The 142,624-nt window shown below is 41.6% G+C and overlaps 6 protein-coding genes across 8 annotated transcripts in view; all 6 read left to right on the top strand.

The window, feature by feature from the left end:
* LOC145400949 (uncharacterized) overlaps nucleotides 1-3,880 on the top strand; it is a 16,321-nt gene extending 12,441 nt beyond the window's left edge. The window contains exon 2 of the mRNA XM_080273315.1: nucleotides 3,407-3,880. Coding sequence (XP_080129441.1) covers nucleotides 3,407-3,444 — 38 coding nt within the window. The 3' untranslated portion in view covers nucleotides 3,445-3,880. The remainder of the gene's footprint in view (nucleotides 1-3,406) is intronic.
* A 137-nt stretch (nucleotides 3,881-4,017) lies between these two features.
* Nucleotides 4,018-12,146, top strand: LOC145400948 (protein tipE-like). 2 transcript variants are annotated; one of them, XM_080273313.1, is made up of 2 exons: nucleotides 4,018-4,944; nucleotides 10,659-12,146. In XM_080273313.1, the coding sequence occupies exons 1-2, from the start codon at nucleotides 4,109-4,111 to the stop codon at nucleotides 10,663-10,665; spliced, it is 843 nt and encodes a 280-aa protein (XP_080129439.1). In that variant the 5' UTR covers nucleotides 4,018-4,108; the 3' UTR covers nucleotides 10,666-12,146. The 2 variants fall into 2 exon arrangements, with proteins under 2 accessions (XP_080129439.1, XP_080129440.1); XM_080273314.1 differs by having other exon boundaries at nucleotides 4,018-4,956.
* A 104-nt stretch (nucleotides 12,147-12,250) lies between these two features.
* Nucleotides 12,251-14,660, top strand: LOC145400947 (protein tipE-like). 2 transcript variants are annotated; one of them, XM_080273312.1, is made up of 2 exons: nucleotides 12,387-13,141; nucleotides 14,399-14,660. In XM_080273312.1, exons 1-2 carry the CDS (start codon nucleotides 12,417-12,419, stop codon nucleotides 14,406-14,408), a joined length of 735 nt encoding a protein of 244 aa, XP_080129438.1. In that variant the 5' UTR covers nucleotides 12,387-12,416; the 3' UTR covers nucleotides 14,409-14,660. The 2 variants fall into 2 exon arrangements, with proteins under 2 accessions (XP_080129437.1, XP_080129438.1); XM_080273311.1 differs by lacking the exon at nucleotides 14,399-14,660 and having other exon boundaries at nucleotides 12,251-13,145.
* Nucleotides 14,661-25,073: 10,413 nt separating this feature from the next.
* On the top strand, nucleotides 25,074-32,585 carry LOC145400946 (uncharacterized). Its single transcript, XM_080273310.1, has 2 exons — nucleotides 25,074-26,515; nucleotides 31,151-32,585. The coding sequence occupies exons 1-2, from the start codon at nucleotides 25,201-25,203 to the stop codon at nucleotides 31,186-31,188; spliced, it is 1,353 nt and encodes a 450-aa protein (XP_080129436.1). The 5' UTR covers nucleotides 25,074-25,200; the 3' UTR covers nucleotides 31,189-32,585.
* A 14,538-nt stretch (nucleotides 32,586-47,123) lies between these two features.
* Nucleotides 47,124-60,311, top strand: LOC145401076 (importin subunit alpha-3-like). Its single transcript, XM_080273448.1, has 12 exons — nucleotides 47,124-47,234; nucleotides 48,487-48,719; nucleotides 53,050-53,320; nucleotides 53,769-53,840; nucleotides 54,523-54,857; nucleotides 56,287-56,366; nucleotides 57,079-57,254; nucleotides 57,482-57,620; nucleotides 58,129-58,304; nucleotides 58,525-58,707; nucleotides 59,642-59,830; nucleotides 60,153-60,311. The coding sequence occupies exons 1-12, from the start codon at nucleotides 47,124-47,126 to the stop codon at nucleotides 60,309-60,311; spliced, it is 2,124 nt and encodes a 707-aa protein (XP_080129574.1).
* Nucleotides 60,312-62,845: 2,534 nt separating this feature from the next.
* On the top strand, nucleotides 62,846-96,649 carry Mat89Ba (nucleolar protein 6 Mat89Ba). The gene is made up of 23 exons (XM_080273309.1): nucleotides 62,846-62,935; nucleotides 64,995-65,147; nucleotides 65,891-66,007; nucleotides 66,851-66,967; nucleotides 67,150-67,332; nucleotides 67,576-67,734; nucleotides 69,791-69,925; nucleotides 70,065-70,079; nucleotides 70,868-71,026; nucleotides 71,510-71,630; nucleotides 74,662-74,822; nucleotides 77,805-77,923; nucleotides 82,670-82,940; nucleotides 84,591-84,859; nucleotides 86,206-86,383; nucleotides 87,196-87,277; nucleotides 87,734-87,885; nucleotides 88,866-89,029; nucleotides 89,965-90,215; nucleotides 90,671-90,930; nucleotides 92,777-92,971; nucleotides 95,058-95,159; nucleotides 95,614-96,649. Exons 1-23 carry the CDS (start codon nucleotides 62,924-62,926, stop codon nucleotides 95,746-95,748), a joined length of 3,510 nt encoding a protein of 1,169 aa, XP_080129435.1. The 5' UTR covers nucleotides 62,846-62,923; the 3' UTR covers nucleotides 95,749-96,649.
* The last annotated feature ends 45,975 nt before the right edge of the window (nucleotides 96,650-142,624 follow it).

The raw sequence follows: 142,624 nt of genomic DNA, 5'->3' as shown, positions 1-142,624 counted from the left end.
GTGTGTGTGTGTGTGTGTGTGTGTGTGTGTGTGTGTGTGTGTGTGTGTGTGTGTGCGTGTGTGTGTAGGCTCCTGATGGTGTGTTCTTGTGGGTTTAAGGGTCGTATTCTAAAGAGAAATGGAGATTTCGCAAAACCTTTTCCTTAGCGATTTATTCTACGTATGACACCAAAATAACGTCTTGTCCGCAATTGATGCAAATTATATCGACATTAAAATAGCATACAGAAGAATGTTTAAGTTTGATATGCAAAATAAATCGCTAAGGAATAGGTGTCATGAAGCCTCCTTACCACCTAGAACATGGCCCTTACACCTAGAAGGAACACAAGCTTAAAGGGGCCTCTAGAAATAAATATATATGTGGCCTCAACACCTGTGTACTTTACTGTATGCGCCACCTCACTCGCACACCGATACACCGATCTGCCTCTCAGTGATGCTTTTACTTCACCAAGATCTCACACACACACAAGCCTGACCAGACCTGTGTTGTTGCTGTTGGTGTTGGTGTTGTAGCTTTTAAGTAATATCCTTCTCCTGATCCTTACAGCGAGACATATACCCCCGTTTGTGTCACAGAGTATTGATGTCAGAAATGTGGTAGATTAAGAGATATGTTTATTAGTTAATGAGGAGTACATGTTATCAATGTCCGTCCCAGTGGTTATATAAGCAGTGTGTCCTTGCAGGTGCTGTACACTCGATATACTCTTTTTACTCTAATTTGGCTTAAAATTCTCGTCTCTCCATATTCATTACTGAGTTGTAATAAGAGATAAACACTAGAATATGGTGATAATCATGATGCAGTGTCGTGTAAAGGACGCAGAGCCGTAGTTCTGTCTCTTTCTTCCTGCCTCTGTCCTATCTACAATAAGCTGCAAAAGGACGAAATTCTGGGCTAAGTTAGAGTGAAAAGAGTATAGTCATATATTCTGCTCCCTTCTACTCCTGTTTGAAAGGAGATCGTAGCCTGGGTGTCACGTCAAAGACCTGAACCTGTATTCTGTTAAGTTGAGGAAGCTCCCTAACACCTTCTCTTAAGCGATTCATTTTGTTGATTGCACCTTACTGTCCTCTTCTGTGGCCCATATTCTCGTCAATTAAAGAAGCTCCCTAACACCTTTTCCTAAGCGATTCATTTTGATTATTACACCTTCCTATCTTCTGTGTCACACAAATCGTTCAAACATCGCCATATTCTGCATAAATAACATACAAAAGAATATTAACCGCCCATATCCAAAAAATAAATCGCTAAGGTAGAGGTATCTGGGAGCTTCCTTAACTGGTGGGAAAAAGAGATCTGGGCCCTTATTCTCGCAGGTTAAGGAAGTTTCTTAGCATCTCTTCTTTAGCAATTTATTTTTGAATATAGCTGGTTAATATCTTTGAGTACATTATTTCTGTTCAGTATGATGGCGATATTAGAATGAGTCAAGACACACAGAAGGGAATAGTAACTTACAATTAACAAGATAAATCGCTTAGGAAAAAGTGTTAGGGAGCTTCCTTATCCGATGAGAATACGGACACTTAACACTGGCCTTCGTTAGCCGTGAAACCTTTCCTCCGATTTCCGTCCATCCAGGAGGTGAGCAGAGGGTCGAAACTTCAGTGGCTTTGGAGACCGTAACTCATCTCCTTAAGCGATTTATTCCGCACATTACACCTCACAATTATCTGGTATGTTATTAATGCAAATTACTTCTATTTGAAAACGAAAAAATAACATGCAAGAGAACGTTCAGGTGTAATTATGCAAACTAAATTGCTATGGAACAAGTGCTATGAGGCCTCTTAATCCACCTACAGTACGATCCTATGGCATGCGAGTTTACCAGTTTCCTACGATCATTTTCAGAATTTTTAGGATATTAAGTGTTTTTTAAGTGTTCATTGTTGGAATATACAGGGCGGTCCATACATTCCTCTTTCCAATTTTGTGTGCTGTGGGGCCGGCTTTGTCTGCTTTTGCGAGGAGTGGAGACATTTTAACTGCCTATTGAACTTATTGATCAACCTTGTAATCAAGGGACTAAAAAATATCTGACACATTTAATTTTTTTTTTTTTTTTTTTTTTTTTTAATGAATGGAGGACACCTGTAATCTGGTGTATGGGATATTCTTTATTTAATGTGTTTTTCTTTCCTCTGTTCATCTGTTTAAAAAAAAAAAAAAAAGTTATGGGAAGCAGACAACGACGCAGGGTTGACACTGGTAACGCTAAGCCGTACCCGCAACACACGAGGATTGGGCTGCGTAATATATGGACAACCCTGTACATCTGGCTTATAGTGCTGGGACCAGATGATGAAATTATAGAATGCATGTACCCTATATCATCCTTCCTGGTTATATATCAAAATTTGTTATAGGCATCAAAATTTGTTACATCATACTTGAAAGGACTATCCTCTGTGTTTTTATTGACACGGCAGGCTTCGTAGCACCTCTTCCATGGCAATTTACTTTGCATGTTACACTTTCCTATTCTCTTGTATACGATATACTGTATATATTCTTTTCATATCGACATAGTTTACATCAGTATCATACAAGAGGTATTGACGTGTAATGTGCAAAATATATCGATGGACAGAAGGTGTTACATCTGAGCTAATAAGAATACGGGCCAAATAGGAGAGTCAGGGTGGAGTGTGGCTGTGTCTGTCAACTGTTACCGTAAAACTTTGTCACGTCTTGAAATCCACCAGAAGACGTAAATTCGTAACTTTGCGACCCAGCCTTTTTATGATTGTGAGAACAGGGTTTGGATAATGATGATAATGATGATGATGATGATGATAGTTATGATGGCTACGATGACGAGCTATTTAACTTATGCCAGTTAATTAAAATGTAACGAACTCAGTGTTATAATACACTCAAACAGCTACACTTCCACCCGGACCAATTTCGTGAGACAGTTCTATGATTTTTTTTCCAGCCGAAGGAAATATATATATATATATATATATATATATATATATATATATATATATATATATATATATATATATATATGTAAATGCAATTGCTGTCTCTGGGACAAGAGCCAGGAAACTGTCTCACATATTCAGCTCTAGCTTTATTTCGTTTAATAAATAACTGATTACTTAGGTGAAGCAATCCACGTCTGTTTTAGACCATAGGGAATGTGTACTGTTCATCTTGTTTTCAGAGTGAAAGTTTGTTTTAAGAAACAGGCATACGAAAGTTTACCACACAGTGTGTAGCGTGCAGGTCATATGCGTTATGTTTGTGTGTCTGGAGACAGTTTATGAAAATCGCTTACCCATTATGCTACAAGCACCACTAATACACGCACGAATATAGTATGTTAGGTGCTGGGTAATGAAATTCATGTTTTATCATTCATTATTCACCTCCTGCTTTCAGCTGCTAAGGAAGCTGTCCAGTTTGACGAACTGTTGTGACGGTGCAAACGACCAAGCGACTACACCCTCATCACTAACCAGTGAAGAACTCGCCTCTCATCCCTGCCCGCACCCGCATCCAAACATCGACACTCCACAGCTTAAATGTATAGGCACAATTTGGTCAATACTTTCACCACCATACTCCATAAAGTACCTGATTTCTTGTGATTCAGCTCCTGTACTTGACCATAACCTCTCATATACATATCTGAACAGCATCACTGGCGTGTAGGCCTACCATAGGTCGCTTTAACGAGGTCGTTAAGTCATCAAGCTTCACATTCACCATATCACTGAACATCAAGTACACATATCACAGGGATTTTCTTATACTGTTCTGTTTCCGGGCACTTTTAGTTATAATATTCTTGTAGAGAAGATGCAGTGTGTTGTACCGCTGAAAGCATAACATCTCGCTAGACGAGAATGTGGACAAGAAGCCTGATTTAGATGCAGTTTTTTTTTTTTTTTTTTTAAGTCACCTTCCACTGAGTCGTGTACTGTCAGTTAGTTCCACAAAGGTCCACGGATGCTACAGCTTCTGGGCAAGCGCTAGAAAATTCACCCTTGCCTCAGTCGCTCGCATTTTATATCGGTTTCTCACCTGCACCAATAGTTAGTCCCGTGTAGTTCGTGAAGTAGAAACTGTTTAGGAAGAACCATGTCAACGGGTGAGGAAAAAGTCGGTTTCTTGGCTAAGCTGAAGTACTACACCACCCTCACCCTGGGCACCACGGCCTGTGTGTCCTCCTTCGTCTTTATGTTTATGATCCCATGGGTTCTTGACCCCTCCATCTCCACCCTCATGGCCAACTTTAACCCAGACCCGGTGGTGTGCAAGACTGTCTACTCCGAACAGAGAGTAGGGAACACCAATTGCTCTTGGAGTTCTTGCAGGGAGGGCTGCACCAAAGAACTGTATGAATGTGACATGATTTATGTCAGTTACATGAACGCACGTTACGTGGACGAAGATCTAATTCAAGAACCCAGCGAAGACAATAATAGCACCGTATGGTTAGCTCAAGGTGTGCCGCTTCTCATCAACATCAAGGGATGTGGTTACCCTTCCGAGGTAAACTGTTCAGTCTTCAGCATGACATACGGTGGTGAAGGGGAGTATTTTCCTTGCTACTACTCTCGCGTCGACCAGAATCTCGTCATCACTAACTACAGCTGGGACAAGGAGGTGCAGAGTCTGGCCATGGCTCTGCTGGTGCCCAACCTGCTATGTGGTGTGTCTCTGGCCATAATTAGTTACTGGTGGTACCCCGGGTGTCAAAGGCGACGTTGTCAATACCAACTGCCGCCGGACCAGGAGGACGCATCCATAAACACACCCAACGAGGACGACGACGACGACGACGACGACGATGATGATGATGATGAAGAGAGGAAAAGACGTTTCAAAAAGGGCGATCGAATTTCCAGCAGTAAAGGACGAGCTTCACAGGATGAGGAAAAGGAAGTTGATACCGCCATCCACATGCAAGAAATGTAAGTAAGCAAGTAAGTAATGGTTTCTGTGTTGAGACTAACTGGCGATCCCTGCAGTTGGGATCAGCTAACTCTTGGAAACGAAAATAATGTCGTGTTATAAAGTAAAAGAGGAGGGAAAACTGTCGAGCTTCACCTCGTAGTGCGCTGACTCGGATCTGGATTCACTAACAGACTTACGATCGATCCCTAGTCTTCCCTGTCCTTTGCTGTCGAAGGAAGTGTAGGATCCTTTCTTAGCTCTTATTCTTCCCATTTTATATATATATATATATATATATATATATATATATATATATATATATATATATATATATATATATATATTAGTTATCAGAGAAAACATCTTATTTCTGAACTGTAGGAAAATATAGACTGATTATATTTATTGTTCCTCACCCAAAACAAATATCAGTTACGAGAAGAAAATAGTATCTTAAATTCTTTTGGTTTCCAGGAACGAAAAAATAAAAATAAAAGGTAATACAGCTTTTCCCCAAGTCTTTTGTTCCTACAAAAACAGACACAACTTACGGGAGGGAATTGATCGTAAATCTGTTTGAGAATGCCACCCCCGACCTGTCTCCAGTGTGAGTGCCAGTCCATACACATTACGCTTCTTATTTGTGTCTCAGATAATTGCCAGCACTTTCCAAGCTGATGTTCGTGAAGGAGTTGCCTTGGTAGGAGTTCCAAGTGTGACGTGTGTAGAGTTGTAGAGTTGGGTACGAAGCCTCTTACACCACTTAAAATACAGACCTAAAATCGAATGGTGCACTCGTTATACATCTCACAAGGTGGTTTGGTTCGTCTGTCTGTCGAATGTCCGATAGTCATTTGTCTGTCTTCCTCCTGTCAGCCATCAAACTCCCCCACGGGTATTGAATGGATTTTAGTCTCTCTATTTCGAAGTCATTTTTTTTCACCCCTTTTTCTTAAGCATCCGGTCATTTTACTCAATTAAGGAAAACCCTCTCGTAATGAGGGGTTAATGAAGGCCATATCAAACACCTGCTATAAGCTGAATCAATATCCTAACAATGCAATAAGGTAGAACAAAGTAGCGAGTTGAAAGGGTTAAAGGAAAATTATAATTATGTAGATACTGAAAATGGCAGGCAAAGTTTAAAATTGTTTACTTTCTGGCAAACATAGCAACCCTTCCTCGTCCCATCCATCTATTTCCAAAGTCGCACTTCACACACACACACACACACACACACACACACACACACACACACACACACACGTTAAGCCGCAACCAATTTTCCACCCCTAACCCATTTACGCTCAGTTGATGACCATGTGTAGTCAACTGGGGGGTCGATTTGACTAGTAACCAAGCATATTCATTCCCTTTTCGTGACAAATGCTTATCGAATATCATCACAGTATTTAAGTTGTGGGAGTGGCTCAGTTCCGTCAGATGAAAACAACCTACTGTAGTCTTAGGCAGTGTGTGTGAGTTTCTGTCCTGTGTTCTCGCAAGCCGAAGTCTTCTTAGAGCCTCTGCCTTAGCGATTTATTTGGCTTAGTACTTGTTATTCTCTGGGATATTACTTAACGTGTACTTGGGCTTCTGTCTGGTTGCACTGGGTTGAAAATTTTATCCCACCCCGTGTATTTGTGGCATTATTAGATTAGGATAATAATGATGATAATGATGGTGGTGGTGTTGTTGTTGGTGGTGGTAGTGATGATGATGATGATGATAATGATGATGGAAATCTCTATGCCGGTAACAATCGACCGCCTGTAGGATCCTTCAGTCAGAAAAACCACTGAAGTCCGGAATAACGACAAGGTTAAAATGAGGTAACATAATTACAAATACAGAGAGCAGCCAACAAAACCACAGGTATTCCAGACAACCCACTTCATTTGGTACATAATATAAGTTTCTTCCATTTAAATAAGATATAAAAATTTGTATATATTCACAACTTCTTCTGTGACTGAGATTTAAAGAAAAAAAGCCGTTTGGATTCCCTACTGACGGCCCCCTGACCTTGTCCTTGTATGTGCACGTCAGGTTTGGTCGCCTTTCAGAACCCACAGGAGCTGGGGTATCGAGGCTCCATAGGTGACTTGGAAGACCCCTTTTTGCCTTCTTCTTGCCTTGACTAACCTGACATTCCGCCTCTCTAGCTGCTCTGGGTCTTGCCGTCCATGCATGCTGACTACTAGTTAGATTTAGCGCCCCTTCCTCCCTCCCTTCCCAGCAATGGTTACCTCTTGTTATGATTGGTCTGGTATCTATTGTCCTCTCATATCACCTATAGCCAGTGCAAGGACTTACTAGATGCATGGTAGCTGTTCTTCACTATTATCCCTTGAACTTCCGATGTTTGTCACATTTTCTCTTATGTCTTCCAGCCAAAATTTCCAAAACTGGGGTGTTAAATTTTCTCAGATATTCTTCACAAATTCAGTCAAGGAGGTGAGTTATCCAAACAGCAGAGAATCTCCATAGAAGAATTTAAGTAACAGTCACACTAAGACTGGAGATTCTGGTGCAAGTTAGTTTCTTTAGTTGATGAGAAATTTAGCCAGTGACATGGTACTAAGCTTGGTGAATGAGAGAGACGAATAAGTAGATGTAACTATAATGTATACCGGTACATCTCCAGTTGTCTGAAGCATATATTGTGTTACCATCTCACATCTCAGCTGTCTGGTGTCTGTTGTAGGAAGAATTACGACTCTTAGAAATCAACTCCTTCTGATGCTGACAGACCGTATCCTCGTGGGCTTCGAACACTTTCCAGCTTCTCTCCATTGGCAACATATTTTGCATATTACACATTAATATTCTGTTTCATGGTCTTATAAAATATACAAGAGAATTTCGACGTAGCCAGTTCGGATATACTGTAGAGTGATAAAGGAGAGTTGCTAAGGAGCCTCTTGTGGCCATGATGATATGGTCTGAGGTTGGTGACCCCCCTGCCCCATAGAGTGTTTGAATGGTGATGCTGTGGACGTGTTGCTATGGTAACCACTATACACACAGCCACAGACGGGATGTTGGTCGTAATCTCGTGGGCATGGCAGGTATTTTTCCTCAACGATTTTTTAAAGTGTCTCGGCTTAATATTCTGTTGTATGTTGGTTTGGTTTGTTTAGTGTACTATACATAAATAGCATACTGGAAAATATTTGGTTGTGGTGTCATTATACAGAAATAAATCTGAACAGAATGGGTGCTAGAGAACCTTCTTCAATTCTTTGTCATTCAAAGAAATATTATTTTATATTACTGTACATTGGCGTCAAGCAGGAGGACTGGACCAAAGAAAGCAAACACATGTTATTGTGGTCAGAACTGAACACTGACTTTGAACTGTGTGATTAATGGGAGGGAGTCACATGGCTCCTGAGCAAAACAAACCAAATTTAAAGTCATAAACAGACACTGTGTTAGTATAAAATGCACTTGACTATATTCTTTAAGACCATGAGTCAGTGAAACTTTTGAATTCCAAATCAGAGTCAACTGGAGTCAAAGCGCGATGCAAAACAATATCGTGCGTGTCTGTATTTCCTACTGCCTATGATCTCCAGTCTTTCAAACGCGGTGTGTCCAGGCATCTCGAAATGAACGGATCTTGAATTTGGCTCTTTTGTATTGTTTTTTTTTATTTTTTTCTTGGAAAGAACGGTTTGCGGGCTCCTGGCTTTTAGTTCCTTCCTCCTTGCATATATATATATATATATATATATATATATATATATATATATATATATATATATATATATATATATATATATATATATATATATATATACACGGCACCCGAAGCATTGTCCTTTCCTGCCGCCAACTTACATATTCGGCACCGGAAGCGGAGAGGTGAAGCCCACGAGAGTACGGCTGCCTGTGTTGAAAAGGCTGTATTCATAGATAACTGAGATGTTAGGTTGTGATGTGTTGCTTGAGGTGTTTCTGCTAGTGTAGTCTGTGTGATCCCTGCCTCTCTTATCCTCCTGAACAGATGCTCATCCATTCCCGGCCTCAAGTGACTGCTTCCATTCCAATCGTACCCTTCCCTTCCTACCTTGCCAGTTAATAGCTCCCTTACATTGTCCTTAACCTCATAATTAGTGTAGAGCCCAGTATGTGTGCATAGATAATGGACTGACGCTGTATAGTTGCTGCTGTTAGTTCCTATTTGCTGTATGAAACCGCGGTGAAACTTAATGAGATCTTTTTCCTGAACTAATCAGCAATAATTAAATGAGATGGAATATCGCTTAATTAGTTAGGACTCTCAAAAGAAATTCTGACAGAGACAGTATGGAAACAGCCAATAACCCCTTTATATTTTGGGGAATTCGAAACGATGAAACGAGAGTCTAACCCATCTGATTATTTTAACATGATCTCATTAGGTTCTGGCTGGGTGACAACGCTGTGAAAACAACTGTGGTCTGCAGCTGCACAGTGTAGTCCCTTTTCAATGTATCCTTTACATATATGGGCTTACAGACTAATGAAGCAAGATATTATTAGATCTGGAAACGGGTTAAGACGATGTAAGGAACTATTGACTGCGAGTATACATGTCTAGACCACATTGTTTTTTAGTGACTCCTGCTGTATTAGTATAGCCCTATCCCTCATCGATGAAGCGAGACATTTATTCCCTGTATGTGTAATTCTAGGAGATAAGTATTTTTTTAATGTTTAGATAAATATAATGTTCTTATACCATAGATGTTTAGGATAATCTGAAAAAAACAATACATTTACGTCACTTGCATCGTTTGACACATGGTATTAGTGTAAACATTTGGTTATGGCAAGATTAGACTGAGTTTTTGTATTTAGACACAACACTAACAGTATCCGTGAATACAACTGGAACCTCTTTTCACACACTGATTCAAGACTGTTATTAATTTTTCTGTAACATAAAATTCTTAAAAGCAAATCCCATGTTGATTGCTTAATTGAGGCATCAGTAAGTACTAACCTGTCACAGTTATAGGCCAGGAGAGAGACCAGTTTCGTAAGTAGCTGATCTCTCTCTCTCTGTTGTGCTTTTTTCTTTTTATCTCGATGTAGTTCATTCTTCATACAGGATGCCTGATATGGAAGTCACTGTGCAGCGGAAGACTCAACCACACTCCACACATGCACCTTTCACACTGCACACACTTCATAAACACACACACACACACACACACACACACACACACACACACACACACACACACACACACACACACACACACACACACACACACACAATCACCACCTCACATCTTACACTCTCACATTACACACTGCCACACCTCATACTCCTGCTCCTCATACACACGACACTGACACACCTCACACTGCCACACTTCACTTGCCACACAATACACCGCCATACTCCATACTCCCGTCTTCTACTCCACAGAGACTTGTTTAACACCCAAAAGTAAAAATTTTTTTTTTTTTTCGTGAGGCTTTGCCAGTAGTTACAATAGTACAATATGGTAGTTTAGTAAGAACTGGTAAACACAGTAGTAATGTATTAATATCTGCATTACATCCCTGCATACATAGCCAAAATTACTTTACAATGTGTTGTAGCAATGTATTTATAGGTTCATCACAATTCAGATAACTGTATAGTAATCAAACCTATCAGGCTTAATAGTAATATATCAGTATCTGAATTACCTCCTCCATCTCAGTACTAATCCACACCTCCTGTTTTCAGCTGCTAAAGAGGTGACCCAGTTTGACGAACTGTTGTGACGGTGCACACGACCAAGCGACTACACCCTCATCCCTAACCACTGAAGATCTTGCCTCACATCCCTGCCCGCACCCGCATCCAAACAACGACACTACACAAACTCGATATGTAGGCGCACGTTAGCTGGCAACCCTCTTTAGCCAATTCCCTGCAGTAGTAATATTATATTAATATCTACAGTAATTACTAGGTTCACTTTGGCTGCCATCTGCCATTCCTCTCTACATCAGAATTTTTCATTAAATAATCAGGTTTTAAGGTTCGCTCTCGATGCGATCAGTACATTATTCTTCACAGCCAAATCCCTCATTATCTATGTATCTTGCTATTCAGCTCTCGTGGTTTCACTTCAGCATCCCTTATTGATCTGCTGAGTAGGGCAGTTAGCCTATATTATCTTAGCATGCTATTAGGTATTAATCCGGATGCTGAGACGCGTCTCTTACCCATCTATAATATTCTAAGCATCTCTTGCTATTACTAAAGCTCAAAAGGAAATTATTACGGATATCACATATCTATACAAAAAATCCCTTTTTTCGGCTATAAGCAGAGGATTATTGTGTCAGTGTTCTGCAGCCAAGTAATGCTAAGAAGGTAATGTAACAGCCATCTATAAAGGGCGTATTCTTAGGGTATATCAACGAGTATCGCATAGTTCATCAATACTGGAGTGCCAGTTAGTCAGTACAGTAGGAGCAGACAGAGTACTATAGCAACTGTAGCCTAACTCGAGTTCTGAGCAGCGATTTCAGTCAGCATAAGTTAGGTAAGCAGAAGTTAGGCCAAAGTCCTGATCGTGTGTCGCCGGGTAGCTCTTCGTTGTGTCCTAATAACTGGGTGCATGTGATTGACTGTGCTATCGTGTATCACTGAGGAAAGCTGAGCAGTTTTTGAAAGTTTGAAGGATAGGTCGATTTCAATGTTATTACCTTAACTGTGTCATTTTACTGTCTGACGCAAGGGAATCTGTTATCCGAAGCGAGCACACAGTAAGTTTTGAAAATCTGCCTTTAATATATATACATACATATTTAATTCCTTTAACTTCTCACGAATTAAGTTTTTAAGTATTTTATTGTAAATATATATTTTTAAAGTGCCTAGTTCCACAAATATCTATCGTAGAGATAAGATTGGAAATGTACAAAATTAATGTCAAAGTTGTTACACAGGTTTAACACTCACTGGTGTGATATCTAATAATGAGTTGTCTCTTGTTGTACATACAGTAACGAAATCGTCCCCTGTTCAGGTTCTTCTACTGTCCTGCACCGAGTTTATGCCACCTTATTTACGTAGCATTACATTCGTAACGATCCTGTGTCACATTCAGAACTAATCCTGGGGAAACAGTCTGTTGATCCCCTTCTGATTGATGCTGCAGCTTAGAGTCTGTTCTGCAAACATTCGACTACCACTCATATACTAGACGTTTGTCTTAACTTACCGTCCACACACACATATATACAAATATATCCACACACATATATATACAATACACACACACACACACACACACACACACACACACACACACACACACACACACACACACACACATCACAACATCAATTCATCTTATTTAGTGCGTGAAGTTGCAGCTGGTTGTCAGGAATCATGCAGGCTCCCGAGGAAGAAATGACCTTCAAGGAAAAAATGAAGTACTACACCACTCTCACCCTGGGCACCACAGCCTGTGTGTCCTCCTTCATCTTCATGTTTACCATCCCTTGGGTTCTTGACCCCTCCATCTCCACTCTCATGGCCAACTTCAACCCAGACCCGGTGGTGTGCAAGACTGTTTACTTCGAACAGAGAGTGGGAACCACCAACTGCACGTGGAGTTCTTGTAAGATTGGTTGTTCGATAGACATGTATGCATGTGACATGATTTACGTCAGCTATATGAATGTAGCTTTCGAAGATTATGATGGTCAAGAGCCCGGCGATGAAAATGGCACTATATGGTTAGCTCAAGGTGTGCCACTCCTCGTCAACATCAAGGCATGTGGTTACCCTCCAAAAGTAAACTGTTCCGTCTTCGCCGATAAGTATGGTGAGGCGGAGTCCATTTTCTCGTGCTATTACTCCCGTGTCGACAAAAATCTCGTCATCACCGACTACAACTGGAACGACGAGGTATCAAACATCATCATAGCGCTGCTGGTGCCCAACATTCTATGCGCTGTGTCTGTGGGCGTGGTCAGCTACTGGTGGTACCCGGGATGTCAGAAGCGACGTTGTCAGTACCAGCTGCCGCCAGACCAGGAGGACGCATCCATCAACACTACCAACGACGAGGACGACGACGAGGAGAAAGATGAGTCTGGAGAGGAAGGACAGGGCTCTTTCAAATACGACAACGAGATGTCCAACAAAAAGAGCAGATCCCTGCAAGAGGAAGAGAAGGATCTTGACACCACTATCAATATGCCAGAAGAGTAAGTAAATTAACCAGAAGTAAGCATTGGTTCTGATATTTTTGCTAAAAAAAAAAATGAATAAAGGATAAGCACCATTAGCGAAAAGTAAATCTTAATTTTTATCGTCGCAGAACTGACAGTTAATTATTGAAGTTATTTATAGGTATCTCACACAATAGTTTTTCGCCTGGCAGGCATGGTCAAACCAGCATGATGAATATTACAATGCAGGGCCGGATCCAGTGCCTTGGAAAGGCGAGAGGGTAATTCCTAGCGAGATTAACACAGGCTTTAATTCATGCTGACTCGTTACCAAGTTCCTCACACCTATTACCATATCCACCTCTTCTCTGAAATTGTCCTGTAAAATCTACGTAGGATATTTACTGTAATTGTTTTGGTGAATAGCATTGTTCATTTATTAAAAGTAATAATTGCTCTGTCGAGATTATGGGGGCGTACGCTCCCACACGGATCCCTCCCCTTGTCCGTGCCTGTAATGATTTTATTCTTTATCTTAATTACATTACGATATCTTCTTACTAGATTAAGAAAAGTATTGCAGTATGATACTTTTTTCCCATGGAAGGCAGCTCATGCCAGTCCCGGCTAGCCTGCAGGAAACTCACTCTCTAGATCTCTTTACTGAAGGGTAAAAAATAAAGAGGGGAGGGGGAGGAAGTTCTGGAGAAGAAGCTTATACAATATCGGTGTCATACAGGTGAACACTGTTTACCCAGCAAAAATACAGGATCTGGCCTACTTTTGACCGTCAGACTGCATTTCATGGAGAGATATCATGTACTCAAAGCTATACCCCGTTTTTTTTTACTGAGGCGAAGATGCACATGACAGGTTGATGATGATTGGCCGAATGCAACATGTCCAAAAAATATTTACTAACCCAAATATCCCCCTCAGATATTTGTTGTCAGTTAGTAATGCTAGATTATGAAGTAATGTTGCATTCAGCCAATAATCACCAATCTGTCAAGTGCATCTTCGCCTCGATAAAAAAAAAAAAAAACAGTATAGGCAGAAACTGTCGTCCCCATTGTGCATTAAGTGTACCATGCACTGCAGATTTTTACTACAGGATATATTGTATTTTTCTCCTCCTCCTCCTCTTCCTCCTCCACTTCTTCTTCTTCTTCTGCTTCTTCTTCTGCTTCTTCTTCTTCTTCTTCTTCTTCTTCTTCTTCTTCTTGTATGTGAAGGTATGAATACTGCTATGGTGAATAAGGCCTAACCACTAATACCTGTATATTTTTTCAGGAAAGTGTGACCGGAGCTGGAGAGGGCGGGATGAAGGGTTTGGTGAGCTTTGCCTGAGCTTAGGGCTACCTTGATCCCCATAGAGCTCTCCTCCCACTGTGAAGAGCTCTCCTTATTTCAAGATCTCTCACTACTAATGCCAAAGATGTCTCAGCTTAGATTACAGAGCTCACAAGTGGTATAATGTCAGAGAATTCTCACCTTTCACTACAGAGCTCATTTTCAGTGTAGAGCTCTACCTGACATCACAGTATTAGTTGCACCACAGAGCTCTCAATAAACGTAACAAAGTACATCCAGCTCTTTCGAACTCGTTGACAGTGGACTTCATAGTTTACGGTGAGCTTTATAATATCTGTCGCACTCAGTTTTGCCTGACGAGCTCTATATTCTGGTGAGTTCAAAGTTTCCTGGTTAGTTCTTTATTGTCTAGTAAGCTCTTTGGTGTCTGGTGACCTCTGGCACCTGGTGAGCTCTATGTTGTATCGTGAGTTTTATGTTACCTGATGAGCTCTATAGTGCCAGGTGAGCACTTTGGTGTATGGAGAGCTCTATGTTGGTAAGGATCTGTTTAGTGCCTGGTGAGCTCAGATGCCTATGAGCTCTGTGTTGCTTGGTGAACTTGAAAACCCCAGTGAGCTCGATGGATCTTAATAGCTTTCAGCAAAGCTTCCTTTCACCAACCTTTCCTCAAGAGCTGCACCTCATCTCGACCGCCCACTGCAACAGCTCTACAATGAAGCTCTAAATGTCAAATAAGCAGCTCCATATCTTCACTGTAAGCCTCATTAACTCAACACTAAGGCGTCACGTCTGTACATTAAAGTTAAATGTGTACCGGTGTGTGTGTGTGTGTGTATATATATATATATATATATATATATATATATATATATATATATATATATATATATATATATATATATATATACAATTATTATTTTTCATATGTATTTGGTAAAGTTTAAAATCTATTACCATGAGCCTTTTTCTCCACTAAGCAGTCTCTCTCTCTCTCTCTCTCTCTCTCTCTCTCTCTCTCTCTCTCTCTCTCTCTCTCTCTCTCTCTCTCTCTCTCTCTCTCTCTCTCTCTCTAGATATCTCTCTCTCTCTCTCTCTCTCTCAAGGATACTCCATTAATTTTGTTTTTACTGACCTTTTCGTCAAAATACGATAACATCTTGGAAAAAGAGCAACATAAATTGCTCATCACGGTAAGATTCATTAAGCAGTGTCCAAACCCCACTGAACACCAGCATGGCTGGAAGAATTCACAGACTCTTTAGTGATACGAAGACTTGCACCGCGGTCTGGAATCCTACAGATGAGTAGCCCAGCAGTTCACTGAGTCGTTTTAGCGGTACACATAAGCTCTTCATTAGCTCAGAAACTCGATGGTTGAGGACTTCTCATTGGTGGCGTCCAGTAACTTCTTTCCGTGGTTGGACAACTCATTAGATATCTTCAGAAACCGCTTAGTAACTTGGAAAGCATGCCTTAGTGGTTCAGAGACTTGCTCCATTGGTTCAGTTTCCAAATAGAGCTTAGAAGAACTACGTATCTTGGCGAAACGCTGATAGATGACTATATACTGTGCTATCAACAATGCTCGCATACAGGGATTCTAATTTGTGAAATAATTCGAAGCTTGAATTCCCATCTTTATGTAAGTGTACATACAGTACTTTATTTTATCATTATAAAGCCAATTAACAGCTCTGAAAATACTGTATAAATGATTTGTTAAAGATATCACCACAGGAGAAAATTGAATATTTCCTCAGTAATACGTATGCCTTAATAAGTTTAGCTGTAGTAGGATTATCAGTAACTAAATATTTACTGTTATATAGCAAGTAGAGCTTACTTACATAGTAAAATCATGAACAATAAACAGTAATTCTTATGTACATTAGAAAGGCCTTAATGTCAGATGCTGCTCTTTCGTTTACCCATACTCAACGAAAATGTGTGCTGTCAATAATATTAGTGAGGTATGGCAAGCTCAGAAGCTGCATGCATAGAAGTTATTTTAAGAAGACTGAAGGTATATCTCAATGACCAATGCTGTATCTGAAGTTTGTGCCGCAGGACGTGTTATAAAAAGATTATGCAATTCTTCCCAACAGTTAGGCCATAGTCACGCCACAAGCGAGCAGTTCGGGTAAACGGGGACCCATGTGAAAAGGCGCAAGTAAACGTTGGAGTTAGATTTTGTTATTTTTTTCCACAGTCCTCATCTAGGGCAGTACAATAAATCCCCTGTCACTGTGTCTGAACTGGGATGCATCCCAAACAACGTGTGAGAGATACATCACCAACGAGCTACTCAATAGCATTTTGCGCCATTGCCCGCGCGATCTGAAGCTGCAAATGTTAACCGTCAATTTGTCTTGCGTGGATCTGCAGAGGCTCGCCCTCTGGCCCGCACCTGTATGCTGTCTGTGTGGCCATTTCTATTAGTTATATTGTTGCAACACCCGCCCGTGCCAGCTCGCTTCCCGTGTGGCTATGGCCTTGGCAACACACCGTTCTTTCAGCATCTACTCTCATTCACTCAGCATTGCACGGAAAGGTTAAAGACAGACGCTCGTACCTGCTTAGTCTTTTCTTCATCCTGTCTACCTCTTTTCATCTTTTTTTTTTTTTTTCGATATACCATTACAGTTGTAACAGTTGGTGGAGGAGAAGGTTATGCAGTGCAACTGAGAAAGTGCAGTACCACAGTTTTATTCCATTTGTTGCAGCGTTTGTTATACCTGTACAGTAAGTGAGTTATAACCTCTGTAATTACAATGGTGTTTATTTCTTTTTTTGCTCTCATTAGACGATATTATTCAGCTATGAAGAGACTCCATCACAGCGAAGTGGATAATGAAAACTGTGTCTAGCCCCATCCTGTTTGAAAAATCTCTCTTTAGCTGAACAGAATCACCCGCAGATAGCAAGCATACAACATGTCACAGGAAGGGAAAGTTTAAATATGTTACTAATATTCTTTTGTTCAATCGCAGAAGAGTTAAACATCCGAAACACGCACGTATTCCAGCGAAAATGATCATTTTGTTTAATAAGTTTTTAAATAATTACTAGAGTCCCCTTGTTCCTGTTTATCAAGCTCTACCATTAGGGACCTGTAATGTAAACTGTACTGTTGTGGTCGTGTTCTAGTGGAAGATTGGAACTTAGCAAGGATTGATTTGCCTGTTTCAATGATCCTCGTGTAGTCGAAAGGCATCTGAAACAAACCCTCCTTCTACTGCCTAAAACAACTCTGTAAGATACTGTAGTTACTTCCCCTCCTGTTGATCATAAAAGCACCATCTTGCATTCCACCCAACACATCCTGTTGTATCATCTGCATTTAAGTAAACACAGTTGTATATGTATGTATGCATGTGTGTATTTATGTATGTGTATGTATGTATGTATGTATGTGTGTATGTACGTATGTATTTATGTATGTATGTATGTATGTATATGTGTATGTATGTATGTATGTGTATGTATGTATGATGCCACTAATTCCTTCCTAGACAGTAATAATTATCCCTTTTTGGTAGGATTAAAGTGCAGCTTGGTATACAAATGAAGTTTTTTTTTTTCGATCCCTTCAGTCCGAGGACTCCTTTTTGCACTCTTCATGCTCTTTCCAGACGATTTTGCTTAGCTCAGGGGAAACTTTTCGACCTGGAGGGATTAGACAGTCCAACTCAACCCCCTCACTACCAAAGATCCATCCTCAGTTCAGTAAAATCAATTAGTTATATCCTAATAGTCATCGTAATAAAGGGGATACTGTAATGATACACCCTTGTGGAGTCGCTGTGTTCCCTTTATTGTTCTATGGATATACATTGGTGTAGTCTCTGTATACCTTTGTTCTTATTAAGGATATACATTGGTGTTGCCCCTATGTACCCTTGATTATGGAGATACGTTGGCGTGTTACGGGATCATGGCGTCTTGCTATAGATTTCATTATTCGTTCCTTCCAACACGAAAATTCTCTCCTTAGCTGAATAAGATCGTCCAAAGATGGCACGAATAATTCTTAAAAAGATGTCCTGGCACTGAAAGGGAAATGCCTGCCTGCTGCATTAAGATAAGGATAAATACTCATCTCTGTTGAAATGTTAACTCTCAGGCTCCTGTGACTCACTTTCGGTTGGATAAAAAGTGTTGGCTGGAATAGAGTACTAGATTTGTCCCGGCCGTAAGAGGGTTATAAGCTCTGACCAACATCACTTCAACTGTATACCGCTCTGGTGCTATGGTTTTTGTGTTTGTGGTTAAGTTTGCCTCCTCACCACGATGGCGTATTTTTTTGCATTTTATTCTTGCTTCCTACAGACGGTTTTAACTCCTGAGAAGCCACTCGCACTGAAGGAGTTACAAATGAAATCTCCACGTAACTCCCACACATTAGGAAAAATCTCACCTAAATAATATGCACTCGTCAGTTAGCAGCAGGAATAGAACGCAAAAATACGTCCTCCGACTGATGGAGATAAGAGTCTAAATTGTTAATACATTCTCTCTTGTTGACCTAGGCCGAGATTTACAAACAAACTTAGGGTCGTATTTATAAAAGCATCCTAACGAGTTTTTATGGTAAGCTTCTCCATAACTGTTAACCATTATTACAGATGGTGCTGGAGATGGACTCTTTCACGTGGTGGCACCTTTATTGGCTGGTCATTGAAACTACCTGGTTAGACAAACGTCCCTCAGTCTTTTCTCTATCCCCCCAGAAGGAAGATAGTGAACTGAGAAAGAAGGTTATCTTTGACCTTCAAGCCACCAGGTTCATGTTCAGATGAGCCAGGGCTTACAACTTCTACTGTTATAATCACAGACTGTTCGGGTTCTCTTTTCATGTTAATTCTGTATTCACTTTAATTGGATGTGAAGTGTTTAGTATCTGTAAGCGTGAAGATAAATGTATAACAAATGGGGCATGCAGCATTGGAAGGCAGTTTCATGCAAAAACTTCAAAAGGGAGAAAAACGCAATTATAGTCTGGCAAGCTTTCTACAACAACACCATTGTTATTAGTGAAGCCTATACCCTTGCAGAGTATACTCCTTAAGCTTTCAATTGCATGTTTTCCCTGTTTCAGCTGTTAGCATAAAACCACCTTCTACTGCTGAACGCCCCAAATGCAATGTTATGCACAACTTAGGCTTAGGAGAGTTTATAAGTACGGTCCTTCAGATCAGCTAACTCGTAACTAAGATTTATTTTTCCGGGAAGACAAGGTGCATGGGAAGTTGCTGCTAGAAAACGACGCCTTGATGTGGTGACACTGACATAACTGGCTGACGGAGCTGCCTGGTTATACAAACGTCCCTCGGCTCCCTCCCTATCCCCTTAGAAGAGGGTAGAGAACTGCAGAAGGGTAATTTCAGCCTGCAGTCCACCGGGTCCAGAGGAGCTTGGGGTAACAAAAAGACCAACAACAACAACTTTCCCTTCCTTGTCCTCCGTTCAGAGACAAATCTTAGCTGCGACAAGGAATTTGATCGCAAGTTTGTTTTATGAATCTACCTCCTGGAACGTTATGTGGGTTTGTTAAGATATTCAGTACGATTACGCAACTTCTGGTTTGTTTGCGTCATTCTTACTACCTCTTGACAGTTTTATTCAACCTGGGAAACACCTGTGTTGCTTTTGGTACCATAAGCTTTTTACTTTAACTTGGTCTACAATTGCCATCTTTCCATCTTGCGTGTTGACTTGTAATAATAAACACTCGATTATGTGGCTAGTCACGAAGAAGTGCTGAGGAGAGGTTGCAGGGTCATAGTATTGTTTTTTTTTCCTGCCACTGAGCTACGTGAAATAAGCTGCAATAGGACGAAAACCTGGGCCAAGTTAAGGTGAAAGGACTACAGACAATCTCGTTTAACCTTTTCAGTCAGAGATTCCCTTTTTAGTTGGATAAAATCGTGTGGAGGTAGCAATTATGATAAACGTCACCGTACTGAAGGGAATAAGGGTAGTATTCTAACTGGCTTTCAAGATTTCGTAACACCCCTTCCCTAGTGATTTATTCTGTACATAACACCTCAATATCTTCTTGTATGTTGTTGATGCAGAAAATATCGATATTTACACAAGATAAATAACACGCAGAAGAATGCCATGTCGTAATATGCAAAATAAATCGCTACGGAAGAGGTACGACGAAGCCTCTCACGCCACTTAGAAGAGGATCCTAAGATTTCTAGGAGTTTCTGATGCAATACAGCATTTTTTGTACACTTCTCAGCACAAAGGCCAGTGTTCTCGTAGGTCAAGGAGGCTCCCTAGCATCCCTTCCTTGCCCGTCTGTTGCTCCCTTGAATCGGGGTAACGAGCTTATTAGTTTATTCTCGTTAACAGGTGATTTTGGATCATTTTTGGCTCATTTCTGCTATTACCAGCGATTCTGAATAATTTTTAGCACATTCTTGCTGTTACCAGGCGATTTTGAAAAGCCTCTTGTTTTGGAGGGATAGCTACAGGTATCATCTCCAGTTCGAAAAGTCTACTCCAAAGCTGAACAAAATCGTCAGGAATTTCCAAAAGTAAAAATGAAAATGTCCTCGGGTTCAGTGGGTTAATGTTTGTGTCGCGTTAATTATTTCAGCACGTTGCTGCCTGAATTCAGATTTTTCAGTCTATCATCAGACGTTCTTGTTCGTGAAAGATCCGCTCGTAGTGAAGGGTATTGACTTTCCCTCCATCCTGAGTCTCTCCCAAGGTAAAGAAAATCGGTTGGTGGTAACTGGAAGGAAATACATAATGGTGTTGCTGTACTGAAGGAGCTAATTTTATTTTTGTGTTATTCATCTAAGTCACATCATGAAGACATAAAGATAATATAAGATATTTTTAAAGGAGAATAGATAACCGACAAGATATTATTAAGATGTATAGGTCACATCACTAAGGCATAAATATCACAAAAACATTATTAAGTTGAAATACGCAAAGTGTGCCATTCAGGAGAGGTGCTAGAAAGCCTCCCATGAGAATACGGCCCAAAATAATAATTGTAATACGAAAGAATTATACACGCATGCTGAGATTGTGCTAAGAGGAAGGATAGAACAGTTTAGGCCCCACTTGGATCCTCCTCAGGAATAAATTTTTGTACGGTCGGCAAAACAAATTATCGGGACACCTGGGCGAGATGGATTTCAGAATGGATGTTAAGGGTTTGGTCGTCTCGGTATGGTTGGCATATGTTGTTACGAGATGAATCTGTTAGTGACTATGATGACGTATGTAACTCGTCAAAGCATCATTATCTTTGAACCGTATGGCCTCGAAGAGCATCTATTCTGAATGTTCCGTTTTTTGTGTCCTGTTGTATGTGGCTTGGAGTGTTCTGATATATTTTTTCGCCAATCGTACGAGAAGAGGATCCAGATCAGGCTGAAACTGCAGTGTTCTCACGATGAACACAATGTCAGCATGTGGGTATAAGTGTTACATTTGAACCATTTACTGCACTGTGAAAAAGACACATTATATAGTACCTTATCTTTACTGAAGCTTTGTATAAATAAGACACTTCACCAGGATACGCTGCTTCATCTTCAAATACATCCAACTACTTACATACGCGTTCAAAATAATCTGCACAATATTTGTGCTTGTTGAAGCTTAAATTTCTACACAAAGTTTGCAATAAACGTTGCTCAACTAACGAGTGTAATTAACCTATAAGAATTATTAGAGACAAAAATATAGATGCACCAACTTAAATATTTTTTTTCTCAACCCGCATTTTCCAAATTGATGTCGATGCTTTGCTCGTGAACTAATTTTTTTAAGTTATTGGCTATTGACTGCCCTCTGACTTAACAGATAATATGAAATGACTAAGCATAATTTGTAATTCTATTGCACCATCATACAGGATTGCAATTTTTACCTTATAAATTTTCATATTTGTTTTTACATTTAATTCTACACCCAGTGATTAAAATACATATTAACCGTCGTAAGGGAAGACAAAATTATGTTTAGCATCAAAATTTTTTCAACCCCATACGGCAAATGCTGAAACACATCCTTTATTGCCTTTTATTTAACAGACACTGCAAATTTTGTTATGAAAATGGTATTGATGTAAAACAGTGCTATTCAAGGCTGTAATCATAGGAGAATAATTTGTGTCTAATTACAATGAGCACTCTGACTATTTTTTTTTTTTTTATGTAATCTCAGTCTCAGTGATTGTGTATTCTACCCGCCCCAGTTAATTGGAATGGGTTCAGGTTTATGATGAGGAGAAGGAACAGGAGGATAAGGTTATAATAGTGGAAATAGGGTGTGGATGATGATGATAATGATGATATTGATGATGGTGGTGGTGGTAGTGCTGGTGGTAATAGTATAATGGAAGTAATGAAATGATATTGTTGATGATGGTGGTGGTGATGGTGGTGGTAACAGTATAATGGAAGTAATAACACGATGATGGTGGTGATGATGATATTAACAGTAACTGGAAATAGGGTAGCTAAAGGTAATATTGATGATGATGATGATAGCAGCATAATACTGGTAAAAGGGTAAAGGTGATGATGATGATGATGATGATGATGATATCAGTGTTCGAAATAGGGCAATGTATTTAGGGAATCATACCCCTTGACAGTGCTGACCCTCTACCCAGAAATGGTAAGGGGAAGGCGAGCAGAGTGAGTCTACAGTATATGGGATGCCGTTAACCCCCTACGGGAAGAAATATATAAAGAAATACTGTAAATAACTCGGACGATTTTAAGGCCATGTGCAGGTAACAGATATTGGAACACCTATAGGTTCAGGATGCAGTATTTCCAGTATCATGGATAGATCTTTTATTGCTTTTATAATCCCAAGCTCATCTTAACGCGAGCCCAGTGGACTGCAGGCCGAATCTTCTCTTCTTCCGCAGACCACAATCCTCTTTTTGGTAGATAGGGAGGGGACTGAGAGACATTTGTATGCCCGGGCAGCTCCACCACCCCAATCATATCGGTGCCACCACATGAAGGCATCCCTCTCCAGCACCTGTTTTATTTATAATGTATATTAACAACGTGCATTGCCTTGAATTAATCCCATAAATCATGACTTCTGCAGTAGGGGAACAAACAATTCGTAGTGAAGGTCAGTCTGCTACAGCCGTGTGGGGCACGTACAAATGTTGTGCAGTAATATGAGAGCGTACTAGGTTTCCAGTGCCCATTATACTCCTTATTATATGGAAATTCCAGAAACAGACAGTCATTGTCTCATCCCATTATTAATATATTCCGCTCTCTTACTGCTGCTTATAAGTGAACATTACATAAAACCTTACCAAGACGAAATGCAGTTCAGGAATTAAACCTCGCACATTGTTTCCCCGTAGACGTATCCACTTTTCCACTATCGCTACTCCACCCTACTCCCGACTGCTTCCTGTTTTTTTTCACCGATTTTCGTTTACAAATTGATTTTGTTGCACTAACTTGATAATCCATATTTTCTGAAGTCTTGCGGATCAGATTTAAAAATTCGATTATCAAGCTGTCATATTTCAGGTATCTCTATAACTTTCAGTCACACCACGAAATGAAGATAGGGTTGGTAGAATCATGTGTTAAGCTGTGAAAAGCTGAAAAACTCAGCAGCTCTATTCTTCTTCACACTGTGATGAACATCATTTAGGCTATAGAATGTAACTGAATTGTTGTCATAGGTAACTAATTTTAAAATGAAAAAGAAATCGAAAATAATAAACCAGCCAGTTTTCGAAGTTGCATAGATATAACTAAAACTTCCTTTATAATATTAAAAAGGCAACTTATTTGAGACTTTTTTTTTTTTTTTTTTTTTTACCCACGTTATGTCTTCCTGAGGAGTCTATTTCTGAGTCTTGAATGTACTAGGACTGGGATCAGACCCACAAAATCCCCCGCTGTACTGAACTGATATAATAGTAATGGCAATGGAGTGGTGATGATAGTTGTGACAAACCCTCCCTTCCTGACAGTGGTGTGAGAGAAGGAGAACGTAGGGACGGTGTGAGAAAGAACGGCTCCAGCAGTGGCCCACATGACAGTATTGATTCTGGAACACGCCGGCCCCTCCCAAACACGCCTACCACTCCCTTCTATCTCTCCTCTGTTTTATTTCAGCATCTATCTACCGACACTTTGGCATTTCGAGCCAAGGTGAAGAGCTTTAGTTACTGAGAGGTTTGTCGGACTGGCCAGAGGTAACCAGCATCTGAGAGCTATAGAGTCCTGCAGTGCTAGGCGCATGCCCCGTTCCACCAACTCCCCACAAGAAATTAGGAAATGTCTGTGGATATCATGTTGATAATGATTATATTTATAAATTTGGAAATAATTGTTTATGATTCTGAATATATACAAGCATAGTCTGCAGCCAAAACAAGAGCATGAGCACGTGTGTTACTGTTGTCATTCGCTGCTGACGCCTGCGCAACACCCCAGCGCCATCTTCCTTTACTAGTGATGAAATATTGTCAGTTTCTGTGCTGCTGGACTGGTGTGCTCACTCTGAGAGCTCACACTGGAGGCTTCATCATGAATTAGAAGAAAGGAAAACTCCAGCAAGATTATACACTGTTATATTTGTTAAGTGAGCATAAATCTATCACCACAACTGCAGTTTCTTGAAAAGTGTTGTATTGACAGTGGAACTTCACGGAGTAGTCATGGTGGATAGTGCCTTCTAGGAGTAACCTACAACCGCCCAGTGCCACATAACTTCCCGCGTTTATTTAAACACATACAATACTTGGAGAAATGACTGCGGAGAAGCATATTTGTTGTGCAATATGTATCTGTCAGTTGACCGCCATCCTCTCCGGGGTATCCTTGCTGTATTTGTCCGTAATTGTTATTCAACCCTCCATACAACTACTGAAATTAAACTTCCACTTGACGCCTGTCATGTGCACCACGCTTTCATCAGTGGACCTCGCCTCAGTAAAACATGGCGAAGAAAAACAGGAGTGTGATTTCCCTACGTGCGGGGAGTGGTGCCTCTCGAAAGGATCCGGCAGCTGTATGCAAATCCAAGTCATGGTGCGCAACAACGGCTCAAAGGTCAACTTCAGGAACTGTGTGGATATCCTAGACGAAAACTGCTCAGCTCTGGATGTTGAAGCGTCCCGCATGTACCAGTGCAAGGAAGGGGCCTGTAAGGACATAACAGGATTCTTTAACTGCACAAAGGAAAACCAGAACGACTGTAGAAACATAACTGCTGCCTATATCTGTAAGGACCGAAACATAGATAAGGAAGCAATTGAATGCACCGAGGAAAAGTGCAGCTTCCGACTTGAAGGCGTGTTCTCTTGCGATGCCGGCATGTGTCGAAAGCTGAAGAGCATTCACAACTATGCAGAAGACTGTGAGAGAAAGTGCACCAATCTGGAGATGAGGGAGAGGAACTTGGTGCTGTTTAGCTGGGAGAGACTTGTGGCCACTGCCTGTCGTTCCATGGATTCCCCTGACAACATCACATCCACGAGTATAGAAAATGTCAGCAACATGCAAGAATGGCAAGACAAGAAACAAGCCCTCATGATATTCTGCTCGTACGTAAACAAGGCCAAAGGCACGGAAACTTACGACATCTTGGCGTCAGACTGTTTTAACGCAACACTACACAGCACGGAGGACATACAACACATCAGGGACTACTTGGAATTACTACGTCTGCACCGGAACCAATCACCTAACTCAACAAACTGGGTCATCCCGAACGAGGTCTCCCTGCGCTTCATGAACGACACCCAACTCCGCATCAACCCTGAAGGCTGTGTCAATACTCTCCGCGGGGAGTGCCTGGATTTTTTCGAGACCCACGCTCATGACGGAAAGGACGGCATGACAGCAGATCGCTACCCCTGCTATTACAGCGACGCGGACCTAGATTATGTGATTGGAAAGTTCGATCCCTATTCCACGAGGATGGTGCTTATAATTGCCAGCACACTTCCCACCTGTCTCCTCATAATCGCCTGCTCCTTCCTCTTCTTCTGCTCCAAAGCGGTAGGGGTGGACGACGAAGGCCACTTGAAAGTGACACTGCTACAGAGCTCGAGCGCTGGAGGTAACGCTAGCGAGCTGTGAGCCCTCTTCTCCTTGTGTCTCGCTCATCAGTAGGTGTTAGCAAGCCCTCTGTATTGTTGCCTCTCCAGCACTGCCGCCTCACCTACCTTCCTAATTACCTACCTTCCTTCCTACCTGCACATCCATACTCCTCTTTCACCCCACTTTCAGTCGATTTGTCATCTCTTCGCTGCAAGCCTGACTGACTCGTACGCCTGTTGCTGCAGCCCCCTCGTGGAAAAAAAAATGTCATTACTGCTCATTCTGTTACGTTTACTGAACCATTGTTTTATTATGGTACTCTTTGATGGAGATAGTATTGTACAGTATTTGTTTTTTTTGTTTTTTTTTATGTCCATTCTTTTCCAGTTACTTGTCGGATGAGGGTGTTTTACAGTACGATGTTATTCAACCGGTCGCTGATATATATATATATATATATATATATATATATATATATATATATATATATATATATATATATATATATATATATATGTGTGTGTGTGTGTGTGTGTGTGTGTGTGTGTGTGTGTGTGTGTGTGTGTATGTATATACGTATGTATAGATAAATAGATGTAGATATTATCTCTGTATGTGTGTTTATGTATTCATTTATATATTTATTTTATTTACACATTTCTTTCTTTATTTATTTATTTAATTGTTTATTTCTGAACTTGAGATCTTGCAGATTTTCTATGCCTACTCTTTTCAGTCTATGCCCAAATCATATTTTAGAGAGAGAGAGAGAGAGTCTCTGCCTAAATCAGATTTTATATATATATATATATATATATATATATATATATATATATATATATATATATATATATATATATATATAATTTGAGATCTTGGAGATTTCCTGTCTACTCATTTCAGTCTATGCCCAAATCAGTTCATATGTATACTGCATATATACTGTATATATATATATATATATATATATATATATATATATATATATATATATATATATATATATATATATATATATATATATTTCCGAAGATGAAATCAAGGGCTTTGGCGGTTGACCCTAAAAAGTTTCTGTTCATCCGTCTGACCCTTGACGCTGTACGGGCTGTAGTTATGAATGAGTTTTGACGATTGAGATGTCGACAATCCTCTCCAGCTGACGGTGTGCTCGTCTGAGTGGTCAACTCGTTGACGAGACCAACCAGATGGGATTCCCTGGTGATGTAATAAGTATGCCATTGCTAACCAGCAGTACTTGGTTTTCTCCCCAGCAAAGTAAAATTGGATGGTTACAGAGAGAGTGACAAAGATGAGGTCCCCGGGCTGAAGAGGTTAGGAATCCATTGGACTGTGTTCATTATTTTTCTTCAGGGTTGTGCTCCACAGTCTTTGGTCACATCATTTCCCAGAATAAATGTTTATTTATTCATTTTCTTTACTTAGCTTTCATAACAAGCACAACACTCTGGGATCGATATTGCTGACTGCCAGGCAGGACAGAGTAGCCCAGACTGGTCTTAGGGAACGTTTGGCGTTGTGTGTGGTCAGCCATACTTTACTGCACACAGGATTTACCATCCACTAGTCTGAAAATTGTTCCCACTTCATATATTAGCAGTAATATTAGCTGATGATGGTGATAATGATGACGGGAATTTATAGGCTAGTAACAGCTTAATGTATTAATGGAAACATTGCACGGTGCCATGGGGCCTATTAAACACTTCTAAGAGTAGGCATCGAAGCCAACCTCACCATTACAGATCTATCGGATGTGGAACCGTCACACAGTTATGACGTTTCCTTTCGCATCCTCACATCCCAATTTGTTTCAGCGGGGGTGGAGGTGAGTTTAGGCTGTTGCAGTATTGGTTATTTAAAACTCCCTCGCCTCCCTCCCTATCCCCCGAAAGGAAGATGGTGGATAACAGCGAAACCACAGGTATTCTAGACTCTCTTTCATTCAGTATTCAGTCACTTCTTCCTCCCTCTAAATAAGGCATAAAAACTTGTATATACTCACAACTCCTCTTGTGACTAAGATAAACAGCCGTTTGGAATGACGGCCACCTGACCTTGTCCTTGTATGTGCACGTCAGGATGGGTCCTCTTTCAGAATCCACAAGAGGTGGGGTATCGAGGCTCCATAGGTGACTTGGATGATCCTTTTTGCCCTTCTCTTGCCTTGCCTAACCTGACCTTCCGCCTCTCTAGCTGCTCTGGGTCTTGCCGTTCATGCATGCTGACTACTAGCTAGCTTATAGCGCCTCCTCCCTCCCTTCCGAGCAGCAGCTACCCTCTTGTTATCACTGGTCTTGTTCTTATTGTCTTAACATACCACCAAGAGCAAAGTGTAAGGGCTTAATAAATGCATGGTAGCTGTTATCCCTTAAACTTCACTTTTTAAACACATTATTCCCTATGTCTTCCCACAGAGAACTTTTTTCTAACTTAAGCCTGCAAAAAATGGTTATATGATCTTAACAAGTTACAAGGTAAAGTCATCTGTTCTGAGGGTCGCTGTGTGGAATTCAGCATTGCTTGCAAAACATTTTGCTTGAAGAACCTGACCCCTTCTCATCTCGAGTTATCTCTATCCTTTATAATTAAAAATATTATAACATGACTCGAGTGACACTAATTTCTTCAGACAGTCTAAAGTTGAGTCATTTTGTTCACTGCTCTTTATCTCTAATTCCAGTGTAAAATTTCAACGTGTTTGATATGGCTCTGACTCGCTTGAATTGACCTTACTATACTAGAAACGGCTTTAATCGAACGTCTTTCCCTATACTGTCTACATGCACAATGTCATAATGATATGTCGGCTCTTCAATATGGTCTCGAAAAAAAAGTGCTAAATTTTTTACCTTACCCACTATGTAACAGTCATTGTAAGTTTGACCAGATAATGGCGGATGGGATTTCCGGTGTTAGAATGCACTGTGTTGTTTGAAGTGTTCTTGCCAATATAGTCAGTGTGATCCCTGTCCCTCTTACCCCCACCCACTCCCTCATCCGTGCTCTACCTCAGGTCACTGCTTTCATCTCAGCCCTGCCATCTTTACACTGTTCTTGCCAGTAGCTCCTTTATGCCGTCATGAAACTGCCTCTTCATCAGTTTAGAATTTCACAGGTACAAAGAAATTATTGACTGACAGTGTAAAGTCCATGTCATTAGTTCCTGTACTCCATCTGAAACAGAGTCAAAATTTAATTAGATCGTCCTTGAAAAATCAGCAAAAATTGGGTGAGTTGGAATCTCACTTAATTACTGTAGCTCGGAAGCTTAAAGAAGTACAAGAAATTCTGACCGGGACTGTACGGGTGACGTCAGTAATCCATTTATTCTCTTGGGATTTCGAACTGACGGAGCAAGAGTCCAACCGATTCGATTATTTAACAAGATCTCATTAGGTTCTGGTGGTGTGTCGACATTATGAATACAGTTGCCATCAGCAGCTATACGGTACATATCGCTAAATTATATCCTTTTCACATTACGCTTGCAGACTGTTAAAGCAAGACATCATTAGATTTGGACACGGTTTCTGGCAGTGTAAATGAAATACTGGCCGCAAGTGTAGCTGTATCTTTCAACACCATATTTTAATTATCGTTGCTATAATAGAGAAATCCTGTCCTTCATCCTTGAAGCGAGACATTTATCTCTTGCATGTGTAGTTCTAGGAAGTAAATATTTATCTCTATAATGATCATAGAAAACATAGTATTTCTGTAGCGTAAATTTTTAGCATTATTAAAGAAACATCTGTTCATTTTCATTGGCATCACTGATATAGAGCATTAGTTAAAACATTTTGCTTTAGTTAATCAGGCCGAGTCTCTTATACTTGGAGATATGCACTGATAGCATGTTTGAATAGAGTTGGAACCTCTTGTAATAGCTATTTTGAGATTGTAATTCTTCTCTGATATTAAGAATTCTTTATTTTTCAATCTTGCTCGCTGAATTCAGGTATGACTATGCGCTAATCCTCTAGAAAAATAAACCAGGACAAAGATCAGGTTGGTAAGTACCTGATCTCTTTCTGCTGTGCTTTTCCTGTCTAACTGTAGTTTTATTTTAACACAGGACGATAAAAGGGAAAACACTTTGCAGCAGAAGACACTATCACACCTCAAACAAGCATGTCTCAAACTGCCGCATTTAAAACACACACACACACACACACACACACACACACACACACACACACACACACACACACACACACACACACACACACTGCCGCATCTTAAACTGACAATTCATTATACTGACACACCTCACATGCCATTGTGCACACTGCAACATCTCATTCTACCTTTCCCTATTGCACAGAGACTTTTCTAACGCCTAGTAGTACAGTCGTGAGACTCTGGCAGTAGATAATCACTGCAGTAGATTTTTTTTTTTTTTTTTTTTGCCAGCACTTGTAGACACCATAGCAATATATTAGTATCTGCATTACATATATGTATATTTAGCCAGAACCATCAGACACTATATTGTAGAAATGTTTTTATACTTGCCTTCTATTTCAGTTACTGTATCTATGTGGTTAGCATAAACCAGCAGACACAACAGAAATGTATAATTGTCTGAATTACCTCCTCCTTCTCAGTACTAATCCACACCTCCTGTTTTCAGCTGCTAAAGAGGTGACCCAGTTTGACGAACTGTTGTGACGGTGCACACGACCAAGCGACTACACCCTCATCCCTAACCACTGAAGATCTTGCCTCACATCCCTGCCCGCACCCGCATCCAAACAACGACACTCCACAAACTCGATATGTAGCGCACGTTAGCTGGCAACCCTCTTTAGCCAATTCCCTGCAACAATAATATTACATTGATATCAGATTTATAGGTTCGCTTTAGTCGCCATTTGCCATTCCTCGCTACATCAAAATACTTCATCAAATTATAGATTGCCACATTCCCTACGGAATGAAGGATGCTTTCCACACAGCTACAGTACACCCCTCCTTGCTAAAGATGTTATACTCTAAGGATTCATGTTGCCTCGTTTCACCAAATATGTGTTTGTACCGTTTGATCTTTAACCCCATAAAATACTTTAAGCAGCTTAAATCCAAAAAATGAGGAAGGTGTTTGGGATATTTGCCCAAGGAATGATTGTACCACGTTTGATGTGAACTGATGAAGAAATGAAGGAATGGCACCAAACAGGAAAATTTTTCGAAGAAAGAAAAAGAAAGAAGAAAGAAGCTGAGCCAATGCAGCATGTTCTCCACTATAGTTTGGAGCCGTAATAATATGGTTACAAGGTTCACCTTCGACGCGATCAGTCATATTTCTTCAAATCTCAATCCTGCACTTTCTAAATATCCGCGTGTCAGCTGTAGTATTTTCACTTCGCCATCCCTCACTGTTCTGCTGAGTACGGCAGATCTATTATCTTAACAAGCTATCATGTACTGAACCGGGTGCTGAGACGCGTATCCCACTCATCTGCAGTATAACATTCTAAGCTTCGTTGTTACCTGAGTTCAAAAGGTAATCCTCATGGATGCCACACAACTGTATTTTTTTTTTTTTTTCAGCTATATACAAATATTTATCGTGTCAGTGTTCCGCAGCCATGTAATGGTAGGAAGGCAATGTACCAGCCATCCATAAAAGGTATACTCTTAGGCCATGTCGACATGTACCGCAGTATTTGTCAGCCAGTCAGCCAGTCAGCGTTGTAGGACCAGTCAGCATCTTGTAGCAACGTACTGTAGCAGTGTATTATAGCAGTGTATTGTAGCATTGTATTGTAGTGGTCAGCAGAGTTAGGTCAGCAGAAGTTAGGTCAGCAGAAGTTAGATCAAAGTCGGGGATCATGTGTCGTCGGGTAGGTCTTCGTTGCGTCCTGATAACCGAATGCATGTGATTGTCTGTGTTGTTGTGTATTACAAAGGAAAGCTTTAAGCTGGGCAGTTTTTGAAAATCTGAAGGAAAGGTCGAGTCAGTTTTATCATAACTGTCATTGTACTGCCTGACGCGGGAACTTGTTCTAACCGATCAAACAAAAGTTTTTAAAAACTGCCCTTGATATATGTACCTGCATATTGAATCGCTTTAAAATGTCGTAAATTAAGTTTTTAATTATTTTTGTATGTGTATAAATATATATGAAGAGAGAAATATTTTTTTAAGTACCTAGTTCCAGACATTTTTATCGTAGAGAGAAGGTTGGAAATGCACGAGGTTTGTGTCACTTTTCTTTACACATGTTAAATATGCTCTGACGTGACATCTAATAATGAGTTGTCTCTTATTGTATTTGCAGTACCGAGACTGTCCCCTGTTCAGTTTCTTCTATAGTCCTGCACTGACTTCATGTCACCTTGCGTGATATTATATTGCCAATTATTTCATGTCACATTCAGACCTAAACCTTGGGAAACACTGTTGATACCAGTCTGACCGGTGTTGCAGCCTGAAATTTATCCTACAACTCTACACCACCACCCATACACTTGCCTTTTGTCATTATTTTACCGCTCACACACACACACACACACACACACACAAAATCAGTGAAGTTGCAGATGGTTGTGAGGAATCATGCAGGCACCCGAGGAAGAACTGACTTTCCAAGAAAAGCTGAGGTACTACACCTCCTTCACCCTGGGCAGCACAGCCTGTGTGTCCTCCTTCATCTTCATGTTTACCATCCCTTGGGTTCTTGACCCCGTCATCTCCACTCTCATGGCCAACTTCAACCCAGTCCTGTGCAAGACATATTAGTAAAGGCTTTGGCACAGCAAGCAATAAGTAAGTGGGAGACTTTCTACAGCATCTTCCTTAGCGACTACTTTTGCATATTAAATCTCATTAACATTTGCCTGAGAACTTTCCTAAGCTGACTCAAAGTAAATCAGCGACACAAAATTTTTGGTAAATCCCTTCAACTCTTGAGGGAAAAATCCATGTAAAAAATATATATATAAATGGAGAGAGATTTATTGGAGAGTAATGTAAAATGATATAAGTAATACTGTACAGGTAAGTCTGTGTGTGTGTGTGTGTGTGTGTGTGTGTGTGTGTGTGTGTGTGTGTGTGTGTGTGTGTGTGTGGTGATAACGATACTTGTGTGTTTGGTTATTTGTTTGCTTGTGGGAGTGTGTTTAGTTGTTAATCTTGTGGATATGTGTTACACTGTGTCAGTCATTGATACTGGTGGTAGTAGTAGTAGTAGTAGCAGCGCCAGCAATATCATAGTAGCAGTAGTATTAGTAATAGTAGAAGTAGCTGCAATAGTACAGCAGCAGTAATAGCAGTTGTAGTAGTAGTGGTAGTAGTAGTTATAATAATAGTAGTAGCAGTAGTAATAGTTCTTCTTCTTCTTCTTCTCCTCCTCCTCCTCCTCCTCCTCCTTCTCCTCCTCCTCCTCCATGTATGTGTGGGTGTAATTACTAATAAACAGATTGAAACCAAAACACCAACACGTATATTTTCAGGGATGTGTGACCGGAACTTAGGTGAGCGCGGGGGGAAGGGCTTGGATGAGCTTTTCCTGAGCTCGGGGCTACTTTGATCCCTACAGAGTTCTCCTGCCACCGCGAAAAGCTCTCCTCATGTCCAAGATCGTTCACTTCATATCACAGAAGCTTTACTGATGCTGAAAAAGTCTCAGCTGAATTACAGACATGATACTGCATTATAGAGCTCTGTCCCATGTCACACATTAACTGACATCACAGAGCTCCCAGCAGACGCAGTAAAGCTCATTCAACACTCTACGAAGCCTGGTGAGCTCTATAATTCCTCATGCGTGATATGTTGCCTGACGAGCTCTGCTTAGTGAGCTCTACCGTGCCTTATGAGCTGTGCTGCCTAATAAACTCTGCCTGGTGAGCTTTGTGGTGCCTGATGAACTCTACGGTGCTTTTTGAGCTCTTTGGTGCTTGGTGAGCCCTATGGTGTCTAATGAGCTCTGCAATGCTTGGTGAGCCTCATTATACCTGCTGAGCTTTATGGCACCTGGTGAATTTTATTAGAGTTGGTGAGCTCTATGGTGCCTGCTAAGCTCTCTCTCTCTCTCTCTCTCTCTCTCTCTCTCTCTCTCTCTCTCTCTCTCTCTCTCTCTCTCTCTCTCTCTCTCTCTCAAAACAAGAAAGTTCTATTATATACACTTATTTTGACCAGTCTTTGTTTAACACGAGTGGGCTACATCGTGGAAAAGGAGCAACATAATAATTATAATCCCCATCACAGTATAAACCAACAAACTCATGAAGCAGTGTCGAACCCTTCTGAACACCAGTATGGCTGGAGGGGTTCAAAGACACGTTTTAGCGACACTGAAGACTTAAGCAGTGGTCTGGAAACCCACCGATAAAAAGAAGAGCAGTTCAACAGGAAAGTGTTTCGGCGGTTCACAGACGCACTTTTTTTTTTCTTTTTCTTTTTTTTTTGTACTAGGAAGCTCAGTGGTTCAGAATTTTTCATCACTGGCTCAGATGATAATATTAGTGGCTTGGCGGAGTCTTTCGCCATCAAGACAAATACTCTGCAGCATCCAGTAAGTTATCTCTGTAGCTTAAAGACACGTTTGATATGTTCAAAAACTGGTTAGTAACATCAGAAACATTATTTATTTGCTCCGAAACTTACTTCATTGGTTCAGACTCCAAACTTAATGTAAAAGCCTATAATCTTGGCAATATGCTGATGGTTGGTTTTTGCTGTGCCATCAACTTATCTCGCTTACAGTGATACCGATTTGTGAAATTAATGTTTGGGGCCTGAAGCTTCGTTATTGTGTAAGTATATGTGCAGCAGATTTTTTTTATTTTTTTTTATTGTAACTCCACATTCTCAGATATACACTGTTTCTCCGGATTCTGACTTCACGATTTCATATGTAATACCAAGACTTACCTGTTAATGCTTTACTATAGGTTTACATGGTGTTGTCATAAAGCCATCGACTTCATAATGCTCAATATGCTTTATCAGTTACTTTGTTGTGATGTATTCGAACCTTACTTCTACTGCTACTTGCCCGTTTTCAAGCAACCAAACCTACTCTGAGCTACCTATCCAGACCTAATATAACCCAGCCTAACCTAATCTATCCTCTCCTAACCAGACTTAACCTAACCTAACCTAACCTCACCAAACCAAGCCTAGCCTTACCAAAATTAATGGATCCAAACCTTCTTCCTCACTACTCTGCTCCTCCAACTCCAGGTATTATGCCAAGGAAGAAATAATACTGTACGATATTATTTTTCGAGAATATTCCTGAGAGAGAGAGAGAGAGAAAGAAAGTTAGCTCAGTAGGAGGTATATCGAATGGCAAAAGGAAATGTCCAAATTCTATACATTAAAAAAAAAAAAAAAATAGATTCATCAAATGCAGTAGGTTCATCAATAACTAGGCTTCGTAAAGGTGATTTTATGAATACTCTTACTTTACCTCAATGGCGTATCTGAATTTTGTGCCTCGGAAATTGTATTATTGTTTTTTAACTTTTCCCGGTATTTACTCGGCATATTTTTTGCTAATTCTACACACCCTTCATTCTACACGCCCCTTACTCAGTTAACACACCCCTCACTCACCCAACACAACCATTACACATTCGATACACCCCTCACTCACTCGACACACCCCTCACGCACACAACACACCCTTCTCTCATGCAACACACCCCTCACTCACGCAACACACCCCTCACGCACACAACACACCCGTCACTCACACAACAGGCAGCACGAAAAGGGTTAAAGACAGGTGCTCATATCTATTTAGTCCCTTCTTCCTCCTGTCCACCTCTTCTTCCTCTTTTTTTTTTTCTGTATACTACCTACGTTCTTCACATCTGGTGGGGGAGACGATTATGCAGTTCGACTAAAAAGGCAGCACCACAATTTTCTCATACCGTTTCTTGCATCGTTGAGTTGCAGTAAGGGAATTAACATCTCTTATTAACATTACGATTTTTCTATATTTTTTTTTACCATCAGACAAGTTGATTCAGTGCTGGGGGACCCCCTCATGGTGAAGGGGCTAATGAAGACTATATTCCTCATCCTTCCAGTTCGAAAAGTTACTCCCAGACGAAATAAAATCGCCTACAGATAGCAGGAATAATATACAAAAGACGTCACCGTACAGAAAGAGTTAAGTATTATAGTATTAATATTAGCTAAGTGCACTGATGAGAAACTAAACACCCGAACACTCATTTAGGCCAGTGAAGGCTCTATGTTTCGCCAGTTTTAAATAAGCCCCATATTCTCCTTGTTCCTCTTCACCCAGTAGAACAATTAGGGACCTGCATATAATTCGTCGGTTGCGGGATGAATCATAAAAATCCACTACTGATGATCGAGGTGAAAATCTACGGGTTTAACATTCCAGCTTTACCAATATAGTACCTGATGACCATGGAAAAAACTACGGGTTTAACACTCCAGCTTTACCACAATGTTACCTGATGACCTTAGTAAAAATCTGCGGGATTAACACTCCAGCTTTACCACAGTATTGCCCGATTACAGTAGTGAAAATCTACGGGTTAGAATCTCCAGCTTTACCTCCATTACTTGCACCTCTTTAACAGTCTGTATTCATGACAGTAAGAAGATATAGACATTTATCACAGGGACAATGTAGTTTAGATTTATCAAAGAACTAAATGATGACGAGCTTTGCGGTAACTTCCTGTATATGGTACCATTTCTTTATTGAGCCTTTATAATAAATAAGACAATTCCATACGCTGCTTTATCTTCACGTACATCCAGCTACCTGCACACGCATTCAAAATAATCTGAATAAATCTTGTATTTGTTGAAGCTTAAATTTCTACAAAAGGTTGCAATAAACGTTGTTCAACTGAGAAGTATGACTAAAATATTAGAAATTACTAGAAATACGTGTGCAACTAATTTAATATACCATTCTCTCTCTCTCTCTCTCTCTCTCTCTCTCTCAGCGGTTTCTCAACTGATATCAAGATTTTGCTCGTGAACTGAAGTCTATCTAATTATCATTGACCGTTTTCTGACTGACTTGTCATTTTACATGAAATAATTAAAGGTTATAATTTTTGCAGCATTTATGACAGTGCTAAGCGTTTATTTAGATAGCCCTTTTTTTGTTTGTTTGATTGTTTGTTTCTTTGTCACTTTTTCCTCTGGGTAATGACTCTGTAACATCAAATTAACCTTTTCATTACCGAAGCGCTCTGTTACTGTAGAGGAGGTACACAGCCTTCATGAACCCTTTCATTACCGAAGCGCTCTGTTACTGTGGAGGAGGTACATAGCCTTCATTAATGAAAGGGTTAAAATCACCGTTACTGAACTGCTGAACACACACACACACACACACACACACACACACACACACACACACATATATATATATATATATATATATATATATATATATATATATATATATATATATATATATACAGCACATAAAAGTGGCGTGATAAGTGAATGAGGGTATGGGTGTGGCCCATATTGGCCGAGCACTCTGATGATGAGACTCGTACGTGTGTGTTTTCGTGCTTCCCACCTGAGAATTATATCCACCTCGTTTATATGAATGAGATAATTATCATTTTTTATCATCATACCTCATCGTCATCTATTCCTGTGTTGCCCCATGAAGACCATAGGAGCCCGGGGTTAGGCACTTTGGTCCTGGCATTTAAAATGACTGTGACGAGCCTCACTCATTCCAGAGTGTCAATACGTGAGCAATAACCCACAACTATCCCTTGTATATAAAAAGAACTACAGGTTTTAATATAAATGCAACAATAGTACACCATTTAACTTGTTAGTCCGAGGACGTCTTTTATATTCAATTCCATCCTTTTCCAAACAATTTACTTTAGCTTGAAAGACACTGGTGGGACTGCATGGGTTAGCTATAGCCTTCATCAAACCATACGTTAATAAAGGAAATTACAAACCTTAATGAAACCGTCTGCAGTGGCGAGGAAAATTAAAAATAAGTCCTGTGACACAAGGAGTTCAACTGGGAAAGAGATACAGGATGGAGATTATCAAAGTATATTTTCAAACTCACATATATGGGTTATCCGGATTCACAGGAAAAAATAATAATTAAAAAAAAAAACATACAAAAGTTTTTATATACAGAAGGTGCTCAGTGTATCCAACAATGTTTCCTGATACATAAATTCAGACGAGGTAAGCAGTATCTTGAGCCTGCAAAAAATTAAAGAGAGAGAGAGAGAGAGAGAGAGAGAGAGAGTATTAATTCAGTATATTCCAGATGATTCCAAACTTACTGGACACCCAATATTTTTTAACGCTAAACAAACGTGTCTGATGGTGTGTGAAACGGAATAAAGACGTAATTGTGGTTAAGAGATTATTGAAAGTTGTTGGCTGATCCATCGCTATGAAAGGTTGCTCCTAACTTATTCCAAATCACTGCACATCATAACAAGTTGTTCCACTCCATTCCATGTCAACAGAGATCATTCCGAGTCATTCCAGGCCATTCCAAGTCGTCAGTTCATTCCAAGTCATTCCGAGTTCCATTCCAAGTCATTACATACCACCATTACATACACTACATACCATTACATACCATTTTCAAGTTGTTTCAGACCTCTCCAAGTTATTTCAGTCCACGTCAAGTTAGTCCAATCCAGGTCATGTCAAGTTAGTCTAGGTCATGTTAAGCTAGTCCAGGTCATGTCAAGTTGGTCCAGGCCATGTCAAGTTAATCAAGGGCATGTCAAGATAGTCCAGGTCATGTCAAGTTAGTCCAGGTCATGTCAAGTTAGTCCAAGCCATGTCAAGTTAATCCAGGCCATGTCAAGTTAGGCCAGGCCATGTCAAGTCAGTCCATGTCATGTCAAGTTAATCCAGGTCATGTCAAGTTAGTCCAGGTCATGTTAAGTTAGTCCAGGCCATGTCAAGTTAGTCCAGGCAATGTTAAGTTTGTCCAGGCCATGTCAAGTCAGTCCAGGCCATGTCAAGTTAGTTCAGGTCACGTCAAGATAGTCCAGGCCATGTCAAGTTAGTCCAGGTCATGTCAAGAATCCAGGTCATGTCAAGTCAGTCCAGGCCATGTCAAGTCAGTCCATGTCATGTCAAGTTAATCCAGGTCATGTCAAGTTAGTCCAGGTCATGTTAAGTTAGTCCAGGCCATGTCAAGTTAGTCCAGGCAATGTTAAGTTTGTCCAGGCCATGTCAAGTCAGTCCAGGCCATGTCAAGTTAGTCCAGGTCACGTCAAGTTAGTCCAGGCCATGTCAAGTTAGTCTAGGCCATGTCAAGTTAGTCCAGGTCATGTCAAGAATCCAGGTCATCTCAGCTAGTCCAGGTCTTTTCAGGTCACAAGTAATTTCATATTATTAGAGTTATTTCATACAAAGTTGTTTTCTGCCATACCAAGTTGATTCAGGATATTTTCAGTTATTTCAGGTCATCATATGCTACTCAGGCCAGTTTTTTATTATTACAAGAAATTTCCAGTTCGCAGATCATGTGAGCTTTTCAGACCGTTTTGAGCCATTCCTAGTCGTCCTTTGCCTTTGTGTGTATGTGTGTGTGTGTGTGTGTGTGTGTGTGTGTGTGTGTAGCAACAATTATTCCCAGGAAACAGGAAAAGCTGCGTGGCTAATTTCTAGTTCCAGTTTAGAGCACTTAACCCCTATAGTCACGGAAGGAGTTGTTGTTATGGTGTATCATTTCATATTCGGTTTTCTTTGCTGGAACTCTCGTTTTCTTTAACATTAGTGGGTGACAATAATATTCTACTGATGGCCTAACTATTTCAAGCCTTCCCTAATTATTTGGCAAGTACTGTAATACTGAAAACAAAATGTGGATGTATTCTGCTATAAGTGACCACAAAAACATTTAAGTAAGTACAATGATCCTCAAGGTTACAGTAATTTATGGCTACAGTCAGGCAATGGAAGAACCAATAAAATGTAACAGCACAGTGATTTTATTTTAAAGAAATGGAAAATACAGACGTACATACAGGGATATTTTACGCTTGACAAAGCCTGATCTTAAACTTTACATCACCATACTCCAAGTGGTGCAAAACAGGCCTGCTTTCTAGACGGTTGTGCTTCCCGGGTCAAGAAGAAAAAAAGTAGTAGTAGTAGTAGTAGCAGTAGTGATTCATCATCATCATCATCGTCATCCTTTTCATCATCATTATCATCACAATCTTCATTATCCTTTTCATCATCATCACCATCCTTTTCATTATCATCATCATCATCCTTTTCATCATCATCATGCATCAGCAACGTAAGAAGATATTGAGGTGCAATAAACAAAGCAAATCGCTAAGGAAGAGGTGTTACGAAAAACGTGATATTGAGGTTTAAAGTACGAAATAAATAACTAGGGAAGAGGTGTTACGAAAACACTTATATTGAGATTTTAAGTACAAAACAAATCGCTAAAGAGGAGGTTACCAAATCCCTAAAGCCAATTTAAGGCAGTTCAACCTTAAAATGACGAAGCCTTAGCCCTACAAGCCGATGACTTCATATTTTTTCCTCATTAGCCTACGGTCAGACGATTTTCCTCAGATTATATAAAAATTCTTAGTAAAGAAACAGTCCATTATATTTCTGGCAATCCCTCCAGTTAGAAGAGTTTGTCCTGAACTCAGAAAAATCGACTAGGGGCAGAAAAAATAAAAAGAAAAGGAAGAAAAATGGAAACAAGAAGAAGAAGATGATGATGATGATGATGATGATGATGGTGACGACGAAAAAGACGTAGAAGAAGACAGAAAAGAAAAGAAAAACAAATAGAAAAGAAAAAGAATAATAAAGAGAAAACGGGGAAGAAAACAACAAAGTAAATAAAAGAAAGCAGAAAATGAAAAAGGAAAGGGGAAAAAAAAAAAAGTCGAGGGATAGAGGAGGGAGGGTAAGGTCAATACATGGCAGGGGGTGTGGCGGCATTGTTTATAGCAACGGACTGGGGTTGCCACAGCTAGCACGCACAGAGAGAGAGAGAGAGAGAGAGAGAGAGTAATTTTGCTTGTGTGAGGAGTATATGTACGCTTATGTGCGAGAGACAATGTATGCGTTTGTGTGTATGTGTGCATGAGCTTGAGAGAGAAAGTAATTTTGTTTGTGTGAGGAGTATATGTACGCATATGTGCGAGAGACAGTGTATGTGTTTGTACGTGTGCATGTACTTGAGAGAGAGAGAGAGAATGTGTTTGTGAACGTGAGCAGGAAAAAGGATGAGGTAAAAAAAAAAAAATGCTTTAAGAATTAGTGTTAGGCCTCATACATACTTCTTGCCCATTTTTCCTGCCGTCTTTTCAGCCATGCAAGGAAATCAATTGACCACGTCAGTTGTTTAGCATCTTTAGTACGAAAATTTTACCTTCAGCAAATAATAATAATAATAGTAGTAGTAGTAGAGGTAGTAGTAGTAATAATAATAATAATAATAATAATAATAATAATAATAATAATAACAATAATAATATTTTGACAATCTCAGTAAAATAAAGACACAGTTAGACTAGATAGGTGTGTGTGTGTGTGTGTGTGTGTGTGTGTGTGTGTGTGTGTTATAATTCTATGTCTATGTGTCTGTTTGTGTCTGTGTGTGTCTGCATCTGCGTTTGTGTCTGTGTGTGTCAGCATCTGCGTGTGTACCTGTCTGTATCATTTTGTATGTACGTCTGCATTTGTGCATGCCCTGTTCATATGAAACCCACTGTAGGACTGTACCGTTTTCTCAGAGGGGAAGTAATAGCCGGAATTATCTTGGTCTAACCTGGTATAACCTTATATAACCCAAACGCAACGTCACGTGATATAACCTTCCCTGATATAACACTGCAAAATAGACCCTCTCCCCTCTAGAAAAGATAAAGTGACCAGATCGACTAAAGCTGTGACATTTGTGCGTGTGACACAGCATGATAAAACTCATCACCGCATGAGAGTGTGCATGCAGGAGGGTCGCTCTACATCACGCCATACGCAGGCAGTATAGGTTACATTACGCTGCACACACACACACACACACACACACACACACACACACACACACACACACACACACACACACACAATTTGTCACTTCACGGAACTCTCTAGTCTCATTCACCTGATCCCTCCCTCTTACCCCCTTCCACCCATCTAGTAAATCACAGAAAGAAAGGGAGGATTTAGAAGGATGGGGTAGACTGAGAGACACACACGATGAAAAAGAAGATAGCGATAGTGGTAGGCAGTGGAATGGAGTAGGTGTTGTTTTCACGACTGCTGTAGGGAGGAGTTAGTTTGAGTACGTCCACCTAACAATCAGTGGCAGTCAGTGGTGCTCGAACCTACACCAGAACGTTCCCTGAACAAGAGGACAATCCCAATCCGATCGAGCCGCCTAATCGCATTGAACGCAGCTACTTCCCCCACACCCCTCTCGTTCCCATACTCCCTTCCCTCTCTCCCACACGCCTCTCACCCCTCTCCTCCACTCCCACCTCTCTCCACCTTCCCTCCCTCTCTCCACTTTCCCTCCCTCTTCGTCCCACAACCCTCCCTTTCTCCCACACCTTCTCTCTCCCCCGTACCCCTTCCTCTCACCCACAATCCTCCCTCTCTCTCCTCCATACCCCTCCCTCTCTCATCCACACCCCTCCCTCCCTCTCGCCTCTGGCGAGGTACGTGTGTTGTGGTGTGGTGTGTAGTCAGTGTAAAGCCAGTGAGCAAGGAGGTAGACTGCACTATACGGGAAAGACACCAGACACACTATATTTACGAATCGCGTACAGGGGAAATATCGATTTTTTAGAATGTTTGCGCTGAGACTACGAAACATTTTCAAGGTGTTACAAAAATAAGAGATATCTTTTGGAAATATCCCGTGTTGCAAATGATTTCTAACTTTTGACGTATTTCCTCTGTCGTGAAGGTATTGCAAAATTTGTTTTTTGAATTTTAGATATACAGTTTATTCTACATAGCTTCCCTGAATTTTTAGATTACTTTTTTTTTCGGGGGGCCAAGATGTCAAACAACTGGGAACTAACTTCATCATTCTGTACTTATAGACTTCTAATTTATGTAAGGGGGGGTGGATAAAAATCATGCTAAAGAATATTTGGTTCTCTAAAGACGACCTGTGAAGTGAGTAGGAAAGGCAAAAATACTGATGAAAATTAATAAGTCCTCGAAAAACTGGTGAACTGTGTGAGAAAGAATAAAAAATGTGAGTGAGGACGTAATACGAAAGAAATACAATCAGTGTCTTGGAAATTTGTGAACGAAATGCCTAGAACAGCGTGGAAAACTAAAAATCCAACAGAGAAAATAATAAGCACTATAAAAAAAAGAAAAAACTGTGGACTACTCGAATAAAAATGAAAATGGCGTGAAAGATAAGAAAACGTCGTGGAAAAAAAGAGCAGTCGGTGAGAACACGAAAGAAATTGGCTTGGAAAAGTAAGGAAAATGGCCTATAAAGAGGAAGTGATTGCGTGGGATGGAGAAAACTACGTGATAAAGATTAAAAGAACGTGAAAAGGGGAGAAAAAGGCTTAGAAATGAGATAATGTGTGTAATTCCGACCAAGGAGCTGGCCAAGTTCGTCGACCCCTTGTGTGTTGGCGTGTGGGTCAGGAACACAGGATCCACACTGGTCTGGGAGTGACAGGACATGACCCCGCAGAAGGCCAAGGAAGAAAGGAAGGATGGAGACGGCAGTAGGTTGCTACCAAAACACTAGCTCGCACATCGTTAAAACCCCTGGACTCCTGGCTCCACCTTGCCTGTGCTCCTTTGTACATACGAATAATTCATCCAACCAAACCCAGCTCCTGTCAGATCCCTAGCGTTATCAGCTACCATATCAGGACAGTTAATCTTAGTGTCTTTGGAAATTCTGTAACATCTCATCCTTAGCAATTTAGTCAGCACCCTACATCTCAGTTTCCTCTTCTGTGTTACTGATACAATTATGTCAGTATTACACCAATGTAAGTAGCATTCAAGAAAATTTTGAGACAATACGCAAAGTAAATCACCAAGAAAGAGGTGCCACGACGTGCATTTGGAATACGGGCCAAGGTCGCATTCAGGAGTCATGGCAGGTCGTCACGGTAACACACGATGCCTTGAGTTAGGAAATTATTCGCATTGAGTTATTTCCTGTTGAGGCGTGAGTATGAGAAATACCTTGAAGAGATTCGGCCATGAAGAGAGAGGAGAGAAGAAAAGATTGACGTGGTGGGTGAGTGAAGTGACTGGAAGAGGACAAAGAATTCGATCAAACAAAATGGCGAAGTAAAGATTATATCAGATCGTTACCCGCCAATGTGTGTGTGTGTGTGTGTGTGTGTGTGTGTGTGTGTGTGTGTGTGTGTGTGTGTGTGTGTGTGTGTGTGTGTGTGTGTGTGTGTGTGTGTGTGTGAAAGTGGGGGGAGGGGGGAACAGACGACCTTTTGAGAGATGAGGTCCACTTTTTACCCATTCAGTCCGATCACGTAGTAGTAATAGTAGTTGTTGTAGCCTCAGCTTCATCTGAAACGTGAACCCGGTGGACTGCAGACTCAAACTTTTCTTCAGCAACCCACCATCCTCCATTCAGAAGTAGAGAGGCAGCTCAGGGATGTGTGTATAACCAGGCAGAGGACCCACTCGGTTATGTCAGTGCCACCACGTGAAGGCGTCCCTGTCTAGCACGTAGGAATAATACTATAAAGACAGCAAGGTAGTGATGGGGTCAAGGTCATACTGGGTCAATTGCCATCAGTACCACGGTATAAAGAATTCTTGTAACAAATTGCAGTGGGAGTGTCGATGAAATCAATGCTGAGAGAGAGAGAGAGAGAGAGAGAGAGAGAGAGAGGGGGGGGAATGATAAATACTCGTAGATAAATGGATATGTTGATTGAGTGAAAATTTATCGATAAATAGAAAGACAGACTGATTGGCTAATTGACTGATTGATTGATTGATAAAGTGAGGGAGAAATAGACAGATAGAGAGAGAGGGGGGGAGGGAAAAAGATAGGTAAAAAGGTAGATGGATATGTAGACAGACAGAAAACCGATAGATAAATAGATAGAGAGACATTAACTTATTAACAGATTCATAGACTGACAGTGAGAGAGAAAAACGGATAGATAGATGGACAGACAGCCAGATAGATAACTGGTACCTACGCCCCACACTACCTTCCCTGAATATGGTAATCAGTGTAATATCTTCCTCGCACAGCCACCCTCAATCACCCTGACGTCCTCTATTTCAGTCACACCCCAAAATTATCGCCTAACTTTCCAGCCATGCGTTAGAGAAAGTTAGCTTCTTACACAGGGATGACGTTGATAAATACCCCAGCAGAGAGAGAGAGAGAGAGAGAGAGAGAGAGCAAAGGAAAATGAATAAGAAGAGATAATCGTGGTACTTGCAGAAATGTTATAGCTTTTATTCTTAATTTTTGCAGCCCTTCTTGTGCAAAGTAAATTCGTCTGGAAGTAACTGGGGTAATTTATAAAGACGCCATCGCACCGAAGGGGTTAATGGGAAATCGATCCGCCTTTAATGAAGCAAATAATTACTTCCGCGTTCAAGAGTAAAATATTTACTCTTTTGCTGGTTTTTTCCTGAATAAACTCGTCCGTCGTCACCCACAGTGAAGCAACTGTACTAAAGTGATTGTTATTATTATTATTATCATTATTATTATTATTATTATTGTTGTTGTTGTTGTTGTTATTGTTGTTGTTGTTGATGCTTCTGTTGTTCTTTTTGTTGTTGTTATTGTTACTCTAATTTTTATTATTATTATTATTATCATTATTATTATTGTTGTTGTTGTTGTTGTTGTTGCTGTTATTGTTGTTGCTGTTGCTCATGATTCCTGCTGTCACCCTACTTCGTTTGGAGGATAATGAGGGCGCAGAGGAACGTTTGTGTCACCAGAAATCGGAGCCAGAAGATTATATGGGTGCCACCACGTGAAGGCGTCCCTCTGCAGCGCCAGTGAAGTGCTAAATGGAAGGTTAGGCGTATAGTTTTCCTTAGAGCGTATGCATGAATTCCACAATAAAGTTTTTTTTGCAGAATATTTATTTTTTGCCATTGTAGCAGGAAAGAGAAAAGAAAGATGACCTTTTTGAAAGTTCTTTTTCAGAGTGCATTCGTAAGTTCTTTGAAATTCTAAAAGCAACTCCATATTCGATGGGAGAAGTAGAAGGCAACTGCATAAAAAACGTGGCACAGAAAAGCAGCGATAAAGAAACGTAGAAGAAACAGATAATGACTGATAAATATACAAGTACTCGTGCGTAATTTGCATGTAGAGAGTGGAAATATGTAAGACACTAGACCTATTCATTTTTATCCAGACGCAGAAAATAATTAAAACGAGTAATGTTACAGATAGTGATGTATGAGGAAATTACGTGCGGTGATTATAAAGACAGAGAGTTCTCGTATAAAGAACGTTAACCATTTTACTGATTGCTTGCTAATAACAGAAATAAAAACAAAAAAAGAAGTAACAATGACATATGAGACAAACCAGTGCCGTAATTTTAAAAAGGGAGAATGTAAAACTTTTCCCTGTTGTGCCTGAGCCGCCAGTACACTCCACACCACGATGCCCCGTGACCTAGGAGCCCCTGTAGTGGTTAACCTTCCCACAGAGAGGAGGTTGGCCAAAGAAAAGAAGAAAAAGAAGCCCCCCAGGGATACTCTTGAACCTGTTAATGTAAGTGTAACCCAGTTTCTTTTACCTACTATTTTTATGTATTTGTGTTATAGATAGATGGATAAATTAATAAATAAATATAGATAGATAGATAGACACAGATGTAGATATAGATGTAATTAATTTTTGATACCTGCATGGCGAGCTCTATTTTAATTAAGTGAAAGCGTCCCCGATGAGGAGCCTACACGTGGTGGCGCTTTGTACCGAGGTTGGAGTGATGCAGCTGCTGCGTCCACCCAGGAGCCAGACCTCGTCATATTTCCCCTGCATCTCACCGTGGGGAAAGATCAGGCGCTTTTTACCGACAGGAGGGAGGAGCTGATTCATTAATCGATGTATGCACTGTACTGCACCTGTAGGACGGCCGCACAGAAGTAATTACTTACCTGTGGTTAACAGATATGCTCGGCCAGACAGTCCGGGGTTAAGCAACAATAACACCACCTACAACTCAATTGGAAGCAAAATAAATTTCACTCTGGTGCAGGGTTTCAGTATTGAAAGGTCTTTAAATAACCTGCCTGGAAAATATACAGCTGACAAGCATAAGGTCGATGAATGTCACTTACGTCAGCTGTGTGTGTATGTGTGTGTGCGTGTGTGTGTGTGTGTGTGTGTGTGTGTGTGTGTGTGTGTGTGTGTGTGTGTGTGTGTGTGTGTGTGTGTGAGTTGGCTCTAGAGTGGATGGAAGATAAATTATTCTTACAAAACTCTTAAATCACCAGTCATTGCCACTAAGGAATGTTCGATCCAGTTCACTAGCTCAGGAAAATTCTTGTGTCGTGAGAGGGGGAAGGAAGAGGAAGGTCGGTATTGAGTAGGGACTGAAATTTGCTGGAGGTATTTTGTTGACGCTTCCCCTCACAGGATTTTTAGCATTCCCATTTTAAACTAAGCACTCCCCTCCATCTGTTTTTCAATTATTGTCAAATCTCAGCATAATACTTTCATCTTTCAAGTCAACAAAATCTTCACAATCTGCACCTTATGTTCATTCGTTATAATCAACTACATTCATCTTTTAACTCGGCTTTTCCTCCCACTGTCCATCTTAAGTCAGTTCAGTAGAGATCTATTGTAATCTTTCAACTCATGTAGATAGATAGATAGACAGATGGGTAGATATTGCAGTCTGTCATCTCAGCACTGCACAATATTATGATTTCTCAACTTTCTTTCTTTTCTTCCAATTCAAAACACCCCTAACAAAAACTAATATCCTTCAACACATCACCCATTTATCCTCCAGCTCAAGTCTATTCGCCAGCGTCGTGAAAGGCTAGAGGCCATGATTCAGAGCCGACGGCTGCCCCCTCTCCCAAACAACGGCACCAGCAACAGCAACAGCAACAGCAGGGTAAACAGCAGCGTCAGGAAGGGCCAGAACTCGCTCTCACCCCACTGGAGGGAGAAGGACAAGGCTCACGACAGGCGACCAACACCACAGCCAGGAGCCAATAGCCTCAAGTTGTCCCCCTTGTCGTAAGTCAAGGAGATTCGTTATTGTGCGTTCGTTCTGACCTGGCAAAGATCCCTAACCTCTTTTAGTTTCTTCGTTCTAACCTGCCAAACATCCCTAACCTCTTTCACTTTCTTCGTTATAACTTGACAACGATCCGCACCCCCTTTCAGTTCGATCTAACCTAACAAAAATCCCTAACCTTTTCTCAGTTTGTTCTTTGTAACCTGACGAAGATTCCTAGTCCTTCCAGCTCAGTTGATGGTTAAGGGTAGGAAAATTTGAAGAGCTAATTTGACTAATAACCAAGAAGACTCATTCCGCTGTAAGTAGGAAGGGCTGTTAGTAGAACTGCTAATAGAAGCGGCAGGAGAGACAGACACCTCCTCAAATCAAGGGCAATATTGCCAAGCTTTCAACTATGCTGTACTTAGGAGCAGCAGTAGATAGATAGCCGCAAGTAGGAGGAGTGTAAGCAGACAATCATAAGTGGGAGGAGTGTTAGTAGAGAGCCGTAATTAGAAGTGTTGGAAGAGAGCCGTAAGTAGGAGAAGTGTTAGTAGACGCCCTTAAATAGATGGAGTGTTAGTAGAATTGCAAACACAAGAGCCGTAAGTATGAAGGGCTGTCAGCAGGACGGCAGCAGGCAACTACCAGCTCCCCAACCCAGAATCAATTACGTTAAGCTTTGACCAAGTAAGCAGGAGTGTAAGTATAGCTCTGTAAGTAAGGAGAGTCTTAGTAGCCTTGTAAGTCTAACAGCCGTCAGTAGGAAGGTGTGTTAGTAGGATTGCTCCAAGGAAGGTGGTACAACAGACAGCCAACTCCTCAGCTTTAATAACGACTACCGTATGTAATTCTTTCTTAAGTAGAAGGCCGCAAGTAGGTCTCCCGTAAGTAGGAAGGCTGTAAGTATGAGTGGCGATTATTAAGTGGCTGTAACCAAGACCGCGAGGTGTCCAACACTACCTACACAAGGTAGATTACAGGGCGGCGGGAATAGGCGAGACTGGAAGGAATGTTGGTAGGAATGTTGGTAGGTCAAGTGGATGGCAGGTAAGAAATGTGGTTGGAGAGGTGGTTGGTACAATCGTTCTTATTTTTTTCTTTTTTCTTTTTTACGGAACTGGGCAACTATCACAGTTTGAATACGATACCGTGGCTGCATGACCTTCAATACGCCTTAGTTACGGGGCAGTAATGAGTCTCCTTGGTTACTAGTCAAATAAACTCACCAATCTGAGTACACGTGGCCATCAACTCAGCTAAAGAGGGTTTAAGATCATTGCCAGGTTAGAGTAAAAGCACTATATTCACCGCGAGGACGTACACAGTGTCTTACTCTGAATACCACCGTGTTTTTTATATTCAGTTTAAAAGAGGGAAGTTAAGAATTCTGATAGGCAAGGGATCTGGTGTGAAGGAACCCCAAATTGACGCACCTGCCAAAAGTTCTTTCCAATGCACTAGGAATGTTAGAAGTGATGGAGTGCGTTCGATACAATGACTGCTTGTTTGAGGACATGTGGTGGATTATATAGTGCATTCCTGACATATCTGTGTAACTGTCTGTCTGGTTATATATCTGTCTATGTACATACCCACATAGATAGATAGATAGAAAGATAGACAAATAGATAGACAGACAGATATACCTAGAGCCAAACAGCACATTACCACACCACACAAAGCCACACCAAACATCAAACAACTACACCACACACTACCACACCACACAATACCACACCACACACTGCCATAGCACACACACACACACACACACACACACACACACACACACACACACACACACACACACACACACACACACACACACACACACACACACACACACACACCTGCATCACGCCCAGGTCAGGTATGTCCTCATGTTCAATACAGTCATGTTACCAGCACATTACTTATTGATATCGTTTGGCTGTGAGGCGGGGGGTTGAGGCACGGGGTGAGGCAGGGGAAAGCAAGGGGTGAGTCAGGGAAGGCGGGGGGTGAGACAGGGAGAGGCGGGGCAGAGGGAAGCAGGGGGGAGGCAGGATGAAGGAAGGATGAGGTATGGGAAGCAGAGGGGAGGCGGGGGACGACGGTGGTGAGGCAGAGGGATTCAAGGAGGGTGGAAACGGAGAAGAGCAGGTGAAGGGAAGGTAGGTTGGGAGAGACGGGGAAAAGTAGCCAGGAGGGTATGGGAGGGAGAAAAGAAGGGAAAGAGAGAAGTAGGTAAGGAGGGAACGTAGTAGACGGCGAGACAGGAGGGGAAAACACTATAAGAAGAAATGAAAGCAGGAAAGAGGAGAGAAAAGTAGACAGGAAGAAGTGGGTGGGGGAGAGACAAGTAGAGATAGAGAGAAGTAGGGAGCAAGAGAAGTTGGTAGACAGGGAGGTAGGAGAGAGAGAGAGAGAGAAAAGCAGGCTGGGAGGAGGCAGGCAAGGAGAGAGGAAGAAGGTCATCAACGGGAAGCAAAGGAGGACAAGGAGATGAATATGATAAGTAGACAGGAACAGGAGAAGGAAGGAAGGGACAATAGGAAGAGGAAAGCAGGAAGAGACTGATCCAAGAGGAGGAAGAAAATCAGGTAGTCAGGCAGAGGAAGACTTGGAACTGAATAAATTAGGTAGGAAGGAAGAACAAGATGACAAAAAGACAGAAAGCAAAGAAGAGGAAGAGAACCAAACAAGAAGCCGTATTCTCGTTGGTTTAGGAGATTTCGTAAAACCTATTCCTGAGCAATTTATTTTGTATGTCACACCACAGCACCCTCGTTTATGTTCTCTGAGGCAAAACTTATGTAAAAAATAAATAGACTTAAGTACCATAAAAGAGCATACCGAAGTGTAACATGCAAAATAATTCGGTTAGGAAGTGGTGTTAAGAGGTTTCCTATGCCAAAGGGAGCAAACTCTACTAAAAGCTAATAGTTCTGGGTGGATAGAGAAAATTAAGGGGCCTCTTACTGAGAACTATTCCATGTTTTTCGTTGCTAATGAGGGTACTTAGCTTAATGGCCTCTGTGGATACATTAGGGACGAAAGTGGGCGTAATTATCGACTGACATATCAATTACGCTTCTCTTGTACTTAGCTGTGTGTGTGTGTGTGTGTGTGTGTGTGTGTGTGTGTGTGTGTGTGTGTGTGTGTGTGTGTGTGTGTGTGTGTGTGAGTGAGCTTGCGTGTGGCGTGTGTGGTATCTGACAAGTACCCTACAAATGGTTTCCATGTCAGCACACCTTCCTTGCATTTTTTATTCTTCTCTCTCTCTCTCTCTCTCTCTCTCTCTCTCTCTCTCTCTCTCTCTCTCTCTCACTCTCAGCATGTTTACATTGAAAGTAAATGCAATATATGTAGGTATATAGATAGAGAGATAGATATAGATAGATAGATAGATAGATTAAACCTCATCCCTTAATTTATCTATCTTGTCTGTATAATCTGAAAAAATATAGATCATGTTACTGGAATGAGAGAGAGAGAGAGAGAGAGAGAGAAGGGAGGGGGGAAAGAAAGAATTTATTGCACTTACACTCACACGAAGAAGGTATTTGGCCAATCATCTGAGTCATGAATACCCAAGAATGAGGCCACCACTTCTTTGTGTGTGTGTGTGTGTGTGTGTGTGTGTGTGTGTGTGTGTGTGTGTGTGTGTGTGTGTGTGTGTGTGTATGCGTGTGTGTAAACTAAGCTTATTTTTTCCTCTTTTCAGTGATGCGTTTTTATTTACCCTGTGTATTTTTTCAGCTCTTAAACCTCGGGAACGACTTGCATCTTTTTCACAAGATAACACAGATTCATTCATTTATTTATTTGTTTATTTATTTAATTATACTAGCCAATAGGTAACCCCTCGAGGTCTGAAGGATAATTACTCCTTTTTTAATAGTTCTGTTTTGCCTGCGTTTTATTTATTTATTTAATTTTAAGTCTCATAGGAACTAGGATGAATTTTTTTTTTTTTTTTTTTTCAAATTTTGAAAGAATGTCCACGACCGTCTACCACACATATGACAAGTTAAATAGCTCTGTTTTGAATACTTTTTATTTTTTCGTCAAGTCTCTGGGAACCTTAATTGCTAAAATTTCCTTTTTCTTTCTAACTTGTTTTCCAGGTCTTCAGATATCTTCGAAAAAAAAAAAAATCCAACTACAAAGTAATTCCTCTTTTATTTTGACCCCATCTTAAGCGTGCATATAAGGGTCTTTGCCTGATCTCGAGGAAGGATGATGTAACATAAGACAGAGACAGATGGAAAAGAATACATTGAGAGAAGGACGTTATCAGATGGCGAAGTAGCTACACAGTAATACTTATTCCTTCGTCCTTTCCTTATTTATTTATAGGAGATCTCGAGGGAGCACCCACGACCGTCTGCCAAACATAATACAGCGGCCCGAAGACAAAGACAGCAGTGACGGGGATGAGGATGGCATCAGACGTGCAGACGAGATGGAGCAGCAGATGACCAAAGAGATCCAGCAGTTGATGCAGCAGCAGATGCAAATGATGAACCAGCTGATGAAGAAACAAAAGGAGCAGCAGGAGAGGAGGAAACGGAAGCAGGAAAAACTCCAACAGCTGCAGATGCAGCAGAAGGCACAGGAGGAGACCGAGAAGGTAAGCGGGAGTTTGTTACAGCACTGATTTAAGAAGACTGGCAAAGAGACATAGAATGCAAGGATGTAATGTCCTGCTTGATGATCCAGTTATCTATAAAAAAAAAAAATGACTATACCTCAAAAATCTTATGGAAAACTCTCTCCAGTGAAGTTATTTTTTTTCCTTTATTCTAAATACTTCACGAAATATCCAGAACATCTCCTGTATGAAAAATTATTCTTTAAACTGAATTATTTATCTTTTTTTAATAACCGGAGGGAAATAGTATTGCCAGCAGGTTTATGTATTTGTACGTTTGTCTAAATTAATTCACTACAGAATTAATCAGCTGAAATTCTTGATCAAACGATCCATTAATAGATTAATAAGTAACATCAAAGAGCAATCCGTTTATTAAATATTGTGCCTTAGGTTACGAGATTAACTAACACTGAACCTTATCCAGAGAGCTGCCAGAGAGGACAACAAGGCAACAGAGGAAGAGGTCTATCCTGATGAAGATAAAAAGGATGAAGAGGTGAGTGTTGGACTTTAACCATCTCACCTCATCTGTCTTATCATTGGCTGTTCTTGCTATACCCACAGACGTCTGTATTCAGATAGAGAAAGGTCTCACACAATGAAAAAGTTAATGGAATACATAGTATTTTACCCTTTAAGTTTGAAATTACTGCCCTAAGCCCAATAGCGCCGTCTGGAAAAAGCATGACTGGAACAAAATAAAGGTGTCATCATACTGCATGGGTTAATACAATGAAATACCAATAAATAATAGGCAACAAAAATTACAACACATCCTGAAAATATTCTGCATTCTATTGGCACCAAAAATGTCTTGATTCCTTCGCACCACACTGGTGTTAGAAGCATATTTACACCTGAAAAAAAAAAATAATAATAATTCCAACTGAAGTTAAACTGCTTTGTTCACTTAAAGCCAAATCAATATTCACATGAAAATCAATCGGCCATTGTATCCCCAAAATAAAATAAGTGAATTAACTGTACAGTCGCGGTCAATGAGCATTTAACGAGTCTGGGATTTCTGAACTCACGAAGAGAAATTCCAACCAAATTCATGATTACTGATCAATTAAGCAAGTGTAAGGGAAACACTGACACGGACTGTACACCGAGATATTTTTTTTCATTATTATTTTCATAGTGTTAATTTTTCAATATTTCTGATAACTGCTAAGGATAAGGCCGAAAATGAATCAGACAAAAACGACAACCAGGATGGCGCCAAAAACGAGGATAAGGAAAACCAGGAGAACGAAGAAGCGGAAGAGAAGAAGACGGAGGGAGAGGAAGAGAAGAAGGAGGAAGAGGAAGAGGAAGGAGACGAGGAGGAAGATATATCAGACGAGGTGGATGAGCTGGTGGCAGGGCTGAGGAGCGGGGAAGTGAAGAGACAAGTGAAGTGTGCAGAACGTGCCAGACAGCTTCTCTCTTCGCCTCACCCGCCAGTTGTGCAGCTGATCCAAGCGGGCGCGTTACCCCCATTAGTGTCATGTATGGAGAGGGGGGACAGGTAAGGGTGGGAGATGAAGTGTGAGGGCGAGGGTGAGGGTGAAAGCTGGTGAGGGATGGGGGTAAGGGGGGTGTGGGTTACAATGAGGATAAGAGAATGTAAAGGAAAATGAAGGTGGAGTTAAGGAAAAGAATGAATGATGTGTATAGATATGGATGAGAACTGAGGATGAGGGTGAGGGCAGGGAGAGAGAGAGAGAAGATGACAGATGAATGTGAGGAGAAATGAATGTGGGATATGAAGTGAAGATGAGGGTATGGAAACGGGTAACACGTGAAAATGAGGGTAATGTATATATATTTCAGCCACACTGTTTGAATCAGTAACATTCGGGGGCATAAGTATATCAGGTGTGGAAGGTAAAATAAATCAATAAGGACGAGTTGTTACGAATTCTCCAAGGCCAGTAAGAGTAGGACATAACATCATCAGCATGGCAACGTTGACTGTGTTTACCAATAAACATCTCAGCTCGCCCACTCACGCACTCTTCCTCTAATATACTATAGCACTAGCCGTGTGTGTGTGTGTGTGTGTGTGTGTGTGTGTGTGTGTGTGTGTGTGTGTGTGTGTGTTTTGGGCAGCCGAAACTACACATTCAAATTGCACCAAAATTGGCACAAAAATTGCAAAAAATTCGCTGATGTGAAAGAACTTGGTCCCATCACGATTGAAAAACTTTGGCTTTACTTAATGAGCGATCACATTTTGATCAAAAAACGCCGCTCTCGGCGCCCGGCACAGTATCTCCGTAGAATTTTTTGCCCATAGCAACAGCAGCGCGAGAGCCCTCCTCAGGAGCAAGTGCGAGGGGCCCGAAGGGCCCACAAGCACTTGTCCACTCTATAATTTTTCACTCATCTTTCATCCAAATATATTCCTGCCACTCTTTGCTCTCTTATTCACTCTACTTTCACGTCTCATGTGCATCATCACTATGATATTCATTCACTTATTCTCCCTCTCACTCACAAGGTCACTCATCTTTCACCAGTCTTTATTTAATACTCATCTCTCGCTCAACATTCATCTTGCTTACTCAGTCACTCACACACGCACTCACTCACTCATTCTTAAATCACTCATTTCATACTCACCCACCCACCACTCGCTCACACTCCCTCATTCACCCACTTTCTCAGTACAGTAACTCACTCCTTCCCTCGCCCATCCACCCACTCCCTTACTCACTCACTTCCCCTCACACTCATTTACTCTCCCGAACGTCCTTTCTCACTCACTTTCTCTCTCTAACTCACTCTCTCCCCCTCTCTAACTATCTCCCTTCCTCTCTAACTCTCTTCCTTCCACTCTCTCGCCCCCTTCCTCCCTCTAACTCATTCTCTCTAACTCACTCCCTCCCTCTAACTCACTCCTTCCCTCTCTCTAACTCACTCTCTCACTCTAACTCACTTTCTCTCTCTTTCAGCCCCCAATTACAGGTGGAGGCAGCATGGGCCATCACCAACGTGGCCTCAGGTTCCTCAGCACACACCTGGGCAGTTGTAGGTAAGATCTAATAATTACCTGCATTTTACACCTGTGAGCATGATAGCCTGGCAGGTGTTGTGTTTCACTCGACCTGTGTGTGTGTGTGTGTGTGTGTGTGTGAGAGAGAGAGAGAGAGAGAGAGAGAGAGAGAGCAAATTAACTCACTTTTATTTAATCTTAACCAAACTTGGTGTAAGAGTTCAGGGTCAGCCATTATTTTTGAGAACCCTAGGTTAAAGGTCAAGATCATTATGGCAGGGTCAATTTAAAAAGTTTTGATCCGATTTAGGCCAAACTTGGTAGACGCGTTGAGGATAAGGCAAAGATAATGTGGTTCGATTTTGAAGATAATTCAGTTGGAGGTTTAGGTCATAGGCAAGGTCAAAATTCAACTTTATAAATCATTTTCTATTCGGCTTGAGCTAAACTAAGTGGAAGTGTTGAGGGTGAAACAAGGCTGATGTAACTATTATTTTATTATTATTATTATTATTATTATTATTATTATTATTATTATTATTATTTCTGTATTATTATTATTACTATTATTTTTATTATTGTTATTATTATTATTAGGCTATTATCATTATTATTATTATTATTATTATTATTATTATTATTATTGCCATCAGCAGCAGCATCCTTTCATTCCATCTCCTCACTCCCCTCCCCTCCTCTCCTCCTCCATCGTCTTCCCCTATATCTTCACTCACCGCCTCACCATTTCCAGACGCCGGCGCGATACCTGTGCTGGTGCGGCTGTTGGTGTCCGCGGATAAAGGAGTGCAGGAGCAGGCAGTCTGGGCCCTGGGGAACATCGTGGGGGACGGGGCAGAGTGTAGGGATAGGGTGTTGGCTGCAGGGGTCATTCATCCACTTGTTAACCTTATACAGCCCAATATGTCGGTGAGTGGTGGGGTATGTGTTAGTTTCTCTCTCTCTCTCTCTCTCTCTCTCTCTCTCTCTCTCTCTCTCTCTCTCTCTCCCTCTCTCTCTCTCTCTATTTATCTATCTATCTATCTATCTGCCTATCTAATCTAAGTACCTACCTACCTATCTATCTATCTACTCTACCTGCCTATCTATCTGCCCATCTATCTAGCTATCTCACACGATCACTTCCTCTCCTCCAGAGCGCACTAAGACGTCAGGTGTGCTGGGTGCTGACCAACCTGTTCCGGGTGAGGGGAGCCAAGGTGTCCGACAGCGAGAGGTGGGAGTGCGTCCAGGGCTTTCAGGTGCTCATAGGATCCCTCGACTCGCAGGTGCAGGGTAAGGCAGGGCGTGGCAGGGGAAGGCAGGGGTGGCAGGGGAGGCGGGGAGAGACAGGGGAAGACAGGGGTGGTAAAGTAAGGCAAAGGTGGTAGAGGATGACAGTATAAGGCAGAGGTGGTGAGGCAGGGGGAACAGAGGTAAAGCAGGAGATAGTAGGGTGACAGGGAGTGGTAGGGAGGGGCAGAGAGTGATAGGGACAGGGACCGGTATGGAGAGACATAAGGAGATAGGAGGGAGAGGGAGACAGAAAAAGGAAGGTGGAGGTAAGGAGTGGTAGAATGAAGTAAGGGGAAGTAGACTGACTGGGGCGTCAGAATGAAGAAGTGGAGAAGAAGGGTGACTCAGTGTGGTGGTAGTATGAGGCAGGGGGCAGAGAATATTTACGTAAGTTCAAACCTACCTCATATCAAACAGCCTCGAAAGGACCAATAGATATGTTGCAGTTTACTCTCCTTTGTATTCCTTTGTACTCACCCCACAACCCCCACCTCACCTTACCCCTCAGCGGACGCACTATGGGGAGCAGCGTACCTGGCAGAGTCGAGTCCGGGTGCAATTGACGACCTGGCCAGTGCTGGTGTGGTGAGGGACATGGTGGAGAGGCTGTACTCAGACACGGAGAGGGTGGTGACGGCGGCGCTGCGGGCAACGGGTAGTGTGGCAGCGGGTACGGACGAACAGGTGAGTGGGTCGATTAGTGAGCCAGGTAGATAGGTAAGTAGACAAGTGCATGGGTACTGATTGGAGAGAGGAGTAGTGAGGGGATAAATGCAATATTTTACCCCTCCTGTTCGAAAAGTCTCTCCAAAGCTAAATAATACCATTTAAAGACAGTGAGAATAAAATGTGACAGACGCCATCTGAGTGAAAGGATTAATAGTGTGTGTTGTTGTGTGTACAGACGGACGCTGTTGTTCAGTCAGGGGCACTACCCATCTATCGGGAGTTGCTGGCCCATCACAACCCTGGCATCGCACGAGAGTCGGCCTGGATCCTCTCCAACATCACCGCTGGAACAAGCAGACAAATTCAGCTGGTCATCGATGTACAGGTGGTTCCTGCCCTTATAGCAGCCACCGAAAAGGTCGGTTGAGATTGTAAAGTCATTGACAGTTCCACTAGAAAGTACTAGGTTACTTTCATCTTTGTAAATCCGTAATCAGTGGTATGGTAAAGTGAAAATCAAGCTCAGTGTTGTAATTATGCTCGAAAGAGACAGCTGATATGCCAGTGATGAGAAAAGATAAATTTTATTCCACACATATATCAATAGTTACCTATCCTTTACCGCTGGTCCTTTTTTCTTTTTCTTCTTTTTTTTTTTTTTTTTTTTTTTTTTTGCTTAGTTAATACTGCAATCTCTTTAGTATACCCTCAACAGCCTCTGCTCTCCATGCACACAAATAAAAGCCTGTAGTATGCTGCCCATTGTTAGAAGAGAATATACCATATCAAAGTCTTTCACAAGAGATCAGATAATGTCCTCTGTTATGAAGTCTTTTTAATGTGTCCTGAAATGCAACTTGATTAAACTGTCCCACGCTGACACTTTCATCATTCCTTGTTTTGACTCTCTACAGCTTCACTTTAACTAAAGGCCTCATTTCTTATCCAGTATTCTGTGTCATCCTTCCCATGTCCATTCATCTTCCTCAGCTGGAATTTTTGAACTTTACCCTAATTGTTTCTCCTCCATGAATGTTCTCCCTCATTATACCTTTTTGACTATTTCACTGCCCCACACTACCTATGTATTGCATTTTACATCTGTTTATCTATCATCCAATCCTTTGTTGCCCAATAAGAAGCGTAAGAACCAGTGGCTAGGCTAAAGGCATCCCAACATTTAAGGTGAGGGTAAACTGTTGCTCTACCCTGAGTGGTTTTATGTAGTCTAGATACTGCCAGATTATTTCTCATCAGTAGTAAAAAGTCCCCCAGTACTTAAAGTATTCATCCTAACTTGCTTCACTTCCCCTCCCTTCAGTTCTCTTTCACCTCTTCTTCCCCCCCTACAGACTGACACTGAGCTGCGGAAGGAGGCCACCTGGGCGTTGTCTAATCTGGCGTCGGGCAGCACAGACGAACAGGTGGCGGTGCTGGTGAAGGCGGGTCTGTTGCCATGTCTGTGCCGCCTTCTGCAGTCTCGTGGCGGGGATGCGGGCATGACTTTAGTGGCTTTAGATGCTCTCAATAATGTCCTCAAGGTAAGGGGCTGATGGCGATTGAGGCACTGACAAGAAGAGAGTCAGATCTGAATAGTGGATCAGTTATGAGAAAAGCATAGTGGAAGAAGAGATGATAAAGTAGGTTTGTTGCACTGATGACAGGCTGATGCACTGACTAGGTTAGGATAGATGCACTAAGTACTTCATGCACTGATAAGGATAGGATAGTTGCACTACGGAGAAACTGATGGACAGATAAGGAATGAATAGATGAACTGAGTAAAAATTAATGCACACACAAGAAGAGGATAGGTGAGCTGAGTATTTCTTTCTCTAATCTTTTCATTCTTTCCTCCCACAGAAATCTGGATCTGACTTAGCAAGAGTAGTGCAGATGGCGGAGGCGAATGGCGGGAAAGACGCCTTAGAGTCACTCATGACACACAGCGAGCCACAGGTTACAAAGATGGCGACGTATCTCCTTCAGACGTACTTTGAACAGGAACTAGAGGAAGAGTGAACATGGTATAAAATAATGAACTGACAAAAGGCAGTCAAAGAGTAGATAATAAAGTAAAGATAGATAGAGGAAATAAGTGGTAGGCGCTGACTGGTTGTTGAGTTATTGATGTATGGGACAAAAGAGTGATTCAGTAGTCGAATATAGACAATCGCAAGAGCAGTGATTCATCAGCTGAGTACAGAGAAGTGCATGAGTTAGCACATGCTGAACTGTTAGCAGAAATTAAGATGGCTGGGAGGGGAACTTTTTTGACGCGAGTTAGTTACTGAGATGAGAACGTGATGGGCCTGCATGCAACTCCAAATAAATGGTGCCTGACAAAGTTTGTTTCTGGATTATATCACTGTTATGTCAACAAACGAGTGAAACAATCAGTACTTAAAGGAGACAACAGTACATTACAGTTTATGGTGATAGATGTTCCGAGCATATATATTGTCGAAGAACTGTATTAAAGTGATGTATACATGCATTTAATTCTTTTATGCAGGTGAACAATTATTTTTGTATGAAAATGCACGTAACTTTATGTCTACAGTATATACTATGTAGCCTACCAGTAACAAACAGATAATAATACTGATAAATTGTAAAAATAACACTGTTGTTTATGAACTACAGTGCCATTGCACTAACATGTTACTTAATTGTGAAACACTTTTCAAATAATTTTTTATCATGTGCACAGCGCTGGGTAAATATCTTTCAATTATACATTATCTTAGATGGCCCATGCAGCTTCCAGTAAAAGTAAGCATTCTCTAAAGTACTTGTGGAAGTACCCAACAAAGACAGTATGGATAAATGCATACAAGCCAGATGACTTGCCACCCTGGTGCCATCCAAATCTATAATCTCATTATGTATATACAGTACCTCGAGCTTAGTTTTTCGGACTGACAAAGTTCAACTAGATCGAGCTGATGTTATGGCAGTGCATGTGCAAGGCAACATTTTGATCAGTTTAACTATATGTATGCAAATCTCTGTACATCATATATGAACTATAATAAAGTGGATATACAGTATGTTCGGAATTTTATTTTCAATCAATTTCATCAACGAAATTCATGAAATAATATTTCTTTCTAGTAATCTAAATATCTCACAAGTCACAAACACTACATGAACACCATAAAGCTAAAAACTAAACTTCATACAAATGTCAGGTTTTCCAATGACAGTGTTCCTCGGCCTTACGGAATAGTTGCCTTGAAGGCCCAGTAAATAATGGCTTGAACATGTATTAAAAGAGTTGTCTGCTTGTTCATGTCAGATGTGTGTAAGCCAGTCCCTTGATGAACATTACTTTCGATTAACTAATGTGGTGGAGTGCCCATTTATCAGAAACATGGGCTGGTGCAAGATATATTGAGAGGTGAACTGGTGTAGTGTAAAATGTACGGGTGTAGTGTGAGATGGACTGGTGTAGTGTGATATAGTATGAGATGGACTGGTGTAGTGTGGTGCAATGTGAGATGGACTGGTGTGATGTGGTGGTGTTGTGAGAGATAGAGTTGTATAGTGTGGTGGAGTGAAATATGAACTGGTATGGTGTAAACAAGAGGTGGACTGGTGTAATATGGTGCAATGAAAGGTGACTTGATGTAGTGTGGTACAATAAGAGGTGAACTGATGTAGTGTGGGGGATGAAATATGGACTGATATAAGTCTAAAGTGGACGTTGGTTTGCGTAGTGAGCTTAAGAAGAAGAATCAGAGATAAACTGAACAGCGGTTAAATAGAAGAACATAGTGTGGAAGAAAGGATGGATAGCAGACCGGTTTAGTATGGTAGACTGGGAATTTACAGTTTGGAGTGGAAAGTAGATGGATGAAATGGGAAACGTGTTAGAGAGGTAGGCATAGATGGATAAATTTGTTGGAGAAGAATTGTGGGGAATGGATTTGCATGAGACAGGATGCAATGTGGACTGGATTAATATGATATCTGTATGTGGACTCTAGAATTACGATCCTGTGAGCAATCGTCAATAAGCTTATATGGGATCAAGAGGCGGGGCATTATGTTCATCATTCAAGAGGCTTAAAGTTAAGTAGGTAAAAGAATAACTACTTTTAAAGGCTGCAAGAGAAGAAATACTATTACTATTGGATTATTCATTGATTGAAGACATACTGTCCATGTTCACGATATCCCCGAGATCCATAACACCCATTTCCAAACATTATTAATGATGGGGAAACACATCACAGGGGAAGTAAGATATTTTCGTTCAATCATAAGACATTTATTAACTTAAACGTAAGTCAGATTTCAGAAAAAAAAAAATCTCTAGCAAAAGTCTAGATAATTTGGCTACCTATGAGTGAAATTCAGTGGTCAGTGATCAGTAATATAAACCACTCTGAAAATGTAAACAAATAAGCGTGCTTCAGCCTGACATGTGTATAGAGAGAAGCGAAAGAATTTATGCCGATTACGAGAAGTAGGTTATCTTCAGGGTTTAACAGCAAGTCAAGGCGAATCAAAGATACTTGTGTATCAGTAATATTAAGCAGGAGAATTTGGGAAAAAAAATACTACAAGTTTTGGCAACGTTACAACTGTGAATCTCCATTGCAGCTTGGACTCCAGTGTGAAACGTGATGGGCGAAGAGGTAAATTTGTTCATGGGTTAAAGAGAGCCTAAGTGAAGTAATACCTGTTTGTACGTAAGGTCAGGTATTGCAGTTCCCAGTCCTAAGTTCTGCTAATGAAGTGCATGGGATCCTGGGACGGGACCTGCCGTTGATATTACCGTTATGTTTAATGAAAATTTAGGAGAGTTCCCATAATGAAAATGCAGTATTGTATTTTTCTTTAATACATTTGTAAAGTAATAAGCCAAAAAAGAAAATTTAAGTTTAAAGCTACAGCCTGTACCATAGAGGTAGGAGTAGGTAGAGGCGGCATATGGGATTAACCAAGGGTAGGTCAGAGTGAGGCCGACAGACCTGACTCAACCAACATGGGGGCGGCCTCTTTGACAGCTGTCTGACTTGGTTCTGCTGACCAGGCGGGAGTGTTTCCTTAGTTGCAAACAGAAAAAAATATGTTTTATCTTTATTTATTTATTTATCTATTTTTGCATACTAACCTACAAACTATAATTCACTCTAAAGATACTCACCAGTGAAATGTAATGGATGGGTCAGATTTCTTATCTCCTCTTTCATTACACCCAAATGCGGCACAGGTGGTGGGCATTTTTGGAGACTTAGGTTATTTGATTGTGAGTTACAACTTAGGACAGAACGTCTCACACCCACAGCTGAACTACAACTAAAACCAGAGGTAGAATGAAGTCTACTTTGTTTCTGGCATTCTCCCTGCGGAATACCAGGTGGACACACAGCTGGCGGTATTAAAGGCTTAATAATCTCATGGCCACACCCACGGAGGTAGGATTAGGACTCTTACCTCTATGGGCACAGCCATAGAGGTAGGAGTGCACAGCAATCTTCTTCAAGTCAGGTAGGTGTTGCCGTGACCTCTTGACCACTATGGCCGTTTGCCAGTTCTCTGGCTTCACCGGAGCCTTCTCACGCCGACTCTACCCTATTCCTACCTTTATGGCCTGTACCTACAGTGCGTAAATTTAGGCCACACACACACACACACACACACACCAGGGCTAATGCCTACCTTGACCTGATCATGTACAGTAAGTAACATTTATTGAATGTAACATTGATAACATATCATATATACTTATGTTGGTAAGTTTGCTGTTTTGGATAATACATCTCTGGAAGACGAAATTTTATTTTTCAGACAGTCTTCATTGTGATTCAGACGATTCTGACCTTCATTGTTAATGGAAATCAGTACAGTGTACTGGTACCGTAGTTTCTCAGACACTGTTACAACCTACCATCAGTCTTAGAACCCTTCTAAAGTGGGGATGGCTTTGAAGATCACTGAAAATGAGGGGTTAAATACTTAGAAACTACCAGCTTCTGGTAGGAACGAAGCTAAAAATTTGTCCAAAACACAACGAAAACCATCGGAAAAATGTACCGGTAAATTTGTCGACCTGAAATCACATCTGAAAAAATTAAATTAATCAAACCAAAAATTATCTAACCTAGCCAAACCTAAGCTAAAAAATTGGAGGTGTTGTCCAAAAGCCCAATGAGACCCTGATATTATTTGAATATGCAAAAATTTGTCTCAGCCATAAATGAAGTACCGTAGATACACAGTAACCTAGTGAAACTTAATCACTGTCTTAATCTTTCCAGCATCTGTGAATAGGAGTACCAGGTAACTGTTTGGTATAGTACAACACTAGAAGTAGCTACAATTTTGTTCTATTCAGAAAGTGTGCTACTTAATATTATTGAGTTACAGTTCATTTCCAGTACTTTTACTGTTTGGTTGGTGAAGATGTAGGCTACTGGGCAAATATAAATATCTGTATGTCAGAGACCATAGGCTAGTCCAAGATTGTAAGGAATGATTCTTAACTGTTCTACCTTGTGGGTTGAGAGTCACTCAGAATGGTTGAGAGACACCATCCAGTTATTTTTTTAGTCAGATAGTTACAGTAATCATAGTAACATTGACCATTGGTTCCGGTCCTGACGTTGTATTACAGTACGGGTAACTTACTGCAAACAAACAGATGCTGTTAGCCTAACTAAGTATGTATGGTAATGCTTCTCTTTTTCACAGACTGAAGCTTGGGATAATGAGGACATCAGTGCTGAGGACAGTCCAGAGAGTGATGGAGAAATTTCTGAGGATGAAGAAGAGGAGGTGGAGGAGGAGGGTGAATTTGAAGATGAAGTGATGAATGATAATAATAAGAGGGAAATGAATGTTCAGGTGTGTAATACCATTAGCCCTGTATCAGTTCCACAGTTTCTCTGTAACACTTTTGCCATTTAACATCATACTACATTAGTTACCAGTATTAGTACCATAACTCCTGGTGCTAAGTGACTACGTGAGTAACAAACCCCAACCTCCTCCAGGAAGTAGAAGCATGTGGGTCACATTCAGTTGGAGCATCTCAGCTCATTAGGCCACCAGCCATCTAAGAAATTGTATGAGGGCAGCACCACCAGTACACTGCATCAGTACACAGCACAAAGACCTGCCCTTGATCTTCTACATGCATCCAAATGCAGCAGGGAGTTACACACTTTATATTAGTACTTGTATGGCAGCTGAAATGCTTCAACAGTAAGATGGAGATGGAGTAATTCATAATTAGGACTATGATATCTCTGTACATCATGAATTATATTTAGGATCTATCTATCTATGTATTGCCAGACACCTCAATCCCATTCGGGGTGGCCACAAACAAAGCCTCCACGTTGCCCTGTCCCCCGCCATTTCACTGCCTCGCTCCCAACTCACACCCCTCTCTCTCGTATTTAGGATGCTGTATGAAAAAATGCAGCTCAGAGAGCGTGGAAAACTACTGTCCACAGTATGTGATGGCATACATACTAACCTTAAATAAGGGAAGTGTCTTAGGGTATCCTAGAGAGAAGTGCATAGTGTACAACTGAGTGTATCAGTGTTGGATCTGGTTTCAAAATTTTTCACTTTATTTCCAGGATGGCAAGCAGGCAAAATCTGCTCGTATCGAAAGTACAAGACCACCAAATGTGGAGGAGTTAAGGACTTTAAAGGAGACACAGATGCTCTACCACTCCAACTTATTTCGTATGCAGGTATGTTATTTTAGTTTACAGTACTGTAGTTTATTTGTGTGTGTGTGTGTGTGTGTGTGTGTGTGTGTGTGTGTGTGTGTGTGTGTGTGTGTGTGTGTGTGTTTGCACACATGTACCATTATGTATTGAGTTGACATCAGGACATTGTAACTCTTTGTACAGTATGAGCACTGCATTGTATAATTGTTGTATTTTGCAAGTTTTGCCACTGAAGATTGCAGTGACTGATATTGAAAAATTGTGTGAGTTCACTTATTTAAAAATAGTAATTGCTACCATTCCCAGGTAGCCATAGGACCCAATTCTAATGCTGCATTATCTGATTTTATGTTAATTCTCTTTTGAGAGTAACAAAAATACCAACCCCAAATCCTCTCCCCCCCATTAATCGTCATTTGCAACACACAAGAAATACATACTAGTATGTTCAGAATGTCATATTCTTTCTCCCCTATCCACAGGGATTTCAGTGAGAATCTTATCTTGGACATAAGCTTTTTGTGTATGTGGCTGAATTTCCATGTTTTGAGTAATAAATTTATACCTAGCTACTGTAGTTACCAGTCTTGTAGTCAGCGACCTCCTGGCTCCTCATACTTTCATGCTTTCTTATTTCTAGATCCTATTCCCCCTTTTAATGCCTGTAGCTATTGAAAATTTAAATAGGATGGCATTGATGTTTGCTGTATCATGAATTTTGAATGTTAAAATCACACTGGGCGGTGCAGCATCATACTTCTTGGATGAATATCAAAGTAGGGATTCCAGGACTAGGATTTTTAAATTTCTTTATGGTTATTATACCGTACCGAGGAGTTTCTTACAAACTTTAGCCATTTTCAGATGGAGGAGGTGCTGGGAGAGGTGAACATCAAAGATAAGACTAACTGGCAATTGCAGGACTGGCTAACTCGATTTTCAGCCTTCCTCACTGCCCTCCCAAAGTCCAGGGCATATGAGGTCAGTTTATCTTGTCTCTTGTATAAGCTTTTATACAATACTGGTGCCTGATTTTGTTGTATGATTATTACTATGATAATTTTTTTAAGGTGTCTTAATCCACTGAAGTCTTCTAAGATAAACATTATCATCTGCATTTAATCAGGAAATAATTTAACATTAATTTTTTTTATTTTTGGCAGCTGAATGAAGACAAGTGGATGGAGGAGTATGGTGTATGTGACCCCACTTTGAAGAAATTACGTAAGGTCAAAGGAACGTTTTTCTTTGCACCGCCAACCAGAGTGGAATTTGTTGGATCTTTTGCTGCCAACACAGTAACAAAACTAAACACAACTGTTGATGTAATGGTCACTCTGCCTGAGGTAAGTTTTTTTATACTTTCTTTGTATTTAGATTCGCATTTAATGTAAAAGTCTTTCCCAATTTGAATAGAATTACTTGGAACTAGGAAGAATAAACTAAAAGATAGAGAAATAGCAGATATATGGTGCCTTCTCTGTAATGAAAATGTGAGATAATCATAGTTCTCACATACACTGCATCTCACTTTTGTGATTATCATCTGCTATTTCGCTGCACCAAATTTTTCCCAATGATGTTTGCAGGAGTGTATCCATGCCAAAGACTGGCGTAATGGTCGCTGGCTTAATAAGCGCATCAAGTACTCGGCTTGGATTGCTTGCAGCTTTAAAGATCAAACAGACCTGGTGGCTGACTTCTGCTGGACTACACAGTTTGGTCTCTGCACTAGACCAGTCCTGCAGGTAAAAACTTTTCAAAATTGATGAAGGTCCTTAAGTCCTTACCATGACCGTTATAGCTACTTGTCTTAGCTCAGATTAGTAATGCTTTTTTCCTTATCCACCACAGTTCTCACAGTTTCACCTTGCTTATTATAATCATGTGACCAGATAATCCTCCACACTGTCGTCTCACTGCGTTCATGTCCATACACTTCCAAGCAACTCTCTACAAGCACATAGTCACCCAGGCTCTTTTCAGTGCTCTCATTTTATAATGGAAACATATTTAGTTTTTTCACTTCCATTTTCATAAAATGATAAGTAACTGTAGTGTGGGAATATTAAACTTAGAGCCAAAATTGATCCTGACAAGGTGTTGCTAAATGAGGGGATGGAAGTACTGTAGTTAAGGATACAATGTAAAGAAGTGAGCAGGATACAGTTTATTTACGAAATGGACAGTGGATACCGAACATAAACGTCAGTCTGATATTTAATATGAAAAATTACTGTTATAATGAAAATGGGTAGTGTATATCGATCCATCCATCATCCAATCCTACGTTGCCCCATGAGGAGCGTAGGAGCCCGGGGCTAGGCAGTTGGTCCTGACATTTAAGATGAGAGTGATGATGTGATGATAATTTTAGAGTTTCACATTGTGATAGGTGGGGGCACTCACCATCCACTCACTCGATGTAGTACTGCTTTGGGTGTCTGCCCTTTCCTCTCTTCCATCCTTCCTCTTCTGCCTTTCTTTCCTTCATTCTTTCCTCTTCCTTCTGCCTACGGGTTACTTTACACTCCCTCATCTGTCTTTCTTTCCTTCATTCTTTCCTCTTCCTTCTGCCTGTGGGTGACTCTACATTGGATGACAAGCCAAATGGTTTCCTGTATACCAGGAAACCATTTACTATGTTGGGTGGTAACCATATAACCAAATTATGGCATCTGGTGGTTTAGTGGGTAATTAAGGCGCTCCAATCGGATTGAGCCGGTGGAGGTTTATATCCAAGGGGTTGTTGGGGTTTATTGCTCACATAATGCCCCTTTGGAATGCATGAGGCTGGTCACTCTCATCTTAAATGTCAGGACCAACTTGCCTAGCCCCGAGCTACTACTCTTCTCATGGGACAACACTGAATTGGTTGATGGATGGATGGATGGATGGATTGAGGTCACTTCTGTAACAAGGCAGTATTACAACTTTTCATCCATTAAGTACCAGATCATTTTATGTAAATCTCAGGAATAGGTGGGAGTTTGTAATACAATAAATTTTGTCTCATTTATCATGATAGTCAAAACATTAAGGAAAAGAAAATCAATCTCCAGACCCAGTGTCATTTGCAAACAGATCTACCCATACTTACTTGTCATATGCACCTAGCATGCTGTGTTTAGCCTACTTTTAAGTTAAGGTTCCATATGTAACAGATCAATAGCACATAATGTAGTATAAAAGTATTAAAAGGGACTGGGTTCGTGAATATGATAGATAGTAACGGTACCTTAAATATGATCAGAGCTTTTACACCACCAATATCAAGTTGAAGCCAGTGATTGAATACGTGGTAGCTGCTGCTAACATTTCTGGTAAAAGAACCATAGACAATCAGTAGTTCCTCAGTCATTCATAACAAGTGTGAAATTTCCATCTTTAATGTCATTTAGTTTTATCAACCATTTTTTACCATGAAAAGAGCATGGTGTATAAAACTTACAGTAATTTTAGAAAAGTGCTAGAAATCTTATCAGGACCAATGTGTTCCCCCCCCTCCCGTAAAGTAAAAATCATATCAGAAGCTGCCAATTCCAGTATGATGCCAGTTATCAGATGATTTCCTGTTAAATTTCTGATGTCAATATTAATTGGCTTCTGCTTGCCATATTGCAGTGCCATTTACAGCTATCTCAATTTTTGTCTGGAATGAAAACACTTGGCAGAGTATGCTAATATGAAACTTAAAGTTTGTTATAATAAGTGTAGGCCTTATATCTGATACAGTCTGTCATGGAGTGGTATTGAAAATTTTGCTGTATGGTATATTATAGTTATTTAATGTTTATTTTTCAGGTCATTCCTAGTGGAAAACTTGGCAAGAAATGGAGAGTGAATATATTTCCAGTGCCACCACCTGAGTCTTTTAAAATCTCGCAGTTCTCTCCATTGAGGTGGAATATCCAACCAAAATGGTTCTTCTTAAAGAATGCTAAAAATCAAGGTATGAATATCACTGTCCTTTAGAGGAGGTATTCATGTTACCAGACTACCAGTTTATGTATCTGTCATCCAGTTCTTTATTGTTCCTTCAAGTGCATAGGGGTTCAGAGCTTGGCTTCATAGTCAGACATTTAAGGCAAAAGTTGCTAGTCACTCATCCCTGAGTTGTGTTTTCATGAACTACAAGAAACTGTTTGGTTTGTCACTTAGTGCAGAGTTACCAGAAGCAGTTATGTGAATGGTGGGGGCCCCAACTGGGACCTGTGACTTAGCACTGTGTATCTGCACTTCTAACTCACTCATGGTTGTTGTTGTTGTTTGCATTGTTGCTGTGGCCCTAGGCTTATATGGACATGAATTGTCACCATGTTCTCTTATACATAGTATTAAAGCCACAGTATTTTGTTGCAGTCTGTATGATGAAATAAATAGTATTTGGTGAAATTACTACCTTAAAAGTGAAATGTGGCTACACCCATGTTAACCAACCTCACAGTCATCACTCTCAGGAAGGCAACATTCATTCACAAGTAAATACTGTAGTTAGAGTTAAAATTGAGACACGTAGTTTTATATAACACATTGTATGTTTCTATTTTCCCACTAGCCTCCATCAAATATTTGTAGGTAGATTACCTGGATTTTGCACTTAGTTTCACTTCAGTTCCATAGAAAACATCAGCTGTCCCATGGCCATCCTCAGTATGGGGATGTCATTGAGGAAGCATGATATTATTTTTATATATGAATGTATGCATGTATCTCATAATGGTATTTGCAGGACCATTTTTGACATGTTATTAGGTCTTGTGGATAATCAGAGAATACTCTTGTAACAAAATTAAGATCCTCAGATGGTCAGACCATTCTCTTCCCCTACCTGGAATTGGTATCATGATAATAAAATTCTCATTCTTTTCACTAGTGGAGGGGGAGCCAGCCACACCACGGTACAACTGGTCATGTGGAATTGATGTGGTGATGGCCGAGCACGCACAGCTCATTAAAAGCTTACTGGCACACCAATCACATCTGTCACAAGGAATCAAGCTCATCAAGATCTGGTTGGCTCAGCGACAACTTGACAGGGTTTGTATTAACATTTGTTTTTCTTATGGGAACTTGAATAACACCAGTTGTTTAAGAATAGCCATATGATAATTGATGAAAATATTTTTAGTTTACATTGGACATGCATTTGTATTTTTATCTCGTATTGGAAAGTGTGTATTTTCTTGTGTGACACTAGATTTTCACTGATTAGTCTTGCCATAGAAAAATAAATGCCACAAATATGAAGCTCAATAACTCAGCATGGATAAACAGTTTACCTGCCTGCCTTCTGCATCTGCTTTTCTTTTTAATGTTTCCTTGGTTTTTGTTTTTTATGAATGGCATAATGTTTCACCATGATGTAACAGCTGTAAATTTAGTTATGTAAGTAGCATGCAAGCTTCAATTCATCCTTAGCTCACAGCTTGTCCACATGTTGTCTTTTGGTATCACTTGTACGTTATGACTGTTTGTTGATTTAAGTAAGCCCTTTTTTCACAACACTTGTTTTGCTTATAGGGTACTGGGTGTTTCTCCGGTCATATGGTAACTCTTTTGGTGATACATCTCCTGCAGTCTCGGAAGATCAACCCTCAGATGTCTGCTTACCAGATATTTCGCAATGTTATGGTGGCCTTCAGTAAGTTACTCTTACTGACATCTTTGTATTTTCTCAGTCTGGTGGCATGTTGAATGTCTTGCTAATTCCAGGCAGTTTTATTCAACTCAGGAATGTTCTCTCACATTGATGAAGTTATTTTAGTCAGTATCTAACATCTTCAGTTGAGATAGTTACTAAAGCTGATGAAAATCATTTGTAGGTGCAAGAATAAAATATAAAGGTACATTATTTTAGTGAAGGATTTAGTGGGTAATTATTGCGCTCCAATCGGATTGAGCCGGTGAAGGTTTATATCCAAGGGGTGGTTGGGGTTGATTGCTCATGTAATGCCACTCAGGGATGAGTGAGGTTGGTCACTCTTAAATGCCATTCAGGGATGAGTGAGGTTGGTCACTCTCATCTTAAATGTCGTGACCAACTGCCTAGCCCTGGGCTTCTACACTCCTCATGGGGCAATGTAGGATTTGATGATGGATGGATGGATGGATTATTAGTGTCACCATATCAGCCTTCCTGTCAGTTACAGTATCACCTTAGTGTTTATACCATTTATATATATATATATATGAGGCGTCTAGCGGCAGAGTGACCTATGTGCCAAAAATGGCCAATGGTGAGTTATTCCTGCCAATATGTAGGTGGAGCCTTGTAGATCCTCTTTATATAAAGCTACATACAAAAAGGACCCTTATGGCTGGCTGGCAGATGGGCAAGCGTTGCGTGTTTTTGGCCTCGAAAACCCATAGAGGAAGTCTACTCCCACATGGCTAGCCATGGGAGACCGCGTCTCAGTACTGGCCCCCAGCCTCAGCCAGTCCCCCACCAGCAGTGTTACCATATCTAACATAATTATATTCTTTTAGCATAATTTTGATCAAATTTTCGAATCTGGAATATTTTTTAGCATATTAGAAGTATTAGCATAATTCTAGTATAATTTGGACAGGAATAGAATGATTTTGGAATAATTTTATAAAAGCTATAAATCAGAGAGAGAGAGAGAGAGAGTTGGGCGAGTAGCTGATTGGCGAATGAATGAGTGTTGCCATACTGATACCTTAAGAACGATATTATGAGAGTACAGTACTTCCTCAATGAGTAACCCCCCCCTCCCCCCACACAACATCAACATGTACAACACATCAGAACTGGATTTGTGAATACTGAAATTATAATATTAAGCACCCAGAATCACTTTATAGATTAGATAACTCATGTACGGTAATAATCCAGGAAAATAGATTTAATTAAAAATTTACAATATAAAAATTAATCAAAAATAAAAAAATTGCATTATTAATATGAAACCTTCACAATTTATTAATTTTTATGTTTCCTGTAAGCCAAGAAACCATTTACAACGCTGGGTGGTAACCATATAACCAAACAATTACGTGCTCCCTACGTGTCATCAAGTGGGTTGGTGGAGGGTTAGTGCCCCTTCCTGTAAAACAAATAACTCAGAGTCAAATGGCCACCCCTAACGGGATTATGGCATCAGGCAATAGATAGATAGATAGATAGATGTTTACTTTTATTTGGATCACATAATTATAACCCATGTTAATATTTTGTGTATGACGCCCAGTGAGGGTGTGTGCATTGGTGTGTTTGGTTTTTGTTTGTTATTTTTTCTAAACAATGAATTCATTAAATTGCATTTTTTGAGAGCATTACATTGATATGAAACAACATTAGTTTTTTCTTTATACCTTTTATATACACATTCTTCAAATTTAAGCTTTAATTACTCGAAAGTAACCACCTGGCGCATACGTCACTCTGTCACTAGACCCCTCATATATATACGTATATATATATATATAAATATATACCGGAATATATATATCCATCCATCCATCATCCAATTCTATGTTGCCCCATGAGAAGCATAGAAGCCCGGGGCTAGGCAATTTGGTCCTGACATTTAAGATGAGAGTGACCAGCCTCACTCATCCCTGAGTGGCATTACATGAGCAATAACCCCAACCATCCCTTGGATATAAACCTTCACCGGCTGAATCCGATTGGAGTGCTGTAATTACCCACTAAACCACCACGTGCCATAATTTGGTTATATGGTTACCACCCAGCATAGTAAATGGTTTCCTGGTATACAGGAAACCATTAGGCTTGTCACTCGGTGTAGAGTCAAGCCTAATGGTTTCCTGTACACCAGGAAACCATTTACTATGCTGGGTGGTAACCATATAACCAAATTATGGCACCTGGTGTTTTAGTGGGTAATTACAGCACTCCAGTCGGATTGAGCTGGTGAAGGTTTATATCCAAGGGGTGGTTGGGGTTATTGCTCATGTAATGCCACTCAGGGATGAGTGAGGCTGGTCACTCATCTTAAATGTCAGGACCAAATTGCCTAGCCCCAGGCTTCTACGCTTCTCATGGGGCAACATAGAATTGGATGCTGGATGGATGGATATATATATATATATATGTATATATCTATCTATCCCATTGGATCCCAGAGCTGCTGGGCGAGGCATTGCACTGGGAGGGTACTAAGCATACCGCCCTCCACCTATCGGCTCACAGTCGCAAAGCTCATAGGTCCCTACCCAGGGGTTTCCTACTTTATCAGCATTTGAAAATTCCCAGTTTTGTCCAATACACTGGACACTGGGCACCAATGGGTTAAAGAAACTGATAGATTTGCCAGTCATTAACCCATTGGATCCCAGAGCTGCTGGGCGAGGCATTGCACTGGGAGGGTACTAAACGTACCGCCCTCTGCCTATCGGCTCATAGTCGCGAAGCTCATAGGTCCCTTCCCAGGGGTTCCCTACTTTATTATCATTTGAAAATTCCCAGTTCTGTCTAATACCGTACTCTGGACACTGGACTCCAACGGGATAGATAGATAGGTAGATAGATATGTATGTACGTATGTATATCTGTTTAACGTCACAGCCCTCAGTTAAGAAGGATAGAGAGGTGGTTGCTGTGTCAACATTAGGATGTGAAATGAAAGCTGTGACATTCATTTTGTATCTTTGCAACCATGCATGAAACTATTTTTTGAATATTTCAGATACAGTTGACTGGACTGTGGCAGGACCAAACATGGGAACATTCACACAGGCTGAGGGCCTCACATCTGAAGAGTTCCATAAGCTTTATGAAGTTGTTTTTATTGATCCATCTGGCATGATCAATCTTGCAACTCCTCTAACCACTGCTGACTACATGAGAGTGAGTCTTTTACCAGCTAAATGTTTACCGGAGAAGTTGATGGTGTCACATGGAGAAGAGTAGAAGCAGGGGAGGTTTTTAAGGAACAAGTATGATATGATGGCACTGTGTCAACTAAAGATAAGGGGGAGTGAAGTGGACAAATGGAAAGGGTGTTATCAGTTTCTTTAAGGTCAGGTATAGGCAGTTTGATTAAAGAAGGGGTAGATTTGTTAATGAATGGGGAATGGCAGAGAGAAATAAATGATAATGAACATGAACCCAGGTTGCATTTAAGATGGTGAATGTGGCTCTGAGTATTGTGATGAAGAAAAACTTTGTTTAAAACCGATTGACCATGCTAGTATGTGTATGTCTCTTTACTGGATGGCATTTCCATGTTAAACTACCATAGTCCTTTCTCATAGATATACATGTATATAATAAACACTGGGTAGGTTTCATAGTACCATACAACACAAACTGTGTTGCGAATATGGTGGTTCTATTTTTCAACCTGTGTGGTAGTTGGGGTGCAACCCTCAGTGTGACTCTTTACAAAGTGACATGCCAAGTGGATTTTATTACATTGGTGGTAACTGTGACCCATAAGGGTTTAAGTTCGGGGGAAGGTTAGGATGTATCTCTCACACATTGTTGCTTAGCAGCAATCATTTGATCAGGTCACCCTTTCCTTAACCCCTTAACCGCGGGGCGTCACTTTCGTGACGCTTGGGAGCAAGGGATCATACCGCGGGGCATCGCTTTTGTGATTCTGTGTTATTTTGAATTCACCCGGGCTTCCAAGTGGGGGCTTGTATCATCTATCAGTACTGCCAATGTCCAACACTAGTCAGCACTCCTAATCTCATCTGTACTCCCATCCATTGTTGACAATGTAGCCATTTCTCCCCGTTCTTGACTCCCCTCCCTACCCCCCCTCCATTACCCTATCCTCTCGCCTGCCTGGCCGTGCTATGCTAAGTAAATCTTCCCTGGAATTTTTCACTGATTTCATCCATTGAAATAAGCCCTATGTCCTATTCTTATACCAAATAATATATACAAGAAAGAAATAAGGTAAGTGAGAGTGCCATACACCTGGAATTGGCTAATTATCACCTGACAACACCTCACGTGCACTCGTTCGCTAATTTTCGCTGTTTTTTTCCCCTTGAAATATGCCGTATAATCTATTTTCGTAATAAATATACATGTAAGGAGGGAAGGGAGAAGCCTAAGTGATATTTACATTCACCTGGAACTACCTAATTTATAATGTATTGTCTAGATTTCCTGCCAATCATATCAGTGCTAGACAAAGCTGTTTCAAGATCTAACATTGGTAGCTCTGAATATATATCTCCTAAGTAGGCCTCTAATCTATTTTCGTAATAAATATACATGTAAGGAGGGAAGGGAGAAGCCTAAGTGATATTTACATTCACCTGGAACTACCAAATTTATAATGTATTGTCTAGATTTCCTGCCAGTCATATCAGTGCTAGACTTAGCTGTTTCAAGAACCAATATTGGTAACTCTGAATAACCCCTAAGCAGGCCTCCACGCTGGCCCTCCGTTATCAGTTTACTCTCATCTTCCGAAGCGAGGGTACGTATGTTTCTTCTTGCTGACTTCAAGGCCTTTTTTCACCCCCATGCAAATGGCCCTGTGACCTTTACCCCCCTACTAAACCTCGTGTGGAAAGAGGTAAAGGGCTGACAATTGATAAAAGAGTGACTATGATCTTTCTATTGAGTAAAACAGTGCAAGTGGAATTGTAAATAATGTGTAAATAATGTGTAAACAGCAAGTGAAAGTAATGAATGTAAATATACGTGAACAGTGGAAAATAGTTTTATAAGTTATTTCAAGTGACAGTGCACAACACAGTGTAAATAAAATAGAAATGTAAATAACGTAAATAAAATAGAGAACGTAAATAGAAATGTAAATGAGTAGTATTATAAGAATACGAGTATATACCCTAGGAGTAATGAAAGTGAAAGTTTCACTCTAGCATGTCTGAATGCTATGAGTTATGAGAGTGAAGATGAAAGTGACATTCACTCTCAATGCCAGTATACAGGACAAGAAAGTGAATGCTACGTATTTTACTGAAAGAAATTGAATCCCTACAGTGACAATAAACTAATACTACTGAAGGAAACTTATGGATAAAGACTGTAGATATATATAAGTGTTATATAGTAATAGAAATATAAAGTGTGAGGGGTTTTATGAATAATAAATGACAGAGTAACAAAAGCGAACTAGTGCCAGTGCGACGATCAGACGCGCTCGTAATTTCCATTGCTTTCACAGTGTTTTTTTTTTTTAGTATGGATCCCAAACTACTTGAAAATTGTAGAATAGTGTTTATAGTGTTTGTATCTGGCTGTGGTAATCATATTACGGGTTGTCGGGAAGTGTAAAGTGGAGACTTCGTTACCCTACTTCAGAGGTCTCCACAAGTCCTACGGTAACCGGCGAAGGCTCAACAATCATTCCAGGAGAAAGCTGAAGGTATGTGCCATAAGCATATGTAATTTTATTATTCTAGGACTAATAACTGATTTTTGGCAAATATTTTTTGAGAGTCTGTCGGAGCCCAAATAACCCCGCGGCACACGCAAGTCATTGGTAAACAAGCCCGCGGTGTAGGGGTTAAACATCTGGACTGAGTAACCTATCCTTGAGCCCCAATGCTCCTACAAGTCAAGGATTGGATGGTGGGGTGTATGATTGTAACAACTGTGTACCAGTATTGTATGCTAGAAGTAACAGAAGAGTTCATGTAATGCATAGTTTATGTACAGATCATGCTTAAATCACTGCTAAGAATTTATACATTAAATGCATAGTTTATGTATGGATCATGCTTAAATCACTGCTAAGAATCTATACATTAAATGCATAGTTTATGTGTAGATTATGCTCAAATAACTGTTAAGAATTTCTATGTTATAAACACAACTATATGCTTATTTCTTTTCCAACAGATAAAATATGAGGCTGGACTGGCAGTTTCTTTTCTTGACTCTGCTTCAGACTGCTTTGAGTCACTCTTCATTAAAAAAGTGGAGATGCACCAAGTCAGTGACCAAATTCTAGTAATACAGTAAGTCTTCATATTAAACATTGTTCAGTACAGCCTTGGTACAGGAGAATCTCTGTTTACACAATTATTGAAACATGGAAAATATTTGTTTTGAACTTCTGGATGTAATTGCATAAAGTGAATTACCATATGGGAAGATTCATTTGAGACAGGGCCATCCAATACCTGAATTTTTTCTTTTTTTTTTACATGTCTGACTCTGGACAAAGGCTTCAGGGCCTATTCCCAAGTCCCAGTAGTCATCCTTGGGGTCCAGTAGTCATCCTACATCTCGACATGTCACCACTTCAGTGCTAACACCCACCATCCATATTGAATACATGCTAGGGCAGTCTCATACAGGACCAGTGTACTGGTATTAGCAGGGGTACTTTTATGACATGTCAGCGGGTCATCTGGTGGATCAGAAAAGTCTCCTTTTTAAGAAATTCAAATCCTTAAACTGTTCCCTGCCCCAGCCGGGATTCAAACCTAGGTCCATTAGGATTGCAGGTCTCCTCTCTACCGATTCTGCCATTGCCTCCGCCTGAATAATGGACCTTCCAGGATTTCACCCTCATTCTCCCTCAAAATCCACCCAGCAGTTGCTGGCAAAAGCTGCACCAATGGATTCAACACCTATTAAATTTCAAAGAATGTGAGGAAAAAATAATTGTAAAAACTATTTACATCACACCCCCCAAATGTATGAAGTAGCCAAGCCTTGGTCCCCAATGCAGTGATAAAGTACTCTGATGTGGGGATGAAATACAAGTATTGTTTAGGAAGTAGAGAGCAGAGTAGAGTTGCTCAGTGCAGTAAAATGGCTGATTCTGTGAAGGCGTGATAAAACATACTGGATTCAGTAAAGAGCCTTCATGAGGATTGCATGAAGGTGTTTTATTCCCACATTTGCATATGATAGGATCAGAAATGTAAGAGATTCAGAAAAGATATGGTGCAAGAAACTCATAAACAAAGGATTAAAAGAGAATGTTCGCTGCTGATTGATCATAGAGAATGGTTATGGTGAAGATGGTGAACAGGAGTACATGAGTGAGTTTGAGGATGGAAATTAAACATGAACGACCAAAAAAAGGTTTTTTGGTTGGTTATGATAATTGACTACCATATGTGAGGAAATGAGTTAAGGAAGTTGAAGTCAAAGAACTAGTAATGCATTGAAGTGGATGGGGGAAATACATATGGTATGGCAATATACATAACAAGGACTGCAGTCATTGTAACTTTAGAAATGTCATAATGGTCTCTGTCCCATAATCATAGTGAGAGTGATGTAATTGTATAAAACATATTTTCATGTGAATCATTCCAGGATGGATGGAACCAGCAATTTTGGAGTAATGAATTGCCAGTGAGTGGAAATGTACCGTAAACTGGGGTGAATTCGGAAGATTTTTTTGTGCCATGTAATCTAGTTTTTAATTCAGTCCAAGATCTTAAGTACTGTATGTTGAGCTGGTCCACTAGGGTATCGAATCATAGCAGTAAAAAATTTAAAATGTTTCATATATAATTATAGCAAATACAGTAATCCCGCATATTTCGCGGTAGTTACGTTCTTGTAACCCCCGCGAAAAGTCAATTCCGCGAATACTCTATTAACAATTGAAAACTTGCACTTGTGTCCACCATGCTGCCCATCACACAGTCCATGTCCATACTGATTGCGAGACAATTCGCCGTCAGACAATTCCCCGTCAAAACATGGACGATTCCCCTTCAGAACAATTCGCACCCTGGACGATTCCCCGCCATTCTATAAATATACTAATCAATACTTTCATCAATATACTTATTATTAATTAATCAATACTTTAATAACTATATTTCAGGGGGATCCAGCAGTCTATGTTCAGTAGCGTAGGTTCTGGATATTATTTATTAGTTGTACCTTTAGTCAATAATTAACTTGTTTCTTCCTCGCTGTAGTCGCCTTTGAATTATATTCTAGCGTCACCCATAGCTATCTTCATTAATGAAGGCGAATTGTTTTGTGTTTGTTGTGACTGCGAATTGTCCCGAAACCTCCATACTCATCCCGAAATACCTTCTTACAAGATTGAAAGCACATACTCCATTATGAAGGAAAAACGTAAACACCGTACTGTAATACACAATTATCTACACATTTATTAACAAAACAGTACAAAATAAAAAGATGCATTAACTGGTGATAGCAAACACTCGCACGGTCGTTTCTTAGCTTGTCCAGTAACACAATTTTCTCTGCTAAGGTCATAACTTGATCGTTTTGTCACTTTGGAGTTCTTACTAATTGTATTATTAGCCTTTGGTGAGGCTGGCTTACGTCCTGGGGCCATGTGGAAAGCAAGTGGGAGGCAAGAGGCTCATATCATAGTGTGGTTACAACCACAACAGCCACTTAAGGCAGTCAGGCGTGGACTGAAGAATGCGGGACAGAGAGCAGTGTTGCCATATCCAAACAACGAAATTATGCTAGGGCAATGAAAAAATTATGCTAGATTGAGCATATTTGTTCCAAGTAAAAAATGATTTATGCTAACTTGAAGCTAAATGATAAAATTCTATACATATTCGTGCAACATATTAATTATGTATTGTTTACTATGAAAATATTAAAATGAACCTACATACAGTAAGAGGATAAATATCGGTATCTACCCATACTGCTTTTTCCCACGAAACTTACGTTTTTCTGATGGATTTTGATGTGATTCGTTCGATTTTGAGCATCATTTCCGTCGGAAATAACCAGATTTTGAGATATGACCCCCCCCCCATCCCCCTGAAATAATGAGGGATCTTTGGGGAATCGGGGGTTATAGGGAGGGGGGAAAACACAGAAAATGGTCATTTCCGACTGAAATGAAGCTGAAAATCGAATGAATCATACCAAAATCCATCGGAAAAACCTAGGTTTCATGGGTAAAGTACAAAGCTCAAACTTATCCTAACCTAACCGAACCAAACCGAACCTAACCTAAAACCTAACCTAACCTAATCCAACCTAACCTAACCTAACCTAATCCAACCTAACCTAACCTAACCTAATACAACCTAACCTAACCTAATCCAACCCAACCAAGCCCAAACTGAAAGTAACCAATTATTCAAACATCTTCCTTGTTCGTCTCTCTCTCTCTCTCTCTCTCTCTCTCTCTCTGATTTGTAGCTTTTATAAAATTATTCTAAAAATATTCTATTCCATTCTAAATTATGCTAGAATGATTCTAAAACTTCTAATATGCTAAAAAATATTCCAGACTCGAAAATTTGATCAAAATTATGCTAAAAGAATAAAATTATGCTAGATATGGTAACACTGGCAGAGGGGCCACGGGAAAGGGACAGAGGGTGGCGTGAGTTTACCGCGCTACAATTGGAAGCTGCGGGAATTTCAATTTTTTTTTTTTTCTGTATATTCAAGGATATTTTTGTTGAACTTATTAATGCTAAGAAAATCCGCGAGAGGGCAAAACCGTAGACAAAAAATCCGCAAAAAATGCGGGATTACTGTATAGTAATGGGTGTCCGAATTTGTACTCAGACTTTGGTGAATTCGGACACACTGTATAACTTTGTACATAAATAGAAAATGAATGCATATGATTACCCTGGGTTCCCAGTTTAGTCTCGGCTGTATGTGGGGCCATTTCGGACGCTCTGGGGCTTTTAAAAAACTGTTCTTCCAGTACAAAAATAATGCCACTCCCTGACAGAATAAGCTAATGACTATAATGAGATATAAACACAAGAGCAATTTTATTTTTTTCCTTGGTTTAAATAAAACATATTAGAACACATGTAGATAAGATAAATCTACCTACAAACCTTAGTACTGTATATGGAACAATCATTTCTTGACTAATAATTTCGTTTTTGGAAGACTGATGGATTATAAGTTACAGGTGATATTTAACATGATTATTTGGCTTTACCAGTTTTTTGCTTGCCTTTTTCACTACGATTAGGACCTTGATCTCCACCAGTTCTTTTCTTAAATGTTTGAGTCATTGGGTGACCTTGTTTAAACAGGTAGTCCCATAAAAGCTCAAGAGTATACCTGTAAATGATACATATGAACCCAATTACACACAGTATCCACATCTGGCAAATTATAAGCAATTGTACATTGTAAAAAGTGTTATTTTTTCGTTCATTCTCCCCCTGTCCGAATTCACCCCATGTCCGAACTGACTCCAATTTGCATTAAAATTTTAAAAATTTCATTAAATGCCCAGTTAAGAGATTAATTGAGAAGATAAAGCCAATTACTTACTTTGCACTTTCACACTATGCATGAAAGTATATCCGGGCACCGAAGATTTTCCTGCATCTATTCATTAACATTTCTGCCAAAAAAAGTTTGCCAATGTTACAAATTTTATTCTTTTTACATATGTTTGCTTTTTAGTATATACAGTATTTGGTATGTGTCACGTGATATATTAAGTATCTTTATACATGAAAGTACAGTAAAGAATTACAAACAACTGGGAGCAAACAGATTTCTAATATGTTTATTCATTAATTATTAATTAATTTAAACAACTTTTTATTGCAATAATATGCGAATTCGCCCCGAGTCCAAATTCACCCCAGTTTACCGTACTCCCACAGTATGCCCCATTTTACCGACACTGGTGTTGATAATGTCTTTCCATTTATGTCCTTATCCTGTTTCAGGCTCCTGTCTACCCCATTTATTAGTGGGAAATAAGATAGGATGATCATAATGAATATTTATGTTTCCTTTGCCAGGTGGAAGACTGGTAAGAGACGGGAGTCCATGCAGAAAATAAAGAACTACCAAGTGCCACTTCTGGATGCTCTGGGTGTTGAAGAAGAAGTGCTTTTTCCTGCTGTAGTGAAAGTGTTGAGGGAAGGACTAGGTGAGAGGGCATTGCTAGTGGCACCTCTGAGGACACCACCAAACACATGGCCTCTGCATCAGAAACCACCCAAGCGACATCAGTGTCTGGAGGTGGGACTCATACTAAATCCTCTTACTGCCTGGACACTCCTAACAAAGGTAAGGGTATACTGTATATAGTGGGTGAGTAAATACGGGTACTATTGTTCATGCCATTGTAATTAATGGTCAATATTTTTAGCAACCAAGTATTCCCTTGGCTGACCCAACTTATTTTAGAAGGAAAATGTGTAAATACAATGAATCACACGGTTATTGCAGGTCTACCCCTTTTCAGTTACTTTGACATTCATTTATGATTTTTCATTTAACTAAAACTCAGTGAAGAAAATTTGTACTTCTTGTGTACCCCCTTGACCAGTGTTGCACACTCCAGTTTGAAGCACATTGGTCTAGTATCTTGAACACAGTCATTGGAGTGGTGGCCCTACCATGCATATGGGTATGGTTTCCAAGAGTTTACTGGAGGTTTTTTGTCTTGCTATAGCATCAGTAAGAGTCGGCTGGTCATTTACTTTTGAAGTAATGGATTATGGTGACTTAGGTAGTGTGGGATTGGCTATCCAGTGTTTTTCCTTTATATTTCTCACTTCTGGTTGCAGGTTTTTGCATCCAGATTGTTTGCAGGTCCTGAATGTAGCATTGTTTACTCATAGGCTGATGAGTGCAGTAATGCATTTTTTAGCAGCCGCCCGTATATTTATATACATTTATCCATTCCCAAACAGGTAAAATGTGTTTTTGAATAATAATGGATTGTTAAACAAATGCATTTAGCACTGTTGTGGTGGGAATGGGCTTGGGGATATAAATGTACGCCCAGGAAATAATTTTAACATCATCATCTTCATCATCCCAGCCCTGATATCCCCCAATAAGCTGGAGAAAAAAGAAGAGGAAAGCATAAAAAGAGAACTGGCACACAATCTGCCTGCTGAAATGGACCACACAATCATTCGATAATTTAACCATTGAAATCCTGACTGCATCACAAACAAAACCATATACATGTTTTTTTATTGTTATTATTATTATTATTATTATTATTTATTTAGTGGTAGGCGGTGGCAACCATCATCCACTCACTTGATGTAGTGCTGCCTACTTCTTCCTTAGCCTTTGTCATTCTTTTTCTGTGCCTGCCCTCCTCTCTTACTATTTCTCCCATCTTTCCTGTCACTTCTTATTGGTTTTCTTTCCTTTACAGGTGGCTTTACTTTGAGTGACAAGCCAAATGGTTTCCTGTAAGCCAAGAAACCATTTACAACACTGGGTGGTAACTATATAACCAAACCATCTGTGCTCCCCACGTGTCAACAAGTGGGTTTGTGGAGGGTTAGTGCCCCTCCCCATAAAACAAATAACTCAGAGTCAAATGGCCACCCCTTACGGGATTGTGGCATCTGACAGTGGATGGATGGATGGATTATTTATTTTTTAATAGATATAGGTACATCATAGGCACCCGTCCAATAGAATTATTCCATCAAATATCAAAAAGAAAAGAGTTGTTAAACACTTATGTGCTTCTCCAGTCATTGTTCATCAATCAGTTTTCAATTCTTTTCTAATTAGTTTCATTTTTTCCATATCTCACTTTTTCATGCTTATTGACCATATCCATTCACTTTCTTCTCCTTCCCTACTTCCATCTTCCTTCAGACTCAGTGACATATATACTGTATAAGCATTTCATTACTACATCTATTTTCATTCATTCTGCCTGATTAAGTATGTGTATCTCCTCAGGGACCATCGGCAGATTCTTCAGAAGCAGTTAAATTTCGAGAGTTCTGGGGTGAGAAGTGTTCATTGAGAAGATTCCAGGATGGAAGCTTCCACGAGGCAGTTTTGTGGGGGGACCCAAAGCACTCCATAGCTCAGCGACGTGCTATTCCAGAGAATATCTGTCAAGAATTACTTCAACAACATTTTGGGATTCAGAAAGATGCAATTCTTTTCATTAACAAACAAACAGAAGCCTTCCTTCATCATGAAGATTACACTTTGAAATATAAGTAAGTCTGTGGGATATACTTGTACAATACCGGTACTGTATATCCAGTCACTAATGTGACTACTGGCATTCCCTTAGTGAGTCATTTAGAAACGTGTGTTGTGCTAGGTGGGGACATTCACCATCCACTCACTCGATGTAGTGCTCCTCTCAGGTATCTGTTCTTTCCTCTCCTCCTTCCTTCTTTCCTTCCTTCCTCTTCTTTCATCCTTTACATCATTCTTTCCTCGTCCTTCTGCCTGCAGGTTCCTTTACACTCCCTCTTCTGTCTTTCTTTCCTTCATTCTTTCCTCTTCCTTCTGCCTGTGGGTGAGTCTACACTGGGTGACAAGCCAAATGGTTTCCTGTACACCAGGAAACCATTTACTTCGCTGGTTGGTAACCATATAACCAAACTATCAAATTATGGCGCCTGGTGGTTTGGTGGGTAATTACGACACTCCAATCGGATTGAGCCGGTGAAGGTTTATATCTGGTGGGTGGTTGGAGTTTATTGTTCATGTAATGCCATTCAGGGATGAGTGAGGCTGGTCACTCTCATCTTAGATATCAGGGCCAACTTGCCAAGCCCCAGGCTCCTATGCATCTCATGGGCCAATGTAGGAGTGGATGATGGATGGATGTAGTTACTCAGTTTTTTGCTTTATATCAGCACATTGATAGTGTTAACCACCTTTCTTTGAGTTGTTCCTATCTTTATTTCTTTTTTTTTTTTTTTTTTTTTTTTTTTTTTCACCTAGATTCTCAACATTTTTTTTTTTTTTTTTTTTTTAATAGTATCCTTAGCCTTTATCATTCTTTTTCTGTGTCTGCCCTCCTCTCTTCCTATTTCTCCCATCTTTCCTGTCACTACCTAATGCTTTTCTTTCCGTTACAGGTGGCTTTACGTTGCATGACAAGCCATAATACTGTATATGGTTTCCTGTAAGCCAAGAAACCATTTACAACGCTGGGTGGTAACCATATAACCAAACCATATGTGCTCCCTACGTGTCAAGTGGGTTTGTGGAGGGTTAGTGCCCCTCCCTGTAAAACAAGTAACTCAGAGTCAAATGGCCACCCCGTATGTGATTATGGCGTCTGGCAATAGATAGATAGATAGACATCTAGATTCCAACATTATGATCATCCCATCATATTTTTCCATGACAGTAGAATGTGTAGACTTCAGACTCTTGATGGGGCAGTAAAGGATTGGATGACAGATAGATAGACGAATTAGTACGATACTCTATAGTTTGCCACTGGTTTTTATTTTTATTTCACCTTAGCTTGGTGTGGAAAAAGGGGTCTGGATAATAGTGATGATGATGACAGTTTAATTATTAATTACTGTACTATTTGCAGGTATGCCACTGGTGAAGAAGCAATAGTCTCTGCCATCCAAGCTTTTGACTCCTTATCTCGCAAACTTCGTGTTCTAGATCTGCCACTGAAGGTGTCAGCAGTACAGTGTACATCAGATGTTAGCAGACATGCAAGGGTGTATCCTCCCACAGCAAAAGCCATATGTAGCCAAGGACAGGTGAGACTGATGACTGGAAAATCTGTTTGTTAATGAATATACTGTAGAATAGGATCCTTTGGGAGATCTTCATTTGGAAAAATTCCTCATTCACACAAGGTGAAGGGATCCAGAATGTGACTGTATGACTTCACTGGGAACATGAATCTGGGGAGAAAGTTAACTTAAGTTCATGTGCACAGCCAAGGGGAAGGAGGGGGAGGACAAGGAACTAGGACCCCCATTCCTAACAAACTAAGTTGGTGGTTTAGTGGGTTAAGACAGTCCAACCAGATGGAGGCTGTAAGGGTTCCATCCGAGTGGGGAGGTTGTAGATGGAGTTTGTAGGGGGTTTCCATCCGAGAGGTTGCAAAGAAGGTATGGTATGTTAACACCAAGTTAAGAACCAAGCAGTTTATTCTAAAGTGTTTAAATTTTTAGAGGCCAGTGGGCAGGAATTGTATTAACCCCCTCAGTATAGTGACGTGTGTGTGTATGTATACAGTATTCTTGTTTCTTCCAGTTCACGTGAGGAGAGACTTATCATAGTTAAGGGTTAATAAATTTTCATCATTAACCCCTTCACCACAGTGATGTTCCCATTGTTTTATTCATGCAACCTCTGGATAGTTAGTCAGATTAGGGGAGGTCCTTCGTTTTGAAAGATTATGAAGCATTCTTCTTTCATGATTTAAATACAGTGACTTTTTTTTTTTTTCCCCTGTTACTCTGTAAGATGGTTTTATATCCTGTAGGGGAGTCCTTTGCCACTTAGAAATGGTAAATGGAGGAACTCTTTGTTATATGACTCTAATGTCTTTCTGACTTTTCAGATTATTGAAGTGATTGATGATGATCACCTTGAGTTTTCTGGTGATGATGGTCACTGCAGGGATTTCCAGTATGCCATGGAAGGTAAAGTTGCAGATCAAGTTGTGTTAACTGTATAGAGCCACATTAGTACTTGGATCACGTTGATTCTTCGGCCTTGTGAGAAGATACAACCTTGATAGTTACAGATGTCGTACTTAGATGTTTCTTTAGAATTTTCCATTCCTATACAGTATGCACAAAAAAAAAAATGTTGTCCCTTTTTTAAGTTCAGTGTCACATGAACAAAAAAATCTGACTGCACGGCTAGAACCTTCAAGCATTTAACATATTCACTAGAATACTTTACGAGCATTTGATTGAAAGTTACAAAGATACCAACAGCCCTGTAAAATATTTTTTATAATAATTTTTGTTATATAGTAGCATAGCCTTCATTGTAGTACTTTTACATTCCTCATCATTCTCTGCATTCTTTCGTCTATTGAATTTGGGCATAGATATGAGAATCTTGTTTATAAATAACATTTTTTATTGCAGTTATTGTGCTTCTTGAAATCAGTGGTAAATGGCCTGATGATGTGACAGCCATCCAGGCTGTTAAGGCTGAGTTCCATAGCAAGATGGCTGACATGCTGAAAAAGGATGACATCACAGTACAACTTTTTCCAGAGTTTTTGCAGATATTATGGGTAATTCCATGTTATGTTTACATTATTACTCTTAATCATATGGAATTTACACGGTTACTAAAAGCATTTATGTTTTAAATTGAGGGGCTGCATCTTGTTGCCATTTTATTAATATTTCAAGCAAGTACTACTTCACAATATACAGTGGTATTGTAGCAGTAGCTGCTTCATAATACACAGTGGTATTGTAGCAGTAGCTACTTTATAATATACAGTGGTATTGTAGCAGTAGGTACTTCATAATATAGAGTGGCATTGTAGCAGTAGCTGTTTCATAATATACAGTGGTATTGTAGCCGTAGCTGTGAACCAGCACATGGGCTCTCCTCTTTCCCTGCTTCCATCTTATAAAGGTATTGAATTATATCTTTATCATTTGTCAACAGGTTTGGTGCTATAAACAAAGATTTTACTTTCTTGTGTAATTGATGGTCACTTGTCTTTTTATTTTATTATTATTATTATTATTTTTTTTTTTAAGCAAAGATCTTGATATTTAAAGAAAGGGTAACCACCCTCTTCATTTGTCTCTTAGTACCACTATGTGACCAGTAAACTCCAACCATCCCCCTGATATAAACTCTTACAGGCCCAGTCCAGTTGGTACACCTTAACTCTTGCCGATCTGCAGACCTCATTTGAGGCACAGCGAAGGTCTGCACATGCCACACTACAAGCCTCATATGAGATACAATTTACATTGGTTATAAAACAGTGGCTCAAGGGGGGTAAACTACTTAACAAAAAAACCAACCCAGCAGGGGTTGACCTAGCAAATTGCCAGGTGTCATTTGGTTATATGGTACCATCCATCATAGTAAATGGTTTCCTGGTTTATTGGCAACCATTTGCCTTGTCACTCAGCATAGAGTCACCCATAGACAGCACTACATGAAGTGAGTGGATGGTGTTTTTCATTTTTTCTTTTTTTCTTTTTTTTTTTTTTTTCCTCCAGTATATAATTCACTGTATTTTTCCAGGAGGGATATGTATTTCGTGTGCGTGTGAGTTACCTGCGTGAGATCTACCTGAGGCGGTTGATTGAGACACCTGAGGGGCACTACAAAGAGCAGGATAGTCCGGATGCATTTCACTATGAGAAACATATAGACATCATGCCAAAATTTACCACTGCTCTCGCCAGGTAATTTTTATGTTCCTCTAGTTATTTTCTTTAATTTCAGTACAGCCTTAGATTTGTTGTATTATACGTCATTTATCTTTTCATTGTTTTGGCCTACATGACCTGGTTTATCATTGGATGTATCAGCTCCAAAGCTTAGTGGTCAAATTACCTAAGGTGGCATTTGTAGTGAAAGACAGTTGCTATACACCTTGGCTCAGATCTCCAAGAGGTGGCCTGTGGTTTTTCGGTAATGTGCCATGATTCCACAGGGGCTGAGGAGGCCTGTTGCCTATCCTTACAGTTTCTGAACTAAGGTAGCCTATCCTCAGTCCCATACTTCTCACAAGAGATGAAATTAGATTGGCTGATACTATTGCCTTTTACAAATGGGGTATGTGGCTGGAGCATGTGCCCAGCTTAGAGAAAATAGACACCTTTGCCCTGGATAGTCCCAGGTCACTCATGGACAAGGTGTAGCACCCATTAGCCCACCAAAAAGATAGTAGGTGAATGGTTACCATCATCTCTAGAGTTACTACTATGAAAGTGACATGAGACCAGAACCCATTAGATGGCCTTGCACTATGCACCCAGGTAGGGAACTTGATCACATTTACAATGCTGTCAAAGGCTGTGCTGAGACCAGTGCTCGTACTTATCTATACACAGCTTATCCTTTTGGGAATTATGCCTCCTCTGTTTTCCCTACACCTTGTCATTTTGAAGGAGCCTCAGCTGCCATCTGCCACAGGAAGGCAGCTACTTGCTTGTGGTCCGTTGGTCTTTTTGGCTAAAGACTTGGGTAGAGCAACAACAACCATTTACAAATTGTTACAGTAATATGCATTATGGTATAGTTTAATGCACAGCTTACTGAAGTAGATTGTTCAGCATCATATTGTTTTAGGGGCACAGTATAGGGTTCACCAGACAATAAGAATTGTAATCCACAGCATCCAGGCAGAACACCCTAGCTTCAGCAGTGGTGTGCGGTTGTGCAAGCGATGGGTGGGGAGTCAGCTGCTTCTGCCCCACCTGCCTCATGTTGCAGTGGAGCTTCTGGTTGCACATCTCTATCTGATGCCAGCCCCATACTCTCATCCACACACACCCCATGTCACCTTCCTCCGGTTCCTCAGCCTCTTGATCCACACAGATTGGAAGACCACACCACTCCTTGTTAATCTTAGTGAAGCTTTTACAGGTATGTAAATAAACAGTTGATATATTATTGTTGTGATATATGGGAGATCCTCAGTATGGAAGGTAATGTAATTTATTAGCACATTAAGGGGCAAAATCAGTTTGTAGAAATAGAGCTGGGAGCTTGTTGTGAAAAGCCAGTCCAGTCCAGTTCCCACATGTTGGTGACCAAGTGTAGTCAGGTTGGAGAGCCAGTTTGATTAGTAACCAGGGAGAATTATTCCTGCCTAATAACTAAAGCTTTTCAAATTTCATGCAACTGTGACTTAGTATTCAAATTGGAGGAGTGGTCCAGTTCTGTCATGTGAAAATAAGCTGACTGTGCACTAGCAACCAAGGAGGAGTTCTTACCTTATAGGTAATGTTTATCATCAAGTATTCAAGTTGTGGGAGTGACCCAGCAATATTAGGTGAAAACAAACCATTGATAATACTGTACCTTTTGTATCCCCTCAGATGAAGATGTGGCAGAGCTACATCGTCGGTTCACCTCACAGCGTGCAACACTGCCCCACATGTTCATTGCAACTCCCTATGACTTGCGTAATATCCCTGTCTCTGAGGACCCCACCCGGTTGGATCAGCGCTACAAACACGCTTCATTCTGGACCCGAGCGGCGCCGTCACCTCAGATCCTGTATCGTGCTAAACAGCTGGCCACCGCTGCTCTTGAGTACCTGAACACTAACTTGCTGAGCCAGACACTTGATGTCAAGGTAACAGTCAGTCCATAGTACAGTAGCTACCCTCTTTCTGGTGTAGGGACCCGAGGCTCGGCAACCATAGCTTTCACGCTATGTGATTAGCCTGTATCCCATGATGGCATTGCATGCTTGAATAACCCTGAGTCATTTAATGGAAATTGAACCTTTACACATGTCAAGTTTGTTACTCAGGACTGGAGTGTTCTGTAATTGGGGTAACTATGGCTTTTTTTTTTTCTTTTTTTTTTTTTTATAATAATAAACCAGAGGATTTTGTTAAGCAAAGAGAGCTTTTTCATGCTGGAGGGGTTAGAAATGATCTCCATTAACTCCCACCACATTGGAGACTTTTCGTAAGCTTAATCAAAGGATCTGGACATAGTAAGAAGAAAATGAATACAGTAATACATCATCAGATGGAAGAGGTCAGTGCAGTACTGTACTGTAGTAGGAGAAAAAATATTGGCATTACCAGTATGTATTAGTTTGAAACACGTATGAGAAGACTATCTGTTTTCCATTCTTAGGTGTCAGTTAAAGGTCGTGATGATGATTGTGACTGCTAGAGTAGTTCACCCAAACATTAGCCTGTTTATGCACTGCAAAAGATATTTCATTGATCCATCCATCATCCAATCCTGTGTCGCCCATGAGGAGCATAGGAGCCCATGGCTAGGCAAGTTGGTCCTGACAATTAAGATGAGATTGACCAGCCTCACTCATCCATGAGTGCCATTACGTGAGCAGTAAACCCCAACCATCCCTTGGTTATAAACCTACACAGGCTCAATCCGATTGGAGTGCCTTAGTTACCAACTAAACCATCAGGCGCCATAATTTGGTTATATGGTTGCCACGCAGCATAGTAAATGGTTTCCTGATGTACCAGAAACCATTTGGCTTATCACTAAGTGTAGAATCACTCATCGGCAGAAGGAAGAGAATAGAAAGACAGAAGAGGGAGTATAAAGTTACCCATAGGCAGAAGCAAGAGGAAAGAATGAAGGAAAGAAAGACAGAAGAGGAAGGAAGGAAGAGAGGCAGCACTACATCGAGTGAGTGGATGGTAAGTGCCCCCACCTACCACCAAAAAGATATTTACTGATGGGTATATGCATGCGAGTACTGGGAGATGTACATATAGCAGTATATATTTCAATCTTTACTCTGCCACACATGCAAAAGGGATAATTATTAGTGGGACTGATTGTTGAGAAAATCTATATACAGTATATTTTTAAAATCTTGTGGTTTAACATCCATGGTGGCAGAATTGGTAGAGAAGTGGCCATTTGTCCTAATGGGCCCAGGTTCAAATCCCAGCTTTGGCAGGGAACAGTTTAAGGATTTGAATTTTAAAAAAAAAAAAAAAAAAAAAAAAAAAAAAAAAAAAGCAGACTTTTCTGGTCTACCAGATGACCCGGCAATATGTCATAAGAGTATTCCTGCTAATACCAGTACACCAGTCCTGTATGAGAAAGCCCTAGCATGTATTCAGTATGGATGGTGGATGTTAGCACTGAAGTGGTAACATGTGGAGATGGAGGAGGATTACTGGACCCCAAGGAGAACTACTGGGACTTGGGGATAGGCCTTGAAGCCTTTGCCTAGAGGTGGACATGGAAAAAAAAAAAAAAAGAAAGGAATGTGTTGTTTTTCACTGCCCTTAACAGAAAACAGACTGTTAACATGATGCTTTTCATTTTTTTCTTATTAGTTTTTAATACATGAAGAAGCTTGTCATGAGACATCTGGTCATCTGACATAGAGTTTTGTAGTACTGTACTGCCTGTAGTTCAATACTTCACTGACGTGGCATTTCCTTCTGTTCATTGTCCCTTTCCAATCCCCCCACCAGGTTGTGTTTCGGCCAGCATTAGATGATTATGATGTTGTCATCAAGCTGGTTGATTACCAACTCAGCAGACTGAATGAAAGCATACATTACATCCCACGAAGAAAATATAAATTGAAACCCTATGTGAAGAGTCCTGAAGAGGTCATGCCTATTGTGATGTTTGATGCTGCATACTTTTATCTGAAGGAGCTAAGAGTAAGTGTTGTATGTTTTCAAAGTGAGTAAATGAGTTACAGTAGAGTGGGGTGAAACTAAAGATTGTCACTCTTTTACTGCAATGACTTATATCTCAAGGTATAGTCATAATCACTAGTCATAATTTTCATAGTTCTCTTGCTTTTGTGATTTTATATATCTGTTTTCTAGACTGTACCCCACACCATCCATAGGTGGAAAAAAGGTGGGAGGGGCAGGATGATGATGATGATGACTGGAGAAACATTAAAATGAGATACAATACACTGAGAGAGAATACATGGTGAGATAACGTACTGGCAGACCTCATCATACGTGGCCTTCATTGACATTCTGTTATTTAGTGCTCCAAAAATGAAAGAAAAATTACTTGTTGTAGTTCCATTACTATTGTAAAATGTTTTAATATTTTAGAATCCATTCCTTTCCTATAAAGAGAGTTGCTTGTACTTTATAAATTGGGAGAGGATACATGATGAGATAATATACATGCCTTCATATTGCACCACCTATAGTCCTTTTACCCTAATGTAGCCTAAAATTGCCATCTACGTCTTGAATGCCAAGTTGTAATGGAATAAAATGCTTGTCGTGAAGAAGTGCTATGGAATGCATGTAGAGTCACAGCTTTGTCTTTTTCAGCCATTGATCTATGTGAAATAAGCTACAGGAGGAAAAAACTCTGAGGCTGTCTATCTATCTATTGCCAGATGCCTTAATCCCATACGGGGTGGCCACAAACAAATCGCCTCCACGTCGCCCTGTCCCCCGCCATTTCACTGCCCTGCTCCCAACCCACACACCCCCTCTCTCAAATACTTCTCCACTCCATGCCTCCATCTCATCCTTGGCCTCCACCTCACTCACATACACTCTCCTCATCAGTCTGTCACCCTCCGTCCTCTCCATATGGCCAAACCACCTCAGCGTGTTCCTCCTAACGCTTCCTGTCACATCCACATCCACACCACAACGCTCCTTTATATCCTCATTTGTCAGCCTGTCTCACCATGTGACTCCACAGGCTTCTCTTAAATAACTCATTTCCACTGCTGTCACTCTTGACTTGTGTCCCTCCAACAACGTCCAAGCTTCACTTCCATACGTTAGAGTTGGTATCACAATACTGTCATGTAGTAACTTTTTCACTTCTATGCTCACTTCCCTGTTTCTTATCACTGCTTTCAAGGAGCCAGCAACCTTTCTTCCTTGTTGTACCCATTCAAGCACTTAACCCTCCAAACTTCCATCCTTACTCATCACACTCCCCAAGTACTTACACGCACACACATTTTCCATTTCCTCACCATCCAACCTCACTGTACATTCACTGACTTCACCTCTCTCAAAGACCATCACTTTACTCTTCCCTACATTCACCTTTAGATTCCATTTCTTACACACTCTCCCAAACTCTGAGGCTAGTTAATGTGAAAGAGCCATATTTTGTACTATTTCGATACTCCATACCCAAGCAGAATATCTGAATGCTTTACTGCACCCCGTAATACTGGCAGAGAATTTTTCTTAGTGGTTTTCTCATATGTTTCAGATTATTAATATCATCTAAAAGTCCCTTAACTCCTTCAGCCTGATGACTTATCTGTAATTTATATTTTGTTATTGCTGCCACCAGACCCTGTTATGTACCTTGAGGGAGACTTCTGACAATGCTGTGGTTAGTTTTAGCCTTCATCAGCACTTTCACCAGTACAGGCCCCTCCAAAGTTGAATAAAGTCTGCTGGTAACCAGGTCAACTTAAGTGCATCAGCAAAATAGTGGTGGTGGTGGTGGTGGTGATGGGTGCAAGCCTATGCTCATCTGAAATTTGATCCCAGTGAACTACAAGCTAAAGTTGCCCTTATCCTTGTGTCCACCTTCCTCTTTTCAGGGATTTGGAGGAAGATGAGGGACATTTGCTTAACTTGGCGAGCAGTTACTCAGTTATATTGGTGTCTCTGTGTGAAGGCATCCCTCTTCAGCACTGCCATCATAGTGAAGTGGCAAATTAGGGTCCTGATGTTAGGATACCATAGCCCAGTAGAGTTAAGGGTTACTGTCGTAATTTAACACTCTTTTTGGCAGGAAGCATTTGGGCACTTAGCGCTCTTCTTCCATGATGAACACGGAGGGAAGTTTGTGGGTGTGGTATGGAAGCCTACGGCCCTCACTCCTCAGGATCTGAAGGTGGGGCCAACTCTTCCCTTTCTGATTGTAATCATCATTATCATATTCTCCCTTATGTCATCACTGTACAGTTACGTCTTTAAAGTGGTTGCATCTTCTCTCCAAGATTAGCAGTTTGGCTGATCACTTTGTCTCTAGACTGCCCTGTATAGATGTTCTTTATTCTGTACTGCCACTAATGGTAAATGGAAAATTTATGAATGCAGATTGAATCATGTTGACTGGGTTTAATGGGTTTATTAAAATCATAATCATTCCAGTTTTGGTTACAAGTGCTTTGATCATATTTTCTGCCATATACATTGTTTCACCTAGACTAAGAGTGAAGTGATGTAATATCCAGTAAAGCATTAGAGGGTGAGAGGTAAGGCTGCTCTTTTACTGAACAATTTTGTGTGCAGCTATACTACATCATGACAGTGAGTATATATATGCTGACACCAATACTCAACAGGTAACCAGCTTGGAAGGACACCAGGTGGTAGGAGTGAAAAAGTTGACACAAGTGCCCAACATGGATGCCATCATCAGTGATTTCCACACTCTTGGCCAGGGACTTGTCCAGTCTGTAAAACTCAAGAACACGTGATCACTGTCGTGATTGTTGCTGTTTGGATTGTTATTGCCTAAGTTATATACTGTCATAAATCAACATTAATGATGTTAAGACCTGAAGGTTAGCTTTTACCATTTGTAGAAAATACTTGTTGTACACAGAGTATGCTTTCTTGTGGTTAGTCCCAAATTTTGGAAACTTTAAGGAATAAACCAGTTGTAGCATAGTATTGATGAGTTGACATAATGAATGTACAGTATATTTTTTATGTGATTTTTTTTTTCTTATTTAAACACCGTGTCCCCTTTTTTTTTTATAAGGGCTAAGGCATTCCCCCAGGTTAGAGGACTTAGGTTTTGGAACGTGTAGCACTTTAGGACCAGACGCCCCTCCTGATGTCTACCAGTGACCCTTGGGTGGACTTGAACCTCCAACGCTTCAGTCAGAGTGCTCTTAACCCACTGAGCCACAGCTACAACCAGCTGGGTAACGGGAGAGTGCTACCTCTCCCGGCAGGCTTACCCAAACACAGCATGAACTCACGACTTTTGGGTCTTGAGTCAGGTGCTCTACCAACTGAGCCATCATGCTCCCAAGGGAAATGGCTGTACAATTTTGAATTTTAATTTAAACAAAAATACAATACTGCACATGAAATAAATTGATAACGCAGTTTTGGGGCCCACAGAGTCAGTCATGGGGAAGGTCTGGTACTGTGCACATTGGTTCAAATCAGTCACCTGGAGGCTTGTTGACCATGCAATGTCAGCAGGTCTATAGACCAGTCACGTGCCCCTAAAACTTCTGAACTACGGTAGCAAAGTCCCTACACTTTGCATGTTGTTATATGGGACCGGATGTTTCTGTTTTACTGTTACGTGAAATGAACTGAATAAATGAAGATTAATGGGTGACTCAGCATGACAAGGGTCATTCTCCCTTTTTGCATACATCATACATATGTAACTTTTTTTTATCTCCATGAATTTGATGACATATTTTCTTATTCTTGTTGCCTCATGATTATTTGCTTTACTTGAAAAGAATACATAACACTGAAAGGGTTTGTGAAGGTTGTGGCAGACCAAAATAAAATCATCCAGAGGTAGCAAGAATATATTAATATATATGGTACATCACCCAGCTGATGAAGTTAACTTGACAGTTGAAAGAATGGTTCAGCCTCACAGATATTTATGAAAGGTCTTGGAAGTGAGAGTTAGGTGCCTGGTGATGTAGTAAGTTTAAACACTCCAACTGAATGTAGCCCATAAAGGCCTTATTCTGAAAGGTAGTTGGGGTTGAGCCATCCTCAGTAAATGAATATTATGCTATGTATAACTCACTTTCAGAAACATTTGTCACCTGTCTGCAATGTTGTAATGTTACAGGTGCCAGTTGCAAATGCTATGATGCCTTGTCTTGGAGAAACAATTAACCGTTGCTACAACGTTGTGCATTGTTTTGCATTATTGGATACACCAGTTTAACTTACATGCCTGGCAATATAACCATCCATCCATCCAATCCTATGTTGCCCCATGAGGAGCATAGAAACCCAGGGCTTGGCAAGTTGTTCCTGACATTTAAGATGAGAGTGACCAGCCTCACTCATCCCTGAGTGGCATTATGTGAGCAGTAAACCCCAACCACCCCTTGGATATAAACTTACACAGACGCAATCCAATTGGAGCACCTTAATTACCCTCTAAACCACCAGGCACCATAATTTGGTTATATGGTTACCACTCAGCGTAGTAATTGGTTTATGGTGTACAACTACCTGGGCAAAAAAGAAACATGACTCATGGTGTATGTCTATTTGCCTAACTGTAATTTTTAAGTTTAGGTGCCAGACACTGCCTTTGGGACAATAGCAGGATGTTATTAGAACTTATTTTAACACTTCTGAATACATTAGTGTTGAAGTAGTATTTCAATTTATAATTTATAATGATTTACAAATTTATCATTGTAATTGACTTTTAAATATCTTGACTCAGTAGCCTAGCCCTGGCCCTTATGCCCCTGTTTGGGCAATACTGGTTTTGATGATGGAATGAACGAATGGATTAACTCTTTCATTATGAGGGAACTCCTCTGAAGTGAAAGTAGTGTCAGGAGACAGTAATTTTTAAAAATTTTCATCATGAGAGAACCCAGAAGGAAAAGGAAGTGTGGGAGACAGTGATTTAAAAACTTGTATTGAGAAGTTAGTAAAAGTGCCAGGAGACATTTTTTTTTTTTTTTTTTTTTTTTTTTTTTTTTTTTAAATGGTAGATGGGGATGCTCACCATCCACTCACTCGATGTAGTGCTGCTCCCGGGTGACTACCCTTTCCTCTCTTCCTTCCTTTCTTCCTTTCTCTTCTGTCTTTACTTCCTTCATTCTTTCTTCTTCCTTCTGCCTGTGGATGACCTTATACATTTTTTTTTTTTTCCCCTGCATTCTTCCCTCTTCCTTCTGCCTTTGGGTGACGCTGCACTGAATGACAAGCCAAATGGTTTCCTGTACACTAGGAAACCATTTACTGTGCTGGGTGGTAACCATATAACCAAATTATGACACCTGGTGGTTTAGTGGACAATCAAGGCACCCCAATTGGATTGAGCCTGTGAAGGTTTCTATCCATGGGGTGGTTGGGATTTATTGCTCACGAAATGCCACTCAGGGACGGATGAGGCAGGTCACTTTCATCTTAAATGTGAGGACTAGCTTGCCTAGCCCTGTGCTCCTATGCTCCTCATGGGGCAACACAGGATTAGATGATGATGATGATTTAATGTATTGAAAAAAGAATGAAGGCAACATTGTGGAAAAATATGAAGCAAAGGCAAGCCGTATCCCAGATCAGATACAGCACACATTTAAATGGATGAGAATGATGCAGGCACACAGTTTCCTTGGCCCTGTAATAACTGTGAGCTGGGATGTGTTCAACTCTAATGACCATATTAAGAAGTCAGAACTTAAATGAAGGGTTAAGACAACATGTTTTAGATGAGGAGATAATTAAACTAAAATAGAATGCAGTCTTAATGGAAAGTAGAACAATGGAACTAGTCCAGAAGGAGCAACTTGGAAGCTAAAGGAAATCGAAAGTCTTGAAATGAACAGTTCTTTGTTTAGGTTGACTTATTTTTGTTCATTTTTTCCTGGAAAGGACTTTTTTTTTTTTTTTTTTTTTTTTCCCCACTGTCATTCTTTCTTTCTGAATAAGAATATGCAACATTAATTACTAAGGGAGAGGTGCTAGAAAGGCACCTAACATCATGAGAATAGGGCCCATGGTTGGCAAAGAAAACTGTTACAAAAGCATCAATAAGATACAAACAAGTACAGTTACCATATTCTTTTATGTTTGCCTGATAAAGTACACTAATGAAAATTTATTTGAAAGAGGAAAGGTTTTGTGACAACTGACTATATGCCTCCCACCATACCTGCCTGCTTACCTACCTGTCAACCTGCCTGTCTCCCTGTCTGCCTTCCTGCCATTCTTTCTTTTAGCTAGCCTGGTTTTCTGTCTGCATGCCTTCTTGCAGTTCTGCCATCCTTCAAGCCAGCTTGCCTCCCTGGTTGTCTGCCTGCCTCCCTACATTTGTCATCCATTCATCTAGCCAGCCTGACTGGATGTTTGCCTGCCTGCCTACCTATAGAACTGCCAATCCTTCAGCCTATTTGACAGATAGGCAGGCAAGCAGGCAGGAAGAAATTGCAGAGAGGCAGGCAGGGTGATAGGCAGACTGGCAGGGTGCCAAGCACAGTGACAGAAATACAGAGTAGGAGTTAGGGTGACGGGCATGCAATTATAAAGTTGAAAAGCAAGGTAACAGGCAGACAGGGTGAAAAGCAGAGAGGCAGGGTGTCAGGTAGTCGGGGCAACAGCAAGCAGGTGACAAGCAGGCAGACAGTGCCAGGCAAGTTAGAAAATAAGGTAACAGCCTGGCAGTCAGGTAGGACAGCATGCAGGTAGGCAAGATAGCTGGCAGGGTAGGAAGCAAAGATGCAGCAGGTAATTTGGCATGATAGCAACAGGTAGGTAGGCAGGTTGGCTGACAGGCTGGGAGGCAGCCAGAGAAAGGATAGCAGGGAGGCTGGCAGACAGTGGATGGCAGGTACACAGGCAAAAGAGAAAGGATGACATTGAGGCAGGCAGACAGAAAAGATGGCAAAGAGAGAGGATGGCATTGAGGCAGGCAGACAGAAAGTATGATAGGTAGGTAGGAAGACAGAAAGGATAGCAGGTACACAGTGAGAGAGAGAAGGGATGGCATTGAGGCACACAGAAAGGATGGCAGTGAGGCAGGCTGACAGAAAGGATGGCTGGAGCAGGCTGGCTGGCTGGTATGCAGGCAGACAAGCAGACAGGTTGGCAAGGAGGATTTACTAGGATATAAGATAACAAGAATTGGGCCATTCTGCCAGTAGTCAGGTGCCTTAACCCTCCCATGTTGGGCACATTTATTGTATTCAATTTCAATTAATGCTAAACAATGTTATTCAGCTGAGAATGAATGATAGGAGCCTAAAAATATTAATATGGTCTTTATTAACCCTGTCATGGTCAGGACAGCTCTGGTATTCTATTCCAGCTAGCGCTAGATTCTGTTTTCAGTTGATAGTGAGCCACAGGATCCCAATGGTGTTAGTGCTTTCCCTGTGGTCTCCATATCTTATTACCTCAAGAACCTTAGTATTTAATGCCTTTAGTTCCAGATGTTCATTGTGTGCTCAATGAAATCGTCTGGAGGAAGCAACACCTCATTATTATCACCATCATCATCATATTAGCATCATGTTATTATCATCATCATCAGTAATTATTATCATCATCCAACAAGAACAAGATGGGATGGCGTCTCTCTCACAGACATACAGTATTGCGACGCTGGGTATTACCAGCTTAGACAAACGCCCATCAACCGCATGAGGTTCACCAGTCACTTTGTTTTCACCTGAGAGAACTGGGGCAACCAAAGAACTAAATCATTAAGATGTGGTTTCATTAAGTTTGATGGGCCTAATTATGAGGTCTGAATGTGTCTTTGTTACTCTACATTTTGCTCTAACTTGGCCTCAAATTACAATATCTCCATCTCAAAAATCAAGTCATAGCAATAGACTAATGCTGGAATATCTAGACATGAAGAGCTGTGGAGGAAATGTACAACCATTGCCTTATTCTACCACTGAGTTACGTGAAATAAGCAGCAAAAGGACCAAAATCTGTGCCAAGTTAAGGTAAAAGCACTATAGTTAAACTGACCTTCCAATTGAAATACCCACCCCAAGGGGAGACCACAAAGAGGTGCGCAGATGGATTGATGAAATACCTACCACAGGGAGGCGCGTAAGGGGCCCAAGCTAGACGGGCCTACGTCCCCCGCCACCATGCGCCCCTCTTCCCCTCAACGGAGCCAGCAGAAAGTACGCCACCCCGCCACGCTACTCTCCAGCCGGACCAGCACTCGCCAGTATTGGGGTGGGATTTGTGCTCTCACAGTTCCCAGTGCGACCGCGGAAATGTCCACCATGCTTGCCAGGGAGGGAACATCCACCGTACTTCCCTCATCTGCCATCCCAGGGCAAAGCAGAACCGCAGCAGCGCCCATCGTGCCCGTCAGGGAGGGAACGTCCACTGTACTTCCCACACCTGCCGTCCCAGGACAAAGCAGAACTGCTGTAGTGCCCATCATGCCCGTTGGGGAGGGATCATCCACCATACTTCCCTCGTCTGCAGCCGCACCGGGAGCAGGACCGCAGCAACACCCACCGTGCTTGCCGGAGAGGGAACGTCCACCATACTTCCCTCACCTGCTGTCCCAGGGACTAGTGGAACCGTGGCGGTGCCCACCGTGCCCGTCGGGGAGGGAACATCCACTGTACTTCCCTCATCTGCTACCCCCGTGGCTCCCTTCATGGGTAGCATCCCATGCTCGCCTCACTTCTCCAGAGGTCGAGTGGGATGCCCCTCTCGCTCCCCCAACAACCGTAGGGGAGGAGCTTGCTCCCCAGCGGAGTCCATTGGAGAGTGTCTTGAGTGGTCCCATCATGAACCTGGGAGTGTGCTCACTACAGCCAGTGCCCCGATGTCACCAGCCGCTGCCGGACTTCCCAAGGACGAAACGTCACAGGCAGCTCCTGACAGCCTCTCAACATCGGCGAGACCGCAGCCCCCGGCCACTGAAGGGTGCCCCTAGGACTCCAGGCCAGGACCTACTCAGACCCACCGACAAGCCGTCCTCCTCCTTCAAAGGCAGGAGCAGAGCTGAGCGCCTGCTTGCCCTATTCAGCCCCAGTCCTGAGGGCTGCCACACGCACCGAGGCCCCACCAGAGAGGAGCCTCCCTCGACGTCGACACTGCCCCGCAGCCCACACCGGACAAGTCTCCACAGGACCAGGGACCTGCATCTCTCTCGAGAGTGCACACCCATCGGGACGCCTCCCACACCTGGGCGACACCTGCAACTACCTGGTCTCCCGTAGTCCAACTCCTATACTTATGTATTAATATTGTGTTTGTTCTGTGTCATTTGTACTGTGTCCTGCACTTGTATCCTTTGAGGTAATATACGTATAAGACTGGCTAGCCTGTGTTTAAGCCCTGTTCCTTTGGTTGCATGCTCTAGACCCGGTCTTGAACAGAACCCAGGTCAGTAACTCGTACTCGAAGAGCAAGGAGTTGCTGAGTACGCAGCATAACACCAATCTTATTACATTCAGCCATCAACTAGGCTGATAGGGGTTAGGGATCTTTATTAGGTTTGAGTAATTACCCTATGAAGCAAACATTGCTAGGTTTATTTCTTATCCTGATACCTAGAATAAGACCTGCAGTAGGCAATAGTCGCATTACATCCAAGTCCCAAATGACACTGCTAGTGAACAGTGACATATAGGGAGGATAAAGGGTATAGGTTTTGAAAAAGAAAATAATAATGATAATAGTAAGTTAGTAAAGTTGCCGAAGTTCAGCAGCAACAGCAGCATATACTGTAGGTTGGGCGTAGATCAAGTAGGCTAAGATGTATTTTGCGAATGTGTGATCTCTATAGTTCTTCTGTGTAACCATTGCCATCTATAATTATAATGTAAACCAACCATACAGTGTAAGTAATTATACTTGCAATAAATCTGCTATTCCTCCCTTCCTTCAGTGGTTTTCGAATTTTTTTATAGTGTTTTTTTAAAATTCATCATATTAGTTTATTAAAATCAATTTGAGCTCTTTACTTGTTTTCATTACGAATATGATGCTGAAGGAGTATGCAATAAAATAACTGTACTTACTGCAGACGAATGCGTCTTCCTCTTGATTTTCGTGGCTGACGGCGGTGCAGGTGAGGGATCTAGCTGGCATTTAAAAATGGCTCCTACACTTGTGCTGTTCTTTTTCTTCATTGTTTTTGTCTTCTTTTCCATGTATGTTTGTTCAAGCAGCACCACACCCTTTCTGGTACATATAACTCTGGCCGTGTCTTTATATTACAGGTGTAAATAAGGCTGCTGGTGTTGGGGTCCCAGGCAAGTGGAACCTGAGAATGCCATATGCTTTTTTTATTTATATTTTATATGAGGGATCCATATTACTGCAGCATATTCAGGGTTTTGCCTAACGAGTGGATAGGGATAGCCAGTTAGATTTAAGTGAGAGTTGGAGATAAGGCAGCCTGATGATGGAAGCGATTTTTTTGTGGCCACCCTGTTGTACTGCGTGCTCTGAGTTCAACTCCTTGTTCCCAAAGTATGGGCAACTGACATGGGTTCTTTTTCAGGACCGGGTCCAGAGCATGCAGCAAAAGGAACAGGGCTCAGAGACTAACCAGTCTTACATGTATATTACCACAAAGAGACACAGTACATGTGACACAATACAAATACAGTATTAGTACATAAGGATAGGGGGTGGACTATGGGAGGTCAGGTAGTTGCAGGTGGTGGTCAGGTGTGGAAGGCTGCCCATCAGGTGTGCACTCCCGTGGAAGCCTAAGGTCTCTGACTGCATGGTGGATCATCTGGTGTGGGCTGTGGGGTGGCGTCGTCGGTGGCTCCCTTCTGGTGGGGCCTTGGTGGGTGTGGCAGCCCCTGGGACTGGAGCTGAACACGGCAAGCAGGCGCGCGGCTCCGCACCTGCCCTTGGAGGAGGTGGGCGTCTCGCCGGGTGGTCTGGGTTGGTCCCGGCCTGGTGTCCTTGGGGCATCCCTCGACAGCTGGGGGCTGCAGTCTCACCGGCATGGGGAGGCCGTCAGGGTCTGCCTGTGGCCTCTCATACTCAGGGAGTCCGACAGTGGCTGGAGACATTGAGGCGCTGGCTGCAGTGAGCACACTCCCAGACTCACGATGGGGCTGCTTCAGGCACTTTCCAACGGGGACTCTGCTGGGGAGCAGACTCCGCCCCTAGGGGTGTGGGGGGACTGGCAGGGGCGTCCCACTTGGCCTCTGGAAGGGTGGGCAAGCAAGGGATGCTACCCTTGACAGGAGCCTCGCGGGTAGTGGACGAGGGAAGTCTGGCGGACGTTCCTTCCTGGCAAGTCTGGTGGATGTTACCGCGGTTCCACATGTCCCTGGGATGGCAGGTGAGGGAAGTCCGGTGGATGTTCCTTCTGCAGCAAGTCCAGTGGACGTTACCACGGCTCCACTTATCCCTGGGATGGCAGACGAGGGAAGTCCGGTGGACGTTCCTTCTGCAGCAAGTCCGGTGGACATTATCGCGATCCTGCTCCCAGTGGTGGGTTGCATACGAGGGAAGTCTGGTGGGCATTCTCTCCACAGCAAGTCCGGTGGATGTTGCTGTGTCTCTGCTCCCTGCGGGGTCTGCAGGCGAGGGAAGTCCGGTGGACGTTCCTTGTTCGGCAAGTCCGGTGGACATTACCGTGGCCCTACTGGGGACTGTACAGGGACTAGTCCCACCCCGATGCTGGCGAGTGTTGATCCGGCTGGAGCGTAGTGTGGTAGGGCGGTGTACTCCCTGCTGGCTCCGTTGAGGGGAAGAAGGGCACATGGTGGTGAGGGACGTGGGCCCATCTGGCTCGGGGCCCCTACATGCTTCCCTGTGGTCTCCTCCTGCAGTGGCTATTTCACACCCTCCGAGATTAAGGTGTCTGACAATAGAGCAGATAGCATTGATTTTGTCAAATGGGTATACTGTATATTGGGTTTCAGTTCCAAATTACTCCCACTCAGTTTGGTTTAATTTTCCTCTGCTGCACCCATGTCCATCATTTCAGTGTGCCCTATGCCATTATATTCCCAAATTAGGGGGAGTTTTTTCAATGGCATTTCCACTGTGAATGCACCTTTATGAAAGTTTCAGTATTGTCTTTTGTTGGAGTGAGGACCAGGAAGGAGATATAAACAGTGGGGCCAGCTTGAGATTTATTGTAAGAGATCCAGGCTTGGGCATATCCTATCACAAGCGCGGCTTGAGCCAGACTGCCCGCCAAGCCCCAGGCACAAGCCAGTGGCGCATGTGGGAGCTCCGCTTGGTGCAAAAAGTTCCCGCACAAGCACAAACTCCAACACCGCTCTCCATTGCAGTGAATTCTCCACTTCCTGCCGTATTAAAACAAAGTACATTGGTCGAGGAGGAGGGAGGTCACTGCAATAACAAAACAATGGGCAGAGACTAACACTCATCATAACTTGAGACTAGGCATTACATGACACAGTGCTGACAGAATTTACATGTTACATATATGGTGACTTAAGAATGGCATAATTGCTACAACAATAAGGAATTCAATTACATGCACTGGAGCAACCATTGCTCTGGTATTATGGTATAAATGCAACAAGGTTATACACATTACAAAACACCTTAACATGTTTAGGGGTACAAAACACTGCAGTGTCATGGTACATAGTTTTCTAGGTGTCTTGGGGCATGCCTAGCGCATGAGAAACCAGGGCGCGCCTGAGGATCCTACCCCCCTGTGATCGTCCTACCACCGGGGACCACCCTCAGTGTGCGTGATGATGAGTGTCTGTTCCCATGTCTCCTCCTAGGAGCATAGATGGTGGCGATTCCTGAGGGAGGCTCGTCCAATGCCATCCAGCTGCACAAGGTATGGGTATGGCCTTGGGGCTGGTGTGTCAACAATAACCGCTCCGTCTCCTGGTTCTGTAGGAACACCTGCTGGCCTGGGTTGAGAGGGGCGAGGTTGTGTGCCATCTGATTGAAACTTTTGTCCGCTGCATCCCCAGTGTGGGCCATGGCCCATTCCCTGCGTCTCAGCATCATGGCCCACCGCCTGCTGATCTTGTAGTTTTCTTTGGTATTGGGTACGGAGTCTCTCATCTGATGCCCCATCAGCAGCTGGGCTGAGGACGTGTCGGTGTTGTGTAGCGGGGTGTTGAGGTACTGCAATATGGTCCTGGCTGCTGCATCCGAGTCCAAGGTGCCTCCCAGGCTGGTGTTGTTCCTCAGCAGCCTCTTGGCAGACTTGACTGCGGCTTCCGCATGGCTTTCGGACTGTGGGTAATAGGCCGACGACACTCTCAGCTGCACACACCATGTGGATAGGAATGTCCTCATTTCCCCACTCATGAGGTTTGTACCCTTGTCACAAGACAGGACCTCTGGAATACTGAACGTTTTGAACCACTTACAAAAGGCTATTATGGGCCATGAGCTGGCAGTGCCCCTGGGCAAATGCTACACCTCCAGTCAGCTGGTGAACTTGTCTGCATAAGTGATGTACTCCTCCCCTTCCAGTTGAAACAGGTCAGCCACTGCTTGCTGGAAGTGGTACTCCAGTGGGGGATGTGGGCAGCAAGTTTTCCGCGGGTTGTGATGGGGTGTTTATTTCACCTACTTGACAGTGCCTCCTCTTCTGGTCCACCTCAGCATCTACTGTATGCTGGGCCATTACACACATTGCTTGGCACGCCTGAGCATGGAGTCCCTGCCCTGGTGACTTGCATGGAGGCTGGCTAGGACCGCACGTTGAAGGGCTGTGGGAATTACGAGTCACAGGGGCTCCTTGCGCTGGCGTACATGACAGTGTCCCCCTGGCATGACAGATGTCTCCTCATCCTGTAGTATGGGCGGATTGCCATTGTCTCCTTGTCCTTCTGGCCAGCCCAGTCCCCACGCACTCATGGAGGAGCCTGTAGTCTTCGTCCTGGTGTGCTTCCTCCTCCACTTGACGGAGATCCATGATGGTGCCTTCTTTGTCTTCTAGGGCGCAGGCCATGTGCAACCTTGGCACATGTAGCCTTGTCTTCCACCAGGTCTGTCTTGTCCGGTCCATCCCATAGCAGGGGTATCTTGAGGGTGTGTCTGCTGCACAGCTTGCTTCCCCCTTCAGGTACTTTATGCGAAATGAGTACATTGGTGTCTTCTCCTTGAGGTTTAGTATGCAGGGGTTGCTGATGGCTTTCAGCTCTTTGTCGCTGAAGTTCTTGGTGGGCACACAGTAGGCATCCTCTCCTGTACATTAAGAATTACAGTATGCAGATAATGTGCAAGATGTCAAGATGTTATACACAAAATAAGTTGCCTAGAAATAGGTGTTAAGAGGTCTCATAAGCCCTAAAATAATCTGACATGAGGTTTTCTTCATACAAACTTTTTTCCACTTTATAAATGATGTGAGTTGGTGGGAGGGCAACATGATGGCAGAGGACAGGTTAGCATTGAGGGCCTTTGTTCATACCATCCCACCCCCCATAGACAGATTATTGTTACAGTAATCCCTCGATTATCCATACAGTTCATATCCATTCATGCTCTGTATCCATTCATTAGGCCTTGGCTTTATTATAACCATAACAGGATTTATGTGTTCATAACCTTTCATAAAAGCTCCGGCTACGGTGGCTGGCTAGCCACCGACAAAGTAAAAAAATTCGTTCCGTGGCCTACCAGCTTCTGTGTCCATGTGCAGGTAATAGACCTTAACCCACAAGGTTAGCAAGAATGGCTGTATGGATCCCTAACGTATGGTCGAAAGCACCTGACCATGCCGATCAATGGAAGGATACCTGCCGTGCGTGAGGAAAACAGACATAAATCACAAGGTGAGCGAGAATGGGTGTACGGAATGGTGAAAATTCCGCGGCTGGCCTTCATCAATGGGAACACAACACAGAGCCTAACCCACCAGCAAAGCAAAAGCGCCTGTCCGCCTCCTCACCGAATGGTGGAAGTCCTGTGGCATCCCTTGCATCTCTTCCTTCCCAGTCCCTCCTCCATCCTTCCCCATGCTAACAGTTGGCTGGCTTTCCTCCCTCCCTCTGTCCTACCCCACTCTTCTGTCACTTGCCATCCCTGCATGAGTGTTTTAATTTTTTGCGGTTTATACGAATACTCTCGTTTGTATCGATATTCCGAAGTGACCATGAGAAAGCTCATGAAATTCTGCATGTAGACATATGCTTAGCTCTTGCACGGTGTGGGCAAAATTTTGCGCTAGGATGTTGGGAAGTTATTTGAAGGTATTTTTTACTCTCCAACAAGTTTAGTCTCACTGCTTTTTTGTACTCTAACTCATCAGTTTTGTGTGTTTTTATTAGCATATCTTATAGTGCAGACACTGGCAAATATGGTAGTATACAATTTATACCAGTATAACCATTTTGTCGGCCTATTGAAATTGAAATAATTTTTTTTCTTTGTGAATGGAGTCAACCATTGCTCTTACTGTCTCAGAAACTTTTTGAATTCCCAAGAGGGTTAGAAATACAGCAACTGTTGTCTTCATTGATTTTTTTGTGGACTTTTGTTGTTTAGGCATTTGCTTTCTCAGTGTCTAGCATTAAATTGGATATTCCCATGTGCGTATTTAAGTCTAAATTCAGCTAAAAGGCCGGAGAACACCGCCAAAATTAGGAGGGGTACTGTGCATTATAGGTAGAATGTTTTTGCAATGTTGTTGTTTATGCATTGTTTTCTTAGTGCTTAGCATTACACTGGATGTTCTCATGTGTGTTTTAATGTCTAAATACTGCTGAAAGACTGCAGAACACTACCAAAATTAGGAGGGGTACTGTGCATAGTTTCTTTTTTTTTAATCCATTGTTTTCTTAGTGTTTAGTATTATATTGCATATTGCAATGTGTGCTTTAATGTCTGAAAACAGCCAAAAGACCTGAGAACATTGCCAAAATTAGGATTAATGTACATATATGTTGGGTTTTGCTTTTTTTTTTTTGGGGGGGGGGTTTATGCATTGTTTCCATAGTTTTTAGGATTATATTGCATATTCCAATGTGTGTTTTGTTGTCAAAGAAGAACCAAAAGACCACATAACACTGCCAGAATTAGGAGGGGTACTGTGCATATTGGTAGTTTTTTTTTTATGCTTTTTTTTCTTAGTGTTTAGGATTATATTGGATATTCCCATGTGTGCTTTGATGTCTAAAAACAGCGGAAAGACCTCAAAACACTTCCAAAATTAGGTGTGGTATTGCACATATTGGTACAGTTTTGCATATTGTTTTTTTTTGGGGGTGAGTTATTGTTTATGCATTGTTTTCTTAGTGTTTAAGATTGTATTGCATATTGCAGTGTGTGTTTTGATATCTAAAAACAGCAGAAAAACTACAGAACACTGCCAAAATTAGGAGGGGTACTTTACAAATAGGTTGGGTATGGGTATAGGTAGGGTATGGGTACAGTAGAGGATATTGCTCCATATATATTCATTGCCTCCTATCCGGTTGTGCCTTTTGCTCTATTATGACGGATAATCAAGGGATTACCTGTTACAGTATTATTATTACCGGTATTTTTATTATTATTATTATTATTTGAGAGGTAGGTCAGGGCACTCACCATCCACTCATTCAGTGAAGTGTTGCATTGGGTGTCTGCCCTTTCCTCTCTTCCTTCCTCCTCTGTCTTTCTTTCCTTCATTCTTTCCTCTTCCTTCTGTGTACAGGTGACTTTACGCTTCCTCTTCTGTCTTTCTTTCCTTCATTCTTTCCTCTTCTTTTTGCCTATGAATGACTCTACACTGACAAGCCAAATGGTTTCCTGTACACCAGGAAACCATTTACTATGCTGGATGGTAACCATAAAACCAAATTATGGCACCTGGTGGCTATGTGCTTAATTGTGGTTCTCCTGTTGGATTGAGCCAGTGCAGGTTTATATCTAAGGGGTGGTTGGGATTTATTGATCACATAATGCCATTCAGGGATGAGTGAGGCTGGTCACTCTCATCTTAAATGTCAGGACCAACTTGCCTAGCCCCGGGTTCCTACGCTCCTTATGGGACAACATAGGATTGGATGATGGATGGATGGATTACTGTTATTATCATCTTCATAATAATGTAGATGGTGAACTAAGTGAATTTTTCTCTTTGGAGGTTGGGTTGAAACAGGGATGTGTCATGTCTCCATGGTTGTTCAATCTGTTCATGGATGGGGTAATAAAAGAGGTACAAGGTAGGGTAGTGGATGTTGGAGTGGCCCTGGTGAGAGAGGATAGTGTTTGGAAACTCCCTGTACTGTTGTTTGCAGATGATACTGTGTTGTTGAGTGAAGACGAAGGGGAGCTGCAAGGCTTGGTGGATGAGTTTGGGAGAGTGTGTAAGAAACGGAATCTAAAGGTGAATGTAGGGAAGAGTAAAGTGATGGTCTTTGAGAGAGGTGAAGTTAGTGAATATCAGCGAGGTTGGATGGTGAGTAATTGGAAAATGTGAGTACGTTTAAGTACTTGGGTAGTGTGATGAGTAAGGATGGAGGTTTGGAGGGTGAAGTGCTTGAAAGGGTACAGCAGGGAAGAAAGGTTGCTGGTTCTTTGAAAGCAGTGACAAGAAACAGGGAAGTGAGCATGGAAGTGAAAAAGTTACTACATGACAGTATTGTGATACCAATTCTAATGTATGGAAGTGAAGCTTGGATGTTGTTGGAAGGACACAAATCAAGAGTGAGAGCAGTGGAAATGAGTTATTTAAGAGGAGCCTGTGGAGTCACATGGAGAGACAGGCTGACGAATGAGGATATAAAGGAGCGTTGTGGTGTGGATGTGGATGTGATAGGAAGTGTTATGAGGAACTCACTGAGGTGGTTTGGCCATGTGGAGAGGATGGAGGGTGAAAGACTGACGAAGAGAGTGTATGTGAGTGAGGTGGAGGGGGGAAGAGGGAGGGGGAGGCCGAGGATGAGATGGAGGGATGGGGTGGAGAGGTATATGAGAGAGAGGGGTGTGAGTTGGGAGCAGGGCAGTGAAATGGCGGGGGACAGGGCGACTTGGAGGCAATTTGTTTGTGGCCACCCCAAATGGGATTGAGGCATCTGGCAATAGATAGATAGATAGAGAGATCATCATCATCACCATCATCATCATTGTCAACGTCATCGTCATTATCATCATTAGATACATACTGTAGACAGTCTTAAGCATATTGAAGTTCATTTTCTACCTATGAAGTAGATTTGCCACTTTTTCCCAGGCTATAGTAGTTGTGGGCCCCAGGTTCCTTTGTCATATGAAATGAGAACTCAGTGGACTGCTGGCATGAAGTTGCCCATCTGCTGCAGTCAACCATCTTCCTTCATGGGAATAAGGAAGTACTTGAGGGACATTTGTGTAACAAGGGAATTGAGCCAGATGGATGACATTGTAGAATGGATCAGTTCATCATTATTCTGCCATACCCTTAGTTGTAGTAGCTGCAGCCCTAGTCTTATCAGAACATGAATCCAATTGGCTGCAGGACAGATCTACCCTTCTGTAAACCACCATTTTCCTGTTGAGATATAGGGATGGGATTGAGCAGTGCTTAATCAGGCAGCCCATCCATCCCATCCTATGAGAGCCACCATTAGAAGGCATCCCTCTCTAGCACCAGTAGTATAGAGGTTAATTAAGAGCTGTATTGATCTCTTCCACAGACAAAGGGTTAATTTATCAGCAGACCTAAGAATGTCTCCTAAAAACTTGTCTTATTTTCAGGGACCACCTGTGCTACTCGTGCTGCTGTCCTGCTGTTCCTGCTGGTGTTATGGTTGGTGCTGCAGCTCCTGCTGCTAGAATTGTGCTGCTGCTGCTGCTGTTGCTGGGGTTGATGCTGCTGTTGCTGCCACTGGTTTTGGTGCTACTGCCACTGCCGCTGGGGTTGGTGTTGCTGCTGCCATCGCTGGGATTGGTGCTGCTGCTGCTGCTGCCACACTCGGATTGGTGCTGTTGCTGCTGCCATGCTGGGGTTGATGCTGCTGCAGCTGCCGCTGGGGTCGGTGCTGCTGCTGCTGTTGCCGCCACTGGGGTTGGTACTGCTAGCCGAGTGTTTTCTCCCATCACACAGTTGTCTGTGACTTCTGGGGAAAAACCTTTAACTGCCTAGAAGAGGGCCATAGGTCTTCAGATGCAGCAACTACCACCCTTCTGAAATGTGAGTTACACATTTTTCGGTTTGTCCACCTTGACTAGGTGGAGAGTTTTGTCCTTTGGCAGCCTAATCCCTACAGGCCTAGCTCAAGCATAGTAAGACAAGGATAGCAATATTGTGGCTCTGCATCCTTTCCAAATCACTTTAAAGCCAAGTTGAGGTGGACAGTATTTTACCAGTTGCTCCCCTGCTTATGAAATTTTCACTGAGAATTCATCACTCCATCCGTGGGTGGCATGATGATAATGCCAAATGTTAATGATAATAATCATGATAATTATGATCAGTGGCAATGCTAGGCTTAATAACTTGATCATTCCACCAAGGTATACAAGGCCAGTTAACATTATCTAAGTACTCATTTTATTTGTTAATCAGTGATGACGACAACAGACACAACAACAACAGTGATGTCAGGCTGGCAGCTTCGTAGGATGAATGCTAGCCACAAGGCCGAATAAAATCTGAAGCTGGTCAGTCTTCAATCTTGTCAGCAACAGTAGATCGTAGCTCAAATGTTCGTAAGTGGAAGAGCAACTGTCTTTATTCCAACTAATGCCAGATGGTTTTATTCAACTGTGAGTAATTCTTCGGGGTTTAAGGATAATAATGCTCTTTATTTTTAACCCATTTATTTATTTATAGAAGTCTTTGCCCAATTGTCATAGTTCTTGCACCTTAACTTGGCTTAGGTTTATGGCCATTCACCGGCTTTTTTCATGTAGCTCAGTGGTAGAATAACACAGTACTACAGGCCTACATCCTTTTCATTGCTCTTCTTCATGACAAGCATTCTTCTGTTTGATAAACTGTTGCTGAGATGGTAATTTTATGCCAGGTTAGAGTAACAGGAGTATAGTAAGCAAATTCCCGAGGTATAACATTAGCAGGTACCGTAGTTTTGAAACCTTTCCATTGCACTTCTTCATAATGAGCATGTCTCCTTGCTAAGCTATTCCCTCAACTCAGCATTATGTCAAGTTGATAGACTGATAAAGACAAGTACTGGTACACAGATAGATAAACATTACACAGATAACATAGATAGTAGATAGACAAGTATGCTGATAGATAGATAGAGAAACATTACACATAGACATAGATAGATTGCTAGATAGACAAGGACACAGATATATTGCTTGAATTTTTAGATAGGTAGACAGAAGTGTTCCCCATGTTTTTTTTTTTTTTTTTTTTTTTTTTTTTTTTTTTTTTTTTGTGCATTTGACTGCTAGTACAGTATTTCTCTCAGTTGAACAATGTCTGGTGTTAGTTCAGTGAAAGTGGCTTGTCTTCTTTGTGGCTGTGGTGATTTCCTAACCTAATTTCTTAGCAAGTCTCCTTTGCCACCTAAAAGTCACCCAAGTGAATTATTCATATGGTTATTGACTGATTATTGTTATATTATTATTATTATTATTATTATTATTATTATTATTATTATTATTATTATTATTATTGTTGTTGTTGTTGTTGTTGTTGTTGCTGTTGTTTTTTTATTATACTTTTGCTAGATGTGCAGTGGACAGATTTTTATAGCCTGTGGTGTGTCCAGTTATATCAGTTCATACACTTCAGATTAGCCTACTGGATTATCATATTCTAACAGTATATATTGTAAGCTTCCAAATCTGATGATTAGTTATCCAAAAACTTCCATATAGCAATGTACTTTTTAACTCAAAGTTCCCTGCTGCATTATCTGTTTGAGATTATTCCCTGAACTTTCTGAGGTCGCTGCTATGTTTTCCGTTTCAGTCGCCCACACCAATCAACACAGCGATGTCGGTGTTACTCATTGTTTACAAACCTTGGCCCTACTGATTCACCCATGTTTGTAATGAAACTTATCATTCCAGCAAAGCATGTGTGGCAGGAAAAGCAATTATGGTATTCTTAACATCAAATGGAAAGTGGACATACAGTACTTTTAAAAATATGCTTAAAGGTTGTGTAAGGTTAGTAACAAGTGTGGTGCAGGAACGACTACCATATATGACATAAGGCAGCAGAGTATGTTTAAGTTAATAAAATTTTATGCTGGAAGTTTGAGCGTTAAGTACTGGTATGCATGTAAAAAATATGCTTCAAATCAGACTGAGGAGATTAAAGTTTTACACTGGCAGTAAATGAACGAAAAGACAGCATCATAAAAATAAACTTCAAAATTTTTTTTGCTGAATTAGATGCTAGTTTACTGTCGTGTAGCATGGCCCCAGGTCCCTTTGCCACTAGTGGGTTTTTCAGGATTGGGATATGCTTGTAGGGGTGGGTAAATTGCTTTCACAGCACACACAACCTACCATTGTGTACCATGATATATGTCGGTTCCAACATCGGTATTGTGGGGCTTTGGAATTCTAATTTTTGGCAAAGAGAAGCGGCCCTCACTGCATATATTGGAAAGATAAGTGGCACAAAGGTGGACGATTACGTAAGTAAATATGCACGCAGCCCATGGTTGCAATAACTATGTTGTGCCCTCACAGTAAGGGAGCTGCATGCTTTCTGAGGGGGTTGCTATCACGGTTCTTTTGTTTCTTTATTTTTTACAACCCATGCATTGCTTCAGTGATTGGGCATTCACCCTGAAGTGGATTATTGCAAGCTGGATGCTGCACACTTTGTTCACATCTGTGAGATGCTGGATCACACATTCACGGCCATCCATTCATTCATCAGTTTTTGTTTCCCCTTTATGCAAGAGACCTGGGACTAGCTACTGACTGATGTAATACCTTATGGGGCCACATCCCAGCTGGAGTGCCTTAACTCCTTACACCACCATGTGTCTGTTTAGTTGTACCGGTATGTTACCACCAAGTGTAGAATATTATATCCTGGGTAGCAAGAAACCACATGGCTTGTCACTTAATGTAATCGTGAGATGTCCACGGTGATTATTAGTCATATCAAGCAGCCAGCTTCATTACATCATGCTGTCAGCTCTGAAAGAAGATATCTTCGCCAGATTTGAGTAAAGCAACTAAGGTTAGAGACAACGGGCCAGCCATACGCTGCCACAGGCTATAAGATTCTTGTCCTGAGTATGAGCATAAGTATGTAGACATTCCTCTGCCAGCTGTAGCAGTAGAAGTTGTTGTTTGAAATATTTTATGTGATATGGACTGCTGACCAAAGTTACTATTCTTTCATAGTCCACCATCCTCCTTTAGGGGGATTGTAAAGGAACTGAAGGTTGTTAATGTAACCTGACAGCTTCAATATCAGATCATTACCATATGAAGGTGTCTACTCCAGGCATCAGTAAAAAGAGTAGTTACTAGAAGGAATGTTACTCACTTGTCATATGAAGTTGAGTGATAAATATGAAGTACAAGTTAGTGCTGGCAGAGCTTTGTTGGCATACTTTTGCACATGCCTGTCCATCACAGACAGATGCTGTCCTGGTTATGTGCCACAGATGCATAAAATACAGGGTTGTCCAGATATAACGTGTCTGATTTGATGTGTTTTGTCCTTACTTTTTCAGCTATACCTTATCCCATCCTTAGGTGGGAAGAAGAGGTTAGGATGATGATGATTATGATTGCAGTGATGAGTATGATAATAATAATGGCTGATGCTGATTATTGTAATGATTATGATGATTATAATGATTATGATGATTATAATGATGATGATTGATGTGGTGAACAGCTCAGTAAGCATTACCATATTTGCCCTGCACCATTTTATGTTTCCCATAACCTGTTCTTACATTATATTGATTGCTTATTATTATAATGATTATGATGATTATAATGGTGATGGTTGATGTGATGAATGGATCAGTAAGCATTACCATATCTGCCCAGCACCATTATCTGTTTCCCATAACCTGTTCTTACTTTATAGTGATAGCTTGTTTGCATCCATTGTTTTGCATTATTTTTTATCATGTAATCAAATATCTCCTGTTGCATTTGCTTCCAGTAATTGTATAAAGTTCACTCATATTAGTAAGCAGAGATTTTTGTCCTCTTGTCTTTTGTCTATCTATTGCCATACATCTCAGTCCTGTAAAGGGTGGCCACAGACATAATAACTCCACATCACCCTGTCTTCTGCCATTTGGCTGCACTCTCTCCAACTCATACCCTCCTCCATTGTATCTCTCCACACCATTCTTCCATGTCAGCCTTTGTCTCTCCCTCCTATCGCCTGCCACCTCACTGACATATACTCTTCTAGTCAGTCTCTCATTCTCCATCTTCTCAACATGGCCAACCTTCTCAAAGTATTTCTCCTATCAGCACCACAGTGCTTCTTTACTTCCAAAATTGTCTGTCTCTCCATAAAACTCCACACACTCCTCTCTTCATTTCCTCTGCTCTCACTCATGACTTGTGTCCTTCCAACAGGATACAGGCTTCAGTTTCATGCTCACTTTCACCTCTCTCCCTCATATATATATATATATATATATATATCCAATCCATCATCCAATCCTACATTCCCCCATGAGGAGCTTAGGAGCCCGGGGCTAGGCAGTTGGTCCCGACATTTAAGATGAGAGTGACCGGCCTCACTCATCCCTGAGTGGCATTACATGAGCAGTCATCCCCAACCACCCCTTGGATATAAACCTTCACCGGCTCAATCCGATTGGAGCGCAATAATTACCCACTAAACCACCAGGGCACCAAAATTTGGTTATATGGTTACCACCCAACGTAGTAAATGGTTTCCTGGTGCACAGGAAACCATTTGGCTTGTAACTTAGTGTAGAGTCACCCACAAGCTGAAGGAAGTGGAAAGAATGAAGGAAAGTAAGACAGAAGAGGGAGTGTAAAGTCACCCGTAGGCAGAAGGACAAGGAAAGAATGAAGGAAAGAAAGACAGAAGAGAATGGAAGGAAAGAAGGATGGAGAGGAAAGGGCAGACACCCAACAGCAGCACTACATCGAGTGAGTGGATGGTGAGCGCCCCCACCTACCACAAATATATATATATATATATATATATATATATATATATATATATATATATATATATATATATATCTACTCCATTCATCCATCTCAGTCGTGGTCTTCCCTCCACCTTACTCACATACTTGCTACAAGTCAGTCTCCCATTCTCCATCCCCTCTACATTGCCAAACCCTCTCAAAGTATTCCTCCTAACAGCACCACAATGCTTCTTCACTTCCTCATTTGTCTGTCTGTCCATAAAACTCCACACACTCCTCACTTCATTTCCACTGCTTGACTGATGTCCTTCCAACAGGATCCAAGCTTCACTTCCATGCTCACCTTCACCCCACTTCCTCATATATATATATATATATATATATATATATATATATATATATATATATATATACACACACACACACACACACACACACTCCATCCTTCCATCTCATCATTGGTCTCCTTCTCCATCTCACTTACATACACTTCTAGCCAGTCTCTCATTTTCCATCCTCATGACATAGCCAAACCATCTCAAAGTATTTCTCCTAACAGCACCACAATGCCTCTTTACTTCATTTATCATTCTGTCTGTTCATAAAACTCCATACAATCATACTTCATTTCTGCTGCACTCACGCTTGACTTGTGTCCTTCCAACAGGATCCAAGCTTCACTTCCATGTTCACTTCCCAATTCCTTATCACAGCTTTCAGTGATACAGCAACCTCTCTACCCTGCTGAACCCTTTCAACCACTTCCTTCCATCCTTACTCATCACACTGCTGGAGTACATGGATACACTGTCATCCTTCATTTCCTCATCTTCCTATCTCTTTGTGTATCCTGTGACTTCATTTCCCTCAAAGACCATAACTGTACTCATATATACACTCACTCTTAGATTCCATTTCCTATACTACACCCCCAAACTAATTCACCAAGCCTTGCAGTTCACTTTCATCCTCACTTAACAATACAGTATCATCAGGATGCAACAGTTCAGGAAGTTTCCACACCTTACCTTCTCTCATTAGACAATATATTCACATCCCTGCCTATTGTCACTCTTATAGCTCCATCCATTTCCAAACTGAGCAGTCACAGAGACATGACACACAGAAACATTACACAAGGAGACATGACACACTCCAAAGCATGACATAAAAACATAACACAGGAGATATGACACAGGCATGACACACACAGACATGACAGACAGAGACATGACACACAAAAACATGACACAGTATATGACACAGGCATGACACACACACACATGACACACAGAGGCATGAGATTTTTTGTCTTTGTGCAGATTCATTTCCCATACCTCACTGGCAGAATAAGATAGCACTTTGGCTCTACATCCTTTCCATAATGCTTTTTCATGACTAGCTCCCTATTACAGTATTGCTTCAACTCTCATTTACAAAGGAAAGATGGTACAGTAATTTAATCCCCAACAAACAGAGCGTAATTGAATAAAGTCATCTAAATACCTGCATCCCCCATGCCAGCACACTGAGCCGACAACATGCAAAATATATGGGCAGCCCTGTATTGCATTTCAGTAAATTGTGGGCTGCTGTTGCTGTGGTCCTGTATTCCTCTATAGTAATGCTGTAACCAAACCACTTCTCTGAACTGATATAGCCTAAATTTTAGCATTTTGGTCGGTACACTGTATGTTTGCTCCCTGATAAAGTAAAACAGCGTCAGTTGTTTGTAGCTTATCTGTGTTAACTGATCATCAAGCTTCTTGAATGAGATGTTAAATGAGCTGTGAAATTTTGCCAAGGATATATGTGTGTCATTTTCCAAAGTAGACTGCAGAAAGATGCACACACATGTCTGACAAAGATTATTGAAGGATAATCTTTTTTGTAAGGATAATTTTGGAGCTTAACTCTTATTAAAAGCTCAAATTGCCTCTTTTCTTTCATTAATTCTAGTATTAGTTTCTTTACCACTGACTGTGATTCATGTGAGTAGTTAATATGAGCCTGGGACCACCACAACAGCAGCATGTATTATCAGCCCAAAAGATCATAAATAAATGTGGCAGATAAAAGGACATGCTTCCTTAAATGCTCTTTACCCAACAATGAAAATAGTTGTTTTGCATATGTTATCCTACCTGAAGTACTGATATTGGTTGTGTTACATTTTTATGCCTATTTTCTTGTATTGATATGTTATTTTTGCATTGTTATTATTGCCATGACATAGTGATGTACTGCACAGTCTGCCACAGTGAAAAATATGCTGATACAAATATGTACCTGTGGTCCTTGTTTGGTTGATTTTAATTGGCAACAGGTCAGCAATGAAATTGTCTTCCTCAGTCTGTATTTGCCTGTGACTTTCATTCTTTTAAACACAGTGTGTTTAAGAATATAAATATCAGCATCTTGAAATTGGCTTTCGGATATTTTTCTAGCAGCCTTCAGTTTCTCTTTCTCAGCATTAAAAAAAAAAAAAAAAAAAAAAAAAAAAAGAATATCATGAGAAATTACAAACTACAAGCATCCTTTGTTAATATTCATTTATGTCAAAGATTAATTAGCATCTCGATTTGTTTCCCTTCATTTATATCCACGAATAACAATAATTCTGAGTTGATTCCTAAACATCCTCAGTTGTTTCCATTCATTTATGTTGGAGATTAATGGGTTTCTTTTTTCCTTCAAATACCGGTATTCAAACATTTATCGTTAATAGGGTTTATGTTTTTTTTTTTTTTTTTTTTTTTTTCCATGTGGCTGACTATACGTTTATATATTGATATGGGTATGTTTTTTGGTGCCTTTTTATTTCTATTGATTTATATTGTAGTCAGTTTGTTTTCAGTTTGTTTTGGTTGATGGCCAAGTGCAGTCACACTGGGAGTTAATTTGACTAGTAACCAAGGAGTCTCATCCCAGCCTCGTCACTAAGGCTTACTGAATTTTACACATCCACAATTTAGTATTGAAATTATAAAAGTTGCCTGGTTCTGTCAGATGAAATCAAACTGACTATCGTTGTGATTTTACATGTTTTATTTCCTGTGACATGTAATACTACTTGTCTATAATTTGTAATTCTTTAGGAAAATGTGCCCTTGTCTTCTCATTTTCAGCTGTTAAATTGTGAATTGATCTTGTACTGCCTCAGTTGCCTGTTGTGTGAGTTTCAAATCACATACACAGTAGTAATTCCTTTTTCATCCATCCATCCATCATCCAATCCTACGTTGCCCCATGAAGAGCGTAGGAGCCCAGGGCTGGCAGTTGGTCCTGACATTTAAGATGAGAGTGACCAGCCTCATTCATCCCTGAGTGGCATTATGTGAGCAATAAACCCCAACTATCCCTTGGATATAAACCTTCACCGGCTCAATCCGATTGGAGCGCAATAATTACCCACTAAACCACCAGGCACCAAAATTTGGTTATATGGTTACCACCCGGCATAGTAAATGGTTTCCTGGTGTACAGGAAACCATTTGGCTTGTCACTCAGTGTAGAGCCACCTACAGGCAGAAGGAAGAGGAAAGAATAGAGGAAAGACAGAAGAGGGAATTCCTTTTTCAAGTTTGATATTTGCCAAATATGTATTGTTAAGCCTGTGAAAGAACTAATTTGCCTGTCATATCCCGAAGGTCTGTTGATTCAAGATAGCTCAGAAATCTACATTAATACGTTAAGCAGAGTATTTCATATGGTAAGCAGTGTTAGGCAGAACATACTTTATAAAGCTAAGCTTTGTTATAGCACAGGCAATTATTAACAAATTTTAAGGGTTAATATCATGCTTATAAAGAAGACAAGGATTCCCATGGCTGTTCACAACCTATGCCATTGATATTTCTCCTACTTTGTTGCTTTTTCTGTTTGTGGATCTTTTTAGGTGTTTGTGATGGTGTCTGTCAGGGTAGTTTATGGTAGTTTGTGATTCTGTAGAGAGAGAGAGGGAGACCCTAGTGCCTTGGTGCTAAAAATCATTATAGGCCTCTGACCCTCCCCCACTTTCCCATCAAGCATAAAAATTCATTCTTATATTTTATTTCTTTGTCAATAGATGATAAACCTATTTGATCAAGATTATGCAGTTTTGAAGAATATATGCTACATATTAGTAAATCTTGGCTTGGTTTGTGGGCTGCCTCTGGGCTCAGGCTCTTGTTTTTTGGCACCATTAACATCCCCCTCTCCCACACCCTGGATAAAATACTGTAGATGTAAATTGGTTGATGGTGGTGATGGCAACTCAGCCCCAAAGATATATGTTGAAGGATTGTCTGTTGTAGCGTGATGAGTGTGGTGTGGTGTGGGAAGAGGCATTACACTGTGGTTCACGTGGTAAGTGTGGTGTGGTGTGGGAGGATGCATGACACTGTGGTACATGTGGTGGGTGTGTTGTGGTGTGGGAGGAGGCATTACACTCTGGTATATGTGGTGAGTGTGGTGCAGTAGTGTGGAACATGCGGTGAGTGTGTTGTGGTGTGGGAGGAGGCATTATACTGTGGCACATGTGGTGTGGTATGGGAGGAGTCCCATACCACACCACTGTGGGTATAGTGCAGTGTCTGTGAGTTGTATTAGGTGTTAGCACTGAAGTAGAGGAAGATGATGGTTGTGTTGGAGTCTGGTTATATTCATTTAACTTTAACTTGGCACATATTTTCATATGTTTGTGGCTTTTTTCACATTGCTCATTGCCAGAAAAGAAAATATTACAGACCTACCTACTTTCCATAGCATTTCTTCATGACAAGCATCATATTTTATTTCTTATGTGCTGTATTCTTTTAACTCAGTGTCCATGAGATAACATAAGGCATTTTTAGACCCAGTTCGAGTAAAGAGAGAGAGAGAGAAAGAGAGAGTATAGGTGTAAGTATGTTTCTTTGCTTAGGGTTGTGTCTGAAGGGTGGGTGTCTGGTGATGGTTTTTCAAGGCTCCTGTTGGACTGGAGATTTCTGGATGGCTGTAGTGGCCATGTATATCTAGGTAGCGGCTATGTACAGTCTGAAATAGTAGAAGTAAAGGTTTTTAAAAAGTGGATAATGACCACAGTCACTGGTGGAATGCACATACCGGTAGTGCAGATGGTTGGAGCCGATGACTTATACAGTGAAATTCCATATGCTTTTCACGGCACAGTTCCTTTGGAATGGGGATCGTCTTCGGGGGGAGAAAAAAATGTATATCTTTGTGAAATTTAGTGTCAGGTGTAGGATGAGAACAAATGTTTTTGGAGCACTGGTGTAGATTTTGAATGGGTGTAGTTGCTGGGTAGTGACTATACACAGTAGCTAAAACAAGTATCTGTGCAGAAGAGGGCCAGTGTTTCCAAAATTCTAAATGTAGTGAGTGATATCTCAGGAGGGTTGATATGCATGATCCAATGTACTTTTTTTTTTTTTTTTTTTTTTTTTTTTTTTTTTTTACGACTCTGGGTGTTTTGTGTTTCCATATAAGAACAGTGTTATATTTTATTACTGACTCTCAGTTTGGGGTGACACCTAATATTTAATTTACATGGTCTGTCTAAAGCCAGATGGCATATTCCCAGAAGGGGTGGTCGTTTGTCTTTGAGTTGGTTATTTTACAGGGAGGGGCACTAACCCTCTACCAACCCACTTGTTGACATGTTTGGAACACATATGGATTGGTTATATGGTTACCATCGAACATTGCAAATGCTTTCCTTGCTTGCAAGAAACCATTAGACTTGTCACTCAATGTAAAGCCACCAGAAAAGGAAAGAAGAGTAATAAAAAGTGACGGAATGAATTTATAAGGCCCAGGACTTAGTCCATACAGATTGGCCTGACACTGAATGCCACATAATAATTGAATTGTAAGATCAAGTTTGTTATTCAGGAACCTGATTTACAAAACATTCCATTGCGATTTATGAGCTCTGTCAGGGCTAGCTTGTGGCAATATCACATTTCACAGTATTAACACTTACTGTATTTAGGATGCCATATTAATATAAGAAGAAATTGTACACACACACACACACACACACACACACACACACACACACACACACACACACACACACACACACACACACACACACACACACACACACACACACACACACACACACACACACACACACACACACACACACACACACACACACACACACACACACACACACACACACACACACACACACACACACACACACACACACACACACACACACACACACACACACACACACACACACACACACACACACACACACACACACACACACACACACACACACACACACACACACACACACACACACACACACACACACACACACACACACACACACACACACACACACACACACACACACACACACACACACACACACACACACACACACACACACACACACACACACACACACACACACACACACACACACACACACACACACACACACACACACACACACACACACACACACACACACACACACACACACACACACACACACACACACACACACACACACACACACACACACACACACACACACACACACACACACACACACACACACACACACACACACACACACACACTAAACTGTTTAGAGACAGGGTTACAGTATATTGGAAGATATAAGCCACTACCAAAATGTAACTTAATGCTTTCACAAGTTTTTCATCGTGAAATATGTTATTGTGAACAGTATCTTAAAACTGTTTACAATATGACACTCTTGATGCCCCAGAAATTATCACCATAAATCTGCAGTCTTAAACGCAGTTTGTCCGGGCATCTCAAAATGAACGAATCTTGAATTTGGCTCTCTGTTTTGTTTTTATTTTTTCTTGGAGGGAACAATCATGCAGGCTGCTGGCCATCAGTTCCTTCTTGCTGACATTAAAAAAAAAAAAAAAAAAAAAAAAAATCCTTCTCATGCAGTGTGCACAGATACTTGTTATAGGTTCTCTAAGGTATGAAGTATGTTTGTAAATTAAAGTTTTGTAAAATAAAAGTTAAAAAACAATAAAATAAAAAATATGGATGATAACCACAGTCACTGGTGGATGGTCAGGGCCCTTGACCTGTGCTGTGAAATACTATTCTTTTCACAATACAGTTCTTTTAGGATGGAGATCGTTTAGGTAGGGATAAAAAATTGTGTGAGATGTTGTATTAGGTAGAGAAAAAAGAGGGAAGTGTAGTGTTGGGTAGAGGAGGACGAAGGAAGTGTAGTGTTGGGTAGGGGAAGAAAAGGGAAGTGTAGTTTTGGGTAGAGAAGGAAGAGGGAAGTGTAGTGTTAGGTAGAGGAGGAAGAGGGAAGTTAATGTTGGGTAGAGGAGGAAGAGGAAAGTGTAGTGTTGGGTTGGGGAGGAAAAGGGAAGTGTAGTGTTGGGTAGAGGAGGAAGAGAGAATGAAGTGTTGGATAGAGGAGAAAGATGGATGTTGTTGAGGCACTGCATGTAGTGTTGTAGGCTTTCAATGGCTGTAGTGGCTAGGTAGTGAGTAAGTACAGGATTAAATAGTGACAGAAAAAAATGAATTAAAAAAAAAAAAACAGGGCATAATTAAACACTAATGCTGTTCCATTCACATTTCATGTGGATGAAGCTCAATTTTTAAATAATTTGAGGCAGTGGTCTGGTGAGAGCACCAATACAGCATCTTTGATGGTATGAATGGCCATAATGCATTTATTTTCCTCTGTCAGACTGCTGTCAGACTGGAGGATCTGTTTAAATACAAATGAAAAGGCTCATTCCTATCTCATAACTCAGGTTCAGTAAGTTTCATGGGATTAGTCCAGCTCTGTCTGAAAAAAATGAACTAATTTATTGTGAAGAGGTACATAATGAGGCTGTGGGGAGGAGGCAGCCTCATAAGTCTGTGTGGAAGTCTTGTTGGGGTGTGGTGGTTGTTTACGATGTTTACGTGTTCGTGTTTTTTCTGGATTGAGAGTCAATTGGTTGTCCTGTGTCTGTGTATTTAGCCATGAGGGATCTTTGGCTTTGAGAACACCAGTTTGTATTGCATTGGTGTTGGTCTGGAATGGGAAAACTTGGAGCTGATAATTACGAAGCACTTACGTAGAGAAAAATATGCGAGGTAGTCAGGATTCCGGACGCTTAAGTGGTCATTGATTGAGTGTCTGTCCCTTTTCACTGGACATGGCCTGGTTATATCAGTGCCAGGACATGGAGGTGTCTCCCCAGCACCACATTTTCATAACAGTTGGGTGCAGAGGGTGAAAAGTGTGAACATCGAGGGTAGGGTTGCGAGAGGCAGACTGAAAAAGACGTGGGGCAAGGTCTTAGAGTGTGACCTCAGGGATAAGGAACTGAATAGGGAGGCAGTCAGAGATCAAGCAGCCATTAGGTGACCAAGGCCAACACAAGCATGTTGGGGCCTTTACAAATGATGCGATACAAACGATACAAAAATATCAAACTGCTTCGACAGGCCCCTTATGTGCTCTGAATTTCAAGGTAATCATAATACCTCCTTTTACATATGCATAGGATTTAAATGTATTTAAACTCATCATCTGAGATCTAATGGCACATTTTCCACACTATTACAAACTGACTATGTAAATTGTGAGTTTTGTTTGTGTATAATGCCAGCCAAAAGTAATTCCTCTTTTAACAATTGATATATATTCCTGTAAATTGCTGGTACGTGAACATTGCTTGAAGTTAGGAGTATGTCCCAGCAAGAAGGACTTTTTCTCAAGCATTTGAGGAACATATGCAAGACAGCAAGTATCAAGGTACAGTATGTATTAGTGTTAGATTTAATATTATTTTTAGATGAATTAACCTTGATCTTCACAGCACACTTTTGAGATTACTTGAGAGGTATAGAATTTGAAAAGTGTTTGTATTTTGACTAACATTTTAATACAGAAATCATGTATAGTGAAAATATCTTAAATGAGGAATTACTGATAGGGGTTTGCCATTAAGTTTTTATTATTGTTATTTTACTCTAACAAGCACTTTTTGAAGCATAGATTAATGATACCTCTTGTTGGCATTATACTACAAATGAAAACATTTGAATGTTACTTTCTTTGTGTTTTGGTATTTTATCTACAGTAGTTATATACGATATTGTAGTAGGCTTCCTTCCTTCTTCCACTCACTCTTCTTCTCCTCCTCCTCCTCTTTCTTCTGCTTCCTGTTCATATCTTCCTTCCTCCTCCTCCTCATCATCATACCTTGCATCCAACCTCCCTGCAACCCACCCTACCACCACCACCACCACCCTGCAAGCATCCCTACCACCACCACCACCACCACCCTGCAAGCATCCCTACCTCTACCACCACCACCACCCTGCAACCAACCCTCCCACCACCACCACCACCCTCACCCTGCAACCAAACCTCCCACCACCACCACCCTGCAACCAACCCTCCAACCACCACCACCACCACCACCACCCTGCAGCCAGCCCTACCACAACCACCACCACCCTTCAACCAACCCTACCACCGTCACCACCACACCACCACCCTGCAACCAACCCTACCACAATCACCACCACACAACCACCCTGCAACCAACCCTACCACAACCACCACCACATCCTGCAACTCACCCTACCACCACAACCACCACTACATCCTGCATCTCACCCTGCAACTCACCCTACCACCACCACTACCCTGCAACCAACCCTAACACCACCACCACCACCACCACCATCACCACCACCACCATCACCACCACCACCATCACCACCACCACCATCACCACCACCATCACCACCACCACCACTTTGCAACCAACCCTACCACCACCACCACCCTGTAACCGACCACCAACACCACTACACCACCACCCTGCAACCAACCCTACCACAATCACCACCACACCACCACCCTGCAACCAACACTACCACCACACCACCACCCTGCAACCAACCCGACCACCACCACCACCACACTACCACCATCCTGCAACCCACCCAGCCACCACCACCACCACCCTGCAACCAGCCCTACCACCACCACCACTCGGCAACCAGTCCCACCACCACCACCACCACCCTGCAACCCACCCTACCACGACCACCACCCTGCAACCCACCCTACCCACCACCACTGTCCTGCAGTCCACCCTACCACCACCACTGTCCTGCAGTCCACCCTACCACCACCACTGCCCTGCAGTCCACCCTACCACCACCACTGTCCTGCAGTCCACCCTACCACCACCACTGTCCTGCAGTCCACCCTACCACCACCACTGTCCTGCAGTCCACCCTACCACCACCACTGTCCTGCAGTCCACCCTACCCACCACCACTGTCCTGCAGTCCACCCTACCACCACCACTGTCCTGCAGTCCACCCTACCACCACCACTGTCCTGCAGTCCACCCTACCCACCACCACTGTCCTGCAGTCCACCCTACCCACCACCACTGTCCTGCAGTCCACCCTAACCACCACCACTGTCCTGCAGTCCACCCTACCCACCACCACTGTCCTGCAACCCACCCTACCACCACCATCAACTTGCAACCCACCCTACCATCACGACCACCACCACCCTGCAACCCACCCTACCACCACCACCACCCTGCAACCCACCCTACCACCACCACCACCCTTCAACCCATCCTACCACCACCACCATCCTGCAACCCATCCTACCACCACCACTACCCTGCAACCCACCTTACCACCACCACCACTGCCCTGCAACCTACCTTACCACCACCACCGTCACCCTGTTCTCCCATCTTTCCTGCCCTGCCTTGCCCTCTTCCCTACACTGCCTTTTTCCATACCTTCTGTTCTCTCCTACCCTTCATTGCATCCTTGCCTTGCACCCCAGCCCTGCTTTGCATCCTTGCCCTGCCGTGCTTCCTTGCTCTTCCTTGCCCTTCACAATTTCCCTACCCTGCTTTGTCGTCCCTTCCCCCCTGCACTGCTCCCTTGCCATCATTGTCATGCCCTTCCCTGCACCCTTGCAATACACAGCCATGCCCTCCCTTGCACTCTTGCAATACACAGCCATGCCCTCCCTTGCACCCTTGCAATACACAGCCATGCCCTCCCTTGCACCCTTGCAGTACACAGCCATGGGCTCCCTTGCACCCTTGCAATACACAGCCATGGCCTCCCTTGCACCCTTGCAATACTCAGCCATGCCCTCCCTTGCATCCTTGCAATACTCAGCCATGCCCTCCCTTGCATCCTTGCAATACTCAGCCATGCCCTCCCTTGCATCCTTGCAATACTCAGCCATGCCCTCCCTTGCATCCTTGCAATACTCAGCCATGCCCTCCCTTGCATCCTTGCAATACACAGCCATGCCCTCCCTTGCATCCTTGCAATACACAGCCATGCCCTCCCTTGCATCCTTGCAATACACAGCCATGCCCTCCCATCCTTGCAATACACAGCCATGCCCTCATTTGCACCCTTGCAGTACTCAGCCATGCCCTCCCTTGCACCCTTGCAATACACAGCCATTCCCTCCCTTGCATCCTTGCAATACACAGCCATGCCCTCCCTTGCACCCTTGCAATACACACCCATGCCCTCCCTTGCACCCTAGCAATACACAGCCATTCCCTCCCTTGCACCCTAGCAATACACAGCCATTCCCTCCCTTGCATCCCTGCAATATAGAGCCAAGTCCTCCTATGCACCCTTTCAATACACAGCCATTCCCTCCCTTGCACCCTTGCAATACACAGCCATTCCCTCCCTTGCAATACACAGCCATTCCCTCCCTTGCGCCCTATGCCCTGACGCACCTTCTGTGTTGTGCTATTCCATCCATCCCTTACCTGTCCTGCCATCCCTGTCCTGTCCTACCATCCGTGTCCTGTCCTACCATCCGTGTCCTGTCCTACCATCCGTGTCCTGTCCTACCATCCGTGTCCTGTCCTGTCCTACCATCCGTGTCCTGTCCTGTCCTACCATCCGTGTCCTGTCCTGCCATCCCTGTCTTTTCCTGCCATCCCTGTCCTGTCCTGCCCTGCCATCCCTGTCCTGTCCTGCCCTGCCATCCCTGTCCTGTCCTGCCATCCCTGTCCTGTCCTGCCATCCCTGTCCTGTCCTGCCCTCCCTGTCCTGTCCTGTCCTGTCCTGTCCTCTCCTGCCATCCCTGTCTTGTCCTCTCCTCTCCTGCCATCCCTGTCCTCTCCTGTCCTGTCATCCCTGTCCTGTCCTGCCCTGCCATCCCTATCCTGTATTGCCATCCCCGTCCTGTCCTGTTACCCCTGTCCTGCCCTGCCTACCATGTCCTGTCGTGCCCTCTCGTACCTGCCCTGCACCCTTGCACTGTCCTCCCCTTCCCTGCATCCTTGCAATACACAGTGATGCCCTCCCATACACCCTTGCAGCCATGTCATCCCCTGTACCCTTGCAATACACTGCCTTACCCTCCCTGTCATGCCATCTCTGTCCTGTTATCCCTGTCCAGTCCTTGCAACCGTCATGCCCTCAGTTATCTCCCTTTAATCCCTGCTATGCCGTGCCATCCCAGTCTTGCACCCTTGCTTTACCCAGTCATACCCTCCCATGCACCCATACTGTGCCCTGCCATCTCAGCTATTTTCTGCTGCTGTTGCCTTGCTGTGTCCTGGCCTGCCATCTTCGCTATGTTCTGCTGTTCTTGCCTTGCTGTGTCCTGTCCTGCTATTCTTGCCTTGCCATACTCACCTTTATCTGCTGTGTTCTTCCTCTGCCCTGGAACTTGCCCTGCTCTCTTCTTCCCTCCCTTGCATTGCTTCGTATGTAAATTATGTAGTTTTATCATTTTCATATCCTAGTTTCTATAATCAAGCAAAATTTTTTTTTTTTTTTTAATATATGTTAATGTTCAGCTTTTGCATGTTATTAAGTCATGTTTCATGTTTTCGATGTGCTTTTCTACATATATTTAAATGTGGACTTTGAAAATATCAGAAAAAGACTAATGCCAATAGACATATGAATAGTATGATGTGATGTCCATACTATTCATGTGTGTATTGGTATTAGTCTTTTTCTGATATTTTCAAAGTCCACATTTAAATATATGTTAAAAAAAATGAATGTGCAAAAATATATGTACCAAAAAGGCATATAGTAAAGACATTGTTATAAGTCATTGGTTTTTATTTCCAGAGCATATGTATACAAGAGTGGTGAGTACAAAAAATAAACTATCTCGATAAATGGGCCAGAGAAATACGGACTGGTAACCCAAGCTGTGAGGGTTGCCAGTCCGTATTTTCGTGGCCCATTTATCGAGATAGGTTCTGCGCCCTTCCTTAATATGCTTCAAAGAGCGTACCCTGCTCATCACTTTGCTATATACCATGTCTTGTATCGCTCTGCAGAGCTATGCAAGTCAACACATGGCAATCAACAAAGGATGAGAAGGGCTTTGTTAACATGCATTGCTAAACACACGGTGCAATCATGCAGTCAGTGTTTGCATTAATGCTTGTTAAAGATCAATACATTAATCAAAATGGCATATGTCAATTTACCCCTTCAGTACAAAAAAGTTATATTCCTGCTGACATTATTTTATAGTGCTCAAAGGGGGAACATACTGGAAGGATAGCAGGTATGGGAGGGCAGGGATGGTGCAAGAAATCCTAAGCTGAATAAAAAAGTGTGACAGCAACAAGAATAAACCTTCATAAAATAATCTGCGATGTAGCAACAATAAACTGGGGTAGGACACCAAGGTACTGAAAGGGTTCAAAGATACTAAACATGCACTGGTTGTGATGCATGTTAAATATCCATTAATAAAATCACATTCCACTGAGCATGATACTTCACTAATTTTGGCCTTTTTTTCATTCTCTTCCAGCTGTGTCATTAACTCGAGGCATGGAAAAGCAATGCAATGGCTCAAAATCCTTTTCATAGTATGTTTGTGATTGGCATCATGTTTTAAGATTCTATTACAACTCGTTATTCAGGCTGGAATGTTGAAATTTTAGGCCAAGTTAAAGTTCAGAGTATAATCTCAGCAAACACATAAATATTTAAAAATATGTAACTCGTGGCCTTATTACCATAACCGAAAATGTGAAGGTGTGGACAAGCATTCTATCTCTACCTATTGCCAGACTCCTTAATCTTGTATGGGTACAGATTGCCTCCCTGTCCCCTACCATTTCGCTGTACTCCCCCCAGCTCACATGTCCCCCCTCTCAAATACCTCCCCACTACATCATTTCATCCTCGGTCTTCCCCCCCCCCCTCCACCTCAATTACATACTCTCTCCTATTTTGTCTCCTACTCTACATTCCCCAAACTTACATCCCCCTTTCATGTACCCCTCTACTCCATCCCTCAATCTCATCCACACCCTCCACCTCACGCACGTACACTCCTAGTTAGTATCACTCTCCATCCCCCTCAGCTTACACAGTCCTCTCTCTCATATACCTCTCTACTCCATCCCTCCATCTCATCCTTGGTCTTCTCCTCCACATCACATACACTCCTAGTTAATTCTCTCACTATCCATCCTCTCCACTCCATCCCTCCATTTCATCCCGTCTCCTAATTGTGATTTTTGGAGCAAAAGTCAACAGAATGAAATATTTCTGAGTAGACTCATGTGGAATGCCGGCATAATATATCTAACATTAAGAGAGCATCCTCAAAAAACACCTTCATTCCAGTGATGATAAGGCCACGAGTTGTACACTAACAAGTAACACTTCTCGCCTTTAAGACTTTGTTCCCTTAAAAAAAAAAAAATTGGGGAAAAAAATAGTTTGCTCATGCTCTTATGAACAGCCTCCTACAGTTTACACTCGTATTTTTTATCATATAGACACGCACAGTAACCGAGACGGACAGAGGTTTAAATTTATCAGTCATGGTCTGGTGAAAGTAGGCAACATAATAAATCAATGCTGTTCCTGGCCTACCCAGCCAGTTCATACCAAAGCAACTGGTCTTTCGTTTAGTCCAACATGATAGATGAACATTATTGCAGCTAATTTTTAGGCAATACGATGTAAACTACACAATATATTGTAATGCAAGGAAGGACTCAATGCTAGAAAGCCTGAAGTATTTTTCACACCAACAAAAAATAAGAAGCCGTGAGCCAAATTAAAGATCCATTATTTTCGAGATGCCTGGACACAAAGTGTTTAAAAGTCGGGAGGGTCATGGGCAGTAGGAAATGAAGAGGAATGCAGTTCCAGAGTTAACCCGTTGCATACATGATGGACCGGGAGTAACAGTTAACTCTTGCATTAGAGAGCTGAATAGAAAAGGTATAAGTTTGCTATTTGACGGGTGCTACGCACCTGCCGTACTGGCGGAGGAATGCAAGTAGACAGTTCAGAGGAGCAGTGACCATTGAAGTAGCAATGGAAATGAAACAAAGCTGCAACAGTCGTAGTCAGAGGGATTAAAAACTGGAACGTTGCATCATTATGTGCCACAAAGCAAATTGTCGAGAAGTTTCAAATAATTGTTTGCACTGGGAGCAATTTTTTTTTTTTTAAGCTGCATTTCTCGGATTACGTGTTTAGTATTTTGATTAATAGTTGCCAAAAATACTTCATTCATTGACAAAACAACTGACAAGATTTAGATTTTATTTTTACCACCTCCAAATTATCGAAAATTCTCTTTTTCATACTAGAAAAGTCTTAAATGCGAAAATGTGTACTCCACTAGATATTAAAACATTTTTATAAAACAGTCATTTATTGGAATAAAGAATATATTTTATGGTCACCTCATATAAATATGCAAGTAATGGATGTGGAATCATGAAGGCCGCAATATACTAAAATCTACACGAGTGAAGAACTGAAAAATCAAAGGGTCTGACAATGGCCAAGAGATGCTCCCACATCCACAAATACAGATAATGCATATACAGTACAGATGTCCTCATTTAAAGTCACCAGTATGGCCTAAACTATTCCCTCCAAAAAACTGGTAATGAACATTTTGTACCCAGACTAAGCTTTATAGGAACACTTTTAAACTGAGAACTGGGTCCCCCTCCAAAAAAATGGGGGGGGGGGCATTGTTTGATGATCGTTAATTAGGAAGTATGAATTAGTCTCCTTAGTTACTTTGTTTAGTTTCGTATAGCTTACAATGGCTCAAACATGCTTGCAATGTCAGCCTTGGTCACCTAATGACAACTCATCATGCTATACAATCTCTGCCAGTCTCCTTTTACAGTCCCTTATCCCTGAGGTCTCACTATGACTTCATCGCATATCTTTTTTGGTCTGCCATTCACAACTCTACCCTCAACATACACATCTCTCACCTTCCACACCCAGTCCTCCATCCTCTCCACATGTCCAAACCATCTCGATCTACCCCTCCTCATCACTAGACCGATATACTCAAGTTCCATCCTTCATCTCAACTATTCAGCTGCGATCCTAACACCCTCCCCTCCCCCAGGCCTGTCGTTCAAGGATGCTCTGGACACAACTCTAATTTATATATGTTTGGTCATACATCTTTTTCCTTCACTACCCAATCTCAGCACCATACTGCACCACACTCCGAACACATGCTGCATACAAAGATCCCTTAGCACTGAGGGAAAGTCCTCTCACTGTCAGGAGAGAACAGTTCCCTGAACTTCCTCCAACCACTCCTTATCCTAGCCAAAAAGCCAACTCCAGCCCCACTTCCAGCACATAACATGCCCCCAAATTATAAAAAAACAAAAACAAAAAAAAATCGAGACACCAGCAAGATCAATCCTTTCATGCCTTAATCTCCATATGCTCTCTCCCGCACACTGCACACCAAATCAGCATTTTTCAGTCTACCTCTAATATCACTACATGTCTTATGCACCCACTTAAACACTGGACAAGATGCAGTTTGCTTCCAACATCCATGTGGCAGACCACACATGGCCACTCTCCCTCTGCTTTGACAGTACAGCCACCAGCCCTAGATGTCACTTTACTGGTCATATCAACCCTCCAATCTGACTACACACTGCCATCAACTGAGACAAAAGGGAATAGGGAGAATAGGGATCTGTCAAAGTTGAAAATATGCTATAACAAATTTTATAGGCAATACAGAAGGTTACATTCATGAGGTAGCAGTCTCCTTGGTTATGGTTATTGTCATTGTGTGGGATTGCAATATGCTTTACAGGTACAGGAGACTAACTTTCATTAATCTCCTTGGTTACTAATCCCGGAGGTGGTAGGCGATTGTGATCATCAACTCTCAATATAGCCTACAGTGCAATATCTAAAATTCAAAGTGCTTGTGTCCAGACTATTTGAACTTTTGAAAATTTTGACCTTTACATAAAGCATTTCTCTGGCTATGCATGTCTTAATTCTCATATTTTAGACATGCTTTTAACACGAACATTGTAGTATGGGTCAACTAGCTTGCTTCAGAAATCCTATTTTCCAATTATTTTATAACACTACCATTTATCTGTTAACTTAAGGTAATAATTATTACAATACTCATTACAGACCATGAAGTATATATTTTTCTTGCAAATTTCTCATTCATTTTCTGTATGCCTTTTTTTAAAAATACTTTACAGTTGTATTCATTTAACATCCATTAATAAACTAAGCAGTGCGGTTTCTACCCTTTTGAGGGCCCTATGTGAACTGCTGTTTGAGGGCCCCTTACTTAACGTTACTCACTTTATGGCACTTACAATAATTGCCGGGTCCACTGTACCCCCTACAAAATTTCATGAACATAGAGTGACAACACGTTCTACTTTCTATAAAAAAAAAAAAAATAAATAAATAAAAAAAAAAAAAAACTATTGGCAGCTCGGGGGTCCCCTGGTGGCTTCGGGGGCCCTATGCAACCGTGTATTTCGCATATAGTAAGAAACGACACTGACTAAAAGAAAAATTGTATTCATTTATGTAATACTTCAGTACTGTACACTAACTTTCCACAGCACTTCTTCGTGACTGGTATATAAATGAGGACTTTCTGTATACACCTATTTTTATTTCACCTTAACTTGGCCAACATTATCTTTAAGCAGCTTTTTCAGTAGCAAAAACAGACATCAACGGCTTTACATCGTTTCCACTGCATATCATGAGTAGCATAACTAATTTTAATATACATTCATAGCTAAACACAAGATTCAAAGATGGTAACTTTAGGCAAAAGTTAAACCCTTCCCACAGCCCCACAGCCCTTCGTGACTAGCATGGCAATTTTAGGCCAAGTTAAAGCAAAAAGAGAGGCAGTTTTAACACATTACCTATCTTCTTGGAACGTAATGCATTATCCTTGATGCGGCTGGCTTGATTTTGCTGTCTTGGTATCTTTAATCATCTTGTTAGAAGTCGACTTACCTCCTGCAAATATAAAAAGATATTAGCTGGTTTGTTTACATCTGATGGAACTGAACCACTCTCAAAACTGAAATACTTAGCTGTGGGTCCTGAGGCACCAGACATCCAAAGCCACTAGACCACCAGGCACCAGACACCCAAACCCACTAGACCACCAAGCACTAGACACCCAAACCCAGTAGACCACCAAGCACCAAACACCCAAACCCACTAGACCACCAAGCACTGGACACACAATCCCACTATACCACCAGGCATCGCCCAAACCCAATAGACCACCAAGCACTAGACACCCAAACCCACTAGACCACCAAGCACCAGACACCCAAACCCACTAGACCACCAGGCATCGCCCAAACCCACTAGACCACCAGGCATTACCCAAACCCACTAGACCACCAGGCATTGCCCAAACCCTCTAGTCACCAGGCACCCTAACCCTATGAACCATCAGGCACCCTAACCCTATGAACCATCAGGCACCCTAACCCTATGAACCATCAGGCACCCTAACCCACTGGACCACCAGACACCCAAACCCACTAGACCACCAAGCACCAGACACCCAAACCCACTAGACCACCAAGCACCAGACACCCAAACCCACTAGACCACCAAGCACCAGACACCCAAACCCACTAGACCACCAAGCACCAGACACCCAAACCCACTAGACCACCAAGCACCAGACACCCAAACCCACTAGACCACCAAGCACCAGACACCCAAACCCACTAGACCACCAAGCACCAGACACCCAAACCCACTAGACCACCAAGCACCAGACACCCAAACCCACTAGACCACCAAGCACCAGACACCCAAACCCACTAGACCACCAAGCACCAGACACCCAAACCCACTAGACCACCAAGCACCAGACACCCAAACCCACTAGACCACCAAGCACCAGACACCCAAACCCACTAGACCACCAAGCACCAGACACCCAAACCCACTAGACCACCAAGCACCAGACACCCAAACCCACTAGACCACCAAGCACCAGACACCCAAACCCACTAGACCACCAGGCATTGCCCAAACCCTCTAGTCACCAGGCACCCAAACCCTATGAACCATCAGGCACCCAAACCCTATGAACCACCAGGCACCCTAACCCACCGGACCACCAGGCACCCTAACCCACTGAACAACCAGGCTCCCTAACCCACTGAACAACCAGGCTCCCTAACCCACTGAACAACCAGGCTCCCTAACCCACTGAACAACCAGGCACCCTAACCCACTGAACAACCAGGCTCCCTAACCCACTGAACAACCAGGCTCCCTAACCCACTGGACCACCAGGCACCTAAACATTATCACTATACACCCAGACCCATTGGGCTGCTAGGCACCTAAACACATTTACCTAAGCTAAACACACACACACACACACACACACACACACACACACACAATGTATTCAAACACCTGTCAACTGAATCAGCTAAACAAGATCAGAAGTTTAAAATTCCATACTTAAATAAGAAATAAAAGACTATCTGCACAGACCTGCAACAAAACTACTGCAGCCATTTTGAAAAGTTTCTCCTTGAAACTCACTTAAATTATTTTACTGAAATACCTCATGGCCAAAATTTAAAAATGCTAAATATTCAGCTGTTGCAACACCTGACATGTCAAATAAACACAGATTTTTCAAGCTGAGCAACTCTATTTCATAAGGAAGATGCTAAAATGCCTCTTTATAGTCAAAATTGCAAGTCGCCCAATAGTCAGCTGACGCATTACCTAACATGTTAAATAAAAATGAAACTGGTCAACTTTGTAAGTCATAAGAAAATTGTTGAGAGCTCTCCAAGAGCAGATATTTAGGTTTTCCTTGAGGCAAAAAATCCCCAGGTGTACCACTTATAGACCTGCTGCCTTCATCTAAATGTAAAAACCTAATACTCCAAAGCACACCTAGCTGGACCACTTTAACCCGCTACACCACCAGGCATCTACACAAAATACAGCAGCAAACACACCCACTTAAATTCCAAATATCACCCAATGGGAGCACCTTCACCCACGGCGACGACGATGATGGCCAAATTTCTATGGAAGGCAAAAACTGTCAACACTGCAAATACATTTCCTTGTTTGCATTATATCTAGCTACATCTGTATTGAGAGAGAGTATTTTAAAGTCGATTACATTAGAAAGCTAAAACAGTTTTTACAAGAATCTTCAAAAACTTGTCAAGATCCATTAACTTAAAATTGCCAGGACACAGCATTTAAAAGACTGTCACTGGCAGAAGGAAGCCGTCATTTACAGTCCCTGGTGAAAGACAGTCAGCCACAGACAAGAAATAAAACAGTCAGGCAGAAGGAAAAAACAGTCACAGGTAGGAGAAAACATTCACAGGTGAAAGGGAAAACCAGTCACAGGCAGAAGGGAAAACCAGTCACAGGCAGAGGGAAAAACCAGTTACAAAGGAAAAATAGTCACTGGCAGTAGCAAAAAAAAAAAAAAAAAAAAAAAAAAAAAAGTCACAGGCAGAAGCAAAAAGTCACAGGTAGAAGGAAAAAACTTTTTTTTTTTTTTTTTATGTGCTCGGCCTAATATAACTGAGCTGCTGAACTGCCTGACTATAGAAAAATATCCTTTACTTCCCCATCCCTTGAAAGGAGGATGGTGCACTGCAGCAGAGGCAATTTAAGCCTGCACTCCACCTGGTTCAAATTTTCTGATGGGCCTCAGGGTAACTTCAGACAGACATTTCTCTAATTCCATAAATCGGATGACATGGTTTTATTCTTGCTACTCCCAGGCTATTTTACACCTAAGGGGGAATGTCTGGCCCTGGCTGGGTTAATGAAGGCTGTATCTTCCGGTTCAAAAAGTACAAGGCAAAGGGAATCTCAAAATAGCAATACTAAAATCTAAATCTGAGTAAAGCAGCAAAAGACACAATGCAACTTTGAAAACCACAAAGGTAAGACTTGACTATCACAACAGTTTTCCTTCTCAACTGCACAGGTCTCCGGCTTACTTTCGAGTAGCCCGCAGAATCCTGCCACTTGTTTAATTCATTCCTGCCAACCCCATTATTCATTCCAGCGTAGGGGATATTTTCGTAGTGGACGGGTAAAGAAAGACTATTATACTTCTACAGCTCCAAAACTAATAGCTGATTAAAACTATGTAGCAAAGAATCACTGAAACACTGAAAGTTGTGAAAATGATTAGCCTTGCCATTTAACTACAACTGAAGGTATTTCCATTTAGCAGTCAGTTTATAACAAGTATCAGCAATACTCAAAAAACGTTAGCTTTCTAAGCTATTGAACTATAGGCTTTCCTACACCTATTGAGGCACGTTTTGTAACCAACTAACAACTAACGGGAGCTAATAACATAGCAGGGTTCTAAGACAAAATACAAGTTGATGATTATCTCCACTACACCCATAACTGGTTATTTCCGCAACTGGCATCTAAACGGTTCGTGTAAATTTTGATGGTACTCACTATTTAGTATCCAGCAGAGTTGCTCCCCACATAAAAGGTGGCGGTGGTGGTGGAGGTCTACCACCAGACATCATCCCAGCAAGGGTGGTCGCCTCTGCCACCTCTAGTCCCCTCCTCCAACTCACCTGATGTACAAACATGCTTTAGATATTACCCTAACTGCAGTGACGTTGCTACATCAACACTACTTTACCCCTATGATGGACCTAATTGAAGACTGTCCCATTAAGCTCAAGTCTATCAAGTTAAAATTCTTGCAGTCTAAGTGCACATCCCCACAATGGGATGGTGGACTGCAGATGGGGAAAGTCAGCCTGCAGTCCACCAGGTTCATATTCAGATAAGCATGAGGCCACAAATGAGTTAGACTGCAGATGGGTAAAGTCAGCCTGCAGTCTACCAGGTTCATATTCAGATAAGCATGAGGCCAAAAATGAGTTAAGGGCTCCAGAACATAACTAGTTCAGTTTTTCACTGAAAAATATTCACAAGAATTTGCAAAGTAACCAATGTATCTACTTCTATATAGTATAACGCTACTTCCCTCAAGCTAATTCAAAAAGCAAGTGAACTATCAAGTGACAAGACCTTTATTTTCCTTCATCCTGATCTTTTACATCTATTGATGGGGATGAGACGGGGGGGGGGGGCAGAAAGCAAGGACAAAACAATAGATGGAATTGTTAAATTTATATCAGCCTCTTCAACTACCTAATGATGGGATGAGACAGGGTCCAGGAGGAGGGCAACTAATTATTTCTTTCATCAAGATGCTTGATACATCGGCCTTGATCACCTAAGGCGGCTCTCCATGCTGCTTGATATCTAGCACCCTCTCTATTCAGTCCCTTATCTCTGACACTGACTCCGTCCCGCATCCTTTTCGGTCTGCCTGTCACAAATCTATCTTACACCGTCACACCTTTCGCCCTCTGCACCCAGTTATCCTTCCTCTTCACATCCCCGGAAAATTAACCAAATTAATTTTTATTACTGCACCTACATATACCTAATTTACCTCTGTTCTCGCCCAATCTTGATAACAGTGGACAAAATTTTGGCCCTCAATGTCAGGCACAACCTTTTTCTAATATTTCTTGAATGGTCTCCTGTACGCTATGTTAACTTCCTCTAACATTAGTGTTTAAATGAGATTAGTAATTACAGTACCATTCACAGAAGTGCTATGGCAAAGATAGGGCCTATATAAACAGGTTATATTCTGGCAGGTACAATATGTTACACAGGACAAATATAGAACAATTAAGCCTAAAAAACTACCTTTATCTCATTTCAATTCCTTTACCTCGAGAAAAATTCTTACTAGAAAATTCTTATTTCTTAAGCTATACGATTATTTGTTATTCACCTGATTGAATTGAGCCACTCCCACAGTTTTAGTACTTAAGTGATAGTAAAAAATTTCATTAACTTTATAGTTACGGCAGAAGGTGTATCCTTGGTTACTGGAACCAGTTTTTTCAGAGGACAGAACACAGTCCCGCATCAATACTGTGTGGTTGCAAGAAATTCAGTTTATCTCTTGCCAAACACCTTAATCCTGCAAAGGCCAGCAACAAACAAATCGCTTCCATATTGTCCTGCCCTTTGCCATTTGGCTGCCCTTCCTCCAATTCACGCCCACCTCTGTCTCCCCACCCCATTCCTCCATCTCATCCTTGGTTTTAAAGAAGGAACGAGTCCTTGGTCAGTTCAACCTTCCTTAATGATCTGTTACACTAACAAGAAAATTCTTAAGGAAGCTATCCAGTTAAAAAAAAAAAAAAAAAAACTACAGCACTGTACTTAACATATTCCAACCACTCTTCCAAGCAGTCTTTGACCCTTCGCTCCTTGAACTCCTAGGGCAGTCTCCCATCACTTCAACCAGACCATTAGGCTGTTCTCTGACCACCTCGGCATTTCGTTCACCCACGCAAACCTATGGTCACCACAGGAACATCACTGCAACGACTGTAGAAATAGTACAAATTATTTAATGTTAGATACGGTAGATAAGACATTCTTCCTTGTTCCTCAATTTACGTAACGCAGTCAGTTTCATTGTTCAATGGCAGAACAAAATTCTATGGCCAGTTATCCATTACACAGTACTTTGTGATGAGCATTTAACACGCACCCAAGCTCGAAAGCACACAGGCACGAGCACAAAATTGGACTGAAAAGTTTATGGCATACAAAATTAGCATCCAGTTAAACGGCCTCTCCAAAGATGCTTATAAACCGGCATATTGGTCGCTGTGGTGGTGGTGGCAGCCCTCTACAGCAAAATGTCTCGGAAGAGTGGCCACAAATGAAATTTTCTTCATCATACTGACCTTCTCCCAACCCCTGAAACAAAAAAAATATATATCATAAGCCATCACACTAAAAACTCCATTACAAAAAAGAAAAATCCATTTACTGAAAAATGAGCTGCACATCGAACCCCTAAAGCACCCTCCCCCCCCAGCTCCACACAGACCCTCCCCCCAGATTCCACAAAGACACCCCCCCAGTAGCCAGATACAGATCCCCTCCCTCCCAAACTCCAGACCTAATCCACCCCCGAAACTTGACACCCACAACCAGAATAAAAAACACGGAGAGGATAAACACACACAAACACACATCACACACTCAAACACAAACATCACACACACACACACATCACACACACAAACACAAACACACACACACACACACACACACACACACACACACACACACAATCCTTAATCAAATACCCACACCCACAACCTGACTCAAAATCACACCCACATCCTGACAAAAAATTACACCCACGCACAACACATCACAAACAAGGCAAACAAGCAACTTGGAAAAAAACTAACAGCCGTTATCCTTCTGTTTCAAGCTGTTACAAATTAACTCATCAAAGGAAGCTTTAAAAATACTCAGGAATGTTTTCAGCACAAAGTAAACACCATAGAAACAAATTAAAAGGAAAAAAAAGAAGGAAAACAGCTTACCAGGAACGAACAGGTCTTCCTCCGGTCACCGCTCAGCCAGACTAAACCTACCCTTCCCACATACTTCAGCCAGCTCACCTCCCGCCCTCCCCCCGCTAGTTTCCTCCCACCAGTCAAGAAGCCGGTTTCCTCCACCCCCCCCTCCCTCCACATCCCTACTTCCTCCCTCCCTTTCCCCACTTTCCTTCTCCCTCCTCTTTCCCTCCACCCCCCTTCTCTCTCTCTCTCTCTCTCTCTCTCTCTCTCCATTCTTCTCTCCCTCCTCCCTCCCACCCCCCATTCCTCTCCTTTCCCTCCTTCCTCCCCCTTCCATTCCTCTACCCTCCCTCCTTCCCCCCCTCTATTCCTCTTCTCTCCCTCCTTCCCCCTTCCTTTCCTTTCCTCTCCCTCCTTCCTGTCCCCTGTTCCTCTTCTCTCCCTCTTTCCTACCCCCTCCATTCCTCTCCTCTCCCTCCTTCCTCTCCCCTTCCATTCCTCTCCTTTCCCTCATTCATTCCCTTCCCTTCCTCTCCTCTCCTCTCCCTCCTTCCTCCCCCCTCCATTCCTCTCCTTTCCCTCCTTCCTCCCACCCTTCATTCCTCTTCTCCCCCTCCTCCCTCCCACCCTCCATTCCTCTTCTCTCCCTCCTTCCTCCCACCCTCCATTCCTCTTCTCTCCTTCCTCCCTCCCACCCTCCATTCCTCTTCTCTACCTCCTCCCTTCCACCCTCCATTCCTCTTCTCTCCTTCCTCCCTCCCTCCCTCCACTCCACCACTCTCCCTTCCACCTTCCCCCTTCCCCCCTCTCATTCCTCCCATTCATTCTCTTTGGCAGTTCTAGAATATTTGAAAGTACAAGGCCTTGTTTTA

This window comes from Coenobita brevimanus, chromosome 54, assembly GCF_032717465.1.
Source record: "Coenobita brevimanus isolate Jiangsu-jjx chromosome 54, ASM3271746v2, whole genome shotgun sequence".
Classification (NCBI taxonomy): Eukaryota; Metazoa; Arthropoda; class Malacostraca; order Decapoda; family Coenobitidae; genus Coenobita; species Coenobita brevimanus.
This window is presented reverse-complemented; position numbering and strand designations above follow the sequence as displayed.

What these genes read in the sequence shown, in the direction of transcription:
- LOC145400948 (XM_080273313.1), top strand. Translation starts at nt 4,109, where the DNA reads ATGTCAACGGGTGAGGAAAAAGTCGGTTTCTTGGCTAAGCTGAAGTAC.
- LOC145400946 (XM_080273310.1), top strand. Translation starts at nt 25,201, where the DNA reads ATGACTGCGGAGAAGCATATTTGTTGTGCAATATGTATCTGTCAGTTG. An exon ending in ACAGAGCTCGAGCGCTGGAG is followed by an intron (nt 26,516 to 31,150) that starts GTAACGCTAGCG and finishes TCCTGTTTTCAG; the next exon opens with CTGCTAAAGAGGTGACCCAG.
- LOC145401076 (XM_080273448.1), top strand. Translation starts at nt 47,124, where the DNA reads ATGCCCCGTGACCTAGGAGCCCCTGTAGTGGTTAACCTTCCCACAGAG. An exon ending in ATACTCTTGAACCTGTTAAT is followed by an intron (nt 47,235 to 48,486) that starts GTAAGTGTAACC and finishes TTTATCCTCCAG; the next exon opens with CTCAAGTCTATTCGCCAGCG. An exon ending in AAGATAAAAAGGATGAAGAG is followed by an intron (nt 53,841 to 54,522) that starts GTGAGTGTTGGA and finishes ATAACTGCTAAG; the next exon opens with GATAAGGCCGAAAATGAATC.
- Mat89Ba (XM_080273309.1), top strand. An exon ending in CAAAGTCCAGGGCATATGAG is followed by an intron (nt 66,968 to 67,149) that starts GTCAGTTTATCT and finishes TATTTTTGGCAG; the next exon opens with CTGAATGAAGACAAGTGGAT. An exon ending in TTTATCTGAAGGAGCTAAGA is followed by an intron (nt 92,972 to 95,057) that starts GTAAGTGTTGTA and finishes TCTTTTTGGCAG; the next exon opens with GAAGCATTTGGGCACTTAGC.
- LOC145400947 (XM_080273311.1), top strand. Translation starts at nt 12,318, where the DNA reads ATGCAGGCTCCCGAGGAAGAAATGACCTTCAAGGAAAAAATGAAGTAC.